A 144,179-nucleotide genomic window follows, 5' to 3' on the forward strand; every position below is an offset into this window, starting at 1 on the left:
TCTAGATCCCCCCTCTGTTCTTTGCAGTCCGGGTTGGGAATTCCTCCCTGGTACCGCTCCTCCCGGATGACTCTCCAGTGGCGGTATGAACAATAGCCAGTTCGGGATTGATATGGGCTCTACCGCCATGAAATGAAAAAAAGCAGGTAAGTCCACTGGCTTGCGAAGTGTAAATGAACTCTGCGCTTTCCTGAAAATAACATAGAGGGGATAACCCATCAATCTGTGACTCCCTGCCTGCGGGCAGTGTCCAAGATTGGACGCAACAATGCTCGTCTATAGAGTGTGGCTCTGGAGAGGTCCGGCAGGATCTTCACTGATGCTCCGTCAATTTCCACTGCTCCTACTTCCCAGGCTCTTCAGATGATGATGTCCTTCTGGGTGTAGTGGTGCACTCGGCATACCACATCCCGCAGACGATTAGGATCGCTCCGCCGAGGGCCTGGAGCTCAATGTATCCGGTATAATTCTATGTCAGCTGGAATTACGTTATTAGTCAGTCTCCGAAAGATCGTTACCGCTATGTCTGCCAGATCCTCGGTTCCCGTGGCCTCTGGCAAACCTCAGATTCACAGGTTATTGCATCGGCTTCTATCTTCCATTCACTCCATATGGAGCTGAAGTGTCACTGCTGCCTGCGTGTGTGTATCTTGAAGTGATTCTAGCGTAGTGATTCGTTGTTGCAAGACATCCACAGTGTTTTCTCCTGTAGTCAGCCGAGACGTCAGAGTTTGAACATCCCGCCGTACTTCCAGGAAATCCTTGCGGTGCTGCTCCTCTAGGCGACCAATGAGAGCATCTATGTCAGCCTTCGTCAGCAATGCTCGAAGGTCTGCATCCATACATAGGGTAAGTGGTTGTGAGGTGTGTCCAGGGCCCAAACGGGGGACTATCAAGGATTCCGTATGTAAGTCAGGTTTATTTGAGACAGTTAGGGAGGTCGATGGTGTTCCTACGCCTAAGGAGTCTTGCATCAAGCCGCGTGGGTCCGCCATATTAGAGGCAGGGGAAGTCACCTGGGATCCCGTCAGGTAACTATCTATTTTCCCACTGCTTTTTGTGGTTTTCGCTTTCTGGCTGCCTCCCCTTACTGTCTTCCCTCTGGCAGAGGGCATGCCGCGGAATTATAGTGTGATAAGCCGGGGCAGTCGAGCGAGGACTGGGTGCTCAAACCATACACCTCTTCATTCAGCCATGTCTAGGCCATGCCCCCGTTATCTATTTTTTTGAGGCGATTCCATTTGCATAGTTTCATACAAGCTCCCTTAGGGGAGATCCTGGCATAATGGGACAAATACCCAGGGTCTCTGGACAATCGGATTCGGCTGAGTCAGGAAATCAGAGTTTTCAATAGTCTGGTGGCTTCGCTCTCCGGTTCTTCGGTGGGGTAAATCCTTTCTCCCCTTGTACTGAACAGGGTGACCACCAATGCCAGTCTGTCTGGGTGGGGAGAGGTCCTAGGATTGAGCGCTGCTCGGGGTTGTTGGATGTTGTTGAAATCCGGACTACCGAGTAATATCTTGGAACTTCATGCGAACAAACTAGTTCTGGATCATGGAAGGATCGACTTCAGGGGCTTCTGGTACGGTTCCAGTCGGACTAGGCAACAGCGGTGGCTTATGTCCTTCGCCAGGGAGGGCCAAGATAGGCTGTTGGTGGCGTGGCTGTTGCCAGTATACTCCGGTGGGCAGAGCGTCTCGTTCTGGCCCTTTCTGGCATACGCTTTTCAGGAGTAGAATACTGTAAAACGGATACCTCAAATGATTAGTGTTGGACCACTGGGCTGTAATTCATCGTATTTGTCTCCGCTGGGGCACGCCTGTGGTAGATCTGTTTTGCATCCTGGCTCAACAGGTCGGTACCAAGGTTTCTGGCAAGGTCACAGGAGGTTCTGGTGGCTCTTGTGACCCACGTTTGCTAAATGCCTTTCCTTCTCTCCAGCCTTTGCTGTGTCTTTTTGGCAGGATCACGGCTGCGGTGATTCCAGTCATTCTATTGGATCCGGTTGGGTCCCGGTGGTCTGGTGTCCAGGTGTCAGCCTGGGTGATCTTCTTCAGCGTCTCCTGGTCTCGCACTTCCTGGTGCGTACCTTTTATTCCAGGGGTTAGGCATCTGTTTCCTCCAGTGTGGTTCTTCTACCGCTGTGGGATCTGAACTTGGTAATTTTGGTTCTCCAGAAGCCTCTCTATCTCTCTTTCAAGATATTCGGGAGATTCCAATACTTACTCTGGCTCGGAAGGTGGTCTCTTGGTGGCTATCAAAAAGGGGGGTGTTATCTTGTCGTTCACCTTACCCAAGTTAAGGTGGTGCTTCGCTCTTTTTTACAGGGTTCCGTCCTTGGATTTCCATTTGAATATAGGACATTGTGTTGCTTTTCTTGTGTCCCTTGTCAGCACTTTCCAAGGAATTTGCCTTATCTGCCCTGAAGGGGTATTGGCGGACAGGCCATTAAAGGGGCATTCTGTTTTTTTCTGCGACCCTTCTCTGGATGGAGGGCTATTCGGTCAAGGATTGGGTGCCTCCTTTCCTGTTACGGCGCTTTCTTCTCGGGCGCTTAGTGCTTCTTGGGCCTTCGGTCATGCGTCCGTTGTGCAGGTTTGCAAGGTGACCACTGGTCGTCAGTGTACATGTTCACAAGTCTACAAAGCGAACGGGTTGGCATCTGTGGAGGCCACTTTTGGCCGCAAGTTTTTTTGCAGGCCGCTGGTTAGACGGTCTATTCCCTCTTGAAGGGGTATCGTTCAGGTTAGGTTCCAGCGTGTCCTGGGTGAAGTTTCTGTTACCTGGTTGGCTCTTGTATTAGCCTTGGGATTTTTCGTTCTCCCACCCCTTATGTTGGCACTGCTTTGGGATGTCCCTATCGTTATGAAGGCTGTGTCTGTCAATGAACGAATGAGAAAATAGGATTTTTTACTTACCGTAAAATCCATTTCTCTGAGTTTATTGACAGACACAGCACCCATCCCTCTATGGAGTTCTTTTGATACTTCTGTTACTGCTTGCTACTAAACTGAATACCTAGAGTAGGGAGGGGGTTATATACTGACGAGGGGTGGCCCAAGGGCGAAGCCAGGTGCTCGTTTGCTATTTTTTATTCTGCCTAGTCCTACTCCTAATAGAGGCGATATAACCCTATCGTTATGAAGGCTGTGTCTGTCAATGAACTCAGAGAAATGGATTTTACGGTAAGTAAAAAATCCTATTATTTCTATTACAAGGGATGTTTACATTCTTCGTAATAGGAACAAAAGTGATTAAAAAAAATGGGACAGTGAAAAAAAAAAAAAAAATATTTTTTTTAACCACTTCAGCCCCAGACCATTATGCTGCCTAAGGACCAGAGGACTTTTTCCAATTTGGCACTGCGTCGCTTTAACTGCTAATTGCGCGGTCATGCAATGCTGTACCCAAACGAAATTTGCGTCCTTTTCTTCCCACAAATGTATGCTGATCACTGAAAGCTAATATCTGTAAGCTGCTGTTGCTGCTGCTGCTGTCCTCCTATGGTATTGTCCCTGTGAGGGAACCGCTGATTTTGACCTGACTGATTTACTCAGGGGTCCATCTATTGAGGTGAGCAGCTGGTGTCACCGAAGGTGGAGGTCCATGTGTGTCACTACAATCACCTTACGTTTTTCCTGTGTCACCTGAGTCACTGGCGGAATCACTGGAATATTGCCTGCAATTTGTTTATTTTGGACTTTAGTTTTATATATTATATATTTTTTATTTTATGCGCTGTACTGCTTTTTCTATATGCTTCCCACAAATAGAGCTTTCTTTTGATGGTATTTGATCACCTCTGCCATTTTTATTTTTTGCAATATAAACGGAAAAAGACCGAAAATTTTGAAAAAAAAAGATATTTTCTACTGTTTGTTATGAAAAAAATCCAATAAACTCAATTTTAGTCATACATTTAGGCCAAAATGTATTCGGCCACATGTCTTTGGTAAAAAAAAAAAGTCAATAAGCGTATATGTATTGGTTTGCGCAAAAGTTATAGCGTCTACAAACTAGGGTACATTTTCTGGAATTTACACAGCTTTTAGTTTGACTGCCTATGTCATTTCTTGAGGTGCTAAAATGGCAGGGCAGTACAACCCCCCCCCCAAATGACCCCATTTTGGAAAGTAGACACCCCAAGGAAATTGCTGAGAGGCATGTTGAACCCATTGAATATTTATTTTTTGTCCCAAGTGATTGAATAATGACAAAAAAAAAAAAATATTTACAAAAAATTGTCACTAAATGATATATTGCTCACACAGGCCATGGGCCTATGTGGAATTGCACCCCAAAATACATTCAGCTGCTTCTCCTGAGTACGGGGATACCACATGTGTGGGACTTTTTGGGAGCCTAGCCGCGTACGGGGCCCCGAAAACCAATCACCGCTTTCAGGATTTCTAAGGGCGTAAATTTTTGATTTCACTCCTCACTACCTATCACAGTTTTGAAGGCCATAAAATGCCCAGATGGCACAACCCCCCCCCCCCAAATGACCCCATTTTGGAAAGTAGACACCCCAAGCTATTTGCTGAGAGGTATGTTGAGTCCATGGAATATTTTATATTTTGACACAAGTTGCGGGAAAGTGACAATTTTTTTTTTTTTTTTTTTGCACAAAGTTGTCACTAAATGATATATTGCTCACACAGGCCATGGGCATATGTGGAATTGCACCCCAAAATACATTTAGCTGCTTCTCCTGAGTATGGGGATACCACATGTGTGGGACTTTTTGGGAGCCTGGCCGCGTACGGGGCCCCGAAAACCAATCACCGCCTTCAGGATTTCTAAGGGTGTAAATTTTTGATTTCACTCTTCACTGCCTATCACAGTTTGGGAGGCCATGGAATGCCCAGGTGGCACAAACCCCCCCCAAATGACCCCATTTTGGAAAGTAGACACCCCAAGCTATTTGCTGAGAGGCATGGTGAGTATTTTGCCGCTCTCATTTGTTTTTGAAAATAAAGAAAAACAAGAAAAAACATTTTTTTTTCTTTTTTCAATTTTCAAAACTTTGTGACAAAGTGAGGTCTCCAAAATACTCACTATACCTCTCAGCAAATAGCTTGGGGTGTCTACTTTCCAAAATGGGGTCATTTGGGGGGGGTTTGTGCCACCTGGGCATTCCATGGCCTCCCAAACTGTCATAGGCAGTGAAGAGTGAAATCAAAAATTTACGCCCTTAGAAAGCCTGAAGGCTCTGCTTGGTTTTCGGGGTCCCGTACGCAGCTAGGCTCCCAAAAAGTCTCACACATGTAGTATCCCCGTACTCAGGAGAAGCAACAGAACGTATTTTGGGGTGTAATTTCACATATTCCCATGGCATGTTTGAGCAATATATCATTTAGTGACAACTTTGTGCAAAAAAAAATTTGTCTCTTTCCCGCAACTTGTGTCACAATATAAAATATTCCATGGACTCGACATGACTCTCAGCAAATAGCTTGGGGTGTCTACTTTCCAAAATGGGGTTATTTGGGGGGGGTTTGAACTGTCCTGGCATTTTATGCACAACATTTAGAAGCTTATGTCACACATCACCCACTCTTCTAACCACTTGAAGACAAAGCCCTTTCTGACACTTTTTGTTTACATGAAAAAAGTATTTTTTTTTGCAAGAATATTACTTTGAACCCCCAAGCATTATATATTTTTTAAAGCAAATGCCCTACAGATTAAAATGGTGGGTGTTTTATTTATTTTTTTTCACACAGTATTTGCGCAGCAATTTTTCAAACGCATTTTTTTGGGAAAAAACACTTTTTTAAATTTTAATGCACTAAAACACACTATATTGCCCAAATGTTTGACGAAATAAAAAAGATGATCTTAGGCCGAGTACATGGATACCAAACATGACATGCTTTAAAATTGCGCACAAACGTGCAGTGGCGACAAACTAAATACATATTTAAAAGCCTTTACAGGTTACCACTTTAGATTTACAGAGGAGGTCTACTGCTAAAATTACTGCCCTCAATCTGACGTTCGTGGTGACACCTCACATGCATGGTGCAATTGCGGTTTACATTTGACGCCAGACCGACGCTTGCGTTCGCCTTTGCGCGAGAGCAGGGGGGGACAGGGGTGCTTTTTTTTTTTTTTTTTTCTTTATTATTTTTTTGCTTTTTTATCTTATTTTTAAACTGTTCCTTTCATTTTTTTTTTTAATCATTTTTATTGTTATCTCAGGGAATGTAAATATCCCCTATGATAGCAATAGGTAGTGACAGGTACTCTTTTTTTGAAAAAATTGGGGTCTATTAGACCCTAGATCTCTCCTCTGCCCTCAAAGCATCTGACCACACCAAGATCGGTGTGATAAAATGCTTTCCCAATTTCCCAATGGCGCTGTTTACATCCGGCGAAATCTAAGTCATGAAATGCTCGTAGCTTCCGGTTTCTTAGGCCATAGAGATGTTTGGAGCCACTCTGGTCTCTGATCAGCTTTATGGTCAGCTGGCTGAATCACCGGCTGCATTCTCAGGTTCCCTGTTGAGACAGGAGAGCCAGAGAAAAACACAGAAGACGGTGGGGGGGGGGCATTCCCTCCCACTGCTTGTAAAAGCAGTCTAGAGGCTAATTAGCCGCTAGTATTGCTTTTACATGAAAGCCGACCGCTGGCTGAAAAGAATGATACCAAGATGATACCTAAACCTGCAGGCATCATTCTGGTATAACCACTCAAAGTCGTGAATGGTGTACCTGAAGACAAAAAAATGGTTAACAATAAAACACAGTAAACGGTAAAGTATAAAAAATTGCATACCTGAAAAGCAAGCATGATAAAACATAACAATAAAACATTGCAGAATAGAATACAGTAAAAAAGAGCAGAACAATAGAGAGAGAACAATAAAACGACAACTATTTTTTTTATCTTATATATTTTTTTTTTTTTTACACTTTTTTTTGTAACTAACTTTTATAACTGTAACCGGTTCCAGGTTCGGGTCTCTCAAAATGCGATGGCATCTAGGGAGACCCTGTGAAAGTGTGTCCTAGTCTGTGCAATGCTGTACCCTACGCTAATACTCAACTAGTGAATGGTAGCGTTCAAAACATTCACCAATGCAAAGACCAGGATTGTCAGGACAGGAGGGACAATAATAGCGGGTGTCACACCTATATCCGCGCTTGCTGCAGACACAACATCTTTTTTGGGGGGGTTCGTTGGGTAGGGGTACTCGGGTGGACATAAAGAAAATGCCTCTCATGCAGCCGACTGCATTTGGTTGGGGATGTGAATGGGGGAATTACGGGCGCTGCAGAAGTGGTGGGTTCCCAATTAGGATTGGCGAATGCAGCAGGAAGGGCATTAAGGGCACGACGGGCCTGTTTGTCTTCTTCTTGGTGGCAGCGGGACACTACTTGTGCTTGCCACCTCACCAGCTTGAACTGCACTTATGGGACTCGCCACGTCACCAAGTGTTACTGCAGTGCTGGTTTGACTATGACCGGGGTGTACTAGGCTGCTGGTGCTTGCCAGTTTACCAAAACGCTACCAAAAAAACTGTTAGCGATCGCAGGGATCAGGCCTGACTCTGCGAACGCTGCAGTTATGTGTTTAGTGTTTTGTAAGTGACAGTGATCGATCGATACTGCACTTGGGTGGGCTGGGCTGGGCCGGGCGGAGGGGCAAAACGCAAGTGCTAGCAGGTATCTGGGCTGATCCGGCTAACACTGCGTTTTTGGGAACCCTAAACTGCTGGGGATGCTAGTATAGATCCGATCGGACCAGATATTGATCCGTTCAGATACTATACCACTAAGGGAGGCTGTCGTCAGAGCCCTGAACCCCCCCAACTGGTCCTTTGGGCTAGATATATTGACGACATCCTCCTCCTATGGAGAGGTACTGTAGATTCACTAAACAACTTCATGCTCCATCTTAATGAGAACAACATTGGAATTCATCTATCATATGAAGCCAGTACTTCCTCAATACACTTCTTGGATCTAGAGATTACAGCTGTCGATGGCCACTTAGAAACGAAAACGTTCTTTAAAGTCACCGACCGCAATGGGTACATCCCAACCGACAGCTGTCACCATGCAGCCTGGCTGAAATCAGTCCCCCGTAGTCAGCTAATGAGAATTAGACGCAACTGTTCTCGTCTGACAGACTATTACGTACAGGCTGAGACCATCAAACTTAGATTCCAAGAGAAAGGGTACGATGAAGCACAGATCGAACAGGAAATCCAAAAAGTAGCCCGCATCGATCGACTATCCTTGTTAGATGAGCGCCCCCGAAGACCCCCTGAAAACAAACATAGATGGGCGTTTCTCACCAACTACTCTATCCAACACAAACAAATAAAGGATATTATTACAAGACACTGGAAAATACTAAGAAATGATCGCATACTGGGCCCCTTACTCCCTGAACGCGCAGGAGTTATTTACAAAGGCGCGCCATCAATAGGGGGGCAGATCGCGCCAGGAGTAATAGAACCTCCGAAAGCCCCTTCCTTCTTCCATGACCTAAAAGGCTTCTACCCTTGCCGAAAATGTCCCGTATGCAAACTCAATACTTGTAATTTTGCTATAAGAGTGAACGAACATATCACAGCTATAAAAAAGGGACGCACAAATCATAGTGTACCAAAACACTACCTACATCATCATGATCAAAATCCATCCGGAACAAAGTTTCAAATTATAGACAGATTCACACCACATTGGAGGGGGGAACCAAAGGTGAGAAGTGTCTCTAAACTAGAGACCTTCTGGATACATCTCATTAAATGCTATGTACCCCATGGGCTTAATGTCGATTGGGATATCAATGCTTTCATCAATCAGTCATAAACATTGTTGTGCCCTCCCAATGGTTGTCCTGATAGGAAATAAGTTTTCCCCCTGGGATTTCCATGCCTGTTTTCTGTCTAACCATCTCTTTTATCCCTTTTCCCCCCGCTCTACTTTTGGTGAGCCTTTGGAAGTCTTTCATAGCATTCTCCATTTGAGTGAGTTGGGTGAATGGAATTCCCCTCCCTACTTTCCGAGTACCTTTTGGATTATGTATTCCTTTTGGTGAGTCTTTGGAAGTCTGTCATAGCATTCTCCATTTGAGTGAGTTGGGTGAATGGAATTCCCCTCCCTACTTTCCGAGTACCTTTTGGATTATGTATTCCTTTTGGTGAGTCTTTGGAAGTCTGTCATAGCATTCTCCATTTGAGTGAGTTGGGTGGATGGAATTCCCCTCCCTACTTTCCGAGTACCTTTTGGATTATGTATTCCTTTTGGTGAGCCTTTGGAAGTCTGTCATAGCATTCTCCATTTGAGTGAGTTGGGTGAATGGAATTCCCCTCCCTACTTTCCGAGTACCTTTTGGATTATGTATTCCTTTTGGTGAGCCTTTGGAAGTCTGTCATAGCATTTTCCATTTGAATGAGTTGGGTGAATACAATTCCCCTTCTTCCTCTCTGAGTACTTTTGGATTATCTATTCCTTACGCCTAATTAGTCACTAAGACCTGCCTCTAGACAACTGGATACATTGGTAGGACCTTCTCAGATGTTTTTTATATGTCTCTGTTTCTCACTGTTCTCTCCTTTCGTATTATATTATTATATTATAGCTTTTCCTTTTTTTCATTCAAGTAGGCAGGATGGACCCTGGCTGAGATATAGTCCCTAAAACAAATCTCCCCTGGTCACCTTACTCTGTTTTGATTCTATTTAATAGCTCCTTTTTTTTACTAATATATCTAGCATATTAATGCCTGACTAATAATTTTATATACACCTTTATTCTATCCATATCTAGCATATCAATGCCTGACTAATAATTTTATATACACCTTTATTCTATCCATACAGACAGGCACATTCTGATCTATTTCACATATTCTGAATCCTATAGATATATCATCACTATATGCCGGTCCTAAAATTGTACGGGCTTAGACAGATATATGGTTCCTTTTTTTTTCTTCTTTTTTTCTTTTTTGTGTTATTGTGCTGCATATAGACGTCTGTATGATATATTAAATTCTAGATATATGTTTCTTATGAATTCTTGCCAGATATGACATATATATGCACTTAGGAAGATCCATCTCTAATAAGCATAATAATTGTGAAATGTTTACAATTGGCATAGCATACATCCGGTGATATGACTTCTGGTTATTCGATTGGGTCTATTTCGTCTTAAAAACACTCCCCCTACTTATGACCGTCACTGTGTTTGCGCTTCACACCTCGATCTGACAAGCCTCGGCTTCCTACCATCTATGACATGCAGACCCCGAACGGTCTGACGTAACTCCGCATCGAACGGATCACGTGATCGTGGCGTGGTCAATGTGTCACATGGGCTGACGCTTTATCACGGATTGGAGGATACAAGTGAGGTCTGGCTATGACCACCTAAAAGGGGATACGATTGGCCCCACTAACAACATGTGACCTCTTGGCCATTGTTAGTGCCGCCCAACCCGGAAGTCATGCCCGGTATCGCTGCCAATCGGATTTCTTGCATTGTTCTCTTCAACATATATAAGCGCAGTAGATGGGGGGCAATTCCATACCCCAGCAGAAGTCTTTGAGGGCGAAACGCGTCGGGTTTCTGTGGATTTTACCCTCACCATCACCTACTGCAAAAACCCTATTCCAATAAACGTCGCCACGTTTGAGAAAGATTTACACTATGTGGAAGTTTTTTTCTTGTTTCATCTACAAAAACGGTATTGGCTGCTGAGGAAAAGGTTTCCTTTACTTGGAGATTGTGGCCGACCCCGGCTTCCAGCGGCGCCCTGCCAAGGACACACCATTAGATGACATCTGGGAAAACCTATCGAGCCAGAGACGTGCCTTCCGGTGACATCGGTGAAATCGCACCCAGGAACGACATACGGCTTTACACCCCTACACCGCTTGACGGTACAAAGCTCGTTTGACTCACCGCCAAGGGCCTGTGAGTCCACCTTATCTGGTAAGGGCATTATATATCTGTTCCTTTTGGGCCAAAGTCACCACTCTAAGGGAGGAACCCCACTTCTGAACAGGGATACGTCCAACAGCCCCTGTTGTTCCACAGCTTATTAAACTATGTACACCAAGATTGATATCTAGTAACCCCAGATCTAAGATGGTGGACTTTAAATATGCTTGCATCTTTGTACATATCACCTTGATGGACCTTTGATTATATTTTGGCCCCCCTCTTCTTTGGGAGGCATAGTACTTGACATACATCATTATAGTAGCCTTAATAATATTTTTGCTTCTATTTTTTTTAAGTTTCCTTTTTCTGTTTGATTACAACTTGGAGCTGAATCTTCAAGTATCAATCTGATTGGTTTTCCCTATTTGTCATGATACGGAACACCAACCTCCTAAGTCTCCACTTATTTAGCACATAGATATAGACTTATCATTGCACGATTTACCTTATTAATGTTGGATTCATCCATGGGAAAGTTTGGGTGAGGAAGGTATTATCTCCCTCACTTCAACTCTCTCCCTCTTCCTTCTTCTTCTTTGTACACACTTGAGGATTGTACATCCCTATTTAGTGATAAGGTTAAACACTCTCTTACGAGGTATCACCACTAGCGCCACACTTTATTTTATTTTATATTTTATTTGCACGGGTCAAGTTGTTGTGTTGGCTGCTTTATTTTCTTGAGAGTTGGCGCAAATTTTTTGTATACACTGCACTTGGGTGGGCTGGGCTGGGCTGGGCTGGGCCGGGCGGAGGGGCAAAACGCAGGTGCTAGCAGGTATCTGGGCTGATCCCACTAACACTGCGTTTTTGGGAACCCTAAACTGCTGGGGACGCTAGTATAGATCTGATCGGATCAGATATTGATCAGATACTATACCACTAAGGGAGGTGTACGGTGCGTGCGTGGGTGTTAGCGGTACTGGCGCTAACCTGACGCTGCCTGGGGCTGGTGCTTGCCAGTTCACCAAAATGCTACCAAAAAAACTGTTAGCGATCGCAGGGATCAGGCCTGACTCTGCGAACGCTGCAGTTATGCGTTTAGTGTTTTGTAAGTGACAGTGATCGATCAATACTGCACTTGGGTGGGCTGGGCTGGGCGGAGGGGCAAAACGCAGGTGCTAGCAGGTATCTGGGCTGATCCCGCTAACACTGCGTTTTTGGGAACCCTAAACTGCTGGGGACGCTAGTATAGATCTGATTGGATCAGATATTGATCCGTTCAGATACTATACCACTAAAGGAGGCGTATGCTGTGTGCGTGGGTGTTAGCGGTACTGGCGCTAATCTGACGCTGCCTGGGGCGACGCATATCACCGCCGGGCGATCAGGGGGCTAAACCTTTATTCGGTAATAAATGGCGGGTGCCCTGACACTATAAAAAATAAACGAACTAACCAGCGTCACCCATAACGGTTATACGGTGATCAGTGGTGAAAGGGTTAACTAGGGGGCAATCAGGGGGTTAAAACATTTATTAGGTAATATATGGGGGTCCCTGTCGCTATAAAACGCTGACGGCGAACCTAAACATTTACGTCCCTAACTAGCGTCACCAGTGACACTATGACAGCGATCAGAAAAATGATCGCTTAGTGACACTGGCGACGGGGTGATCAAGGGGTTAAAACTTTATTAGGGGGGGTTAGGGGGTACCCTAGACCTAAAGGGGGCTAACCCTAACTGACCTAACACAGTAACTGTCACAAACTGACACCAAGCAGTAATCAAAAAAAAAAAAACTGCTTGGTGTCAGTGTGACGGGGGGGGGGGGGGGGGGGGAGGGGTGATCAGAGGGGGATCGGAGGGTAAAGGGGGGTGTAATGTGTGCCTGGCATGTTCTACTGTGTGTGTGTGTTTGGTGCACTGACAGTGAAGTCTTCTCTCCTCTGCGCCGGAACGGAAACTGCCGAAATAGTGCGATTTCAAAGCCGCATTTAATGTGAACAAGGGTTAAACCAGTAAACTGAAAAAAAATTAAAGTGTCCCCTGTGGAGATTTTTAAGTATTGTAGTGTCACCATTCCACAAGCATGCGCAATTTTAAAGAATGCCATGTTGGGTATGTATTTACTCAGCGTAACATCTTTCACATTATACAAAAAAAATTTGGGGTAACTATTTTTATTTTTTTTATTCTATTAAAGTATATTTTTTCCCCCAAAAAATGCGTTTGAAAGACTGCTGTGCAAATAGTGTTACCTAAAATATTGCAACGATCGCCATTTTATTCTCTAGGGTCTCTGCTAAAAATGTTTGAGGGTTCTAAGTAATTTTCTTGCAAAAAATACTGATTTTAACTTGTAAACAAAGTTCCAGAAAAGGCCTGGTCAGATGTTTGTAGTCATTTTAAAAGCATTGCAATATTGAAAGTGTAAGGCTTAATGTACACGGGACGTTTTACAACCTCTCCTGAACGATTTAACTTGACAGATAGTAACCGATGACATTTAGCCGCGTTTGCAATTAGAGGCGTTTTTTTTTCAAATAGTCAAAAATTAAAAATGCTTGTAAACTAAACGTGGCGAAACGCTAGTTACCGCATTTACAAGCTGTTACAGGTGTCTGGCGTTTCAAATGCCTCTGAACATTTGTCCTGAATGCTTTTTTTTGTTTTTTTGCTTTTCAAAAAATGCTTCTAAACTCAACTGCCTGAAAACTACTGTAAACGACCCTGTGTACATGTACTGATAAGATATCATAGAGGAGAGTTCAGAGGCAGCTGAAAAAAATGCCCAACTGCTCCTAAACGTCCGTTTACCAGCAGCAGTGTACATGAGGCCTAAGTTCTGCCCTCATTTACAGACAGAAGTTTATCCCGTTGATGTAAAAGTGACCAAATGATAAAATGTATCTCTTCTCCATCTCAGCGCTGAGGAATGTTAATAAACTGGCTTTTTTTTTTTTTTTGACAGCTCTGAGCAGAGAACTGCTCTGCACTGTTTACATAGAATCCTGGAAATGCTAGATTAAGATCGTAAGGGGGTTGAATCAAGATTGTGATTATTTTAATGATTAATTGTGCAGCTCTACTCCACAGGGAGCTTTTTTTTGGTTATACTTCCTATGGATCACAGGAGTGCAGTTCTTTCTGCACTCCTGTGACCAGTTTTCAGCCGACAGCGGGCTGATGTCACTTAGTCAGTCCAGCCTCTGGAGAGATCCCAGCGAGCCACTGAGTGACTGAGCCACTTGTTTTTGCCCCTCCACAGCCCAGCGCTTCAGTGAAGACTGAGCAATCGGCGGTCTTTGATCGCTCAGTTCGGTCTTAGAAGCAGCAGGGGACAGATGCAGCATTGGACCGATGCTGTTGTCCACCTAGGTGAGTGTAAATTTGTTTTTTTAACCACTTGCTGACCTCACTATAGTCAAATGACTGCTACAGTGTGGTCACCCAGTTCTGGGAGGGGGTCTGTTGACGTCCTCCCAGAACTATGTGCCCACTGCAGCTTGCATTTGACGCGCTCTGTGATCACTGTGTCCTTCTGATCACAGATTGGGTTAAAGAGCCCATCACAGCTGATCATGATGTAAACACACTTGCCGGTTATTGGTAATCCTTTTCTCACGCTCACATCATGAGGAGAGGGAAGAGCCGGGAACCGGCAAGTGTGAAAGGTGACATCTACACTGATCGTCAGTGCCGCCCCAACAGTGCCCATCAGTGCAAATAAGTGAAGGAGGTAAATTACCTGTTTGCAAAACTTTATAACAAACTACTCAAGTTTTGGACTATTTTTTGTTTGTTTAGCAAAAGATAAAAAAACCCCAGTGGTGATTTAATACCACCAAATGAAAGCTCTATTTGTGTGAAAAAAATGTAATATGAGTATAGTGTAGCATGACCGCACAATTGTCATTCATAGTGGGACAGCACAGAAAGCTGGAAATTGGCCTGGGCAGGAAGGAAGTGAAAGTGCCCAGTAGGCAAGTGGTTATTGTGACACTGGCAAAATGAAGAAAAAAAATAAAAATTAAATGGTTTAAAAGATAAAAGGCAGGAAAGTGAGAAAGGGATGGAGGAGTTTTTGGAGCTGAATAGGGTAAACTAGGGTTAAGCAAACCTAAACTTTTTTTTTTTATCTGTCAGTTTTGTCTTAACTGACACCATATGCACAATAAGGCTTATTTATCCCTTTGATCTGCAGATAAATGAAGTTGCGTAAATGCAAAATTAACCATTTTTTTTCTTTCTGTTCTGAACAGAGTCATAGGCACTGTGTTGAAAGGTGTATTTTTTTTTTTTTTTTACAGCAGCAACCTCCTAAAGTTGCTTTATTTATACAGCAATTCCTGCCTCCCTTGACAGCCAGGAGGTGGAGCAGAAGGGCTCCATGTCCTTTCAACTTCTATGAAACTTTTCAGAACTTGGTTTGGAAAATACTGTACATTTGCAAAACAATGGAATAAAGGAATATTCCTGAACTTTGTTTTATCTCATGCTTACTGTGACATACTGTGACATTGTGTGAAAACGTGCACTTGCATTCATTGAATGAGTTTACTAAAAATGTAAATATTGCAAAATATACAGTCTCATGCTACATAACTAAGCTCCATTTCATGCTGAATAAACTAAATTATTAATATATCCTAAATAGAAAATGATAGATAGATTTTTACTCCAAAAGCAATTAAAATAAATTGAATTAAAAAAAAAATGTTTTTTAAATCAATTTATTTATTTATTTTTTAATCCACCCTGTCGTGAAGTCTCTATGGCATAACAGATATACAATTGTGTTTTTGAGGATCCCCATTTCAAAAATTTTTGGAAGATTAATATCATGCTAAAGTTCATTTTCAAATTACATTTGGCAGTGATGTTTGTCAAAACTGGCAGATTTTGTATTTGCATTTTGGGGGAACCCTGAAAATTGAATATTCTGTGTGTTGTATAGCTGAATTTTTAAATTTCTTTTGAAATAACTTTCAGTTTTTTTTTTCACCTCCCCTTCCTTTTTTTTTTTGTTGAGAATGTTAGTTCCTTGGCTGTGATGCTGATGCTTTGCTGCCTCCAGAGACTGGTCTAGAATAATATAGAGGTAAGGAATTCTGGCACCCCCCCCCCCCCCCCCACTCTGCTAGATGTTGTCCATTTGCGGTGTTCTGTGCATGGGAAAACTACAAGGTCAGATTGTTTTTTTATATCCTTGTCTTTTGTCCTCGAGTATCTACAAATCCTCGATATACACTGTGTGTGTGTGTGAGAATATATATATATATATATATATATATATATATATATATATATATATATATATATATATATTTTTTTTTTTTTTTTTTACAGAGAGCTATAGTTACAAAACATGTTTTTTTTCTTTTCCTACACACAGGGTGTTACACAGATTGACAATGATCTGAAATCACAGGCTTCTGCTTATAACAATCTGAAAGGCAATCTCCAAAATCTGGAACCAAAAAACGCGTAAGACTGCAAGCACAGCATGTAAAGCACTGTATGAATTGCCAGCGCTATATTACTATATACCTCTAGTAAATCATGCCTTATGATAAACCTTGCAAAAGACAAATTCCTAGCTTTTAGCATTGTAGAAAATCACAGAATCAGAGATGCCCCTGTCCCCCAGAGCCTGGGCTTCAACAGTCGTGCCAGTAAAGAAGCAAGATGGCAAATTAGTTTTTAGGACAGAAGAGGTTGATAATCCAGCAGAACACACGGAGCATCTGCCAGAATTCTTACATGGGTCAGTCTGGCGCAATGGGGATCACCGGAATACCCTCCGTCTTAATCCTGCCACGCACACAAGGAAGACGTTTCAGGGGAGGAAAGACAGGTTGGGGAGTACTGGTCCCATGGAGCCACAAGAGCATTAAATGCTTGCCATAGAGGATCTCTGTACCTGGAGACAAACCTGTACAGTTTGTTGTGGAATCTGGAGGTTAGGAGAATCACATCTGGCTTCCCCCAACTACGACAGATCCTTAAAACACCTCCAGGAGTAGGGACCATTTTCTCAAGTCCAGGCACTGCCAGCTGAGATAACCTACCTGCCAATTTTCCAGTCTACGTCTGAAATGTACACAGTAGACAAGGCTGGAACATGAAGTTCTCCACAGGATAGAATCGGATCTATTTTTGCAAATGGTAAGACTTTCTGGTTTCTCCCTGAAGACTGAACTACGCCAGCAGTTGTCCAGACTGAATCCAGATCAGATAACCCTCTGGTAGAAAGGTCTAACGCTGCAGAGAAACCTAAATTGCAAAGTTCCAGGATGTTGATCAGGAGATGCGACTCTTCCAATAATCAAGTCCTCTGCACTCACATAGGACCTGTCAAACATGGTTTGAAAAAGTAAACCGCAGCCAGAATCGGGTGAAGGGGAACATTCACCAAAAGACCAAAGCTAATATAGGAAGCCGCAAAATGGGCAAATCCACAGTGAGAATGGACCACTTTTGCAAAATAATCCCCACCAAATGGATGCGATGGATATGGCCTCTGCAATCAAAGTAAGCAAATAACTGGGTGATTTGGGTAAAAGTCTTAGGCCCCTTTCACATTTGTGCGACTTCAAAGTCGCGTGATTTTGTGGGCACGATTTTACCGAGAATTTGCGCGATTTTGCCGCAATTTGGGATCAGTACTACTTTGGCATTAACAAATGAAAACATACATGGTGTGAGGCTTGTGCTTGCAGCTTGTGCTTACAAAGTCATACTGAAATCATGTCTATATTATTCAGGTACGATTTGCATGCTACTTGAGGGTTTAACATTGAGGTCTATGGAGTACAACTCGCATGGAAGTTGGACCAAAGTAGTGCAGGGACTACTTTGAAGTCGACATGACTTAAAGTCGTGCCAATATGAATGGTAGTCATTGAAAATCATGGAGAACGACTTGTCATACAATTTTGCAGTCCAAAATCGTGGGACAAGTCGTATAAGTGTGAAAGGGGACTTAGGCTGCTTTCATATTGAGGCGCTTTGCAGGCACTAAAGTGCTAAAAATAGCGCCTGCAAAGCGCCCTGAAAGAGCCACTAAATTCACTCCAATGTGAAAGCCCCGAGGGCTTTCACACAGAGCTTTGCGCTTGCAGGACGGTCAAAAAAGTCCTGCAAGCCGCATCTTTGCAGCGCTATAGGAGCGGTGTATTTACCGCTCCTAAAGCGCCCCTTCCCATTGAAAACAATGGGGCAGTGCTGCAAACCTGCCGGCAAAGCGGCGCTTTGCGGGCGGTCTTAAAGGGGTTGTAAAGGTAAAAATTTTTTCACCTTAATGCATTAAGGTGAAAAAACTTCCGACAATACCGCCGCCCCCAGCCCCCCGTTTTACTTACCTGAGCCTTCGAAAGTCCAGCACTCGCTCCCGACATCCTCTTCGTTGATCAGCCTGACCGTTGATTGGCTAGAGTGGATGGATTGAAAGCAGCGCAGCCATTGGCTCGCGCTGCTGTCAATCACATCCAATGACGCGGCGCGCCGGGGTCGAGTGATACAGTGAGTGGCTATGGCCGCCGGCTGTATCACGGCAGCGCGCCCACAAGAACTCACCACCATGCGAGCTCCCTCGCATGGTGGTGATTAGTTCTTGTGGGGAGGAGCTGAAACAGCCGCCAAGGGACCCCAGAAGACCAGGTTCGGGGCCACTCTGTGCAAAACGAGCTGCACAGTGGAGGTAAGTATAACTTTTTTTTTTTTTTTAAATAACAAAGATATTTACCTTTAGTGTCCCTTTAACCCCTTTTCGGCTTCTAGCGGGGATTAAAACCGCCCCGCTAGCGGCCGAATAGTGCTGCTAAAATGACAGTAAAGCGGCGCTAAATATAGTGCCGCTTTACCGCCAACCCGCCTCAGTGTGAAAGTAGCCTTAAGCCTGGTACACACTACTAGTTTTTATTTATTTATTTTTTTTAAACAAAAGAAAATAAAACGGACACAGCTTAGGTCAGAGTCGCTGTACTAACAATATGATGTTAGTACAGCAATCTCCCCTTCTGTGCTATTGTGTTCTTACAGGGGGACGGCCTCCTGCCAAAACACACCAGTCAGCGCTCTTAGCCATTGGCTGAAAGCGCTGTACAGGAGCTGGTCATCAGACCTTTTTCGATCACCGACTGTGAAAAATGTTGCATTTCATTTGGAAATCAAAGATCCCAGAGTCTGGAGGAAAAGTGGAGAGGCAAAGAATCCAAGCTGCATTAGGGCCAATGTGAAGTTTCTACAGTCCGTGATGATTTGGGGAGCCATGTCATCTGCTGGTGTTGGTCCACTGTGTTTTATCAAGTCCATAGTCAGCGCTTTAAGTCAGCTGGTTTAATGATCATGGTATTACTGTGCTTGATTGGTCAGCAAACTTGCCTAACCTAAACTCCATAGAGAATCTGTGGGGTATTGTCAAGAAGAAGATGAGAGACACCGGACCCAACAATGCAGACGAGCTGAAGGCCTCTTTTAAAGCAACATGGGCTTCCATAACACCTCAGCAGTGCTACAGGCTGATCGCTTCCATGCCACACTGTATTGATGCAGTAATTCTTGCAAAAAGAGCCCCGACCAAGTATTGAGCCCATACTATACTGTACATGGACATACTTTTCAGTGAGCCAAAATTTTTGTATTAAAAATCCTTTTTTTTTTTATTGGTTTATGTAATATTCTAGTTTTCGGAGATACTGAATTTTGGGTTTTCACTAGCTGTAAGCCATAATCATAACAAAATTTAAAGAAAGAAATGCTTGAAATACATCACTCTGTGTGTAACACATCTATATAAAATATGAGTTTCACTTTTTATATAGAATTACTAAAATAAATTAACTTTTTGATATTCTAATTTTATGAGATGCACCTGTATATCATGACACTGTATTTTGTCTTTTGTCTGTCTTTTTTTTAATCCTCCGAGTAACTTATTCCTTCAGCTTTGTTGTGTGGTCACATGATCTCTTCTTGTTCTTTGGCATCTGCAGGGTAGATCTTTGGGAGGAGCTTCTATTACTCTGCTGATGTATGCTCTCTACAGTGTGTGTCTGGCCAGCCCTGATTGGTGCTGTGCCTGTCACATGACAAACTGTTTTGGAAGAAATTAAAATACAATATCAAATATCTGTTTTACAGCTCCCCATAAATCTTTATCAAACATTAAAGGAATATTTTTTGTGCATTAATAAGTCAGCGATGACTCACACTAGCTTTCATTTTATTCGGACGGCATCTGCATTCTTAGTGAATGCAATAAATTATACTATAACCCGCCCCCATAATGCTTAGCAATAGGAGGATATGGAGGAGGAGGGAGTGAGGGGAGTGTCACTTACCACTGTGTATACACCCAACATGTATGACTCTATACTCCTGTGGGCTGCACAGATAGGAAAAAGGAGGAATGAACAGCTTAAAAAGGAACTGAAATATGAGCATGCTCAGTAGAGGACAGCAGATGGTCTCCACAATCTCTGCCTGCAGCAGTGTTATACAGAAGATGGGAGGGACAGCTGAAGACAGGATCAACCAGGTATATTTCACTCTACACAAAATGAATGCTTTTTGAGTATGAACACTCTGTTATATAGCATGTAATGAGAGTTTCTCATAGTCTGGGTTTAATGACACTTTAAGCTTTAAACACAGGGATAGGAATCTTTATTTTAGCCATGTGTCTGTAAATTTCAAATCTCATTGGACTCACAGAGAGGAACGGTTTCTTTTTTTTAATAAAACAATATCCAAGTATGTTAGTTTTGTGATTTGAGCCTGATGTGTATTCACCATTTCATCTGGAGTTTCATCGAAAATGCCCAAAATGTTCAATGAAACAATAAAACCCAAGCCTTGTTTTTACAGGTTTGTTTATTATTCCTGTTTGTGATGACAGTGCTCTAGAGATCTTTAACAAATATACAGAAAGCACATACATTAAATATTACATACACTTTACATCACGACTCCACATTTAAACACCATGATATGAACTAAATGCAGTGAATGGAATGGTATAAACAATTACACCAAAGTCCCTTGTAAACAGGATCTACGTACGAGCAGTGAGAGGGATGAAGGCTGACCACCATACGAATGAGGAATGATATTTTATAGAACCCTTTTGTGTCTTGTGGCATCTCAGCAACTTCAGGTTTAAATAAATCTCTTTATAAATAGACTCTTATTTGCTCAGTGGACATTTAAATATCTCATTGATTAAAAGCAACAATATCTACCGAACATTTGATTTTAAAAAGAAAAAAAGGGGTCAGGTTGACTAAGGGAGAGAGGAGGGGGTCACCTTGGTTAGAGACATGAGAATAGGGTTGCCACCTCATCCTTTTAAAACCGAGCACATATTAATTACACAGGTTCTGTGGCTGATTAAGGTGGTAATTAAACTCACTTGGTGCCTTATCTGCATTTAATTAGCCTCAGAACCTGTGTAATTCACATGTGTTCGGGTTTAAAGGGATGAGGTGGCAACTCTACATGAGAAGCAAGCACAGGGTTAAGGAGGAAGTGTATCACTGTACTTCAAACTCATTTCTGCTCCAATAACACAATCACACAGTTTGTTCTACTTAAATTCCAGCAAATTGCAGTCAATCTTGTAGTAGACATAGGGGTAGTATTCTTGCTGGCTCAGGTTTAATCCAGGGATGTCCATGGGAGCCTAGAAAGGGAGAAGACCTGTTATTAGAATCGGCTAAAGCAAACTGGCAGATGACGCTGGCCATCAATCAACCTGAAAAAAAAGAGTGTAGGCTGAAACTGGAAGCAATGGGTTTCACAGGAGACAGTGCTGAAAAGGAGGCATGTATAGCAGAGAAAATGGATTTCAGCTTTAAAGCGGGGTTCCACTCAAATTTTTAACTTAATCTTACCCCCTTCAATTAATTGCATAGATGTTCAAATGCCGCACGAAAAAATTTTTTATCGCTGTAATTACCTTTATATTGTACTTTATTGTGGCACTTCCTGTCTCTCCTCCCATGGGAGTAGACGTGTTTATTGCCTTTCCCCGGCGCCGCACTGTCTCCTGGGAGCTTAGTGTCAGGCTTCCCAAGATTCAGTGCGGAAACAATGATCATGCGCGTGAACAAGCTGTGAATGAACAGCATTCACCGCATCCAGGAAATCAATGCTTGTGGGCTTCACATGCCCACAAGCAAGATGGAAACAGCCAGCATCACATTTTTTAAGTTATTCAGTACGAAAACAGACAGAGGCAGAAATATTACACCCAAACTGAGTATTATTTTGGGATTAGCAAAGTGTCTCAATGACCTAAAAAAAAAAAAAGATTGGTCGCCGGACTCCCACTTTAGGATTGCTTTAATTTCATTTCATTTAATTTACAATTGCTTTTACCTAAAATTTTATAGCTCCATTATTGGATAACTGATTCAGTATTGCGTTGCCTGCCTGCAATGATGGGGCTCCCTATTATTGGATAGAAATGATGTTGAAACTGCTACATTTTCTAACTACCATTGTTCTCCACTGTAAATTATCACCGTACAATGGTTACAGTCATCACTCACTAGTGGTTGTTTTAGAAGGCTTTAAGCAAGGGAATCTACGTAATTCACCAACATTAGTTGAGATTTCAAATCTTTAATATGAAATGTCATTTATATAGCTGGTTACACATTGAGCTCCAAAAACAAAATTTTGCACAATCAGGAAATTCTCAACAGAGCTGAAAAAAAATACTATTCGCTATCTGCATTTCTGTGAAAAAAAAAAAAAAAAAAAAAAAAAAAAAAAAAAGGAAAAACAATAAGGGGCAGTATTTGGCAAAAGAACAGGTCCAGGATAGTTAAATAGAGGTCCTGTAACCCTCAGGAATTAACGACTGCCAAAAACATGCAGTGCATGTGTGGCAGCAAAAGGGTGGGCTTTAATGCCCACACATGCATCGCTAGACGGCCATTGTGTTTACGTACTGAGGTCATGCTCATTCCACACTCTTAGCACAAAGACTAAGCTGTCACAGGGAGCTCTTGATCAGGGTTACAGATCAGTAGCAAATTGGACCGGCTTATGATCATGTGACCACTGTGACAGTGGTCACATGGTCATCAATTTTTCCCAACCCCGTGAGTTCCAAACTATTTTAAGGGATGCCGGGTGGGTAGGAAGCGGTTAAAAACCACCTTGGTTTCACCTTTCCCTAGTGCATTTTTCAAAAATGGTAACTTTGCTGATTGATCACTCTCAATCGCTCATTCCTACCAGTAACCCAGAGATCCTGTATGTGACATTCAGAATGGCAGTTGGGAAAGCCCCAAGTAGCAAATAATGGTTTTACTCACGTCAATGATGGATGCCGCACTGCTGTCCAGGTGCTTGTACAAGTCATACAAGACTTCCCTCAGTTTCTTCATAGTCTTCTTATTGGGCTGGAGGAGCATGGCTTGGAAGTTTACAGGTAATCCATATCTAGAAGCAGAGGAATCGTTATGTTCCAGGGCTTACAGCTGTTCACATCAACATAAACCATGTTATACCCAAAATATGGGTGTGACATTTAATATGGTATAAAAGGTGGAGGTGTCTTTAGAACAACCTTTTATCTTAGTAGGAATGCTGCTTCCTGCAGTGTCTGTTTTGGTATCATGCTCCACCCACCTGCTGGGGTCAGCTGTCATTTAAGGCTATAGGGAATTAAACAAGAGAAATGGTAATTCTGTGACAGGGAGGGTACAACATATTCTGGCTAGGCAGGGATTAAATCAAAAGCCTTCCAGCATTTACTCGTCTGAAAATATACATTTTTATGAACCAACACTCTATGAAAGTCGGTGAATGATTGCCCAGAAGTCATTTGGCTCCACTTATGAATCTCCAACTTAAAGTGTTACTAAACCCACATCAGTAAAATCAGTCTGAATAGGCAGTAAAGCATGCTCGTTTTACTCACTGTGGAATCTAAGGGGTTAATCCTCTGCATTGTGTAAAAAGGTTGTTTGACCCGCCTTTTTTGATCCTCCCCTTCTTCCACTGTCCCCTAACCATCTCCTGATAAGACAGAGCCTTTGGAGTCACTCTGCACAAGCTCAGTTTGGTGTGTATTGGTAGAGAGTTTTTTTTTTTTCTTGGGAGGGTGCATGTGATCGGCACAGGGCCAATCATCACTGTCCAAACAGAGGGTCAGGGGTCATGCAGCCTCATAAAATAGTCAGAGTAGAATGAAAGCTCCTCCTACAAGTTTTAACCAGACACTGATAGAAGTCATAAGACTGCTACATACTGTCGATGTCGAGAAAAGGTATTTAGCAGTTTATATTTACTAAAATAATTGCATTTCCATGTTCTGTGAAAGATCAGATATAGTGAATGCAGGTTCTGGGTTTAGTAACTCTTTAAAGAAAGCTTTCTGCACTGAGAAAACCTTACCCACTACAGCAGCAAGAAATACCAGTGATATGGTCTTATTACCTTAACACAGACTCCACAAAGACCCGGAGAGCCTTCACATGAATCCATGCAATGAAAGCTTCACTAAAATTCACTTTGAGCCATCGTACCAGAGGACCCTGGGGAAAAAAAAAACAGATAAAAAGGTAATTTATACGCACAGTGACTATAGTTGGCGTTAAAGCGCGAGAACTGGGGCAACAGAAAACAGCAATATGAAAACACACAGAGGGGTTTATTTACTAAAACTGGAGAGTGCAAAATATGGTGCAGCCCTGAATAGAAACCAATCAGCTTCTAGGTTTTTATTTTTGTCAAAGAACTGAACAAGCTGAAGTTAGAAGCTGATTGGCCATCAAGCACAGCTGCACCAGATTTTGCACTCTTAAGTTTTATGAGATCAACCCCAGTGGGTGTTATTATAGTTCTAATGTAGGACACGCCACTACCAACCCGAAAAATTATCAAATTTTCTTTACCTTTTACTAGGGCCGAGACAACTAATTAATTAATCGACAACTAATCAATTATGAAAATAGTTGTCAACTGCCCAGGACTACATGTCCCTCATGGGACATGTAGTCCTGGGCAGGATGTGAGTGGTTCTAAAGGCAGAAGTTTTTTTTTTTTAACCTTGCTATAGGGGCACTCTATATACTATACTTTGCAGCTTGCTATTGGGGCACTCTGAAGGCAGGAGGAGCCAAAAGCGTCGGTGGGGGGACCCCAGAATAGGAGAATCAGGGCTGCTCTGTGCAAACCATTACACAGAGCAGGTACGTATAACATGTTTGTTGTTTTTAAAAAAAATCACTTTAAAAACTGTGCAGGGAAGATCAGCATCTGAACCCAGAGAAGGTGGGAGCTTATAGACTATAGGTAATATAAGGCATTACAATTACATTTAAAGTAAACTTTTACCATTATTGTGCCTTAAATTTAACAAAGCATGCTGCTACTAAACGTCCTAGGCCTGGTTCACACCTATGCGTTAGTTGGTGCTTTTTGCAGAAACGCACTACAGCTTTTTTCAGCTGCTGTGTATTTGGAAAGGGTCAAGGACTTTTTTCATCGCAAAATGGTGCTTTTCTGGCTCAATAGACTTCAATGGAGAAGCTGCAGAAAAGCAAGTAGTGCGTTTTTGCAGCTATTTGTGTTATTTAATCTGACCAACAACATATTGGCCAAAAAAAGCATAAAAAATGCATCCGATTAATCGATTAATTTTAACCATATTTGGCCAACAAATCGATTACGGAAATAATCGTTTGTTGCAGTCCTACCTTTTACAAATGACCTCTGCAGATTTAGTGAAAAAAAATAAAAATAATCAGTACTTCCTAGAAGTGTCACAACCTTACTCTTCCCTACGTGGTTGTGTGATAAGGATTCAAAGAATTAGAATAAGGCTTAAAACAAGGTGCACCAGCAAAGAAGGACCCTAACTAAGCGAAAGAAAAAAAAGAACAAAAAGAAATGAAAAAATTACTCCTCTCATCTTAATTAGTAGCACTTATCTCACTATTTGTTTTGTTAAAGATCATATATATATATATATATATATATATATATATATATATAAAATAATAAAATATAATATATATGTATATGATCATCTATATATCTCTATCAAGGCCCTTCAATTTAGGCAAGGCCATCCACGAATCTAAGAGGTAGCTTAGCTCTCTGACGTTTTCATTCTTGTAGCTACTCGGGGGGGGGGGGGCTTCTGTCCAGAAGCGATGAGAGGTGAGGGAGAGGCCGTCCATTCGTGGCCGCCCACTCGCGATCGCTCCCAGCCAATGAGATTCTTCCTCTGCTGCTGTATAGTAAACAGCAGCAGAGGAAATGATGTCATCTCTCCTCGGATCGGTATTTTCAGTTCCAGCGCCGAGGAGAGAAGACATCTGGGTGAGTTGCACAACACAACACACACAGTAGAACACCCCAGGCATACTGTACACCCCACATAATCCCCTGATCACCCCCCAATCACCCCCCCCCCCCCCCCCCCCGTCACACTGACACCAAGCAGTTTTTTTTTTTTTTTCTGATTACTGCACTGGTGTCATTTGTGACAGTTAGTGTGGTAGGGCAGTTAATATTAGCCCTCTTTAGGTCTAGGATACCCCCCTAACCCCCCCTAATAAAGTTTTAACCCCATGATCACCCCCCGTCGCCAGTGTCACTAAGTGATCGTTTTTCTGATCGCTGTATCAGTGTCACTGGTGACGCTAGTTAGGGAGGTAAATAAATAGGTTCACCGTCAGCGTTTTATAGCATCAGGGACCCCCATATACTACCTAATAAAGGTGACGCTAGTTAGGGAGGTAAATAAATAGGTTCGCCGTCAGCGTTTTATAGCATCAGGGACCCCCATATACTACCTAATAAAGGTTTTAACCCCTTGATTGCCCCCTAGCTAACCCTTTCACCAGTGATCACCGTATAACTGTTACGGGAGACGCTGGTTAGTTTGTTTATTTTTTATAGTGTCAGGGCACCCACCATTTATTGCCGAATAAAGGTTTAGCTCCCTGATCGCCCGACGGTGATACAAGTTAGGTTTTAGGGTCAGATAGGGTCTGCGTCGCCCCAGGCAGCGTCAGGTTAGCGCCAGTACCGCTAACACCCACCTCTCAGTGATATAGTATCTAAACGGATCAATATCTGATCAGATCTATACTAGCGTCCCCAGCAGTTTAGGGTTCCCAAAAACGCAGTGTTAGCGGGATCAGCCCAGATACCTGCTAGCACCTGCGTTTTGCCCCTCCGCCCAGCCCAGCCCAGCCCACCCAAGTGCAGTATCGATCGATCACTGTCACTTACAAAACACTAAACGCATAACTGCAGCGTTCGCAGAGTCAGGCCTGATCCCTGCGATCGCCAACAGTTTTTTTGGTAGCGTTTTGGTGAACTGGCAAGCACTAGCCCCAAGCAGTGTCAGGTTAGCGCCAGTACCGCTAACACCCACGCACCGTACACCTCCCTTAGTGGTATAGTATCTGAACGGATCAATATCTGATCCAATCAGATCTATACTAGCGTCCCCAGCAGTTTAGGGTTCTCAAAAACGCAGTGTTAGCGGGATCAGCCCAGATACCTGCTAGCACCTGCGTTTTGCCCCTCCGCCCGGCCCAGCCCACCCAAATGCAGTATCGATCAATCACTGTAACTTACAAAACACTAAACGCATAACTGCAGCGTTCGCAGAGTCAGGCCTGATCCCTGTGATCGCTAACAGTTTTTTTGGTAGCGTTTTGGTGAACTGCCAAGCACCAGCGGCCTAGTACACCCCAGTGTTAGCGGGATCAGCCCAGATACCTGCTAGCACCTGCGTTTTGCCCCTCCGCCCGGCCCAGCCCACCGATCGATCACTGTCACTTACAAAACACTAAACGCATAACTGCAGCGTTCGCAGAGTCAGACCTGATCCCTGCGATCGCTAACAGATTTTTGGTAGCGTTTTGGTGAACTGGCAAGCACCAGCGGCCTAGTACACCTCAGTCATAGTCAAACCAGCACTGCAGTAACACTTGGTGACGTGGTGAGTCCCATAAGTGCAGTTCAAGCTGGTGAGGTGGCAAGCACAAGTAGTGTCCCGCTGCCACCAAGAAGAAGACAAACACAGGCCCGTCGTGCCCATAATGCCCTTCCTGCTGCATTTGCCAATTCTAATAATTGAGAACAAACCACTTCTGCAGCACCCGTACTTCCCCCATTCACATCCCCAACCAAATGCAGTCGGCTGCATGAGAGGCATTTTCTTTATGTTCTCCCGAGTACCCCTACCCAACGAACCCCCCAAAAAAGATGTCGTGTCTGCAGCAAGCGCGGATATAGGCGTGACACCCGCTATTATTGTCCCTCCTGTCCTGACAATCCTGGTCTTTGCATTGGTGAATGTTTTGAACGCTACCATTCACTAGTTGAGTATTAGCGTAGGGTACAGCATTGCACAGACTAGGCACACTTTCACAGGGTCTCCCAAGATGCCATCGCATTTTGAGAGACCCGAACCTGGAACCGGTTACAGTTATAAAAGTTACAGTTACAAAAAAATTGTAAAAAAAAAAAAAAAACACAAAAAAATATATAAGATAAAAAAAAAAATAGTTGTCGTTTTATTGTTCTCTCTCTATTCTCTCTCTATTGTTCTGCTCTTTTTTACTGTATTCTATTCTGCAATGTTTTATTGTTATTATGTTTTATCATGTTTGCTTTTCAGGTATGCAATTTTTTATACTTTACTGTTTAACCGGTTCCCGACCGGCTCCTGTACTTTTAAGTCGGCAGAATGGCACGGCTGTGCAAAATAACGTACCCGTACGCGCCTGCCGCGATCTCCGTGAGTCGGGTCGCGGGTCCCGCATACTCGATCGCCGCGGGCATACCCGCGATCGCCTTACGGAGATGACGAACGGGGAGATGCCATTGTAAACAGCATCTCCCCGTTCTGCCTAGTGACAAGTGTCACTCGATCTCTGCTCCCTGTCATCGGAGCAGAGATCAGTGACGTCGCACACCAGCCCGTCCCCCTGACAGTTTGAAAACACTCCCCTAGGACACACTTAACCCCTCCCCACCCCCTAGTGGTTAACCCCTTCACTGCCAGTGTCATTTATACAGGAATCAATGCATTTTTAAAGCACTGATTGCTGTATAAATGACAATGGTCCCAAAAATGTGTAAAAAATGTCCGACATGTCCGCCATAACATCGCAGTCACAATAAAAATTACTGATCGCCGCCATTACTAGTAAAAAAAAAAATTATTAATAAAAATGCCATAAAACTATCCCCTATTTTGTAAATGCTATAACTTTTGCGCAAACAAATTAATAAACGCTTATTGCGATTTTTTTTTACCAAAAATATGTAGAAGAATATGTATCGGCCTAAACTGAGGAAAAAAATTTTTTTATATATTTTTTGGGGATAATTATTATAGCAAAAAGTAAAAAAATAATGCGTTTTTTTCAAAATTGTCGCTCTTATTTTGTTTATGGCGCAAAAAATAAAAATCGCAGAGATGATCAAATACCACCAAAAGAAAGCTCTATTTGTGGGAAAAAAAGGACTTCAATTTTGTTTCGAAGCCACGTCGCACAACCACGCAATTGTCAATTAAAGCGACGCAGTGCCGAATCGCAAAAAACGTTCTGGTCAGGAAGGGGGTAAATCCTTCCGGGGCTGAAGTGGTTACTGTGTTTTATTGTTAACCATTTTTTTGTCTTCAGGTACACCATTCACGACCTGCCTGCAGGTTTAGGTATCATCTTGGTATCATTCTTTTCAGCCAGCGGTCGGCTTTCATGTAAAAGCAATCCTAGCAGATAATTAGCCTCTAGACTGCTTTTACAAGCAGTGGGAGGGAATGCCCCCCCCCCCACCGTCTTCCATGTTTTTCTCTGGCTCTTCTGTCTCAACAGGGAACCTGAGAATGCAGCTGGTGATTCAGCCAGCTGACCATAGAGCTGATCAGAGACCAGAGTGGCTCCAAACATCTCTATGGCCTAAGAAACCGGAAGCTACGAGCATTTCATGACTTAGATTTCGCCGGATGTAAACAGCGCCATTGGGAAAACATTTTATCACACCGACCCCAATTTTTTCAAAAAAGAGTACCTGTCACTACCTATTGCTATCATAGGGGATATTTACATTCCCTGAGATAACAATAAAAATGATTAAAAAAAATAAAAAGTGAAAGGAACAGTTTAAAAATAAGATAAAAATGCAAAAAAAAAAAAGAAAACAGCAATTGCACCATGCATGTGAGGTATCACCACGAAGGTCAGATCAAGGGCAGTAATTTTAGCAGTAAATCTCCTCTGTAAATCTAAAGTGGTAACCTGTAAAGGCTTTTAAAAATGTATTTAGTTTGTCGTCACTGCACGTTTGTGCGCAATTTAAAAGCATGTCATGTTTGGTATCCATGTACTCGACCTAAGATCATCTTTTTTATTCCATCAAACATTTGGGCAATATAGTGTGTTTTAGTGTATTAAAATTTAAAAATGTGTTTTTTCCCAAAAAAATGCGTTTAAAAAAATCGCTGCGCAAATACTGTGTGAAAAAAAAAAATGAAACACCCACCATTTTAATCTGTAGGGCATTTGCTTTAAAAAAATATATAATGTTTGGGGGTTCAAAGTAATTTTCTTGCAAAAAAAAAAAAATTGGCTGAGAGGTATAGTGAGTATTTTGCAGACCTCACTTTTTGTCACAAAGTTTGAAAATTGAAAAAACATTTTTTTTCTTGTCTTTCTTCATTTTCAAAAACAAATGAGAGCTGCAAAATACTCACCATGCCTCTCAGCAAATAGCTTGGGGTGTCTACTTTCCAAAATGGGGTCATTTGGGGGGGGGTGGGGGGGGGGGGTGGGGGGAGTTGTGCCACCTGGGCATTCCATGGCCTCCAAAACTGTGATAGGCAGTGAAGAGTGAAATCAAAAATTTACAGGCGGTGCTTGGTTTTCAGGGCCCCGTACGCGGCTAGGCTCCCAAAAAGTCCCACACATGTGGTATCCCCGTACTCAGGAGAAGCAGCAGAATGTATTTTGGGGTGTAATTCCACATATGCCCATGGCCTGTGTGAGCAATATATCATTTAGTGACAACTTTTTGTAATTTTTTTTTTGTTGTCATTATTCAATCACTTGGGACGAAAAAATAAATATTCAATGGGCTCAACATGCCTCTTAGCAATTTCCTTGGGGTGTCTACTTTCCAAAATGGGGTCATTTGGGGGGGGTTTGTACTGCTCTGCCATTTTAGCACCTCAAGAAATGACATAGGCAGTCATAAACTAAAAGCTGTGTAAATTCCAGAAATGTACCCTAGTTTGTAGACGCTATAACTTTTGCGCAAACCAATAAATATACGCTTATTGACATTTTTTTTTACCAAAGACATGTGGCCGTATACATTTTGGCCTAAATGTATGACTAAAATTGAGTTTATTGGATTTTTTTTATAACAAAAAGTAGAAAATATCATTTTTTTCAAAATTTTCGGTCTTTTTCCGTTTATAGTGCAAAAAATAAAAACCGCAGAGGTGATCAAATACCATCAAAAGAAAGCTCTATTTGTGGGAAAAAAGGACGCAAATTTCATTTGGGTACAGCATTGCATGACCGCGCAATTAGCAGTTAAAGCGACGCAGTTTCAAATTGTAAAAAGTGCTCTGGTCAGGAAGGGGGGAATCCTTCCGGGGCTGAAGTGGTTAAAAACGCCCCTCAAACGCCTATGTACAAGATTCAATAGACAGCACATTGTGCTGTTCACATTACAAAAACAAGGCGTTAGCATCGCTTCGCTTCAAAATTGAAGCTTCATGTCGAGTCAGGAGAGGTTGAAGCTTTTCAACGCCTCCGCAAACATTTGGCAGGCATTTTCGCCACGGTTGTGGAGTGTTAAAATCTGTCACTTTCCATTGTGGAGCAGTTTTAACGCTCATCAAAAGTTACGAAACCATGCATAGGTCGTTTAGGGAACGTTTTAACGCTTGTAAAATGCCCCATTCTAAAGCTCATTGATGCCTGTCTGACGCCCATAATAACGCTTTACAAACGCTATAGGAGCGTTTGTTGAGCGTCAGTAATTTAGCAAGTGTGAACAAGCCCTTAATAAATCTCCATATTTAAGTCTGTTTTATGACAGCATTGCATATTAGTAAATTATTATAAGGTTGTGATTATAGTTGTATAACCTTGTCTTTGTTGACTCACTTACCTTCAATTTGCTTAAAGTGGAGTTTCACCCACTTTTACAACTCTTCAGCATCCCTCACTAAACTGTACACTGCAAACAAATTGGATATATATATTTTTTTTTTTACTCAGCACCTACTGTATATCTGCTGTATTCATTTTTCACTTCCTCCTCCCTGGCCGCGGCCCATCGCATCATTTTCTGTTTGCAATGCCTTCTGGGAAGGGGCAGCAACTTCCTTTGAAACTGCCGTTGCTATGGAAACCTGACCTGAAACCTATTACACTGCTTGTGCTGCACTGAGCATGTGCGAGATCTGCAAGGATGAGATCCAGGAAGAAATACAGTCTGGCTTCAGATGCCCACACTTAAGATGGCCACGGCCTGCTGTAAGTTTATAAAATAAACTACTGCTATAAACTAACAAAACAGACCTTAGTTTACAGACTAATTTTACTAGAATACATTAAGCTTGTGTATTATAGAGGTATTTTTATTTAAAAAGTATAATTTTGGCCGGAACACCACTTTAAGGTCATTTTAAACTGGCGTGGTTTATTTGTGTGGTTTTATTTTTCTCAAAATTTACATGGAGACCAAGCTGTATAGCAACTGCGACAGTTGGGACAACTTATACTTACAACAGTCAGGTGTGTTGCTTTAGTGTGCTGGGATGCCAACAAACTAACGCATGTATGGTACTATAACGCACGTTATTGAAATACAAAAAAAATAAAAATTGTTTGCCTCTTGCTAAAAATAGAACGAAAGTCTGCAATACTGACCTCTGCTTCAATGGTAAGATGCCTGCGAGGTCCCTTGACAGCATCTTTCTCCCTGGCTTCTTCTGGGTGTCTTTGACTGTATTGATTGGCCAAGAAGGGATGACATCACTCCCATGCATTTGCAGGAGTTCAGTAATTCAGACACACAGGCACTGTGTTGACATGTGCAGCTCAGTATACAGGGTTTGAAAATTAAATTTAATTCCTGGAATGCCAACGGCGTGGCCCTATGGTGGTGAGTCACACAGCCATTCGCACTCAAGCGTGTTCTGATATGTTCTAACTTGCAGTCGCCTGGATCGAAGGCCAGTTGACTCGGACTTTATGGAATAGTAGAGAAAATAACACGTGTGTGCATTGGGCTGTAAGCAATAAATGAATGACAGGAATCTGAAGCAGCGGATTAATATCAAATTTTGTGTGAAAATTGGCGCGTGAGAGAGTGAAACTTTAGCTCTTTTACAACAGGCATACGGTGAATATTCCATGAAGAAATCAGGTGTTTTTGAATGGCATAGGCAGTTACTGGGCCAATTCTGGCTTTCCTCTCCTACATGTAGAAAATCATATTTTTTTTGCTAGAAAATTACTCAGAACCCTCAAACATTATATATATATATATATATATATATATATATATATATATATATATATATATATATATATATATATATATTTAGCAGAGGCCCTAGGGAATGAAATGGTGGTGTTTGCTTTTTTTTTATGTCACACAGTATTTGCGCAACAATTTTTCAAACGCAATTTTTTTGGAAAAAAACAAAAAAATACTTTCCTGAAATAAAAAAAAAAAAAAAAAAGGAAAGTTAGCCCAATCTTTTTTTCTATAATGTGATAGGTATTTATTTACTTGCCGTAACATGGTACTTAAAAATCTCCATATACTCTACGCTTTAATTTTTTTTTTACAGGTTACCAGTTTAGAGTTACAGAGGTCTTGTGCTAGAATTATTACTCTCATTCTAAGTTCACAGTAATACCTCACGTGTGGTTTGAACATCGTTTACATATGCATTCGCTTCTGCGTGCGAGCACAAGGACGGGGGCGCTTTAATTTTTTATTTATTTTATTTTATTTTTACACTTTCCCTTTACATTTTTTTTGTAAACATCCCTTATAATAGAAATCGGGCATGACAGGTCCCCTTGATGGAGAGATGTGGGGTCTACAAGTCCCCACATTTCTCTAGGCTGGTAAGACTGAGATAAAAAAAAAAAAAAAAATGATCTCAGGCTTTTCAGCTGAACACACTGCAGTGTTTACAACTGCTCGGGCCAGATGTGATATCATAACGTTGCGCCTGGCCTCCAAGAGTCAGAGATGACAGGGGACTATCTGGTCCTTGGTCAGTTCTATGGTAAACTTCTGCCGCTGTAAAAACAATCTAGCCGCTGAGCTGCGGCTATGATTGTTTTTACTATGCAGGGAATCGCCGGCAAACAAAAAATATATCTGAATGATGTCTGTAGCTGCACCTAACATTCACATAGCTCCCCTGAAAGCTCATGACGTCATATGACGTTCAGCATTATGGAAGTGGTTAAGGAAGGGCTGGAAGATGTCCACCATAACACAAAAAGTGGGCAGCCAAAAATGCAAAGGAGAGATGCAAATATGGACAGAGTGCAAGCCTTCGTACATTCAGATCGAAGATTGATTGTGTGAACGATGGCAGAAGAATTGAACAGGGATAAAGTGCAGCAGATTCTAACGGAGGATTTGGGAATAAAAAAGATTTCCGCAAAGATGGTGCCTGAAATCTGAACAGATGATCAGAAATAATGCGGTCTTCAAATTTCCTCCAATCTTTTGAAGAATGCAGAGGTATTTGATAGGGTTATTACCTGTGGTGAAAGATGGTGTTTCCAGTATGATGCGGAAACAAAATACCAGAGCATGCAGTGGAAAACTAAGAATTCACCTTGCCTGATCAAAGTACGCATGTCTAGGTCAAAGTGCAGAACCATACTGGTGTGTTTTTTTAAAAAAACAAAACAAAGGGGATAGATGACTACGAATTCATAGATCATGGTACAACTGTCAACTAACATTGTTACTCATAAATTCTGAAAAGGTTATAGGAATCTGTTCGGAGGAAAAGAACAAAAATCTGGCCTTGAAAGTGGATTCTCTACCATGAAAATCCTCCTGCACATGATGCGTTAAGTGTTTGCGAGTTCCTGGCCTAGAAATCCACTCCAAAACGTGAGCAAATATCTTATCTCTCTGACCTAGCACCCTGCAACTTTTGACTGTTTCCAAAATTTAAAAAAATGCCTTAAAAAGACACAGATTTGAGGACATTATTGACATCCAGTGTGCCGCAGCAAAGATACTACACAGTGTTCCGAAAAACGAATTCCAGGAAGGTTTCTGGCAGTAGCACAGTCATCTAGAAAAGCATGTTGTTTCACAAGGGGGGCTACATTGAAGGAGACAACAGCCACTAGTGTGTAGGTAAGCAAACGGTTTTTTTTGTTTGTTTTTTTTTACAGTCCGTTTCAGGAGTTAAAATTGTGACACCCCATACATTTTACAGGAGCAGAAAGGTAGTTTTAGTTTATTGAAAAAGAGATCTTGCATGTCTCTTCTGCAACAAAGAACCTGCTTGCTCACATTTTTTTGTGTGTTTTTTTTAGACTTTAGTTCTGCTTTACATTCAATTTCAAGAGCACAAGAGCGCAATTATAAGATCCTCGACAGGCGGTATCGCTGTTCAACCAACGTACATAAAATAGACCCATCCATTCCAAATACCTGCTGGAGATGTTTTAAGGTCCCAGGCACCATGACTCACATTTGGAGCACCTGCCCGCTTATAACTCCTTTCTGGGACAAAATACTTCACTTCTACTATGATTTCGTAGAGGACAAAATTGTTAATTCTCCTCTCATTACTGTGCTTTCGATGATGCCTGGATCCTATAAACAAAATTTAAAAAAAGTCTTCTCCACGTACAGTTAATGCCAGGGAATGGCGAAAACCACTACCTCCGTCCTTTGTTTTTTTTAATCAACAAAATAGATTTTTATTGAATAGAACACAAGGCATTACATGGCGCAGTTGCATGGCATACAATCCATGAAAGACAGGGGTTTCAATCCTCATAGCATTACATGAATGATAGTAACTGAATAGCCAACTCATCTAGCAAGTGACTGAGAAGCATTGCATAACACCCTGAGTTCCAAGCTCTCTTGCAAAGGAAAGTGCAAACAATCAAACAGAACAAGCAGAAAAGAAGAAAAATAAAATAGAAAAGGTCAGTCCAACTGGTAGTATACAGTCATTACATTGTGTTATAAAGAAAAGGCAAATCACTTCTGACAGGTCACCCGTAGTCTCATATGGTCAAATGAAGTCAGTGCAGGAAACCACCTAACCTGTACCTGTAACCTGTTTAGAGCCATCTGCGGGGGTGCCACCTCTGGGGAGTTCAGCCAACTCTGCCAGATGCTTATACATTATTTAGGCAATTTCCTATGATGGTAGGTGTTTTTTTCTCGGATGAGGATGGTATTACCCATTTGGATCCACTGCGTTTCCTTCGGGGCCTGTACCGAAAGCCAAAGTTGGGCAATCAGCTTCCTAGTACAACAGCCTCGTGAGGGCGATGTACACCACAGGGGGGTACAGTTCCTCATCGAGACTCCCCAACAGACATGTCAACGGGTCCACCGCTAGCTGAAATTGGTATACATTGTTAATTTTGGTGACAATTCTGTACCAATATCGCACCAACTTGGGGCATCTCCAGAGCATATGGAGGTCACCCGGATGAGCCTGACATTTGACATATAGACACCACTCCAAGAATCTGATCCCACTGTTCACCTTCAATGGTGCCAACATCTCGCTCCTACCCCTCCCTGCAGGGTAAAAGGTCAGGGGCTTGTACATGTGATAGTAGATGGGTATAAATTCTAGAGATAATACCTTTTTTCTCAGGGTCGCGGAGTCCTCTAGCTTCAAGTTAGATTGTCTACACTGGCAGCGCATGGCATGCTGTAGCTGTATATATTGGTAATGATGACCTTTCAGCCCTGGGAATTCCCGCAGAAGTTGAAGATCCAGTTTTAGGACAGAGTCATTTAGCACTTGATTGAGGAATCTAATCCCCGCCCTTTCCCAGATTGGATGTTTAGCAACCTTAGCTAAATCTGCGTAAAAGCGGTTCTGCCAAATGGGCGTTTGATGGAAAAACCCAGTCAGTCCCAGTGTATTCTTGACTCCTTTCCAGATTTTCATTAGCAGCTGAACTGTGGGACAATTAAACGGAACCCTAGGGAGGCCCATTTCCGTATGGGATAGAGCAGCGTAGCCTGTTTCAGGGCCAAGGAGTAGATCCCTAGAAGAGTCTGTAACCGTCACAAGATCCCTGTAATTGGGCTGCAAAAATAGGATTTTTTTTTTATAACAGCTGACCTGTAAAATCCTTTTTTTGGAGTACATCATAGGACACAGAGCCTCAAGTAATTACTTTTTGGGTTATAGCCTACCTTTAGGTGTTGACATTGGCAATCAATAATGGAAGTGGAGTACCTTAGTTTTTGTAGCCAAGCAATATAAGCAATATAGTTATACGCCATAAGACAGAAGGGAGGGACCTATGTGTCCTATGATGTACTCCAAGAAAAGGATTTTAAAAGTAAGCTGTTATAAAAAATCCTATTTTCTTTATCGTACATCATAGGACGCAGTCTCAAGTAATTACTTATTGGGACATCCCAAAGCAATGCCACTTTAGGGGAGGGAGACACAGCCCATAGGGCACCCGCAGACCCGAGGATTTATACTGCTGCCTGCAGCATACAGTGCCCAAAGGCAACATCCTCATTCTTTCTTACATTCACTTGATAAAAATTTGTGAATGTATGGACCGAAGACCAAGTTGCGACCTTGCAGATCTGAGTAAAGGAGGACTGGTCACGCACTGCCCAAGAAACACTAACCGCTTTGGTAGAGTGCGCCTTAACTTGAATAGGGGAATCTTACCCCTTAAATCATAAGTTTAAATTACAACTTGCCAAATCTACTTAGCAACAGTGTATTTTGACACCGCCTGTCCTTTCTTAGGACCCTCTGGCAGAATAAATAAGACATCAGTCTTACGAATCCGAGCAGTCTTCTTTAAATAGATTTTCACTGTTCTTACTACATCAAGACAATGTAGTGACTTATCTTCCCTGAAACATGGTCTTGGGAAAAAATGATGGCAGGACAATGTCTTCATTCAGATGAAGGTCTGAAATTACTTTTGGCAAAAAGCCTGGACGAGGGCGTAACACCACTCTGTCCTCGTAAATATTGAAATATGGCTCTTTACAAGAAAGAGCTGCCAAACCTGATAACCTCCTAGCTGAGGATATAACAATAAAAATATCAGATTCCTAGTCAGGAGGACCAGCGGAATATGCTGTAATGGTTCAAATGTCTGTTTTGTAACACTGACAAACTAAATTCAAGTCCTAAGGGCTTTAAGAGTGATTAAACTGGCCGATTAATCCGCATCACTCCCTGCAAGAAAAAAACCCGGACTAGAGTATACGTAGCAAGCGGTCTTTGATATAAAACCAATAAGGCTAAGACCTGGCCCTTAATAATACTTAAGGCCAACTTCATCCCTACGTCCAATAGTAGAAATGCAAGAACTCTGCCTATAATATATCTCCGAGGGTGCCAACTCTTGGATTTAGCCCAGGAAACATAAGCTTTTCAAACTCTATATAGTTCTGGAAGCTGGCTTCCTTGCGCTGAATAAAGTCGAGATAACTGATGTGGAAAATCCATGTTTCTTCAGAATGTGGGTTTCAATAGCCAAGCTGTTAAATTTAGCGCTCGTAAAGTAGGATGGAATATCGTCCCCGCAAGAGCAGGTCTGGCCCTTGTAACCCCTCCTGGGAGAGGCCAAGGACCCTCCACTGCCATCTTTACGATTCCTGCATACCATGACCTTCTGGGCCCTGCTGGTGCTTCCAGAATTACCGGCTTTCTTTCCAGTTTGAACCTGCAAGGAAGTCGAGGTAGCCAATGAATCGAGGGAATGCATAGATCAGTGAAAACTGATCCCACAGGGTTACCGGCGCAAATGTTTTGTATGCCAGTGGATCCCTTGTCCTGGACACGAAGTTGTTTAACTTCATGTTGAATCTGGAGGCTAGAAGATCTATGTCCGGAGTCCCCCATCCTTGGCAAACAGCCCGAAACACTTCGGGTGAAGAAACCATTCCTCTGGGAATAACTGCTGACGACTTAGATAGACCGCCAGCCAATTTTCTACTCCCGGAATGAAAACTGCCCATAGGGATGGGACATTCCTTACTCCCCAAGTTAGGATATGGTTCACCTCTCTCTGACCTGAGAGACTCTAGGTGCCCCCTTGGTGATTTATATAGGCCACAGTCGTGACCTTGGATTGAATCCGGACAGAACAATTCTCTAACCTGGAGGTCCAGGTTTTCAGAGCCAGCTACACTGCCCGAATCTCTAGGGTATTGATGACAGGGCTCTTTGAGTTTTGATCACTTTCTGGACAGTTGTCTTTCTATTATCGCTCCCCAGTCCGAGAGGCTGGCATCTGTCGTTACTACTATCCAGATTATTGGTCCGAAGGATTTCCCTTTCAGTAAATTCTCGCTTCGTAACCACCAACTGAGGCTTTGAGACCTTCTTGGGGTCAGCCTTTATAGATAAGCCCAAAGCTTGGATCGTCTTGTTCCAAGCCGAGAGGATTCTGTTTTGCAACAGTCTTGAACGTAACTGGGCATAAAGGACTGCTTTGCCACTCGTTTTCCCATTAGGGGGAAAGAAACCCCCCTCCAGTTGCTGAGACACGTGCTGTTTTAAGCTGATTTAAACAGGGCATTTACACTTTTTTAACTCCCTCTAGAGGAGTACATAAGGTAATACAATATATTTTAAAGAAAAGTCATAGGTAGACTTTGCAGTTCCTATGCTTTTCTCTTACCTTTTCCTTGCTGCAGGATACTGCTGTAAACAGACAGATCCAAACTTCACCCATCACGGCGGGCAGCGTGGTTAAACCTTCAAAGACTGGGGCCCATTTTATAGGGGTTCCACTCCTTTGGGCCATGTATAGCTCCCCTCAGGACAACTTTAGGTAATGTAGCAAGATCAAAAAAGAGTCCTGGTTCCTAGGGTCCAGCCCTCAAAGAGGAGCATTACAGGCAAAACCTCGTTCTTCTATGCGAGGCTGGGTACCATCTCGGAGCCGCAGTGGCGGGATGGATCCGTTTGTGGAGGTTCTTTAAATCTAGCATGGATCCCTCTTGGAGCTCCACAGAGCACATCTTCACTCGTGACAACACCTTTAGACACTGGCAAAAAAACTAAGGTACTCCTGGAAGGAGGCGGGGTTATATAGGGGAGTCAACTTCCTTTATTGATTGCCAGTGTCCACACCTGAAGGTAGGCTATAACCCAATAAGTAATTACTTGAGGCCCTGTGTTCTATGATGTACGATAAAGAAATAGTACATTTGTGGGTGCGGAACAGCCATTCCACCCTGATCTTTGGGAAGTTCCAGAGTGGCAAGCTTAATGCGCGTCACTCCACCTCTCCAGATAAGAGCCCTGAACTGCGAGTCTATACGCCGGAACCAATACTGTGGTATCCAGATCGGGGCATTGTGCAAAATGTACAGTAGTTGCGGGGCCCAAATCATCTTTATGAGATTTACACGTCCAGTTACTGACAGCGGTAACCTACACCAACTGACATGTTTGTGTCGGAACTTTTGAAGTATTGGTTTCAGATTCAAAGTTATATATTCCCGCGAGTCTCCAGTTACCAGTATACCCAAATTTCTGAATGAAGTGACTACCTGTATGTGAGATACATCTTCCGTCAGAGGTGCTGGAAGAGGGTCCAATGGGAGAAGAGCCGACTTGTACCAGTTTATCGAAAAGCCCGACAGCTGCCCAAACTGATCGATTAGGTGCATCACTGCCCTCAAGGAGTCCCCAGTATCTCTCCCAGGTACAGCAGGGTGTCGTCTGCGTACAGGGAGATTTTGTCCTCTTTCTGTCCCCTACGGAAACCCTCGATGTTGGGGGAGGCCCGCACCATAGCTGCCAGGGGTTCCAATGCAAGGGCAAAACAGCAGGGGTGACAATGGACACTCCTGCCTTGTCCCACAAAACAGAAGAAAAGGCTCCGACACGGTATCGTTAATCCTGATCCTCGCCGTTGGGGCAGCATATAGAAGTTGCACCCAAGATATTTGACGTCCGCGTTCAGTAGTGAGATAGGCCTATAAGAGTCTGGCTGTCCTTGCCAGTCTTTTGGATAACTACTATGATAGCCTCATTCATAGAGACGGGTAAGCCACCATCCTGAAAGGCATCATTTAGGGTTTTCAGCAGGGGGCGGGCAGAAGAGTATCCCCAAATTTCCCTATGTATCCGTGGGCAGGCCGTCAGCTCCCGGTGATTTATTATTGGCCATCTGTGCCACTGCTAAAGAAAGTCCCTCAAGTGTTAATGGGTCATTAAGTGCAGCAAGGCCCTGCCTCGATATACATGGCAGGGAGCACTGGTCTAAAAAAATGACCCAGCTCCTCCTGTCTGGGATGCACTTTAGATGTGTACAAATCCCAGAAGAAATGTGAAAATACTTCAGGAATTCGGGTCTGGTCAACAACCGTTTTCCCATCTACATTTTGGATGGCCTCCATATGGGTCATTCCCTGCTGGGCTTTAGCTATCATTGCTAGCAGGTGACCTGTGTTTTCCCCCTTGTTAAAGTATTTTTGCTGCAGGAAGAAGAATCTCCTGTTCTCCGCTGCAGTAGTGGAGATCTGTTGATACAGGGCCTGCGCTTCCTGCCATCTACGCTCAGACACTGAGGTGGGGGCAGCAACATATGACTCTTCTGCCTTGGTGGCCTCACTCATTAACAGGTTCTCCCACTCTTTGGTTTTAGTTTTAATAGCAGCAATCTGCGTGATAATTAAGCCCCTCAGATGAGCCTTGAGGGCATCCCAAACCACCAAAGATTTAGTTGTGCCCTGATTAAAGTGCAGGAATTCTGTGAGAGCTTTGGGAATGGGATCAGATTCTGGAAAAATTGTAAACCAGAAGGAGTTGACCTTCCACATTCTGTGCTGATGGCTAGGAGAAACAGCTACGCGAGCACATAGGAGAGAGTGGTCCGAGATGTTGCGTGGAGCATACATCACGGAGTCAGTCAGCTGATGTGCCAAATTGTTACCCAGAATAGGTCTATGTGAAAGAGCCATTTGTAGGACGCAGAGTAGCAAGAAAAGCAGTGCATATTAGGATTCTGGTCCCTCCACACATCTCGCAGGCCTATTTTTGCAAGGAATTGAGCAAAGGGGGTGGGGCCCCCCGGTCGGGGATTGCCACTAGCTCTGGGTAAAAATGTATCTATCTGCTTATCCATAACCTTGTTAAAATCACCCAACACCCAAATCGGGATATTGGAGTTAGAGGCTATAAATTGTGCTAGACATTTCAGGCTGTCAAAGGAGAAGGGTGGAGGGACGTAGATATTTGCAACAATACATTGCAACCCTGCTAGTTTAAATAGTAAAAAAATGTGCCATCCCCGATCATCAATCAGGGAGTGCAGTAACTGAAAGGAGACAGCATGCAAAATGGGTAGAGTTGGATAGCTGCGGCTTTTAAGTATGGATATAGAATTAGCTTGTAAGTGTGTTTCCTGTAAGCACACCACAGTAGGTTTGTGGGCCTTCACCGTAGAGAAAAATGCCACATGTTTCACTCCATTACCCGGCCCTGTCATATTCCACGAAATCAAAGTACACACATTAGACATATAACAAACTGGTGCGCAACTTGTAGGGACATTTTCAGATGCAGGAAGTCGGAGGACTCCCCACTTCTCCACTTAGTAACTGCAAGCAAAAGGGTTCCCCAGACTAAGTCCAGGTGAATGGGTGGCAGTGTCTGCCACAAAAAAGTATTCCCAGTTGGACAAACACAAAAAAAGAAAGAGGAGAACAAAACGTTCACCCTACAACCAGCAGATGTCAGTGATGGTAAAAAAAAAAAAAGAAAAACATTAGGTAACCAAAACGGGAAAAGAAAAAGGAAAAAAGTTCTTTGCGTCCTTTAAGCAATTAAGGAGCCTGGTAACATATAGCATGTCCACACAGGGCGATATTAGGGGGGCCCCAATGTCTCAGTTCAACTCTGGTTCAAAGGGACTTGCGAATCCAAGTTATTGCTGAAATGTAGTACAAATGACTTATGTCTTCCTCTCTGCCTGAAAGGAAGGATTGAGAAAAGAAAAAAGAAAAAAAAAAAAAGGGCAATGTGCTCAAATCTACTCCTAAGGTATCCGCATTCAGCAGTAGCAGGTAGTAAAAAGGTAAAACACAATTAAGCCTAGGGTGCTGGTGCTTTTTTAAAGGTGTGCTCCATACCATACAGCCAGTTGGACGCATTAGCAGGGGTATCAAAAAATTGCATCTCGCCATTTGCTGCGATTCTAAGCTTGGCAGGATACAACATAGCATAAGCGACATCATATTTGCGGAGACGCTTCTTAACTTCAGTAAACTTGTCCCTGCGGCACTGTAATTCAGCAGAGAAATCAGGGTAGAATGATATGCAAACGTTATCTATCTTCATAAGGGTTCCTCTGGTTTTGCCCTGATACAATATGGCATCCCGGTCGTCCTTGAAATTAAGCAAATTTAAATAGGAACGGTCTAGGAGGCTCTCCAGGTTTAGGCGGCCTGGGTGGGACTCTGTGAGCCCTTTCCACAGCAAACATGGGGGAGGAGGAGTCTTAGCCAAATGTGTTAAGGAACCAGTTTTCTATAAATGCAACAGGGTTTTCCCACTCTGCGTTCTGCGGTATGCCCACCGCACGGACATTATTGCGTCTCTGCCTGTTATCAATGTGTTCTAAGCGGGCTGAGTGGCCTGTAATAATCGATTGCATATGGTGGACTTCTTTCTGCAATGGCACATCATCCTCCACATTGCTCACCCTGTCCTCCAGGGCTGCGGTGTGGTCACACAGTTTCTGCATATCCTGCCTAACTAGATTTAGCTCTAGTTTCACCCCTTTAATCTCAGTTGTCAGGGTAGTGATAGACATGTTACAGGAGGTGACTGCTGCAAAAATGTCTCTAAGGGTCGGTTCAGGGGCATGCAGCTCCTGGTCTGCCAGAGCCCTGGCAGTGTTATCTGGGGCTGGTGTACTCGCTGCGTCATATGATGAGGCAGGCTCAGTCCTCTGGCCATGCAGGCTTCGTATCTTATGGAAGGGGTTCCTGGTCAGCGAGTTCCAGGAGAAGGGAAAACGTTTTGGGCAGGTTACCCTCTCCTAGAGAGCCGCCGAACATCCTCATGCCCGCCTCCTTAGCTGAGCGCTGGGAAAGGGCACCATTTAGCCCACCATGCTCTGCTGCAAACAGAGTCCTTGCTTCATTTGCAGGACATGTCCACCGCTGGATTGTAGATAATACAGCACCGCTGGATCGGGGGTGATGAAAGGATCCCTCCAGAGCAGGGTAGGAGTAAAATCGGGTGTATCAGGATAGCTGTATCAGGAGAAAAGCTCGGATTCTCAGCAGAACTAACTCACCACGCTGCCTAACTCCATCAGCCGCAAGCCATGCCCCTCACCTCCGTCCTTTGTGGACCATGTAGAAAGGATGATCTCTTGAGAGACGAATAAAACTTTTGAGTAGGAAATTACCGCCCAATATCATTAATCAATAACAATATTAAGATTTTGACCAAGATTCTGGCAAATAGGGTGGCAAGCTTTATCCCCTCATATATCCATAGAGATCAGGTGGGTTTTATCCCCGAACGGCAAGGTCCAGACCAGATTAGACGGACCATAGATATCATTTCCCTTCTACAATCCCGATGGGATGGAAGCCCCCCTCAAAAGGGCTTTCTTTTATCGACTGACCTACACAAGGCTTTCGATTCCATAGATTGGGCATACCTGTCTGACATCCTGCGAAGATGGGGATTTGGCCCGTTCTTCCTAAACCTAATTCACTCATTGTACTCTAACCCGTCAGTCCAAGCTGCTCAAACGGCAAAAAATTCAAAGATCTTCTCCAAGGGTCCAAAGCCTGACTGGCTATCCATAGAAAGGAGGGCAACCCCCCTCAACACCATTGATTTCCTCCTGTGGTGTGATCCAAAGATTAGGCTAGCCATAATGGCTCCCACCCTGTCACACTCCATCTCATTAAGCACCAAACTATTTAGACAAACTGCCCTGACCTCCCCTCTAAAACCTCTATCGCACATTTTCCATGATGCCAATTTCCCCCAGGGAGTAAACATACAGGGATTTAGATGGTGGACAGACAAAGGTCTCTACCGGATAGGTCACTTCCTTACACCAGCGGGCCCTCTTACCCTATCCTACTGTAAACGTAAACTGGACACGCCTGACTCGGAAAGGTTCAGATTCACTCAAATCTCACATTTCCTACACTCTATTTGGACTAACAAACCGGAACCTCCGTCAATAACCCCTTATGAACATTGGTGCTCCAATGCCCCAGATCAGAAAGGAGGCATATCCTTGATATATGTTGTGCTCCTGACAAAACCAGACAAACCAATATACGCTAGGACCTGGGAGAAGGACACTGGCAGAACATGGACACCAACGGAATGGTCCCGATCCTGGACCCGCTCCTACAAAGGTATTTGCAACATCTCTCTTATAGAAGCTAGTCTAAAGGTTATGTCAAGGTGTTATTATGTGCCCTCCAGATTGGCATTGATTTTCCCTGGGACATCTCCTCTATGCTTTAGAGGCTGTTTGCTTGAGGGCACAATGATTCACATCTGGTAGACCTGCCCCCGTATTAGAGCATTTTGGCAGAAAATCTTCTGAATTAACAGCACTGTAACTAAAGTATCAGTAGCCCCCAACCCCCACATAGCTCTTCTTAATCACAATATCTCTAATTTACCTAAACACTCACAAGCTCTATCCTTCTTCATTTTGTTAGGAGCTAAGATTACCATAGCTAAATGTTGGAAGAGGCCCACTGTGTCCTTCCAGAGTTGTATAAGGAAAATTTAGTAGATTATGTCTCAGGAGCAAATAGTAGCGAAACTCAATGATAAAGTGGGGAGGTTCAAGACCACCTGGGAACCGTGGGCAACATTCTGTAACATAACACTCCTTCCAGGAATGGCATCAGGAACTTTTGCCCCCACCTCTCCTTGACCCAACTCGGTCCTTCTCTTCTTTCCCCCTCTTCATTTTCCACGTTTTCTCTCTCTCTCTTCTGGGACTACCTAGTTCCTTCCATCCATGCAGTACGTAATGACCTGTAGTTTCCCCCGCTGGGAAAGCTTTGGAGTTTGATTTCAGGACTGTCGGAGGGACCTTGCTCCTCTTAACCTCAAGTAATTCCCTGCCTTCTTGGATGTAATCTAAAATGGAGGGCTCCACTTTTATAGCATTCCATTTCATCCACGGCGACCTCTCCTAAGGGAGTGGAGACGGATTCTGGGGGGACACTGTACACACCTACAGGAAGATCCCAATGGGGAGGTGTGTATGGGACCTCCCGGTCCATCTGGAGCCCCTATCCCGGAGATAAAGTTATATGTTTCCCCCTTTTTTTTTTTTGTTATTTCCTGACTGTTGGTCCCCCTGGCAGTCCTGTCTAGGAAACAAGATTACACTGCAAACGGTTCATCTTCACTCCTATAGAGTGTACCCTTAGCATGTTTTTTGCCTAACTACTCATATTCCTGTACACATAATGATATTGTTTTGGTATATGTACGTTCAATTTTCTTGTATAATTTCTTATACATGGTTTCTCATATAAAACCAATAAAAACATTTTAAAGTAAAAAAAAAACAAAAAAAAAAAAACTTTTGAGTACACCTTGACCTGGTCGGTCTGGAATCATTTTTGACATTCCTCTTAATTTGCCTCCTATCTGTGATCTCCCTGGCACAATATTTGTTATCCTTCTTAGATGCCTGGTTGTTTCCCTTCATAGTGCTTGGGTTCCTTCCCTTTCTTCCTCCCTTTTTTTTCCCTTCCCCTTCTCTTTTTGCCCTCTTTTGTGCTTGTCTACCCACGGTTATTGTGTTTTTATCATGTTACCTGGTCTTCTATACGCTTGTCTAGTTATAACCAAATAGTTATTGTGTAAATACCCTTGTGAAGGATTCACTGTTGTCCTTGACGCTGATAACCCTCACCCGCTGAATATCCTCCAAGGTCTTCTATGTTGCCGATATAAGCATTCTGCTAAAACTTCACTCCATACAATTGTTGGATGATCACTTATGTCCCCCTTATTAGGGTGGATATGCTCCCTAGTTTTCTACCTATCAGGAAATCACCAAATTGTACTCTTATTTGCCTTATGTACTAGTATACATAACTTACTGTTATATATACTGTACTGAATAGTGAATACGGATCCTATCTTGAACCTCTTGACCCTTCTGTTTTTTCATATGTATTTGTGCGCAAACAAAAATCAATAAACAAAGATTAAACATAAATTCAATTTCAACAACATGCCCATCAGGTGGTATTCCCATACAGTTACCAGAATACAGTATTTTTGACTATACTGGACCCTTTACATGTTTTGCGCCCAATATAACCCCTCATCCCTAAAATACAGAACATAATATTCTTACAAACTGCTTCTTCTTATCAGTGGATAGTCTATTCATTTCCTCCTTATCAGCCTTCATCTCCTCTTCATTGTACTGGAAATCACGGACAACAAACCTGAGACAAAAAGAAATGTTAGATTCTAGCCATTTAAAACTGGACTCCCTTGGCTATAATCACTCCGAAGGATCTTACTTATTCTCCCTGGCTTTGTGTCGAAAGTCGTCTACTGCTTTCCTGAACAGAGTGACATTACACAGGTAGCTGTCCTGGTCTTCTGATAACACGCTGTGACAATAAAGGTACAGGTACTGAGAACAAGGTTTACAGAGGAGAATTACTTACAGATCAGAGATATGGTAACAAATAAACTGGTAATACTTATCCAGAAAACGTTGTAACTGCGCTAAAATCAGAAACTTCTATTTGCCATAAAGCTGAACTCCAAGCAGATATAAAGGGCACAAATGATTGCAGCTCAGTAATAATACATCATTAAACATATATTTGTTAAATGCAAGCAGTACAAGTACCTACAGTCAAGCATGGTGGTGGGAGTGTCATGATCTGGGGCTGCATGAGTGCTGCCGGCACTGGGGAGCTACAGTTCATTGAGGAAACCATGAATGCCAACATGTACTGTGACATATTGAAGCAGAGCATGATCCCCTCCCTTTCATAGACTGGGCCGCAGGGCAGTATTCCAACATAATGACCCCAAACATGCCTCCAAGACGACCACTGCCTTGCTAAAGAAGCTGAGGGTAAAGGTGATGGACTGGCCAAGCATGTCTCCAGACCTAAACCCTAGTGGAAGAGGACTCCAGCGGCAACCTGTGAATCTCTGGTGAACTCCATGCCCAAGAGGGTTGAGGCAGTGCTGGAAAATAATGGTGGCCAAACAAGATATTGACACTTTGGGCCCAATTTGGACATTTTCACTTAGGGGTGTACTCACTTTTATTGCCAGCGGGTTAGACATTAATGGCTGTGTGTTGAGTTATTTTGAGGGGACAGCAAATTTACACTGTTATACAAGATATACACTCACTACTTTACATTGTAGCAAAGTGTCATTTCTTCAGTGCTATCAGATGAAAAGATATAATAAAATATTTACAAAAAATGTGAGGGGTGTACTCACTTTTATATATATATTATAATTAAAGGTGCAGCGTGCAAAACTGAAAGGCTCAGACTACCATCTCTCTCTTTACCAGTGTAGGTGGTGTTGTGCAAAGGATTACATGAGGCCAATATAATGAAAGATTCAGTTACACTTCTAAATGTTTAAAAAAAATAATGTATATTTTAAAGAATATGAGCATTAATGTTTTCTGTATCTGCCTGAAGTTGCGCTTTAAGCTCCATGCATACTAGCGTTTTTTTTTTTTTTTTTTAAAGCTCCTAGAAGCTATTAGCATCTTATTCTTCTCCCAGAAGCTATGTGTCCATGTACACTACTTTAGGCCATTAAGAGTTTTTTGAGCTTCAGCGTCTAGGAGCAGCAAAAAAATAGTTTTTGCAGAGTTTTTTGGAGAGTTTTTCTGAGAGTTTTTTTTAGCCGAAAAAAAAAAAACGCTGACTGCATGACTGCTCCTAAATGCTAAGCTTTTTTTTTTTTTTTTAATGTACTGTAAAAATGCTAATAAAATGCTAATGCCCCTTAAAAGCTACTACAAGTCTGCACAAAAAAGGTATTATGAGCATTTTTCATCCAGTGTTTTTTTTGCCAGCATTTCTTTGCGCTTATAAAAACAGTAGTGTGCAGTAGTGTGCATGGAGCCTTAACCAGTTGCGGACCGTCCACTGTACATTTACTGCTGGGAGTGGTCAGAATAACAGTGGGTATGACCACCTGTGCTCCAGTTCTGAGGCGCCTCCCCTGCTTCCAGGGAGAATGTTCTGGAAGAGGAGGCTGGGCCTAGAGCTGGAGTGGCAGGCAGCACATGTGGGAACCCTGACCAATCCCTAACTGGCGTTGGCGGGGGGCGGGCCTCCTATATAGGCTGAGGTCACATGCTGCTGAGGAGGAGTAGTCGATTGGGTGACTTGAGGAATGGAGTGCTAGACAGCCCCAGGAGTACACCCCCATCTGGGGGGGGGGGTTCAGCAATTGCAGGAGTAGGCCTGGGGAGAACTGTGAGGGAACATTGCCTCTACACGGTGATTGGCAATGTCTCTGTCACCAGACAGTTAGTGGCAGGGAACTCCTGGAGCAGAGGGGCAGGAGAATCTGTCGGAACGCATGGTCCGGACAAGTTCCTCATCAAGGACCAAGGGCTGGAAGGTCGGTGAGTGTTACCACAGTGGATGGCTGGAGGTGCCAGGGATTCTGGAAGGGAACTCTGCTTCTACACGGTCACTAGCAGAGTCTTTATAATACACACGGTGGATGGTGAAGAGTCCTGGATCAGAGAAGAGACTGTGGGGAGTTGTGTAAAATCAGTGTGGCCGGCTGACACATGGTTTGCAAGTTGGACTGGCTGGGAGCAGTAGTCCATTTCCTAGAACATAGACTTTAACCTACTAGGCCTCCGGGGAGAGGTTCTGCAGGCCTCAGGCCTAGTAGCAGCGAGTCACCAGAGCCAGTAGAGGGGCTTATTCAGAGTGAGTTCTTCAAACCCATTAGAGGAGGATGTGTAATACCTTAAATGTAATTACAAGTTGTGCAGGAGGAAACAAATTTTGGGCAGGAGGTGAAGAGATCTAAGACCATTACTTTTACACGGTCAAAAGTGATGTTTCTATCCCTCACATGGTGTCGGATGGGGAATTCTTAGAGACAGTAGTCTGCATGGAGATGCAGAGGGAGCAACAGTCTGCAGGGAGCTGCAGGAGAAGATTTCTACTTAGTCAAATATGCACATTCAATCTTCAGGCTCTAACTTTGTGCAAAGTGTACTGAAACATGTAAATATGATGGCAATGATTAATTATATGGGAATCCCATATCCCTATCCAAGTTGTACCCCCCAATAAAACAACAAAAATAAAGCTTGCAAAAGACTGTTCATTGTCTCTAGCAAAAGATGCATGAAGTCTGGCAGTGGGGTGATTTGGTGGATTGTTTGTCAGTAGTGCTAACACCATGGCTACATAAACAAGGCAGATTGTCGTTCTGTCAAAAGGGAAGGCACTGATGGTGTTTATGCCAAGCAGTAACACAGATCTTTGCCTTCCCCTAGTCAAAGCACCTACCCCACAGTGAGTAAGCACAACCTAGGCACACATTTAACCCTTTGATCGGCCCTGTTAATCCCTTCCCTGCCAGTGTCATTAGTACAGCGATAGTGCATATTTTTTAGCACTGATCAGTGTATTAAGGTCACTGGTCCCCAAAAAGTGTCAGTTAGGTGTCCCGCCGCCATTACTATTAAAAAAAAAAAAAATAAAAAAATAATTATATTATATTATTATATATATATCCCATAGTTTGTAGACGCTATAACTTTTGCGCAAACCAATCAATATACACTTATTGGGATTTTTTTTTTTAAAACAAAACATGTAACAGAATACAAATTGGCCTAAAGTTAAGAAGAAATTTGATTTCCATTTTTTTTATGTACCTGCGGGTCTGGTGTGGGTTAGCTGCGCATTCCTGAATTAAGGACTTTTGGTGCACATTCAGCGGGACATAATAGAACTCAATGGGAAAGAGAAGCTAACCCGCATTAAGCCAAACCAAACTACAGTGGGGAAAATTATTTGATCCCCTGCAGATTCTGTAAATTTGCTCACTTACAAAGAAATTAAGGGTCTATAATTTTTATCATAGGTGTATTTTAAATGAGACAGACAGAATATCACCCAAAAATAACACATGATACAAATGTTAAGAATTGAGTTGAAGTTCAGTGAGTAAAATAAGTATTTGATCTCCAAGCAAAACATGACTTAGTACTTGGTGGAGAAACCTTTGTTGGCAAGCACAGAGGAAAGATGTTTCTTGTAGTTAGTGATCAGGTTTGCACACTACTCAGGAGGGATTTTGGTCCACTCTTTTTTACAGATCTTCTCTAAATCCTTAAAGTTTCTTGGCTGTCGCTTGGCAACTCGAAGTTTCAGCTCCGTCCATAAATTTTCTATAGGATTACGGTCTGCAGACTGGCTAGGCCACTCCATGACCTTATTGTGCTTTTTCTTGAGCCACTCCTTTGTTGCCTTGGCGGTATGTTTTGGGTCATTGTCATGCTGAAAGACCCATCTTCAGTGTTCTGGCTGAAAGAAGAAGGTTCTCCCAGATTTTACAATACATAGCCCCATTCATTGGCCCCTCAATGCGGCAAAGTCAGTCTGTACCTTTAGCAGAGAAACAGCCCCAAAGCATAAGGTTTCCACTTCCGTGCTTTACTGTAGGGATGATGTTGTTAGGGTCAGTGAGAATTTTTCTTCCTCCAAACACAGCAAGTTCCCCTCCTCAAGAAGGCACATGTACAATCATGCCAATGAACATCTAAATGATTCAGAGAAGGTATTCGAGAAAGTGCTGTGATCAGATGAGACCAAAAAATGGAGCTCTTTGGCATTAACTCGACTCGCCGTGTTTGGAGGAAGTAAAATGCTGACTTTGACCCTAAGAACACCATCCCTACAGTCAAGCACAGAGGTGGAAACATGATGCTTTTGGGGCTGTTTCTCTGCTAAAAGGTACAGGCCGATTTTGCCGCATTGAGGGTCCAATGGACGGGCCATGAATTGTAAAATCTTGAGAACCTTCTTCCCTCAGCCAGAACACTGAAGATGGGTCATGGATGGGTCTTTCAGCATGACAATGATCCAAAAGCATACCACCAAGGTAACAAAGGAGTGGCTCAAAAAGAAGCACATTAAGGTCATGAAGTGGCCTAGTCCGTCTCTAGACCTGGTAGGTAGCTGAAACTTCAAGTTGCCAAGTGACAGCCAAGAAACATTAAGGAATTAGAGAAGATCTGTAAAGAAGAGTGGACCAAAATCCTTCCTGAGATGTGTGAAAACCTGGTAACCAACTACAAGAAATGTCTTACCTGTGCTTGCCAACACGGGCTTCTCCACCAAGTACTAAGTCATGTTTTTCTTGGGGATCAAATGCTTATTTTTGTCACTGAACTGCAACTCAATTTTTAACATTTGTATTGTGTATTTTTTCTGGATTTTTGGTTGATATTCTGTCTCTATCATTTAAAATACACCTATGATAAAAATTCTAGACCCTTGATTTATTTGCAAGCGGGCAAACTTACAAAATCTGCAGGGGATCAAATAATTATTTTCCCCACTGTACATTAGAGTAAAGGGGCTTTATTAATGAATATATATTTCACTCACCTGCTGGAACGAGGGACGACCATCTCAGCTAAAGTTTCATACTGCTTAACCCAGTCAGTGTAACTAAGTCTGGAAAACATAATTCATACACATTACAGGGCCATCACACAACACATCTTCGGCCTGTATAGGGGTAGTGATGTGAGCCAGGTTCTGATCAATTTACAGCTGCCCTTTGATCATGATAATCAGTTAAGCTCTGGCACCTGTATACCCCTAATGAACCACAATGGAGCAATGTTTACCTTTTTGCTATGAGCCTATTGATTCAGTGAAAGCTGATATTACCTGACATAAGAGCAAAGTGATAAATATATTAGTGTGTACATTAATCCCTCCCTGGCATCCCTTTATCATGGTTGGTACACACGGGGAGCAGGAAGGATCAGGAAGCCTGGCCACATGACCGCTGTGATTGGCTGTTGCCATAGTCAAATTATAGGGAGCCTGTCTGGCCAGCTCCTGATCATTAATCCAGGCCAAGAGCTATCTTTGACAGGTCAGTCACTTTGCTGGGAGCGCACTCTCAGCACATGGACATATGTGCGGCATGTGAGCATTAAAGCTCATCATCTTTTTTCCGCCACACATATGCGTTGTGAGTGGAGAGTGGGTGGCAAGAGATTAAGAGAAAACTAGCCAAGGAGAGAAGAGTGGGAGTTAAAAGCTAGGTTAAAAGCTAGGTTCACCCGTTGAAAAAAAAAATCATCATTGTGCAACCTAAGGATACAAAACACGGTTTAGCTTCTAAAATTGTAGCTTTGTTTTAATGCCATCCCACAATCTGTCTAAAAAACGCCTATTGCCAGTGATCCTGTGCACTGCCTAATATTGGGTATGCTGCTGCAGTGAGAGCACACACTGTGCATGCACTTATTTCCAATAAGGATGAACACTCGTTCCCAGGTGTGCTGGCCCAGTGTATGATATGGAGCCAAGGATTGGCTTAAAGTGATTGTAAAGTGATATATATTTCTTTTTAAATAACAAACATGTTATACTTACCTGCTCTGTGTAATGGTTTTGCACAGAGCAGCCCAGATCTTCCTCTTCTCGGGTCCCTCACCAGAGGCCCTGTCCCCTCCCTCCTGTCAAGTGCCCCCACAGCAAGCAGTTTGCTATGGGGGCACCCAAGCAGGCTCGCTCCTGAGCCACTGCTGTGTGTCCATTCACACACCTGCAGCTCGGCCCCGTCTCTCTCCTCACTGGCTGTGATTGACAGTAGCGGGAGCCGATGGCGCCCACTGCTGTTTCAGCAAATGAGGAGGGAGATAACTGGGATAGCTGGGCTCTCTTATACATCGCTGATTCGAGATGGAGCTCAGGTAGGTATTGGGGGGCTGCTGCTGCACACAGAAGGTTTTTTACCTTCATGCATAGAATGCATGAAGGTAAAAAGCCTTGAGCCTTTACAACCACTAGAATGTATTATACCCTTGCTGGCAAGACACAGAATCGCAGGAAATGGGAATTTTTCTGATATGCTGTGAAATGCTGCAAAAGACCTACAAGTAGGGTTGCACCAATATATCGGCCTCTGAAAATTATCGGGCAAAATTAGGGTCACCGGTGGCAAAAAGGTGCTGATAATGGCATGCTGCGTCCTGTTGACCTCAATGCAAATATGTCCCCTACTGACCTCAAAGCAAAAACAAATCCTTAGTGACCTTAAAGCAAAAACGCCCCCTACTAACCTCAATGCAAAAATACCCCCCCCACTGACGTCAATGCAAAATCGCAATCCATTGATTTCAATGCAAACTCACATCCATTGACTTCAAAGCAAAATTGCGTCCCATTGACTGCAATGCAAAAAATGCCAGCCACATTAAAAAACATTAAAAATAAAACAAAACTCCATGTTGGTTTCTGTTTTTGGCTAAGTGCATCTTGAATTTTCGATTTCGGTCCAGAATTTTCATTTCAGTGCACCACTACCTACATTCAAAACAAAGCTACAGTTTTAGAAGGTGAACAGTATTTTGTGATGTACTGGGTACTCTGGACTGCATAGTGATTTGTTTTCAAAGGGGGAACTTGGAGCCAAACAGTGGAGTATGCAGCCCACAGTTAAAGCAAACCTTTCCTTTATCAGTGTTGACAGAGGCTGCTAAATATAAACTATTCAGCTAATAAACCAATTGGTGCAAAAACAGTGAGCATAAACCCTGTCACCAAGACTCAGTAATTCTGCATTAGGCACGGCCATCCTGCCTCTTGTACAGAGTATAGAAGGTGAAGTCAGGCTGTCAATCGTTACCCACATACCAGACATCTCAGCACTATGTGCCACTGCTGTCGGCATACATCAGTGCCTGGGGAAGTGTTTAGAAATGGAGATAAGGGCACAGTAGTTGACTCTTGCATATTAATGTTCAGTGTGCTTAGGCTGAACCTTTTGAGAAAAGGAGGTGTACTTTAAAAAAAAAAAAAAAAAAAAAGCTGACAGAAAGGAATAAGAGAATACCACTATGGTTTTTATACTCAGGGGATTGAAAGGTTCACGTTAAAGAAGCAGAGAAATCTGCCTCAGAGGAACTCACTGAACTATGACAGTCCAGCAGTGCGGTCCCTCTGCCGGATAGTAACATTAGTATTTCTTTTGTTAGACTGGTGGACTTTATTTAAAAAGTATTATGTAATTATATAACCAGACATGTTATGGTGAGGTGGGCTAAAAAGACCCAAAACGCTGTTTACTAAATGATACCAGGTCCTCTTCAAAGTGCTCAACTTCTGATGCTGCATGGGTTACCTGCCTCGGGTCTAATTCTGAAAGAGTCCCAACAGCTCTTCCTGTTCTCTCTTCTATTCGCAACACTCTTGACCGGTTTCCAAATAAAGAAAATTATTCTCTGATTGGAGGAGAGGCAGATGAATGACAGGATCCTCTCCCCCATTCAAAGATGGAATTGGATTCTGTGAAAACACCACAAGGAATGTTGTGAATGAAGGAGAGGACAGCTGTTGGGACTCCTTCAATGTTGGACCCGAGGCAGTTAACCCATCAGCACTAGAAGTTCAGCGCTGTGAAGAGGACCGGGAGGGAACATTTCTGTAGCAAGGAGCAGTTTGCAGGACACACTTCATTACAGGTAAGTTATGTGGCTAAAGCTGTTCGCAAAAGAAAAAGAAAAAAAATTTGAACATTGAAGTTTTATAAAGGACAGAGGGTTGAGATACGCAAATCATTCTTTTGTGCCCACTGTACATTTAGAACTGCTGGTGTGTGGTACAGATACTGCCTAGAAATACAGTTGTGCTCATAAGTTTACATACCCTGGCAGAAGTTATGATTTCTTGGCCATTTTTCAGAGAATATGAATGGTAACACAAAAACATTTCATTCACTCATGGTTAGTGTTTGGCTGAAGCCATTTATTATCAATCAACTGTGTTTACTCTTTTTAGATCATAATAACAGAAACTACCGAAATTACCCTGATTGAAAGTTTACATACCCCAGTTCTTAATACCGTGTATTGCCACCTTTAATATCATTGACAGCTTGAAGTCTTTAGTGGTATTTGTGGATGAGGCTCTTTATCTTCTCAGATGGTAAAGCTGCCCATTCCTCTTGACAAAAAGCCTCCAGTACCTGCAAATTCTTGGGCTGTCTTGCATGACCTGCACGTTTGAGATCTCCCCAGAGTGACGCAATGATATTGAGGTCGATAGACTGAAATGGCCACTCCAGAACCTTCACTTTATTCTGCTGTAGCCAATGACAGGTTGTCTTGGCCTTTTGTTTTGGATCATTGTCATGTTGGAATGTTCAAGTACATCCCATGTGCAGCTTCCTGGCTGATGAATGCAAATGTTCCTCCAGTATTTTTTGATAACATACTTCATTCATCTTGCCATCAATTTTGACCAAATTTCATGTGCCTTTGTAGCCCACACATCCCCAAAACATCAGCGATCCACCTCTGTGTTTCACAGTAGGAATGGTGTACCTGTCATCATAGGCCTTGCTGACTCCTCTCCAAATGTAGTGTTTATGGTTGTGGCCAAAAAGCTCAATTTTGGTCTCAGCACTCCAAATGACTGGGCCAGAAGGTTTGAGGCTTGTCTCTGTGCTGTTTGGCGTATTGTAAGCGGGATACTTTGTGGCATTTGCGTAGTAATGGCTTTTTTCTGGCGACTCGACCATGCAGCCCATCTTTCTTCAAGTGCCTCCTTATTGTGCATCTTGAAACAGCCACACCACATGTTTTCAAAGTCTTGTATTTCACCTGAAGTTATTTGTGGGTTTTTCTTTGCATCCCGAACAATTTTCCTGGCAGTTGTGATTAAAATAGTAGTTGGTCTACCTGACAGTGGTTTGGTTTCAACAGAACCCCTCATTTTCCACTTCTTGATTAGAGTTTGAACACTGCTGATTGGCATTCTCAATTCCTTGGATATCTTTTTATACCCCTTTCCTGTTTTATACAATTCAACTACCTTTTCCCGCAGATCCTTTGACAATTCTTTTGCTTTCCCCATGACTCAGAATCCAGAAACGTAAGTGCAGCACTGGATGAAAGATGGAAGGGTCTGTCAGGAGTCCAGAAACTCATTGACCTTTTATACACACACACTAATTACAAGCAAACAGATCACAGGTGAGGGTGGTTACCTTTAATAGCCATTCAAACCCCTTTGTGTCAACTTGTGTGCATGTTATCAGGCCAAAATCACCAGGGTATGTAAACTTTTGATCAGGGTCATTTGGGTAGCTTCTGTTGTCCTTGTGCTTTTAAAAAAAGTAAACACAGTTGATTGATAATAAATGGCTTCAGCCAAACACTAACCAGAAGTGAAATAAATGTTTTTGTGTTATCATTCATATTCTCTGAAAAATGGTCAAGAAATCATAAATTCTGCCAGGGTATGTAAACTTATTAGCACAACTGTATATACAGGTGCATCTCAAACAATTAAAATATCAAAAAATATATTTCAGTAATTCAATTCAAAAAGTTAAACTCATTTTATATAGATGCATTACACACAGAGATATATTTCAAGCATTTATTTTAGTTTTAATAAAAAAAAAAAAAAGAAAAGGATTTTTAATACAGAAAAGTTGGCTTACTGAAAAGTATGTCCATGTACAGTATAATATGCACTCCATACTTGGTCGGGGCTCCTTTTGCATGAATTAATGCATCAATGCGGCGTGGTATGGAGGCGATCAGCCTGTGGCACTGCTGAGGTGTTATGGAAGCCCAGGATGCTTTGATAGCGGCCTTCAGCTCATCTGCATTGTTGGGTCTGGTGTCTCTCACCTTCCTTTTGACAATACCCCAGAGATTCTCTGTGTGGTTTAGTTCAGGTGAGTTTGCTGGCCAATCAAGCACAGTGATACCATGATCATTAAACCAGGTATTGGTACTTTTAGGCAGTGTGGGCAGGTGCCAAGTGCTGCTGGAAAATGAAATCAGCATCTCCATAAAGCTGGTCAGCAGAAGGAAGCATGAAGTGCTCTAGAATTTAGAATTTCCTGCTAGAGGGCTGCGCTGACTTTTGACTTGATAAAACACAGTAGACCAACACCAGCAGATGACATGGCTCCCCAAATCATCATGGACTATATATAATATACGAGTTTACTTTTTTTTAATTGAATTACAGAAATAAATTTATTTATTTATTATTTTTTTTTTGAGATGTACACATACATACATACACACACAGTATATATATATATATATATAATCAGCAAGTTAATGATCCAAAAAATCCTCCACGTATAAAGGGTTTTCTCCTCGTTTTGGGATGGTGTGAAAGGCATGCAAATCATTCCCTTATGTATAAAAAGATACCAATATTGCCAAACTAGGTCCTCTGATCTTCTCCATCCAGACTCTGGTGTGTCAACATACGAGCAACCTAAGGATAATTTCTTCCCTTTCAGCCCTTCTACCTCCCTATGGAAATAAATGTGCCCACCCTGGCCCTCCACCTACATGTCAGCTAGAAAATCTCTTGCACTCACTTTGGGACGACCACCAGAAGTGTGATCAGGTATTCGGAATCCAGCACAAAGTCATCTTTCTTCACAATCTCTGCCAGGCTTCTGGTGATTAAACTTCCACTAAATGAGGAAAAATTAAGTACAGAAAATATTTTATTGGGACTGTAATCGCCAATATGACCTTTTCATAGATGTACCAATTTTGGCTCAGGCACATGTGCATGTGCATAAATATAAGGACAACACCAGAATGCTTCAGACCATTTGTCGGATATAAAAAAATTTGGGTAAAATGCATTCTGCCTGAGAAAGAAACCAAGATAGTTTCATTGCAAAGGTCAACTTTACACAAAACTAATGCTTTGGTTTTGTGTGGACACCAGTTTGGATATTCAGTTATGAGGATTAGCATATTTTGAGACTTGCAGTCTGTAGATTGCGGCTCAGTCCTTTCCCAAAATGTCACAATTAAGGTGGCAGCTAGATATATATATTTTTTTGGGTTGACTTACGCTTAATATCTGCCAAGTTTACTAATAAAATGGAATCACAAACTTCCTTTTATAAATAAAATAAAGAATCTTTTTTGGCGTCTTTTTAGTTATAAATCATTGCCCGAAATACTGTATGTAAAGGTTTCAGGCTGCCATCAGACTTTAGAAAGTGGTTGGGGAAGGAATCAGGATGTGACTGATTAAGTCTTTTGAACACTGCCAAGCATTTCCTAAATCTGAACCTTGAATTTCAGATACTACCAGTGCTACTTATGTCAGGGAAAAACAATGGAGGTCACAAAAGGTTTTCTAAGCTGAGGGACCAATGTTCCACATAGGAGCTGCTGGCTTTCCACCTAGTCCTGCAGAAAATAAACCATAATCTAATATCAATGGGCTACTATTAAAAAAAAAATTACTCTTTTCCATTACCCAGTTGGCGAGCTAAGCCCCCCCAAGCTGCAGACTGTTCTTCCCCATGGAGACCCTATTTCCCTTTACACCTCCACCCCCCAAATTTTCCCCAGATCTCTTTTTTCCTGTTTCCAGATTGAAAAAAAAAAAAATAATATTATTAATAATAATAATAATAATAATAATAATAATAATAATAATAATAATAATAATATATATATATATCTATAGATCTATAGATCTATAGATATATATATATATATATCTTTATCTATAGATATATATATATATATCTATATCTATATCTATATAGATATATATATATATATATATATATATATATATATATATCTATCTTACCTATAGGTAGTGTAGATATTTACTGTACATGCAGCCAGTGACACCACTGGCTCATGCACTCTGAAGGAACGCCCACCCGGGCTGTTCCTTAAGAGCCCTGTGCCTTAAACGGTGGCTCCCATAGGGGCATGCACAGGAGTGACGTCATCGCGGCTCCGGCCAGTCACAGAGCCGGAGTTCACGAACAAGGAAGCAAGACTAGTGAATATGTGAACCCCTGCAGCTCTGACATTTTGGCGCTGGAAGGGCTTCGTTTTAAGGTAAGTTTAAAGTAATGTGCTGGTATGCGATGCATTCCAGCACATCAGGACATTACCTTGGGTAAAAAAAAACAAAAAAAACGGCCAGCGGTTTACAATCGCTTTAATACATAGGATGCATTAAGATAAAAAACCTTCTGCCTTTACAACCATTTTAATGAAATATTTTTCTATTGATTTTTGTGATGCAACCCTTTCCTAAATAAAGAATAAGAAAAAAAAAAATGTCTCATAGGTTCTCCTTTGTAGGGGTGTGCTGCCTCCAGCAGGTTCAAGTTAGTTAAATCATATATGTGCCTACTACTAGTGATAAGTTCAGACGTGTTCGGATACTAGCACAAAACCCTGAGGGTGCCCCACCTGGAAGCTGTCATCTGTACTGGGCCAATCAACTGTGGCCAGGGCATTCCCCACCCCACCCAGCAGCCGCATGTGTGCACTTATGGGGGTGTATACATGCAGCTCCTGGGCGGGGAATGCCTCAATCACTTATGATTGGCCCAGCTTTATGTGCACTTTCATTACATTTATGTAGTGCTGCCACCCTGTGGGCACTTCAATAACCTGAAATCATTTTTTGTGTATCGTGCCTTTAATATGATGCAATTTCCACCTTCCTCATAGTAAGTTCCTCCTTCTTGCAACAGACACATTGAAGTGAGGAAGGAAATATTCCTTTTGTCCTTCAAATACTAACATCTACCACATCATACTGTATGCCTCAATCTTTTGCATACAATAAATATTCGTGGATGCCAAACGTTTAAAGTGACTGTCACTGCTCCACACAGGCAAGGAAAAGGGGGTCTGAAGAAATAACTCACTAATAAAACAACTGGAGTTAAAATACAGGGTGATGAAGGAGGAAGGGAAGCCGTGCTTAGACTGCCCCAGCACCAGGAACAACAGTAGTGATCAGGCAAAGTTTTGTAATCTACCCAACTGTTCCATTCTCCAAAAATTTGGGCTGTCACACACTACTAGTGAGATAACTACTTGTCTCCTGGCCTAGCCAAAATGGTTAGATTGTCTTCTAATGTGTTTTCATCAATTTTGGAGGGACGTTCAATTCTTGGTAATGTCACTGTTGTGCCATATTTTCTCCACTTGACGATGACTGTCTTCACTGTTTTCCATGGTATATCTAATGCCTTGGAAAAATGTTTTGTAGCCTTCTCCTGACTGATATCTTAAGAATGAAACCCATCTGATGTTTTTGAAGCTCTCTGCGGACCATGGCTTTTGCTGTAGGATGCGACTAAGAAAAAAAGTCAGGAAAGACCTACTAGAACAGCTGAACTTTATTTGGGGTTAATCTGAGGCACTTTAAATGATGGCAGGTGTGTACTGACTCCTATTTAACATGAGTTTGAATGTGATTGCTTAACCACTTGCCGACCAGCCGCCGTCATTATACTGCGGCAGATCGGTATGATCCCGCTAACAGTCGCAGCTATACATCGGTCCCTTTAAGCGGGATAGCAGGCGCGTACGCGCATCCGCTGCACAGCGGGGGGGTGCTGATGCTCGTGACCGGCGGTTGCTATGACCGCCGGCCACGAGCGATCGCAGGCACGAGAGGCAGAACAGGGACATGTGTGTAAACACACACACATCCCAGTTCTGTGAGGAGAGGAGAGAGAGATTGTGAGTTACTACGAGCTGGGAACCACGATCTGTCATCTTCTATAGTCAGTTCCATCCCCCACAGTTAGAACACACACATAGGGAAACACAGTTAACCCCTTGATCGCCCCCTAGTGTTAACCCCTTCCCTGCCAGTGAAGTTTATATAGTAATCAGTGCATTTTTATAGAACTGATCGCTGTATAATTGTCAATTGACCCAAAAATGTGTCAAAAGTGTCTGATGTGCCCGCCATAATGTCACAGTCTCGATAAAAATCGCAGATAGCCACCATTGCTAGTAAAGAAAAAAAAAAAATGCCATAAATCTATCACCTATTTTGTAGACGCTATAACTTTTGTGTAAACCAAGCAATATATGTTTTTTGCAATTTTTATTACCAAAAATATGTAGAAGAATACATATTGGCCTAAATTGAGGAAAAAAATAGCTTTTTTAAAAAATAAATTGGGGCTATTTATTACAGCAAAAAGTGCAAAATAGTGTTTTTTTTCAAAATTGGTGCTTTTTTTTGTTTATAGCGCAAAAAATAAAAACCGCAGAGATGATCAAATACCACCAAAAGAAAGCTCTATTTGTAGGGAAAAAAGGACATCAATTTTGTTTGGGTACAGCATCGCACGACTGCGCAATTGTCAGTTAAAGCAACGCAGTGCGGAATCGCAAAAAATGGCCTGTTCATTGAGCAGCCAATTCTTCTGGGGCTGAAGTGATTCATTCTGAACACAGCTACATCCCCAGTTATAAGAGGGTGTGTATACTTATGCAACCACATTATTTTAATTTTTTTTTAATTTTACCACCCCTCCCCTACAAAGGTTTCAGTTTGTTTTTTAACCGCGTTGTACAGTTTACAGGTCACATTAAAAGGTTGAAAAAGTTCTGAAATGATTTAACTTGGTCTCATTTTTTTACATCACAGAAACCTGACATTTTTAACAGGGGTGTGTAGACTTTTTATATCCACTGTATATCAAGCCTGGACAAATCCCAGTAAGTAGAAATGTGCATGAAATTGGTGCAGAACTGATATTTGTATTGGTTGGATACTGGCGGTACCAATAACCTGCCAGCTTCTTAGATCTCTGAGACACTTCAAGGATGTGACTTTGATAATGTAGTCTGAGTCTCTGCCCATTCTACAGATCTTTAGGTGTAACTCTGACACAGCTGAACCCCCAAGTTTATTCTTCAGTAGAGAATCCATCATGGAAGAATGAGACCCCAACAGTTGGCTCTATAATGGCTGCAACAGCTGGATAATAATGGGGTGGGATATCTTACAGCTGGCCTACCCAAAACACATAGCAAGACTGCATACAAGTCAGCTTGCCAGCATGCACACAATACTGAAATATCATTTTCAGTTGAAGGTGACCTTTAAAAAAAACATTTACCTTCAACTGCATAGGACATTGTCCACCACTGGAATAAATGCAGTCCTTACACATCCTGAAAACCATCAATATAAATAGAATAGAGGAAGTCAGGATGTCACATCAGAAAAGATCTTTGGGTCTTGGTGATTCACCTGATCCGATGTGCTAGTTTCTGGAAAATTACATGTCATGATGGATGGTCTCATTGTACAGAACACACATATCGCTTTGTTTAAACCCGATATCTACTTGGGGTTGTCCATTGCATTTTACAAGGGCAGATGTACAGTACAGGGACAATCTCAAGACACACCCGATGAATACGGTGAATAAGTGAATGCAACACTCCACATGCAACAGTCACAAAGTTGGAGTAAAACTGCACTTTTCTGTACAGTCAGGGAACATTCCTTTGGACTGAACACTGCACTCACAAAATTGCTCCACGCACATTCACCAAGTCATCTGTAGGCATTTCCTAGGACTGTCCTGTTCCAGAGCTAGCTGTTGGTCAGACACATTCCTTGTCTGCGAATTATAAGCAGCTACTTCAAAAGTACTGATATCCATTCATTTGCAGATGAACAGTAACCCACAGCAACCACCCAAAAGCAGATGGTAAAAGAAAGGAGAGGTCTTACGCGTTTTTTCGTTCCAGATTTTGGAGATTGCCTTTCAGATTGTTATAAGCAGAAGCCCGTGATTTCAGATCATTGTCAATCTGTGTAACACCCTGTGTGTAAGAAAAGAAAAAAACATTATGTTTTGTAACTATAGCTCTCTGTAAAAAAATAAAATTATATTATAATATATATATATATATATATATATATATATATATATATATATATATATCCTGTTTCCCCGAAAATAAGACCTAGCGTGATTGTCGGTGATGGCTGCAATATAAGCCCTACCCCCCAAATAAGCCCTAATTAAAGCCCTTCGGATATATATATCTATATAGATATATATATATATCTATCTATATCTATATATATCTAACTATATCTATATATATCTATCTATATCTCTATATATATATATATATATATATATATATAGATAGATATATATATCTATATATATCTATATCTATATATATATATATATATATATATATATATATATGTAATTTTATTTTTTCACAGAGAGCATCAGTGTATATCGAGGATTCGTAGATACTCGAGGACAAAAGACAAGGATATAAAAGAATAAGGCATCAAGAAAGGGGATTGCGATGTTTAAGGTTCAATGCAACAGAAGCACATACTGGAACAAAATTCTCCATCTAAACTCCCCTTACCCTTTCCCAATGGCACCATTCCACATTTGTATGTTTGATAACAGAGAAGGAAGGGTAAAACTGGAGCACTAAGACCCCTTTCACACCGAGGGCGTTTTGCAGGCGCTATAGCGTTAAAAATAGCGCCTGCAATCCGCCCTCAAACAACTGCAGCATTGCCTCCAGTGTGAAAGCCTGAGGGCTTTCACACCGGAGTGCTGCGCTGGCAGGACGTCAGGAAAAGTCCTGTCAGCAGCTTCTTTGGAGCGGTGAAGGAGCGGTGTGTTTACTGCTCCTCCACCGCTGCTCCCCATTGAAATCAATGGGGCAGCGCTGGGATACCGCCGGCAAAACGGCGGCGCACTGCGGGCGGTTTTAACCCTTTCTCGGGCGCTAGCGGGGGGTAAAAGCGGCCTGCTAGCGGCCGAAATGCGCCGTTTTACCGCCGATGCTATGGGCGGCTCGGTGTGAAAGGGCTCTAAGAATTTGCTAGCATCCACTGTACACTTTGACACAATTGACTAAACCCTGAAAAACCCCAACACCGTGGCCGATTCTAGCATATGTTGCTATTTGTAGCCCTCACAGTTGAATTGTTAGATAAGCTGCTGAACAATCAGATTGCTCATAAGACTAGATGGGGACGAGGGGTGTGGATAAACCTGCAGCAGATTGAACTGTCCAAAGTGGGGCCTAAATGAGGTCAGGGAGGCAGCTTTAGGCAAACTATAAATAATTTGTTTTTCTTTCCATCGATCGATTCCCCCCCATTAACACACATTGATGTGGGAATCCCTCCCACAGCGCTATTGTGCTCTGCCAGCAGGGGGGAGCAGGGGTGAACCTTCCCGGCTGGCAGAACACAATTACTGTTAGCAGCTATAGCCACCGGACATAGTTGTATGTAATATAATCTGACAGGCTGGTTGTACCCAGGTCGATCAATGGATCGACTTGCGTACAACCTGCCTGCCCATAGATGGTTCCTTCTTTACCAGCCCAGATTTGATCCATCTATGGCTGGCTTAAATCTTGGTCAACAGCTGAACAGTTAAAGAGGTCACTGATATAGTAAATTCTCTGCACAGATATAACCAGAGACCAGCACATTTATTCTGTAAAGAAGAGTATAGTTTATTTTTTCAGGCAGTGCAGTTACTGCAGTGTTTATCTACTTACCCTAACCACTTGCCTACTGGACACTTAAATCCCCTTCCTACCCAGACCAATTTTCAGCTTTCAGAGCTGTCGCGCTTTGAATGACAATCACGCGGTCATACAACATTGTACCCTAATGAAATCTTTATCTTTTTTTCACACAAATAAAGCTTTCTTTTGGTGGTATTTAATCATTGATGGGTTTTTTTTATTTTTTGCTAAAAAAAACAACAAAAAAAGACCAAAAATTTTGAAAAAAAAAAAAAACTTTTTCATAGTTTGTTATAAAATTTTGAAAATAGGTAATTGTTCTCTGATAGGTGGCACTGATAAGGCAGCACTAATGGGCACTGATAAGCCCTGATGAGGCGACACTGATAGACAGCACTGAACAGTGGCACTGATGGGCATTGATTGGCAGCACTGGTGGGAAAAGGTAGGTGGCACTGTGGGTACTGGTAGGTGGCACTGGTGGGCACTGATGAGGCTGCCACGGCTCTGTGAGGGACCAATGTCCGCCCCTCTGACAGAAGCCAGTGATCAGCTTTTTTTTCCCCTCAAATTACAGATTACCGATCTTCTGTATACATCACTTGGTCAGCTGTCATAGGCTGACAGCTGATCATGTAGTAAGGAGCTGGGATCGGCCCCTTACTCCAATCTGTGATCAGCCGAGTCTCAGACTCGGTTACCACAGAGCGCGCTGTGCGTGACTTACAGGGACGCTCAGGCAGCTAATGCACGGGAGGACGTGCATGGACGCCCTCCCGGCAATTAAGGCCCGCACTGTAGCCGTCTTTCTTTTAGCTCTTCAAACATACTCCAAAAATGCTGAATGCAGGTTTTTTTCACCGCACTGCCAGCGCACTACCCAACTGTAAAAGCATTTATTGATTTTAAAGGGAATACATTTTTCTTGAACATTTCATGCGCTTTTTTTTTTTAACGCAAAGCGCTTGAAAAACTTCTCAGTGTGAACAGGCTCTTAGAAGGAACTCTGCAAAGGATAAATGCACTGTCAAATAAAAAAATGTTGCAAAAAGCAAAAATGTGCAATTATTATTATTTTTTGTTTTGAAGCTTGCAAAGCACTACAACCATGATCAGTCAATCGTGGGGGCAATGCTCTGAATCCTGCAGACTCTTCCGCTCAGCTCAGTCCATATGACCGTATGAGGCTGGAAGAAGTATCAATGGACTACAAGTGTGGCGACGTCAACACACTTGTGCTCCATTGAGAACTAAGTTTCTGTGCCGCAGTGGTCAATGTTCACAGGGCATAGTGAATATGTGTCACAGAATTTAAGGAAGTGTGAGATTCTTCACAAAATGAGTTTACAAACCTCAAGATCATTAAGATTAAATTAGAGAAGCTAGAAATGATTGACACACAATGTGGAAATTAATGAATCATTTAAAATTTTGACCTTAGATAAATTCCTCCCCACCCTTGAAAAATTTGCACTGCGAGAAAGCAGTAAGAAAAGAAGCAAAGCATAAGAGAATGTGTAATGAGAAAATATGTCTGTATGTGTATAAAAATATATTTACACATATACACACACACACAGTTGTGCTCATAGGTTTACATACCCTGGCAGAATTTATGATTTCTTGGCCATTTTTCAGAGAGTATGAATGATAACACAAAAACTTTTTTCACTCATGGTAAGTGTTTGGCTAAAGCCATTATCAATCAACTGTGTTTACTCTTTTTAAATCATAATGGCAAATCATAATACCACTTTAACATCAACAGCTTTGAAGTGTTTTGTGGTATTTGTGGATGAGGCTCTTTATCTTCTCAGATGGTAAAGCTGCCCATTCCTCTTGGCAAAAAGTCTTCAGTTCCTGTAAATTCTTGGACTGTCCTGCATGAACTGCACGTTTGAGATCTCCCCAGAGCAGCTCAATGATATTGCGGTCAGGAGACTGAAATGGCCACTCCAGAACCTTCACTTTATTCTGCTGTAGCCAATGACAGGTCGACTTGGCCTTCGTTTTGGCTCATTGTCGTTTTGGAATGTCCAAGTACGTCCCATGCGCAGCTTCCTGGCTGATGAATGCAAATGTTCCTCCAGTATTTTTTTGATAACTTACTACATTCATCTTGCCATCAGTTTTGACCAAATTTCCTGTGCCTCTGTAGCTCACATATCCCCAAAACATCAGCTATTTCACAGTAGGAATGGTGTACCTTTCATCATAGGCCTTGTAGACTCCTCTCCAAATGTAGCATTTATGGTTGTAGCCAAAAAACTCAATTTTGGTCTCATCACTCCAAATGACTTTGTGCCAGAAGGTTTGAGGCTTGTCTTGGTGTTGTTTGGCATATTGTAAACGGGATACTTTGTAGCATTTGCATAGTAATGGCTTTCTTCTGGCGACTCGATCATGCAGCCCATCTTTCTTCAAGTGCCTCCTTATTGTGCATCTTGAAAGAGCCACACCACATGTTTTCAGAGAGTCCTTTATTTCACCTGAAGTTATTTGTGGGTTTTTCTTTGCATCCCGAACAATTTTCCTGCCAGTTGTGGTTGAAAGTTTAGTTGGTCTACCTGACTGTGGTTTGGTTTCAACAGAACCCATCATTTTCCACCTCTTGATTAGAGTTTGAACACTGCTGATTGGCATTCTCAATTCCTTGGATAACTTTTTATATCCCTTTCCTGTTTTATACAGATCAACTACCTTTTCAAGCAGATCCTTTGACAATTCTTTTGCTTACCCATGACTCAGAATCCAGAAACATCAGTGCAGCACTGGATGAAAGATGTAAAGGTCTGTCAGGAGTCCAGAAACTCATTGACCTTTTATACACACACACTAATTATAAGCAAACAGATCACAGGTGAGGATGGTTACCTTTAATAGCCATTCAAACCCCTTTGTGTCAACTTGTGTGCATGTTATCAGGCCAAAGTCACCAGGGTATGAAAACTTTTGATCAGGGTGATTTGGGTAGTTTCTGTTGCCATTATGATTTAAAAAGAGTAAACACAGTTGATAATAAATGGCTTCAGCCAAACACTAACCATAAGTAACAAATATTTTTGTGTTACATTTCATATTCTCTATATATATGTATGTGTGTATATATATATATATATATATATATATATATATATATATCTTTTTGAAACATTAACTCACCATATTGATTACATTGTTTACATCAAATTGATCCTTTCTATATATTGTGAGGCTCCGCCTGGAACGATAGTGGTCAATTTGTTTAGGTCACCTAGGTTTCTCCCCTGCACATTGTGAGTGTGCCCCATGGTTTATATTACTCGGTCCAGGATTGGTGCCCAGAAGGGCTTTAGGTTTATGTGTATTGAGTGCTTTTGTGATGACCTTTGGCACCCCCTACTTCCTTTGAGGGGTGGGCTTGAAGGCTTATTGCGTTTAGTGCACCACTACATATACAGTGGGGACGGAAAGTATTCAGACCTCCTTAAATTTTTCACTCTCTGTTATATTGCAGCCGTTTGCTGAAATCATTTAAGTTCATTTTTTTCCTCATTAATGTACACACAGCACCCCATATTGACAGAAAAACACAGAATTGTTGACATTTTTGCAGATTTATTAAAAAAGAAAAAAAATGAAATAATCACATGGTCTTAAGTATTCAGACCCTTTGCTCAGTATTTACTAGAAGCACCATTTTGATCTAATACAGCCATGAGTCTTTTTGGGAAAGAAGCAACAAGTTTTTTACACCTGGATTTGGGGATCCTCTGCCATTCCTCCTTGCAGATCCCCTCCAGTTCTGTCAGGTTGGATGGTAAACCTTGGTGGACAGCCATTTTTTGGTCTCTCCAGAGATGCTCAATTGGGTTTAAGTCAGGGCTCTGTCTGGGCCATTCAAGAACAGTCACCGAGTTGTTGTGAAGCCACTCCTTCGTTAATTTAGCTGTGTGCTTAGGGTCATTGTCTTGTTGGAAGGTAAACCTTCGGCCCAGTCTGAGGTCCTGAGCACTCTGGAGAAGGTTTACGTCCAGGATATCCCTGTACTTGGCTGCATTCAGCTTTCCCTCGATTGCAAGCAGTCGTCCTGTCCCTGCAGCTGAAAAACACCCCCACAGCATGATGCTGCCACGACCATGCTTCACTGTTGGGACTGTATTGGACAGGTGATGAGCAGTGCCTGGTTTTCTCCACACATACCGCTTAGAATTAAGGCCAAAAAGTTCTATCTTGGTCTCATCAGACCAGAGAATCTTATTTCTCACCTTCTTGGAGTCCTTCGGGTGGTTTTTTTTAGCAAACTCCATGCGGGCTTTCATGTGTCTTGCACTGAGGAGAGGCTACCGTCGGGCCACTCTGCCATAAAGCCCCAACTGGTGGAGATCTGTCCCAGATCTTTGAATATTTTTGCACGGATCCCCTGTGAGTGTAGATCAGTTTCTTAAATGGCAGGGTGTCATTAACTGCTATTTTTCACAACTGTAGTGTGGGGGGCATATTCTGCATCCATCTCTGCGCTATTACTTTGTGTGCTAAGAATAATGTTTCAAAAATGAAAATTATGTGGTATTTGTCCACCTCCACATCTGGCAATAGCCCCAAAATGCATAACTTAGGGTCCAGCACCACAGGGGATCCCATATTATCATGGAGGAAACGGACAACCTGCATCCAGTAAGTCTAAATGTGTGTGCAGCTCCATATGTGATGGTAAAACGTGCCTGGGTCAGCTCTGCACAGGCGACACGTTGGGTCCGGCGAGTGCTGGAACTTTGCCAATCTCACCAGTGACAGATAGGCTATGTGTACTATATATATAGTTGTGTCAGTCTATCAGACAGCTTGAGGGACATCGTCTTGGTTCCCTCTAAAATCTCAGTCCAGTCAGTGTCATCTATAAGTCCTATGTCCTGTACCCATATTGTTTTGGCCTTGTGTGAAATAGCCGCTGCACCTCGTTGTCTTATTGTATAATATAGGTGTGATATAAGTTTGGAGGGGTCATCTCCCATAACTATACTCAGCACGGGGGGGGGGCTCCATCTCTACATCCAAGTCGGGCAACTGGGCTCTAAGTGCGTGGCGGAGCTGCAGGTATTTAAACGCTAATTGGTGTGGAAGGGAGAACTCCTCCTTGAGGGTCTGAAACTGCTTGAGCCCGGAGGTGGACAAGACCTGATGGAGATACAATATTCCATGTCTAGCCCAAACTATTGAATTTGGGACTGCCTCCAGTTCCGGCATATGACTATTGAGCCACAGTGGGGTGTGGGAGTGAAATTTCCCCGCATTCTGCTTCTTTAGAGATATTTCCCATACCCTTTGATGATGTAGCAACATGCCCACGTTGTACCGCATAGGGGGACCTTGTAGTTTTTTCCCCCCTGAATGGGTGTATACGCCGGGTGTCCCGGTTGGTCACAAACCAGAGGTCTATAGCGATGGTTGACTTTCTACAACTTTCTCCCATCTCCCGACTCTCTGGAGCTCAGCCACAGTGATCTTCGGGTTCTTCTTTACCTCTCTCACCAAGGCTCTTCTCCCCCGATAACTCAGTTTGGCCGGGCGGCCAGCTCTAGGAAGGGTTCTGGTCGTCCCAAATGTCTTCCATTTAAGGATTATGGAGGCCACTGTGCTCTTAGGAACCTTAAGTGCAGCAGAAATTTTTTTGTAACCTTGGCAAGATCTGTGCCTTGCCACAATTCTGTCTCTGAGCTCTTCAGGCAGTTCCTTTGACCTCATGATTCTCATTTGCTCTGACATGCACTGTGAGCTGTAAGGTCTTATATATACACAGGTGTGTGGCTTTCCTAATCAAGTCCAATCAGTATAATCAAACACAGCTGGACTCAAATAGAGGTGTAGAACCATCTCAAGGATGATCAGCAGAAATGGACAGCATCTGAGTTAAATATATGAGTGTCACAGCAAATGGTCAGAATACTTAGGACCATGTGATATTACAGTTTTTCTTTTTTAATAAATCTGCAAAAATGTCAACAATTCTGTGTTTTTCTGTCAATATGGGGTGCTGTGTGTACATTAAAGAGGAAAAAAAATGAACTTAAATGATTCTAGCAAATGGCTGCAATATAACAAAGAGTGAAAAATTTAAGGGGGTCTGAATACTTTCCGTCCCCACTGTAGATTGTGAATAAGGGGTACTGATCAGCACTGAGGAAGAGGGTGCCGCCCTTGAAACGTCTTAGCTGTGCCCCTGTGGATGGACATGTTTCCTGTGCTGCGACTGAATCATGCACTGTGTTCTGTAACTTTGTAAGTTCATTGGTATTTGATTTTATTTATTAAAGAGTTTTTATGGTATTGCAAAAGGGCTGTGAGCATTCTTCCTTTGCTTTTATTTCAGTATTGGTTTCCCCGAACTAAGGTGGGCAGCAAGGCTGATTTAATGTGCAGTGTGGATGATTCCAGCGGTGTTAAGAGGCGCTTATTTGAGCCTGCCTATAGATTTGCTCTCCTGGAGGGCCTTTCCATCTGTAGCGCTGACAAAACAGTGTGTGATCAGCCCAATGGTTTATGTCTTATAAAGAGAAAACAAACTTTTTTAGTTTTCTCTGAAATTGTCATATGTTCTGTACTGGGTCCTGGAGATTTTGAAGAGATTTGAAACCTCCAATCCTAAAATCTTTTACCCGGTAGCCAAACCTCAATTAGTCTCAGATGTCCACAGGCCTTTATACAGCTGAAGGCCAAAAGTTTGGAGAATGACATAAATATTAATTTGAACAAAGTCTGCTGCTTCAGTGGTTTTAGATCTTTTTGTCAGATGTTACTATAGTATACTGAAGTATAATTACAAGCATTTTATCAATGTCAAAGGCTTTTATTGACAATTACATTAAGTTTATGCAAAGACCCAATATTTGCAGTGTTGAGTCTTCTTTGTCAAGGTCATTGCAATTCGCCCTGGCATGCTGTCAATCAACTTCTGGGCCACATCCTGACTAATGGCAGGTCATTCTTGCATAATCAATGGTTGGCGTTTGTCAGAATTTGTCAGCGGAATCAACTGAGGAGATGGTCCTGGCACTTGCTGGACTTTACTGGGCACCCTGAAGCCTTCTTCACAAATGCAGTGGAAATGTTTTTTATGAGATTAAATTTATTTTCATGGCAAAGAGGGACTTTGCAATTAATTGCAATTCATCTGATAACTCTTCATAACATTCTGAAGTATATGCAACTTGCCATAACTGAGGCGGCAGACTGAAAATGAAGTGTTGTTCTCAAAACTTTTGGCCACAGTTGTATATGAAGAAAAGTGATGCTCATAGTTCTGTTTCTCTCACTCTCTGCTGAGAGCCTAGTGATGGGTGAAAAGGCTGACTGCTGACAGAACACCTAAACGTTACAAGGGTTGGATAGTTGTTTGTTTTGTGGAACCCATAAGGGGCATCCTTTTAGTCAGGAACTGACATAGGTTTGGTTAGTTGCTTAGATGAGCGGATGTTCTGAATGTTTTATGCTATGAACTTGCTGTACAAAACCATCCTGCATCGAGACTGTCTGCTTGCTTTGTTAAGAACAAACCTGCCTGGACTGTTCCTGGGTGTCCCTGTCTTGTGCATAGTTTACTGCTGCCACTACCAGTTGAGCCTTCCCTACAAATAAATACATTTTTACTACATATTTATATTTTTTAACTATACAGTAAAACCTTGGTTTGCGAGCATAATTCGTTCCAGAAACATGCTTGTAATCCAAAGCACTTGTATATCAACGCATTTTTTTTACAGGGTATAAAAGAGAAGAGAGGCACCTCTAAGTGTAGCAATAAGTTGCTAAATGTTGTACCTTCATTAAATGTAACCATATTGCTACACTTAGAGGCTCCTCTCTTCTTTTTTATACTCAGTTGTGACATGACGCTACTCTTATATCAAGACATTGCTTGTATATCAAGGCAAAATTTATTAAAACATTTTGCTTGTCTTGCAAAACGCTCTAAAACCAAGTTACTCTCAAACCAAGGTTTTACTGTACATTCCTTTTTAGATATAAGCCTTTCTATATAAACATTTTAAACACACAGCTTATACAGTATCTCACGAAAGTGAGTACACCCCTCACATTTGTGTAAATATTTTAGTATATCTTTTCATGTGACAACACTGAAGAAATTACACTTTGCTATGTAAAGTGAGTGTACAGCTTGTATAACAGTGTAAATTTGCTATCCCCTCAAAATAACTCAACACACAACCATTAATGTCTTAACCACTGGCAACAAAAATGAGTACACCCCTAAGTGCAAAAAGTCTAAATTTGGCCCAATTAGTCATTTTCCCTCCCCGGTGTCATGTGACTCGTTAGTGTTATAAGGTCTCAGGTGTGAATGGAGAGCAGGTGTGTTAAATTTGATGTTATCGCTCTCACTCTCTCATACTGGTCACTGGAAGTTTAACATGCCACCTCATGGCAAAGAACTCTCTGAGGATCTGAAAAAAAGAATTGTTGCTCTACATAAAGATGGCCTAGGCTATAAGAAGATTGCCAAGACCCTGAAACTGAGCTGCAGCAGGGTGGCCAAGACCATACAGCAGTTTAACAGGACAGGTTCCACTCAAAACAGGCCTCGCCGTGGTCGACCAAAGAAGTTGAGTGCATGTGCTCAGCATCATATCCAGAGGTTGTGGGGGTGGGGGGATAGCCCGTCAGCGCTCAGACCATACGCCGCACACTGCATCAAATTGGTCTGCATGGCTGTCATCCCAGAAGGAAGCCTCTTCTAAAGATGATGCACAAGAAAGCACGTAAACAGTTTGCTGAAGACAAGCAGACTAAGGACATGGATTACTGGAACCATGTCCTGTGGTCTGATGAGACCAAGATAAACTTATTTGGTTCAGATAGTGTCAAGCGTGTGTGGTGGCAACCAGCTGAGGAGTACAAAAAAGACAAGTGTCTTGCCTACAGTCAAGCATGGTGGTGGGAGTGTCATGGTCTGGGGCTGCACGAGTGCTGCCGGCACTGGGGAGCTACAGTTCATTGAGGGAACCATGAATGCCAACATGTACTGTGGCATACTGAAGCAGAGCATGATCCCCTCACTTCGGAGACTGGGCCCCAGGGCAGTAGTCCAACATGATAACGACCCCAAACACACCTCCAAGATGACCATTGTCTTGCTAAAGAAGCCGAGGGTAAAGGTGATGGACTGGCCAAGCATGTCTCCAGACCTAAACCCTATAAAGCATCTGTGAGGCATCCTCAAACGGAAGGTGGAGGAGCGCAAGGTCTCTAACATGCACCAGCTCCGTGATATCATCATGGAGGAGTGGAAGAGGACTCCAGTGGCAACCTGTGAAGCTCTGGTGAACTCCATGCCCAAGAGGGTTAAGGGAGTGCTGGAAAATAATGGTGGCCACACAAAATATTGACACTTTGGGCCCAATTTGGACATTTTCACTTAGGGGTGTACTCACTTTTGTTGCCAGTGGTTTAGACATTAATGGCTGTGTGTGGCGTTATTTTGAGGGGACAGCACATTTACACTGTTAAACAAGCTGTACACTCACTACTTTACATTGTAGCAAAGTGTCATTTCTTCAGTGTTGTCACATGAAAAAGATATAATAAAATATTTACAAAAATGTGAGGGGTGTAACTTACTTTTGTGAGATACTGTATATAAAAAGTCCCCACACCCATCATGTGCTGATCCATACAATAGGCTTAATCATGTAACTGAAAAGAGCAGCATTTAACCAGTCACCCTATGTGACCCTCATAGGACTGAAATACACACAGCTCCCCAACAAGCTCCTTTTCTATAATAGCATGTTTTCTCATCCTGGGCTACAGAAAATTATATTTAAGTCATTGAATCTTACTTTAGCGATTATTTCCGAAATGTTCTTCAGCGACTGCTTAATTGGGTACTTTGCCATGTCCCACTGGAACCTTGTGACGTATGTGACTAGGTCCACTGAAAGACAGAGAGGAGACAGCAGTGAGGGATAGTGTGGCATAGACATGTGCTGCTGAATCACATACAAATGGGTCACAAGGGTTACATTTCTTCCTAGTTTACACTCTTCGAAGGCAGCGATCAAAGAACATCTGATAAATTCTGTTCCCTCTACAAGTAGAGCTCCTATGCAGAGCGAGGTCTTTACTGTATAAATCACAGTTATTTGACTGCTCCTTCCAGAACTAGGTAGCATAACCTATCATTTCAGACATTTCTTTGGGTCCATTGTAATCAACCATTGTACCGTGCATGCATATTACCCATTCTTTTTTTAACTTCTGAGGGATCATGAAACACAAGCTGGCTTCAAATAATAAATATACATTAAAACCTTTCAGAAATTAATAAAGCAGAGGTTTTGAGGGAAGGTAATGACTGAAGGATTGGTTGGCCTGGTATGACTTTTTGCTGAAAACACAGAGGTGTTGAAGGTGTATAAAACATGGATTCTTGAAGGTGTATAAAACATGGAACATGATCTGGCATTGCTGGAAGATTGATCAAATCAGTGGAGGCTGCACTTCCAATAATGTATTTAGGGCAAAAGAATACTCTAATAGAGTACAATATTGGGGGCACAGTGTTGGCCAGAACTAAAGTAAAAATTATTGGGAGGTGCTTATTTTAGATGAAGCAAAATGAGAAAGCAGTGTGGAAAACAAAATTCTGGGGTGTATCACTGGAGATATCATCAGCAGGAGGGAAAAGGGTTCTGGTTCCCCTATAAAGAGCTTTAGTTATCACTAGAGATATCACCAGCAGGAGGAAGGGGGTTCTGGTTTCCCCTTACAGGAAGGGAAAAATGTATTTGATCCCCTGCTGATTTGGTACATTTGCCCACTGACAAAAAAAAATGATCAGTCTATAATTTTATTGGTAGGTTTATTTTAACAGTGAGAGAAAGAATAAAAACAAAAATTTCCAGAAAAACGCATTTCAAAAAAGTTATAAATGGATTTGCATTTTAATGAGTGAATAAAGTATTTGACCCCTTCGCAAAACATGACTTAGTACTTTGTGGCAAAACCCTTGTTGACAATTACAGAGGTCAGACATTTCTTGTAGTTGGCCACCAGGTTTGCACACATCTCAGGAGGGATTTTGTCTCACTCGTCTTTGCAGATCCTTTCTAAGTCATTAAGGTTATGGTTGTATCTCTTGACCTTCCCTCTTAGATTGTAAGCTCTAAGGAGCAGGGCCCTCTGATTCCTACTGTATTAAAGTGTATTGTATTTGTACTGTCTACCCTCAAGTTGTAAAGCGCTACGTAAACTGTTGGCGCTATATAAATCCTCAATAATAATAATAATAATAATAATAAGGTTTTGAGGCGGACGTATGGTAACTCGAACCTTCGGCTCCCTCCACACATTTGCTATGAGATTAAGGTCTGGAGACTGGCTAGGCCACTGCAGGACCTTAATGTGCTTCTTCTTGAGCCACTCCTTTGTTGCCTTGGCCGTGTGTTTTGGGTCATTGTCATGCTGGAATACCCATCCACAACCCATTTTCAATGCCCTGGCTGAGGGAAGGAGATTCTCACCCTTTGACGGTAAATGGCCACATCCATCGTCCCTCCGATGCTGTGAAGGTGTCCTGTCCCCTTAGCAAATAAAACACCCCCAAAACATAACGTTTGCACCTCCATGTTGGACGGTGCGGATGGTGTTCTTGGGGTCATAGGCAGCATTCCTTCTCCTCCAAACACGGCGAGTTGAGTTGATGCCAAAGAGCTTGATTTTGGTCTCCTCTGACGACAATACTTTCACCCAGTTCACCTCTGAACCATTCAGATGTTCATTAGCAGACTTCAGACAGGCCTATATATGTGTGCTTTCTTGAGCAGGGGGACCTTGCGGGCACTGCAGGATTTCAGTCCTTCACGGCGTAGTGTTGTTACCAATTGTCTTCTTGGTGACTATGGTCCCAGCTGCCTTGAGATCATTGACAAGATTCTCTCGTGTAGTTCTGGGCTGATTTCTCACTGTTCTCGTGATCATTAAAACTCCACGAGGTGAGATCTTGCATGGAGCTCCAGACTGAGGAAGATTGACAGTTATTTTGTGTTTCTTCCATTTGAGAATAATTGCGCCCACTGTTGTCACCCTCTCACCAAGTTGCTTGGCAATGGTCTTGTAGCCCATTCTAGCCTTGTTTAGGTCTACAATCTTGTCCCTGACATCCTTGGACAGCTCTTTGGTCTTGGCCATTTTTTTGTCAGTGGGAAAATGTATAAAATCAGCAGGGGATCAAATACTTTTTTCCCCCACTGTACAGATCTTTAGTTATCACTAGCGATATCACCAGCAGGAGGAAGGGGGTTCTGGTTCCCCCGTATAGATCTTGAGTTATCACTAGAGGGGTCCCCAGCAGGAGGTTCTCATTGCCTTATTTATAGTAGATCTGGAGTTATCACTAGAAGAATCATTAGCAGAGGGAAGGAATTCCTGATTCCCCTATATAAATATTTAGTTATCACTAGAGGGATCACCAGTGGGAGGAAGGAGTCCTGATTCTTCTATATAGATCTTTAGTGGTCACTAGAAGGGTCACCAGCAGGAGGAAGAAGATCCCGATTCCCCTATATAGATCTTTAGTTGGCACTAGAGTGGTCACCAGCAGGATGTCCACATTCCCCTATATAACTTAGATCTTGAGTTATCAATAGAGGAATTATTAGCAGGAGGAGAGAAGTCCTGATTCCTCTATATAGATTTTTAGACCTCATTTTGAATACAGTGTCCAGTTCTGGAGACCTCGCTTACTATAGAATATTGATAAGATAAGAGTCCAGATATGGGCGACAAAAATGGTTAAAAGGTCTGCGGGAAAAAAAATATCAAGAGAGACTAAAAGGAACTTATTATGTACTTATTATGTACAGTTTGGAAGAAAGAAGGGAAGGGGAGGGAGAGGAAAAGAAGGATGGTGGAAACGTTAATATATTAAGGGTGTTATATATTAAGGGTGTGTGGATGTGAAGGGAAGATCAAAAAGACAAGGACATGACCTTAAACAAGCAGGAGAAAAATTCAAAAGCAACTAAAAATTATACATTGCGGTATGGATGGAAAATCCAATTGCGTTAAAGTATATGGATAAAATAATAATTTTAACCTTCCAATCATATTTTTCACCTGGACAGTAAATCGACTGACAATACAATTTTATATAAAAATCGTATGGCCATCATTAGAACTGCTTTCTTTTGAAGTTGCTGGCTGGATGAATCTGGCCGCCATAGACTTGTGGATTTGCCAGACTGAGCATTAGTCACCTCTCGCAACCAGAGAATTAGTCATTATTATTCTCTGGACACGCTCATGTAACCAAGTTCCTATCCATGCTTATGAAGTACAGTATCAAATAATTTAGCAAAATAGGGATAAACTACATCCGCCTACCATCCAATTTCTAACTCCCTCATATAACAATGAATAAGGCCGATGTCAGTAGAGCAATGTAAAATTTAACTGCTCAAGTCACAACTGGCCTTTTCTAATGTGTAAACATGATATTTTGTAAGGAAGAGTAAGATTAGAACGATACAATACCTCCACTGGCCAGCAGGTTTTCTTGCACCTTGTCTCTGCTGTCCTCTAACACATCAGCCATGTACTGTGCCACCTTCTTCACCGTTCTAAGTGACAAAAACATAGGATGTGATTGGTTAGAGCACCTGGAGCTGGATGTGAAACTGCATTTCCCAACAAGGATCCTGTGTTCAGTGCCACTGATCGCCTTCTGAAAATGCTAGCTGTCTAGCTATCAGGACTTTCTGAGCCCCTAACTTATAACAAGTATTTTCATTTCAGGAGTTAAGGATTATAAATTCACTGGCTGCCTAGGTATTCCAGATCTGTGACTCAAATTATGCAAGTAAGACAGTATGGCAGAAAAAATACAAAATTTGAAGCGCTCCAAAAGTAAATTATTTTGACTTTTAAAATTGACTTTTGGAGCGCTGCAAATTTTGTATTTTTATTTTTTGGGAGGGTTGTAAATTTCCTATTTTTTTTTTTTTTTGCTAGCAGCTTTATATGTATGTTTGGTATCTTGATTTGAAAGTAGCGCTGATGTTTCTATTTTTATACAAGACGGCAAGGCAATTGCTGTCTCCATATTTCTCTTAGTACAGATTTCCTTTGAAAGGTTTCTCTGCAGGTGATCTACATCAAGAGAATGGGGTGTTGCTCCCTATAACTAATAGGATGGAAGGTGACTGGTAGTCAAGTTTATTTACAGGGAGCAATGAACATTGGCCATTCCATGACTCTTGGGAGCCTGGCAAACAGTCCCTAGCTAAGGGCTAAGCTGGTTCGGTGGGTTATAACAAAATCATGCATGTAACAGTGGGTTGGCTCTAAATTAGTAGGTTGAAGTGGTTGATAAGAAACTCCTGTTCCAGTACTCATTTGCAGCACAGCCATACAGAACTTTGATTCCAAGGGTAACAGCAGAACCTAACAGAAGGGCACTTCAAAATGAACCTGTCCATTGCCTAGGCAGGGCAAATTACCAGGTTTGGTTTAAGGCTGAGCCCAACCTCCTCTACATACAGGTGAATCTCAAAAAATGTGAATAACATCAAAAAGTTAATTTTAGTAATTCAATTTAAAACATGAATCTCATATTATATAGAATCATTACACACAGAGTAATATATTTCAAGCATTTCTTTCTTTTAATTTTGATGATTATGACCCAAGATTCAGCATCTCAGAAAATTAAAATATTGTGAATAAAGTTGAGTATTGAAGACTCATGGGGGGTTATTTACTAAAGGAAAATCCACTTTGCACTGAAAGTGCACTTTGAAGTAAAGTCGCTGTAGATGATGCACATGATTGGAAGATAAAATCAGCAGAGCTTCCCCTCATTTCAGATCTACCCCTTAGATTTGGAGCGACTGCACTTCCAAGTGCACTTTCAGTGCAAAGTGGATTCGCCTTTCGTAAATAACCCCCATGGTGTCACGCTCTAATCAGCTAATTTACAGGTTTTTGGAGCTAATTAGCCAATTAGAGTGCGACACCGTGAGTTTTCAATATTCAACTGTTTCACAATATTAAAATTTTCGGAGATACTGAATTTTGGGTTTTCGCTAGCTGTAAGTCATAATCATCAAAATTAAAAGAAAGAAATGCTTGAAATATATAACTCTGTGTGTAATATACAGGTTTCACTTTTTAAATTGAATTACTAAAATAAATTAACTTTGATGATATTCAAATTTTCTGACATGTACTGTATATATCTACCTACCTTTCATTCTCCCTCTCCACCATTCACAAGGATAAGTCGTCACGTATAAATCCCAAGCTGATCTTAAGGCCTTTTCACATGGGCTTGTCCGTGTACGAACTCCGCTTTGCTCAGCAGGGATTGATCCGCTGATCCCCGCTGAGGAGGCGGATGACAGATCTGTCTCCACTCACTGTGCGGAGATGGACCTGTCCTCTATGGAGATCAGATGAAAACAGACCGCTTGTCCGATTCTCCAGACGGATGGAAAATAGGGTTTCCATCCATCTGGATTTCACGGACAGGATCAGATCGGATATCGGCAGATGTCAGTGGACAAGTCACCGCTGACATCCGCCGATCCATAGGGCTGAATGGAGCGTCCGATCAGGTCCGCCTGAAAAAACTGACAGGCGGACCTGATCGGAAAGTCCATGTGGTAGGGCCCTTAGGATTAGAGCTTATATAATGTGACAGTGTTGGTGCCTCAACGGTTAAGATGTACTTCTGGGGGTGTGCCCAAATCATTTTTTTTTTTTAAATACAGGTACTTATATAGCTCCATCAATTTACACAGTGCTTTACATATACTGTAAATTGTACATTTATATCAGTCTCTGCCCTCAAGGAGCTTACAATCTAATCTAACTCATTCATACATACACATATATACTAGGGCCAATTTAAACAGGAACCAATTAACCTACCAGCATGTCTTTGGTGTGTAGGAGGAAACCAGAGTACCCGAAGCGAAGGAAACCCAAGCAGGCACAGAAAGAACATGCAAACTCCATACACGTAGTGCCAAGTTTGGGATTCGAACCGACGACACTGGTGCTGCTAGGTGAAAGTGCTAATATTTGGAACTGCTAACCTCCCAGCCTCTTCTCCTGCAAAAATTTTGTAAGCCCGGTGATGATGTGACAGAGAGTAATAAAAGCTTTTGCTCACTAAAGGAACCGGGTAAAGGGTAACAATTAATGCTTATAAATGCAGTAGATGGGAAGAGGAAAGTTTGGGGATACATTTGGGTCACGCCTTTACAAATCCTATCACAAAATGACTGAAAACCCCACAGTGAATATAGCACCCACTTGTAATAGCGGAGGTAGCTGGACCCAAGGAGTGACACACTACTCGAGTCAAAAAAAGGCCGACAGGGATTCCTTTTGCTTCATCTATCACAATAATCAATTTTCAGCATCTTGTGCTCTCCATATCCCATCTGTGCCCCAGTTATTCTTCCCTCTATTCTCACACAAACAGCACATTCCCATCTTGTATGTTGAATAATCTTCAGCAAAGGCATGTCAGTATAATGACAAACTGCCAGGACACTCAGGCTAACTGTAGGCACTCTGACAACTCTGACAGAATCAGCCAAAAATTGTGGCTTTGCTGTGATGCGCCACCCTAATCATTGGGATCATATCAAACCACATGTCAACATTCGTTGTAACGTGACATTATTGGGCTCATTGATAGGCAAATGCAAAGTGCATCGTGACGCATTTTTCGCTTCCATTAATTTTAAATGGGAGAAAGTAAGCAGAAAAGGACGAGAGTGGTTCTGGCCTAAGACTGCCAAAGAGACGACTTCTGGTTAACATTAGTGTGCCTTCTGATGAGACTTGAGTTGCACAGAACCGCATGTTCACATTTTTCTGTCTATTCTATGCACTCCATCATGGCCCATACGATAAGCTCTCGCCCCCGACTCAAATTCTGCTCATACAACGTAAATGGTCTCAATATTGCCTCCAAACGGGGACAAATCCTCTATCAGATGCATAAACATCAGGTTAATGTGCTTCTATTGCAAGAGATGCACTTTCAATCTGATTCCACCCCTTCCTGCTCCAACAGATACTTTAACAGGTGGATTCAAAGTACGCATCCCTCACAGAAGGCCACAGGGGTCTCTATCGCCTTCCACAAAACATTCCCTATAGAAATACTAGATCATATGTCCGATCAACAGGGAAGGTATATTTATGTGAAATGCTGATTGTGGGGGACTAAATTTATGGTAGCTAACAATTACCTACCGAACGTTAACCAAATCCTGTCAGCTCGGCTAGGACAGTGATCCCCCGACACTGGAAATCGATGGACATGCCCTCCCTTGGGGATTGGGCTATTAAAGTAGATCGCATTAGAGACCTGGAACGTCTGTTGGCCCAAGAAGATGGTAAAGAGGAACAGTTTTCCCTTCACATGGACGTCTTCTGAGTTTGTGCCATGGGCTGAGGGAGAAGCAGGTACCTCTACCTCCTAGCCTAGATGGAGTGTCTTCCTTCTTTTCTCTCCCACTTTGATGCTATCTCCCTGCCTTTCTACGTTTTTATCATTCTTATGTTTTACACCAATATTACAACTGTTTTTTGAGTATAACCACGCAACGCTTCCCATTCCTATGGAATGATTTGTGATCCTTATGGCAATTACTTTCTACAAGAGTTCTTTCATGCCTCATATGTTGTTTTACCGTTTAACAATACATCCTGCTACATCTCAGGATCATGTTACCAATTTGTGTTAGTTGTATATCAGTTTACGCTCCCCCTGTTACACTATGCAACCTGTTGTAGCACAAAAATGAGACCAATTTGACCCTTTGGAATTGTCATGTACCTCGTGTAACTGCTATTATTGCTTCATTATGTTAATTCTCATGTATGTTAAATCTGGTCTTTAAAAAAAATAAGACTAAACTAAAATGTTTTAGCTTGAGCTAGGCTTTAAAGGATAACTAAAGGTAAATATATATTTTTTAGTTTTTGATAGAGGGGAGAGGGATTAGGACCGTCAGTTCTTTTACTGTCTGTGCTACCATTAAGGAGATTCACCCTCTCTATTAGCCCTGTTAAACATCATTGAAAGTGAAAGTAAAAGAAAATCCCAAATTTTGAGTTGTCCCCAGAAAAGTAATAGAGAGGAAATCTTCCAATGGGGACACAAGTTCTGGTGATGACCTGGGGGGGAGGTGGGCAAGAGATTGCCTTAATTTGCAGGCATTTCATCTCACTTCCTATGTTGGCTATGGGACAGGAAGTGAGGGTAAATCTCCCCAATGGGACACAGATGGCAAAAATAAAAAAGGCGTTATACTCCCTTACTTTATCCAAAAAGAAAACAAAAAGTTTTGCCTATAGATCTACTTTAAGCTTGCGGGGATGTGTGTGCAGGTGTATGTGTATATATACTGTATGTATAAAAGTAAGAGAAGAGGTGAAGTACATCCTGGCAAGAGATTGCCTGGGTTAATTAAATGTGACACCTTAATGAAGATTACCGCTGACTTTGGGTGCAGGATCTGCCTAGCACAGTTTCCAGACACCATACACCCCAACAACCTCCACCCTATTTGGTGTTAGTAAAAAAAAAAAAAAAAAACACTGCCTCTGGTCTTCTTCTAAAAGACTTACAGAGTACACATAGCTACTTTGAGTAGTACAGAGAGATATATGTAGGCCAACATTGCTGCTTGCTCCTGAAAATGCCCTTTACATGGTAGTATCTGCCTTTAATTTTTCCAAGTCTCTGAGCTGGAAAAACTGTGCCTCGGGTAAGGTCAGAGTAAGGCCAGAATTTCCAAACTGCATACTTGTGCTGGGTGAGTAAATTAAGTCATCGGATCAACATGACAGCCAGGAAACTAGCATTTTCTGAAAGTGTAATGGCTTCCTTTCCATGTGTAAACTACCAATCTGTGTGTAGGAGTCTTGTCATTCCAGCTGAAGAAAAATAATACCAACACTTACCCTTCTACAAATGTGTCAAGCTTAGCGAGTTCATCGGATAATCCTACTAGAACATCAAGGGTGCCAACCTGGAGTTCAAAGAAAGTAAACATTCATGTCAGGATGTAACCTGTCACTAAAAAGAAACTCCAAACATCCAAGCCCACACCAGAACATATACAGTGCCTTGAAAACGTTTTTATACCCCTTGAAATTTTCCACATTTTGTCATGTTACAACCAAAAACATAAATGTATTTTATTTCGATTTTATGTGATAGACCAACACAAAGTGGCACATAATTATGAAGTGGAAGGAAAATGATAAATGGTTTTCAAAATGTTTTACAAATAAATATGTGAAAAGTGTGGCGTGCATTTGTATTCAGCCCCGCTGAGTCAATACTTTGTAGAACCACCTTTCACTGCAATTACAGCTGCAAGTCTTTTTGGGGATGTCTCTACCAGCTTTGCACATATAGAGAGTGATATTTTTTCCCATTCTTCGTAAAATAGCTCAAGCTCTGTCAGATTGGATGGCGAGCATCTGTGAACAGCAATTTTCAAATATTGCCAGAGATTCTCAATTGGATTTAGGTCTGGACTTTGACTGGGCCATTCTAACACATGAATATGCTTTTATCTGAACCATTCCATTGTAGCTCTGGCTGTATGTTTAGGGTCGTTGTCCTGCTGGAAGGTGAACCTCCGCCCCAGTCTCAAGTCTTTTGCAGACTCTAACAGGTTTTCTTCTAAGATTGCCCTGTATTTGGCTCCATCCATCTTCCCATCAGCTCTGACCAGCTTCCCTGTTCCTGCTGAAGAAAAAACATCCCCACAACATGCTGCCACCACCATGTTTCACGGTGGGGATGGTGTGTTCAGGGTGATGTGCAGTGTTCGTTTTCCGCCACACATAGCATTTTGCTTTTCAATTTTGGTCTCATCTGACCAGAGCACCTCCTTTCACATGTTTGCTGTCTCCCCACATGGTTTCTCGCAAACTGCAAACAGGAATTCTTATGGCTTTCTTTGTGCCACTCTTCTATAAAGGTCAGATTTGTGAAGAGCACGACTAATAGTTGTCCTGTGGACAGATTCTCCCACCTGAGCTGTGGACCTCTGCAGCTCCTCCAGAGTTACCATGGGCCTCTTGGCTGCTTCTCTGATTAATGATCTCCTTGCCCGGCCTATCAGTTTAGGTGGACGGCCATGACTTGGTAGGTTTGCAATTGTACCATACTCTTTCCATTTTTGGATGATGGATTGAACAGTGATCCGTGAGATGTTCTAAAGCTTTTTTTTTCTAACCCAACTCTGCTTTAAACATCTCCACAACTTTATCCCTGACCTGTGTGGTGTGTTCCTTGGCCTTCCTGATGCTGTTTATTCTCTAAGGTTCTTTAGCAAACTACTGAGGGCTTCACAGAACAGCTGTATTTATAATGAGATTAAATTACACACAGATGGACTCTATTTACTTATTAGGTGACTTCTAAAGGCAATTGATTCCACTGGGTTTTAGTTAGGTGTATCAGAGTAAAGGGGGCTGAATACAAATGCACGCCACACTTTTCAGATATCTGTACAAAAAAAATTGAAAACCATGTTATTTTCCTTCCACTTGACAATTATGTGCCACTTTGTGTTGGTCTATCACATAAAATCCCAATAAAATACATTTACGTTTTGGTTGCAACATGACAAAATGTGGAAAATGTCATGGTGTATGAATACTTTTTCAAATCTGTACAGCCACACATGTAATTCATTGACCACTGCTATATGATACATCTAGAGTGCCATCAACACTATTCAGTACTGCAGCTTCTTGGACCATAAAAAGAGAATTACACTGCTGAAGTCTTCTCCAAGTTTTGCTCCTGTCCATTCTCTCCAGCTCACAGAGCCTGAAAACATGGCAGCACTGTGTAATGCAATGGGCCATAACTGGCTCATAGCATGCAATCTTCTACTATCAGTCTGATGGTGCAACAATCTGTAGCGGATAGTGGAAAGATAACTGGCCTAATGGATACCATTTTATATTTGCCTAGAAATAAAGGATTTTGTGTTCGGTTGTAACACTTGTTTTGAGTAGGAGACACTCTGGAAAATAAGTGCAAGCTTTTCTGACTTCTGCTCAAAGACAAGAACCTGACACATACCCCCCAGGTCAGTATGTAACATTTTGGTGCCGATGAGCAGAGGAAAAAAAATAAATTAATCTTACTGTAAGCATCCACTGTCCAACACTTAACACAATCACTCATCCTAACCTTAAAGTGTTACTAAACCCTGGATCCTGCATTCTCCCACAGTACACAGAACATGGGAATGCAATTATTTTAGTAAATATAAACTAAATACCTTTTCTCAATCGCACCCAGAAAATTGTGCCCGACAACGATTGGGATGTCAGTGCGACAGAGGCACTGCGTTTGTGGCTTTAATAGTAAAAATGGTGTAAAAAAGGTGTTCTCCCAAATCTATGGAAAGTGTAGGACCCACTAATTATGGGGTACTTTGTCGCAGTAAGTGGGCTTAGCACCATATAGCAATATGGTGTGACCAAATCCCCATATTTTTTATGTCTTTTTGAAAATATTTAGGCGTTTTTAAACTAGCCTTGCTGGAGGTAAATGTTTGTGTGCGCTGTAAAATTTTCTTCTACTGTATGGTCTTATGGCTGCACCACCTTTAATGAGAGGGTGTGCCCCCCAAATATCTTGTTTGTTAATAGTAAAAATGACACTCCAAACTTTCCCCTTTCCCTGTACGTCCAGCTCCCATCAGACGCACAACCAAGCGTGCGTCCCTGCTCAGCTGTGCCGCTTGTCAAGTAGAAATGAATAGGCTTTTGGACTGTCAGACAATTACTTACCTTGAGGTCGGGTATGTTAAATTTGGAGTTGGTCGACAAGTTATTGTTCTTGGTTGTAGCTGCCATCAGTTTCTCCCAGGTCTGCTGGCAGGTTTTTTCCCCCGGGGCGGAGATCAACCAGAACTCGGTCATGATTGCTGGTTAAATACTGATCTCACTCAGAGCTTCACTGTAAAAAAATATTAATAATCTTAGCAATTTGATTTAACATTTTAAAGGAGATGTAAGGTGGTTTTGTATATATTTACTTTGTATAGATGATACTAACAATTCTATTCCTTAATATAAATAAAATATATTAAGGTAAATATGAAATATTATAGATTCTAATTTTTAACCAGCCGATAAAGATTTGAGCTCCTTTTCATCTGTTCTCCAGGTTGTCCTTAACTGCTCTGCTGAAAAAGCCTGTGTACAGAGCTCAGTGGCTCAAGCTGAATATACACAAACATGAGAATCAGTCTAAGCAAGGACTTTACCTGTTCACATGGCTCTAAAAGAGATTCATTCAATTGGCTACCTAAAGCACAACCACAGACTTAAAACTTCACCATTTGATTTTTGTTTTTCCATAGCAGAGGCTGTCCGTTTTCATCTGATCTGATAGACAAATGGAAAACCACCATCCATCTGGATTTTGCTGACAGGATCAGATGGCGGCGGGTGTCAGCGGACATGTCACGCCTGACATCCACCGCTCCATAGGGGAGACTGAAGGGTCCGATTAGGTCTGCCTGAAAAACCGACAAGTAGACCTGATTGGAAAGCCCGTGTGAAAAGGACCCTTAGAGAGAATCTAAAAAGAAATGGGTCATGTTGTAGTTTCTCTTTAAAAACAATAGCCTCATTCTGTGTGATATCGAAGTCACCTAGGTACCCAGTATTACGTGTTTATTACCAAAACATCAGTTTAATCCAATAGCCTTAAAATTGTAGCACACAAGCTGGATGCTGCCCCTTGTTTGTCTTTACCCAACCCCTTGGGCACTATTTCTCCCACTGACACCAAAGATGGGGGCACTATTCCTCCCACTGAAATAAATGATGGAACACTATTCCTTCCACTGACACCAATGATGGGGCTCTATTCCTTCCACTGACACCAACAATGAGGCTCTATTCCTTCCACTGACACCAATGATGGGGCTCTATTCTTTCCACTGACACCAACCATGGGGCTCTATTTCTTCCAATGACACCAAAGATGGGGGCACTATTCCTCCCACTGATATAAATGATGGAACACTATTCCTTCCAATGACACCAAAAATGGGGCACCATTCCACCCACCAGTACCAATGATGGGGCACAGTTCCCACTCCTACTGACCATAGACCATTTTTTTTTTTTTCCCACTGACCACCAAGCCTGAGGCATTGTTACTCCCAATGACACTTTCTACTCTCACTAGTCACAATCTGCCCCCCCCCCCCCCCCCGAAGTACAGTAAACTTGCCCTTTGTTTAGAAAGTTTGGAGACCCTTGGTTTAATCTGAAGAGGACCTGGGATAGTCATAGATAGACAGGCATCTTACCAAGAATTGTCATCTGTAACTCTGAAACAACTCACCTAATGGACTGAAATGGAGAAAAGGGACGAATTAGTGGGGTCACAGAATTTTAAACAAGTTGCAAAATCTTCTTGAGCAATAGGGTGCTTCCAACGCCAGAAATATGTTGTGCCGCCTACTAGGAGTGCCACTAAATGGCCCAATCTTTGTCTAGAATCATATCAGGTTGTTTATAAAAACTAAAAGCGCCTGTGCTTTCTCCTGTTAGCCCCAACTTCACTGTGTTCCACCGATAGCGTGTCGGATGTGAAAACTCTTCATGTGGCTTTGATTGGTGACAGAGTGATGTTTATACAAGTGGCCATTGGGATAGGTAAAGCCGGGTATACACAGAGTTTTTTTCCGCAAAAAAAAATGGCAGCGCCAGTCGGTGCCGCTGTACTAACAATCCAACGTTAGTACAGCAATCTCCCTCCGCTGAGCTGTTATGCTCTGACAGGGGGACGGATCCCCACCAGAACTCTCCAGTTAGCGCGCTCAGTCATTGGCTGAGAGCGCTGATTGGGAGACGGTCAGCTGCTGGTTGACCAGCATGCTCGTCTGACAGATGGCCAAACGGCCAGCTTCAGTTAGAATAGCTGTCCTACACACAGGCCGAACGTCGGGCAGCTTTTTTTTTGAGTCGCCCAGTGTCAACCGGCATGCGGCCCATGTGTACGGGCTTAAGTGTAAAAGGGGGTAATTCAATAAAGCATTTCCAACACTTTTCTGGTGTTTTAGCCATATTATATAATACTGCACCAAATTCATAAAAGCCATGTTTTTGTGCTATCTCCAATGCGGGTGACAAATTCAGGTAAGTTCTTATGTGCAACACTTTTACATTCTGCTATTGGCTTTGTGTACACTGGATTGTTACCCCTGCCTATATTTTATTACATGGACTTTTATGCTGTGAAGATACCAAGTTGCCAATTACGTTTTCTTACATTGTGGTGCTATGGTGCAACAAATTCCCATATTGGTGATTTAAAAAAAAAATCACCAATATAGGTGATCAAATCTGTCACAAGTTGTGCCATTTGTCACACAGACAGGTTTAGAACGAGTGTCTACGTCACTCTATAAATTCAAGGGAAAGGGTCTTCTTCACAGGTACAATTTATTTCACAAACAGAGCTGCATTAGGACAGAGCTCCTCCTGCAATTGATTTAATCTCAGCAGCCATTTGGCTACAACACGGACACACAGAAACCACTACAAGGGGATACTTACCCACCTATACAGGCAATAACACCTTGGCAGAGCAATGTTGCATCAGAAATTACTTTCAGACCCACGTAAAAACTCAAACACTGTAAGCAATGGACTAACACTATAGAGTTTCCATTTGAGCTCCACTCATCTACAATAACACTCCCTGTAAAGTCAGCACATACTGTATGGTTTACAATATGGCCCTCCTCCCACTAATGTGCCCTGCTATCAACATGCCGAAACTTCTCAGCTTCACAATAAAGCCAGCCATACATGGAATGAAATTTAGCTGGTTCAGCAGGGACTGGCCGAGATTCAATCCATCTATGGGCAGGCTGATTGTACTCAAAGTTGATCCATCAATTGACTTGGGTACAACCCAGCCTGTCACATTGTTTCCATGAGAATACTGCTGGTGGCTAAAGCTTCTAGCAGTAATCATAGAATTCTGCCAGCCAATTAGGCTCCCTGCGTCCCCCTCCCCCGCAGAACGCAAAAGCGTCCCCCATCGACTGAGCTAGCCAATTGAGCGGTTTTCTTTTCTTCCTTCCATGGTGGGCTGCTTAACTGACAGAATAGTCCAGGTGTCTCCAAACGTTCTAAACTTCAGTCTTTAGGTGGGGCAGACTGTGGTCAGTGGGCAAACAATGCCTTAGGCTCGGTTCACATAGGGGCGACTTGTCAGGCGACCTAGTCGCCTGACAAGTCGCCTCCCGTTCTGTGCTACGGAACCGTTCTAATAGGAGCGACGCAAGTCGCTCCGACTTAGAAAAAGGTTCCTGTACTACTTTGGGGGCGACTTGCATAGACTTCTATACAGAAGTCGTTTTGCAAGTCGCCTCAGAAGTCGTTTGCAGGTCGCCTCGCTGAGGCGACCTGCAAGTCGTGCCGCCCCTGTGTGAACCGGCACGTAGGCTTGGTGGTCAGTAGGAGTAAAAAGATTACATAGTACATGTGGTCAGTAGGGAGAATAATAGAGCCCCATCGTTGGTATTAAAGGGAGAAATAAGGTCACATTGTTGTGACCAGTCATTTATAAATCGGTGAGAGAAATTATACCCCATCATTGATGTCAATGGAAGGAATGCTGCCCCACTGTTGGTGTCAGTGGGGGGAACAGTGGCCCAAGGGCCAGAAAAAAGGCAAGCTGTTTAAAACCTCCTCACTCTAATAGAAAGAAATATAGCTTGGGGACAGTCTAAAGATCAGCTGACCAGGGCACATGGAGCACCATATATCTACACCAAAAATAAACAAGCAATAGTCCAATCGCACTTGTTTCTGCATTGGGCTATGAGTTAGATCAGCCCTTCTAAACCTTCTCGACACAAAGGAACCCTTGAAATAACTCTCTGGTCTCAGGGAACACCTGTTAACAATTTTTATTTTTTTAAATTTTTTTTGTTGAAAGGGTACCCCTGCTAATAATTACTACAGTATATCTGCAACTCATGACACATTAGTGTGATGGTCAGTGGGAAGAATGCTCCTTACACTTGTGGTCATTGGAAACAGTTACCCCCTAACAGATAACTAAAAAGATCAATGATGTAAATGGAAACTTGTCTGAGAAGCAGAGATTGCTCAAGGAACCCCTAGCAACCTCTGGAGGGACCCCAAGGTTTCACGGAACCCTGCTTGAGAAACCCTGAGTTAGATGGTTGCTGAAGCAACTGCCAACTGGAAACTGGTGACATCGCAGAGGAATGTAGACATTGCCAGCACACCAAGGATCTTCAAGTAACATCCAAATCATTGTATTCAAGATGATCGCATCACAGCAAAATAGTGCAATGTTTCAGGGACACGCGGGACCCCTTTGACACGTGACCGATCAAGCGTCCTGTGTGGGCCCAAAACGTTGCACTCTTCTGCTCCTGATTACTTTGAATAAAATCGTATGGACTTTTCACTATTTGAAGATCCTTGCAGTGCTGAAAATATATATGTTAACCCCCAAAAAATAAAAAACCCTTGTTCACACTAATGAGTGTGTCACACATCTGAATGCACAACACGTTTTTATGCATAACATACATAACTATTATGCAACAGCCAAATACCATGCATTTTTAGCTTTAAAACCTTTTACCAAGTAAAAAAATTAAGAAACAAAATATATTATATGCTTTAAAGAGAGAAACAACCTGGTTTTATATAAAATGTGAAAAATCCACAAAGCGTTTGTGGAACTAGAGAATCTAATACCAGAGATTAGGAAGCAGTTGTTATCTGTTTGGTATTTACTAAAAAGGAACTATGGTATGTTATACCAATAAAAGCATAAAAAACCTGTATGTTTAGAAACGTTAAAAAAAAAAAGTGTTTACTAAGAGCACTATCGGCTTTGTATACGGCTATTTCACTTCTTCCCTACTCTGACAATTTAAAAAAAAAAAAAAAAAAAAAAAAAAACACAATATTTTGTACTTTTTGCTATAATAAATATCCCCATTTTCTTTAAAAAAAAAGCGAATTTTTTTCTCAGCTTAGGCCGATATGTATTCTACATATTTTTGGAAAAAAATAAATAAAATCCCAATAAGCGTATATTGATTGGTTTGTGCAAAAGTTTTAGCGTCTACAAAATAGGGGATGAATTTATAGCATTTTTATTATTTTTTTTTTTACTAGTAATGGCGGCGATCTGCGATTTTTATCGGGACTGCGACATTATGGCGGACACATCGGACACTTTTGACACATTTTTGGGACCATTGGCATTTATACAGCGATCAGTGCTAAAAAAAATGCACTGATTACTGTAAAAATGTCACTGGCGGGGAAGGGGTTAACACTAGGGGGCGGTCAAGGGGTTAACTGTGTTCCCTGTGTGTGTTTCTAACTGTAGGGGGAGGGGAATGACCTAGAGGAAATGGCAGATCGTGGTTCCTAGCTATTAGGAACTCACGATCTGTCATTCCTCAAAGAACAGAACAGGGATTTGTGTGTTTACACACACACACACACACACACACACACACACACACACACACACACACACACACACGTCCTTGTTCTGCCTCCCGTGCCCACGATTGCTCGTGGCCGTCGGTCATCATGACCATCGGCCACGAGCATCGGCACCCCCGCAGTGCAGCGGGCGTGTGCGCGTGCCTGCTATCCCGAGCCGACGTATAGCTACAATGGCTCGCAAGATCGTGCTGACCTGCCACAGTAAAATGATGTCGGCTGGTCGACAAGCGGTTAATAATTTAAAAAAATATTTCCAACACATAGCATGTACATAGCAAAAATGACACCCCAAAATATATTCTGCTACTTCTCCTGAGTATGGCGATACCACACGTGGGAGACTTTTCCACAGCCTGGCCACATACAGAGGCCCAACATGCAGGGACATACATTTCAAATCTAATTTGACTACCTATTACACTTTTGTGAGACACTGATGGGCACTGTAGTGGCAAGGATGTGGCATGGATGGGGCGCGGATGAGCCAGGGATGGATGGGGCGCGGATGAGCCAGGGATGGATGGGGCGCGGATGAGCCAGGGATGGATGGGGCGCGGATGAGCCAGGGATGGGTGGATTAGAGATGGGCACATATGAGGCATGAATGAGCAGTGCTGCACCCGGCTCCCTCCTCTCCTCGCACACTGTACCAATCGGTGCAAGGAGAGGGGAGGGGCTGCACCGGACAAGCTCTGCTTTGTTGACAAGTGATTGCTCTGTCATTGGACGGAGCGATCACATGGTAAAGGGCCGCTGTCATTTGCCCTTTACCCTGTTCTGTGACGCGCCGGGCCCGGAGGACCTGACGGTCACAGACATTCCCGGGTGCGTGCCCCAGGGGGCGCGATTCATGGACGCCCTCCCAGAATAATCCAGTGTTCTGACGAGAAAGGTCCCCCGTCGGATAATGCCCGCCCTCCACTGCGCAGGCGCAGCGCTTGCGCAGTACGGAGGACAAAGGAGCCGCCAAAAGTCTCCGAACATGAACAGCTGTTGATCAACTGTACACGGCGCCTGCGCAATTAAGACTACATTGTGCCACACGTTCCCGATGCTCGTACAACTCTGCAAGGGGCGGGTGTATTATTCATTGAACTCTGCAAGGGGTGGGTGTATTATTCATTGAACTCTGCAAGGGGCGGGTGTATTATTCATTGAACTCTGCAAGGGGTGGGTGTATTATTCATTGAACTCTGCAAGGGGCGGGTGTATTATTCATTGAACTCTGCAAGGGGCGGGTGTATTATTCATTGAACTCTGCAAGGGGTGGATGCATACAGAAGAGGCTGCACGATGGGCAGAGCTCATACGATGGGGGTGGATTTCTCAATGGGGCGGATGTATTATTGAGAAGCGTGTAAGGGGCGGATGCCTACAGAAGAGGCCATAATTTACAATGATGGGCAGAGCTGATAAGTTGCGGATGTTTTTTTCAATAAACTACACGCCCCTTGCAGAGTTGCACGAGCATCGGGAACGTGCAGCAGCGTGTGGCACGATGTCGTCTTGATTGCACAGGCGCCGTGTACAGCTGATCAACAGCTGTTCATGTTCGGAGATTTTCGGCGGTTCCGTTGAGCTCCGTACTCTGCAAGCGCTGCGCCTGCGCAGTACAGGGCAGGCATTATCCGACGGGGGCACAACACCGGCCGCACTGTAGCCATCTTTCGGCTATGGCCCGGTCGGCATGTGGTTAAATCTAAAATGAAATACTGCAAAAAAAAAAATTTTTAAAAAATGTAAAGTGCCCCTGCAAGTTTCTTCCATATTGTGCTAGTATGCACCGCATAATAAAAGATGGGACATGGGGATATAGGATATGTAGTCCTTAGAAATTGAAAGTAAACAGCAGAGGAGAAACTGCAAAGCATGCAGGGAATCCAGGAAGTTGACAAATTCCTGGATTCCCTGCATGCTCTGCAGTTTCTCCTCTGCTGTTTAGTTGTGGAAAGTGACGGACAGCAGACAGGCAGCACTCACAGCATAAAAGGACATTTTTCAAGTAACTTTACATTGAATTGTCAATAATAACTACTGTTTGTATTGTTATTACAATGCTGGTGTTATAAAATGAATGTGTATGCTGTGACCACAGGACTCCATAAAATGTCATTCCTGCCTTGAGTTTAGGTATGCCATGGTAAAACATAAAAAAATACAATTAAATCCATTACAATTCAAGAATGTAAACAGATAATACTTTAGGGTTTAAACCACTGTAAGATGGGAACGATCGGAGCATTGCGCAAAGGAGAAAGAACAAGAGCAGATGAAGGAAGCTAAATGAAACATTTACTTGCAAAGTAATGCTTTCATTAATGGTAAATGTATTCCAATAGACAGGGACTTTTTAAAGGAAGGGTTTAATACTACTTTAATGAATGATCTTTTCCATTTGGAATCTTTAGTAGGACTACACCATATATAACCACTTCCGTCTGATTAGCTATGTCTACGGTTTTCCTATATGTTAAGCAAGCCAGAAGTGGCTGCAAAATCTCTTCATAAAAGGCTTTATTATGAGCCTCGTAATTGCTTAATGCTGTCCCTTGAAGAAGGAGCATCACTAAAATGAAGAAAGCCTTTGCTGATCGATTGTTTTCATCTATAGTTGAGTCAATTCCCAAATGTCAATTTACCAATTAATTTAAAATCATAGCTGGAATTCAAGAGATAATTGATTATATATTGCCAGAAAAAACATGGAGACAGATGATTCCGGATGACATTACAGAATGAACTTGCTTCTGTAAAACAACCATTTTAATAGGCAAGTCCAGGGTCATGGCCTGTACACACGATCCAAAAATTGGACAAAAATAACCCTTTCAAAGTGATCGTACAATAATCGGATCGTTAGTACAGAGCTTTCAAGAGCCGATCATGGCAGTTCATCCGATAATATCCAATCAGACAAACACAAAAAATGTTCTCATATGATACCAGATTGTATGATTTTCATTTAATCAGTGCAGTTGTCGTCTGAAGATACAATAGAATTACACAACACATGACATCACTTCCAATTATTTATTCTGTTGTAGGAGAATTTTCGTAACTTTAGTAACCTCTCCATTTTTGATATGCGACTAGCATGCAAAAAAAAAAAAAAGTTGATCTGTCCGATTTTCGGATCATGTGTACGGGCCATTAGGCTGGCTGTAGACTGCTCAATACAAGCACACAATATCCCGATATTGATCGATTGAGATTATTAGGCCATATTCCAAGTGCTAGAGCTCTTACATAGTAAGACGCGCTAATTTTCACACAAGGAGATATTCCAACTAATGTAGATGAGCAAATAATGGAAGTACTGCGTGCGTGCCATTGTTTGTATCTCACTGAGCCGGTTGTACAAGAATAAGCAGGTAAGTCGTCACTTAGGAGGAGATTTATTATCCACTTCTGCCCCGGAAAGGTTTCACCCCTTTCCTGCCCAGAGCATTTTTTGCGATACGGCACTGCGTTGCTCTAACTGACAATGGCGCTGTCATGCAACATTGTACCCAAATAAAATTAATGTCCTTTTTTTCCCACAAATAGAACTTTCTTTTGGTGGTATTTGATCACCTGCGGTTTTTATTTTTTGTGCTATAGACAAAAAAAGACTGACAATTTTGAAAAAAACAAAACAAAAAAACAATATTTTTTACTTTCTGCCATAAAACATATCCAATAAAAAAAATGTAAAAAAAAAAAAAAAAAAGTGTATAATGATTGGTTTGTGCAAAAGTTATAGCGTCTACAAACTATGAGAGAGATTTATGTACTTTTTTTTAACTAGTAATGCAATCAGCGATTTTTAGCGGGACATTGCAACGGACAAATCTGACACTAAGTGACACTTTTTGGGGACAAGCGATACCAATCAGTGCTAAAAAAAAAATGCACTGTCACTGTATAAATGACACTGGCAAGAAAGGGGTTAACATCAGGGGCCATCAAAGGGTTAAATGTGTGCCTAGGGGGTGCTTGCTAACTGTGTGGGGGATGGTTTGACTGGAGGAAGAGAGATATGGGTTCACGCTTAGCAGGAACACAACATCTCATTCTTCCTCACTGACAGAACGGCGATCTGCCTTGTTTACATAGGCAGACCGCCGTTCTCCCTCTTTGCGAACGATCGCCGATTGGCTCCTGCAGTGTCCAATCACCACCCTGTGCCCCAGACCCGGGAGAAGCAAACAATGTACAGGTACGTTGTTTCACGCAGCCAGGCCGCCCTGCCAGAGTATATGCGCAGTGGGCGGTCCGGAAGTAGTTAAAGTGTTACTAAAGTCAGATTTATTTATTTTTTAAATAAAAATAACAAACCTGTAGTACTTACCTGCTCTGTGCCTCTTGCTAAGGGGAGAAGCGTAATCTGCGCACTCTTGACCTGTGTGTCTATGAAGACCGCACTACATAGGACTTACTCAGCAGGGCTTAGGCCGCCCCCCACTTCCTCTTCACTGCATTTGATTGACAGCAGCAAGAGCCAATGGCTCGGGCAAGATCACAACAATGGAGTCAGGATCCGCCCCCATGCCTGGACCGGCACCCGGCTCAGCGAGCCACTGAGAGCCTGAGCCCGCTGCTCCTGCCCCCTCCACATTCCAGCTCTCCAGCGAGTGCAGGTGGGGGGGGGGCAGAGCAGAGAGCTGCTGACAGGGCCATGTACTGTCAAATCTTGGGTGAGAACCTCCTTCCCTCAGCCAGGGCATTGAAATCGGGTCGTGGATGGGTATTCCAGCATGACAATGACCCAAAACACACATCCAAGGCAACAAAGGAGTGGCTCAAGAAGAAGCATATTAAAGGTCCTGGAGCGGCCTACCCAGTCTCCAGACCTTAATCCTATAGAAAATATGAGGAGGGAGCTGAAGGTTCAACTTACCAAACGTCAGTCTCCAACCCTTAAAAGCGGAGTTCCACACAAAAATGGAACTTCCGCTTTTCGGAACCCTCCCCCCCTCCAGTGTCACATTTGGCACCTTTCAGGGGGGAGGGGGGTGCAGATACCTGTCTAAGACAGGTATTTGCACCCACTTCCGGCATAGACTCCCATGGGAGTCTACGCCTCTTCCCGTCCCCACCGCGCTGTCTCCTGGGAACACACAGCTCCCAGGAGAGAGCGGGGACCAGTTACGATGCGCAGCGCGACTCGCGCATGCGCAGTAGGGAACCGGGAAGTGAAGCCGCAACGCTTCACTTCCTGATTCCCTCACCAAGGATGGCGGCGGCAGCTGCCGAGAACAGAGCGGGTGCTCGGCGTCGCCTGCCGACATTGCTGGAACCTGGGACAGGTAAGTGGCCATTTATTAAAAGTCAGCAGCTGCAGTATTTGTAGCTGCTGGCTTTTAATATTTTTTTTTTTTTGGCGGTTTAGGTGGACCCCCGCTTTAATGACTTGGAGAGGATCTGCAAAGAGAAGTGGGAAAAAATCCCTCCTGAGATGTTTGCAAACCTGGTGGCCAACTACAAGAATCGTCTGACCTCAGTGATTGCCAACAAGGGTTTTACCACCAAGTCATGTTTTGCGAAGGGGTCAAATATTTATTTCACTCATTAAAATGCAAATCAGTTTATAACTTTTTTGAAATGTGTTTTTCTGGATATTTTTGTTATTCTGTCTCTCACTGGTAAAATAAACCTACCATTAAAATTATAGACTGATCATTTCTTTGTCAGTGGGCAAACGTACAAAATCAGCAGAGGATCAAATACTTTTCTCCCCTCACTGTACGGCACGAAGAATTAAAGTAGTACAGCCAAAGCTCGTTTGGCTGTACTTCTACTATGGTTCACAGGACTGCAGTTTCTTCTGCACTTCTGCAACCTGTTTTCAGCTGAGAGCAAGCTGAAGTCCGCTGACATCACAGAGCCGGTCCAGGCTCAGGCAAAATCACGACAATAGAGTCGGGATCCATCCACATGCCTGGACTGGCACATGGCTCAGCCTCTCAGCGAGCGGCCAAGAGCCTGAGCTGGCCGTTCCCATCCCCTCTGCAGCTCAGCACTCCAGTAAGTGCGCGCGGGTGGGAGCAGAGAGCTGCTGACAGTAGCTCTGAGAACTGAGTGATCAGCAGTGTTATATCGCTCAGTTCTCAGTGTTAGGGGCGAGGGGTGACAGATTCAACATCGGACTGATGCTGCATCCACCCAGGTAAGATTATTAAGTAAAAAGAAAACCTATACTTCTCTTTTAAGGCAGTTCTGAAGGCAAAAGGGGGTCCAACCGGTACTAGCAAGGTGTACCCAATAAAGTGGCCGGTGAGTGTATATATGAAATGTTAATTCCTCTAAACTTCATAATGTCCCTCTGAGATACAGTTCTCTGCAAACCCTAATGCCGCATACACACGATTGGAAATTCGACCAGCAAAAGACTGATAAGAGATTTTGGTCAGAAAATGCGACCGTGTGTATGCTCCATCGGACTTTTGCTGGCCGAATTCCAGCCAGCAAAAGATTGAGAGCATGTTCTCAATTTTTCAGTGGGAAAAAGTTCCGATCGGAAATTTCGATGGTCTGTAGAAATTCCGCCGCGCAAAATTCCGACGCATGCTTGGAAACAATTCGACGCATGCTCAGAAGCATTGAACTTCATTTTCTTGGCTTGTCGTACTGTTGTACGTCACAGCGTTCTTGACGGTCGAAAGTTCAGCGAACTTTTGTGTGACCGTGTGTAAACAAGCCAAGCTTGAGCGGAATTCCATCAGAAAAATCTTGGATGGTTTTTCTGATCCGCTCGTGTGTACGCGGCATAAGGCTCCTCCACACGGGGCAGATCCGTTTAGCGGAGCCAGATAGCTCAACAGGAGATCGCTCCATTGATCTCCGATGAGCCGGCGGATGACAGGTCTGTCTCTGCTCACTGAGTGGGGAGGAAACTCTCACAGCCCCACTGATTTCTATGGGGAGATCGGACGAAAACAGACAGCATGTCCGTTTTCATCAGATCTCATCTGATCCGCCAGACGGATGGCTGAACGTATTGCCTTACATCTAATTTTAGCGGATCGGATGGCAGAAGGATGTCAGTGGACACATCTCCGCTGACATCCGCCTGCCCATGGAAGTCAATAGATGGCCTGCTCGGATCCACCTGAAAAATGGACAGGCGGATCCGAGCGGGCTTGTCGTGCGAAAGGGGCCTAAAGCAAAAGAATTAATCACTACAAAAGAAATCCATGGGGCCGACTAATTCCAATAAATATTGCACAGGGACCTAGTGCAGTCCAATAATGGACAGACTTTAAAATAGGTATGAATACAAAGGTCACATGCTTGTCCATCGTGGACCATGAACAGTCCTAACTTGGTTCTCTGCTGGTACATTTCATTCAGTGCAAGCTTAACTACAGAGTCTCTATGAGTAAGCTCACACCGAGTGAAATGCGTCAGTGGGGACCCCCCCAGGTGGACTGTCCATGTATTAGGAATTTGTTTTATATATTACATTCACTTACATCTGTTTAATGAACACGTAAGTAGAACACATTACACATACCTCCCAAGGTCCTTTCCAATGATACACTAAGATGTTCTTTAACTTGCAACTTTGTCATCTATAGCAGGGGTCGTCAACCCCCGGGCTGTAGCGTCTTTGCAGCCGGGCCACGGCAGGCGGCATAACATTTTGAGTCACCGGTGGATTAGTGAGGGAAGCGGGCTGGGGAACAGAGATGACATCTCTCTCTGCCCACCTAGCATCACCGCTCTTCTGCCCTCACAGCGTGAGGAATGTCGGCGGTGCGGCGGGGAGCAGAGAGATGATATCATCTCTACCTGCCCGCCTAGCATTACCGCTCTTCTGCCCTCACAGCGTGAGGAATGTCGGAGGTGCGGCGGGGAGCAGAGAGATGACATCATCTCTCACCACCCGCCCCGCATCTCTGCTCTCCTGTCCTCACTCAAGAATGATCATTGAACCAGTGTCACCAATGCAGTGAAAATCCTCATCTGGTGGCACTGGCAGGTGATGTGGCAAGTGGCATTCCTCATCTGTTGGCACTGGCAGGTGATGTGGCAAGTGCCATTCCTCATCTGGTGGCACAGGCAGGTGACATGGCAAGTGGCATTCCTCATTTGGTGGCAGGCAGCATGGCAAGTGGCATTCCTCATCTGGTGACACAGGCAGGTGACGTGGTAAGTGGCATTCCTCAACTGGTGGCAGGCAAGCGTGGCAAGTGGCATTCCTCATTTGGTGGCAGGCAGCGTGGCAAGTGGCATTCCTCATCTGGTGGCACCGGCAGGTGACGTGGCAAGTGGCATTCCTCAACTGGTGGCACAGGCAGGTGACGTGGCAAGTGGCATTCCTCAACCGGTGGCAGGCAAGCATGGCAAGTGGCATTCCTCAACTGGTGGCACAAGCAGGTGACATGGCAAGTGGCATTCCTCAACTGGTGGCAGGCAAGCATGGCAAGTGGCATTCCTCATCTGGTGGCAGGCAGCGCGGCAAGTGGCATTCCTCATCTGGTGGCAGGCGACGTGGAAAGTGACACAATCAGGGCTCCAACTGATTATGCATTATGGTGAGTTGAACTATTTCATTTATATTACAATGTAATATAAAAAATAATGCGCTTCATTCATTCTGACACCATACCAACCATGGTGCCGTGACTAGGGTTGTCCCGATACCGATACTAGTATCGGTATCGGCACCGATACCGAGCATTTGCTCGGGCAAATGCTCCCGATGCTTCCCCCGATACCTGGAAGACAGCTGTGATCGGCGCGTGGGGGAGTTACAAGATTCTCCCCCCGCGGCTTTCAGCTGCTTTAGTGACATACAGCGGTGATCGCTCACTGCTGACTGTCACTGCATCCTCCTCCATGCCCCCTCCTTTCCTCTGTCCCCCTCCACTGTCCCCCTCCGTTCCTCTCTCCTTCCCTGTGTCTCTCCGCTGTCCCCCTCCGTTCCTCTGTCCCCCTCCGCTGTCCCCCTCTGTTCCTCTCTCCTTCCCTGTGTCTCTCCGCTGCCCCCTCCGTTCCTCTGTCCCCCTCCGCTGTCCCCCTCTGTTCCTCTCTCCTTCCCTGTGTCTCTCCGCTGCCCCCTCCGTTCCTCTGTCCCCCTCCGTTCCTCTCTCCTTCCCTGTGTCTCTCCGCTGTCCCCCTCCGTTCCCCTCTCCTTCTCGGTCCCCCTCCGCTGTCCCCTCCGTTCTGCTGTGTCTCTCCGCTGTCCCCTCCGTTCCTCTTTCCTTCCCTGTGTCTCTCCGCTGTCCCCTCCGTTCCTCTTACCTTCCCTGTGTCTCTCCGCTGTCCCCTCCGTTCCTCTTTCCTTCCCTGTGTCTCTCCGCTGTCCCCTCCGTTCCTCTTTCCTTCCCTGTGTCTCTCCGCTGTCCCCTCCGTTCCTCTTTGCTTCCCTGTGTCTTTCCGCTGTCCCCTCCGTTCCCCTCTCCTTCTCTGTCCCCTCCGTTCTGCTGTCTCTCTCTGCTGTGTGAATGGACAGAGTCAGCTGACTCTGTCCATTCACATAACTGAAACATTGTAATCTCCTGTGAGAGAAAGGGACTGGGGAATCTCTATCCTCGGTCTCTTTCTCTTTCTCAAGGGGGAGATATCAGAGGTCTGTTAAGACCCCTGATATCTCACCAAAGCCCCCCAACAGGGCTGATTTAAAAAAAAAAAAAAAAAAAAAAACCCATATAAAGAATAAAAAAAATATTATTGTAAAAAAAAAAAAACACACACACACACATACACCGTTCACCCCCTCCCTCCCCCCCCCCCCAAAAAAAAAGAAAACACTGTTAAAAAAAAAACAAAAAAAAACAAAACTGTCACGTGACATTAAAAAAAAAGTATCGGTAATCGGTATCGGCGAGTACTTGAAAAAAAGTATCGGTACTTGTACTCGGTCCTAAAAAAGTGGTATCGGGACAACCCTAGCCGTGCCGAGTGAAGTACCAACAGCAGAACACCAGCTATTGTCCCGATAAATTGCCAGCGAAATTTGCTAACCCAACCCCCCCCCCCCCGCCGGGCCTTGGCATAATTTTCTTCCACGCAGCCGGTCCCCGGTGCCAAAAAGGTTGGGGACCACTGATCTATAGGACTCTGCAGGACACGCCTGGAGATAAAGAGGGGATCTAAACCCTGAGACCACGGTGGATATTTTAGCAAAAATCTCAGATCTACTAATCAGTCTCTTGTTTATAATGTCTGGTTGGCCCTGAGTATTTGGCTCTCTTGGGACATGCCATGCAACCATTTACCTTCCCTTTACCGCCTATACAGTTCAAGAATGTGGCTCCTTACAGGACCGATCACCAAGGACTACTATGGGTGAAAATACTTTACAAATGACAAAAGAACAATTGCACTGGAAAGGCATTTGATTCTGTAATCCACATACTAGCCACGGCTCAATCTGTCTGTGCTTCTTTATTTCTGACACCGTAGCCTCTAGTCATATCATTTTTGCATGTGCACTCAATCATTAAATATGTAGCAAATGCAAAACAAACACAAAACAGCTTGTGAGAATGTAATTGCTGCTTAGGCTACCTCTATGTGTACAGCAATAACACTGAGCGGTCAAATCGAACAGCCGACACTAAAGTCTATATGTGCAATTACTGTTTATACTGCAAACACACCAAGTGGCTAAAGTAGCCTGGGGCACATCGTTCACAATAAAAGAAAGTAACAAATAAATAGTGATGTGCTGACATAATACTGCTGGTCATATGCCAAACTGTCCCTAATTGACCAGTTTGTGACCGCAATACACCTTTATGAATCATGGCGCACAGTGCCCTGTGTAGAGAGAACGCCAACATAGCAGCAGGGAAGGAGGGGGGGTTCCTAGATGTCAGAACTTGCCATCAAGCTGACAAATTAGTTATGGAGTTATAGCCAAGTTAACTGACGCATGCTGATCATCGATGCTAAACTTGGTCTGGGCATCGAAGCTTCAATGACCTCTGGGCACAAAAGAGACAAAGTGATTCCATTCTATAGGTTTTAATTTTTTTTTTTTTTTAGCAGGTTATATTTTCCTGTTCTGTACAATGGTTTTGCATAGAGCAGCCCTGATCCTCTTCTTTTTTGGTCCCCCATCGTTGCTCCTGGCTCCTCCCCCCAGCTGGATGCCATCAATAGCAAGCTTCTTGCTATGGGGCACTCAAGCAGGCTTACTCCCGAGCACGCGCCTGTGAATGAACATTGTTCGCCCCCACTCTCTCCTAATTGGCTGACTGCAATTGACAGAAGCAGGACCCAATGGCTCCCGGTGCTGTGTGAGCCAATAAGAAACTCTTAGGCCTAAAAGCGTATTTTGAATGATGTTACTGCTTTGATGCTATAATACAGTTTTCTATGAAGAAGCTGTTGAGTTGCCAGCTTATGCTTGTTATGGATCCAATGAGGAGAGAGACCCAGGAGAGCCACTGCTCATCGCTGGATCGAGATGGGGCTCAGGTGAGTATAAGGTGGGGCTGGGGGGAGCGCAGAAAGTTATCTTTTTCCATAAAGCGAAGTTTAACCCAATTTTTTACGCCCCCCCTGCATTGATGATCACATTGCCATTATGGGTTTTTTTTTTTTTCAAAGCTTATTACCTTTTTTGGTCATTAGACAGTTGCACTTCCGCTGTAGGTCACATCCGGCCGCCCATTGGCTTATGGGACAGAAGTGTCATCAATCCCAGGAGTCAATGGGCAGCCTTCACAATATGAGTGCGCCGCGCTTTGTACGCAATGAGCATGTGTGAGATTGGGAGGTGCATGCTGGGTATAGCCAGCAGCACCGTATCTTGTAAGGAGCTACAAATGAGCTTCAGATGCCCACACTGAGGATTGGAGCGTGCTTGACACGTAGGCGACTAGAGTGACTTGCAGAACTAACAAAAAAAAAAGTTAATTTACAACATAATTGGAATGTATTATATAAGATGCGAACATTGTGGGTTTTTGTTTTTTTTTTAAGGCTGGAACTCTGCTTTAATTCATAGAATGCTTTAAGATAAAAAAAAAACTGCTTTTATAACCACTTTAACCCCTGTTCTACCCAAGACCCATATTATACTCTTTCACTGTCCTTTAAATTCATGCATTTCATGTTCCACTCCAGGAACAGAATCCCACTAAAGCTGTTATCTTATTGCTAACTAAGCAGACTAAGGACATTAGCAATGTGGTCCATGGTTATCTGAGGGTCCATAATTACTTGGTGCCTTTGTTCATCTATTATGGCTTTCATTCTTGCAAGTAGAGTGCAGTTGAGATGCGAGGAGGTGGGCTCTGTTGGGTCACAGAATAATAATAGGACCCTTGTGCCCCCCTTTGGAGACCTGTCCTTTCACTTCCCATCCCAGTAACTATAAACATAGTGAGGGGACATCTCACCAGCAGTGACAGGGTGGAAACAGAAGGGAGCAGAAATCTCTTCAAAAGCCACACATGCTGAAAGAAAACCAGCTTTTTGATAGAACTTTCTGTGCCAACACCAGTCACCTGAAGAGGAAGTGAGAGGAAATCTCTCCAATGGAGTGCAATAAAAACACGATAGAGTTTCTAACCCTTCACAGTCTATCCAAAATAAAAGAAAGGTTTTACCTATTGTTAAACCTAAAGCCGAACTTCAGTTAAAAACAAAATGATTAAAAAAAAAAAAAAAAAAAAAAAAAAGCATAATTCGCTGCAATACTCATGTCCCCTCTGGGGTTGTCCACCACAGACTTTTGGCTCCACACTCTTTTTGTGGCTATGCTTTTCAATTAGAATGATGTCTAGCATCACAAACCTATTTCCTGTGAGCCCAGACTGTCATAGGGCAGTCCCCAGGGTGTCAACAAGCATAAGAAGAAGGCACACCAGCCTAGTCCATTACTGTGAGACCTTTATTGAATAAAATTTTGAATGAATGTATTCCCTTTATAAATGGAGTTGGGATTAAGTGCATATAACAATTAACATCATACCACCAGACGTATGTCCAACAGCTTAAGCGCAGTTTACGCGTTTCAAGGGTGATGCCCTCTTCCTCAGAGCTAGCCAGAGCCCCAACACTGCAACCAATAAATAGGGTGTAACCATGCCCAAATTACTAAGTCCCACCCCTAAATTAGGGGGAGGAGTCAACAGTAGGGGTGCAACGGATCAAAAAAACTCACGGATCGGATCGTTCCTCGCATCAGAGTCACGGATCGGATCATTTTTCGGATCAGCAAAAAAAAAAAAAAAAAAAAATAGACAAGACAAATCTTGTTACGCCCACTGGAGTTTTAGATTTCACAGTTATTTTCAACACAAAACGGAGCTTATATGCTTAAATACAGTATTTGTAAATCCGACGGACTGTTTAGATGTTAAATTTTAAAAGCAGCAGCAAGCCTGCTGACCTTACATGGTTGCTAATGTGACAGAACACATTTAGTTAAATGTGAAAATCAGAGGTGTTCTGTCACATTAGCAACCATGTAAGGTCAGCAGGTTTGATGCTGCTTTTAAAATTTAACATCTAAACAGTCCGTCGGATTTACAAATACTGTATTTAAGCATATAAGCTCCGTTTTGTGTTGAAAATAACTGTGAAATCTAAAACTCCGGTGGGTTTAACAAGATGTCCGCTTGCCCCCTTCTCACTCCATCATTACTGTGCAGGAGTGTGGGGTTTAGCAAGATGACGGCGATGAAACGGCACTTCCCGACGAGACAGCGGCCCCACCGGGTGTACCAAGATGGCCGCCGCTCCGGAGCTAGGCCGAAGCCGCGGCCTTTCCTATGGCCGAGGCAGCGGAGCACTCCGCGGATCACGTGGTGTGCCGATCCGAACAGGTTGATCCGTTTGGATCACATATCGGTGACGATCCATTGCACCACTAGTCAACAGCTCCTGCATGGGAACCATCCTGGACATCACTAGCATAACTCCAAGAATAATAATACAGATGGAATCCAAAATGTATATAATCATAGGCCATCTATTACTAGGCAGCAAGGGCCTTTATACTTATAGCGAGGACTATTGTTCTGTTTCTTTGTTAGTCCCCGGGAAGTGGTTCAGCCTAAGCTCACAGGAGAATGCTGCAGATAAAAGCACTGATGCCCCTACATATGTGCCATTCCCTGAATCAATCAGAACCTCCCATCGCCAATATATAATCAGAAGATCTTCAGGACATCATATCAATGGCCAAAAGACTACTGGATCGAAGGTATGTAGTGAAGGGAAAAATAAGACTGGTTCATGATCAAAGGAACATATCCTAACCACATCTGATTTGGCCCTGTGTACAACTCATAAGAGAAAGACAACAGATATGCCGAGAACACAAAGTGCAATCCTGCAGGATGTAAGAAATGTGACCAGTTATGCTGCTAGAGTTGAGAGCCTTGGTTTACTTCTCTTTTCTTTTTGATCGGTTTTACTTCCTGTAGGACTATTCCTTCAACAGCTTATCTATGTTGGCCTGTTGCAACATTGATACAATGGATATGGCTCTACAACTACAAGTAATGTTTTTGGCTACTGTCTACTAAATTCTTGTGAAATCCTATGTAACTTGTATAGCCACGAGGGATGAGCCCGATGTTCGCCGAACATTATGCGGTGTTCACAGCAAATTCAAAAGCCGCTGAACACTGTTAGTCTATGGAACACGAACATGAAATAACAAAAGTTCTAATTGCAAGTTATTGCTATTAAAAGGGTTTGGGGACCCGGGTCCTACCCCAGGGGACATGTATCAATGCAAAAAAAAAGTTTTAAAAATAGCCATTTTTTCGGGAGCAGTGATTTTAATAATACTTAAAGTGAAACAATAAAAATGAAATATTCCTTTAAATATCGTGCCTGGAGGGTGTCTATAGTATGCCTGTAAAGCGGCACAGTTTTCCCGTGTTTAGAAGAGTACCACAGCAAAATGACATTTCAAAGGAAAAAAAGTCATTTAAAACTGATCGCGGCTGTAATGAATTGTTGGGTCTCGGCAATATAGATAAAACTCATTGAAAAAAAACGGCATGGGTCCCCCAGGACCCTGCATTCACTATACTGTATCTGGTCTCCAATAGTACACAGAACATGGGAATGCAATTATTTTAGTAAATATAAACTGCTAAATACCTTTTCCCATCAGCACCATATAACAATCGTGTGACCTCTAACAGTGTCTGGTTAAAGCTTGTAGGAGAAGTTTTCATTCTAGAGCTCTCTAGAGCACATCAAACTGAGCATGTGCAGAGTGCCCCCAAGGCTCTGTACTATCAGGAGATGGATTGGGAACTGTGAATGAAGAGGAGGATCAGAGAAGACAGGATCAAATAGTCTTTTTACATAATGTTCAGGATTAACCCCTTAAGTTCCACAGTGAGTATAACAAGCACAGCAATGTACTCATGTAGTAGATGTATCCCCACATCTGTGTTCTCTGCCCCTGCCATTTTCTCAAAAGGCAACATTAATGTATGAAGATATTGTTTAACAGCCAAGTAGTGAAATATGAAAGCAAGCCTTCAGAGACCCCTTCTTCCAGCAAAGGTTTTGGCTAAACTAAAGCCTGCCATAGACAGTTTGAATCTTGGCCAGTTCAGCAAGAATTAGCTGAGATTTGAACCCTTTATGGGCAGGCTGAATGTACCCAAGTTGATTGATCATCTTGGATGCAACCAGCCTGACAGATTTTACATGCAATTATTGCTAGCGGGCCGTTAGCAATAATCACTGTGTTCTCCCAGGGGAAGAACTCCATATGTGAGTATATTGGAAAAACACAATGCTTCCACAGGAGGGATTCCCCCATAAACACTGTGTTGATGGGTAAATCAAGTGATTTTCTCGACTAAAGCCCATGGTTGCAGGAAAGAAAATTGCACCGTCTATGGCCGGCTTAAGGGTATAAGCAGCCTTTTATCCCCGATCTGTCAGCTCAATGCAATGGACTGGCCATTTAGCAGTAACCTAGATGGTGTCAAAGCATTCACAAATTGTTGGAAAATCTCAGCACAATGAGGAATAATCCTTCCTTCTTCTCAATGAAAAGAGAAAATGAAGTGATAGGGCAGAATGTACACAGCATCCTCCTGCCTGAGATGCACAGTATACAACAGGACAAAGTGTTCATGGATGGGGAGACATCGGCCAGATTTTGGACACCATTAGCCTTGAAAGCATAACTGTACTTTTAGCAGAGGTATCCTTGAACTGTTACTAAAGTTTTTTTGTTTTTTTTTTAATAATAAACATGTTATACTCACCTGCTCTGTGTAATGATATTGCACAGAACAGCCCCGATCATCCTCTTCCCGGGTCCCCCGCCGATGATCTTGGCTCCTCCTCTTAGCTGTTTGCTATGAAGGCATACAGTGTCTTCTCACTTCTCAGCTGTGTCCCGAAACACACACAGTGGGACTTAGCCCGGCCCCCCACTTCCTACTTACCACATCTGATTGAAAGCAGGAGGAGCAAGTGGCTCCTGCTGCTGTTCGAGTTCCTGTGTGCAGAGGAAGAGAGGGGAGAGAAGATGCAGCCGTGTGCATCGCTGGATCTCTTTCTTTCCCTTCACATAGGGAAAGGGTAGGATAGAGCAAAAAAATATGTTTTTTTACCTTAATGCAAGGAATGCATTACAGACAGACATTACAGTTACAATACAATTCAATTCAATACAGAAGAAATCAGAGGGCCCTGCTCATCAGAGCTTACAATCTAGGAGGGAGGGTCAAGTGATACAAAAGGTAATAACTGTGGGGGATGATCTGATGGAGAAAGTAAAAGTACAGTTGTTAGATGGGGGCCGGATAGGCTCCTCTGAGGAGGAGGGTTTTCAGGGATTGTCTAAAAGCAAGCAGAGTAGGAGAGAGTCCGACAGATAGGAGTAGGGAGTTCCAGAGGATGGGAGAGGCTTGGGAAAAGTCACGGAGGAGAGCATGGGAGGAGGTGACGAGGGAGCTAGAGAGCAGGAGGTTTTGCGGCGTCATTGGTTAAGAAGGGGTGTATTTTGGAGATGTTGCGGAAGTTGAGACAGCAAGATTTGGAAAGTGTTTGGATGTGGGGCCGAAAGGATAGTTCAGAGTCCAGGGTTATACCTAGAACCTTGGCATGCGGGGACGGGCCGATAGTAGTGCTATTGATTTTGACAGAGAGATCAGGGGCAGAGGCATGTGGGGGAGGAAAAATCATGAGTTCAGTTTTGAATAGATTTAGTTTGAGGAAGTGGTACAAAAATGTACAAAAGTACATTTATCATTTAAGATTCATCTATATGCAAATACTGTATCTTGCTACATACATAGCAGGTAACAAAAAAGCTAAAATAATTACCCTTCTTGGAAAATGCTGTTTCAAGTCCCTTCCAGTGGTGGTCACATGACCAAATCCCTGAGTTAAATCCCCAGGTATTTAACCACATGCTCTCTATTGCAGATAAGTATAGACTGGCATGCCCTTCTTCTCAGCAGAGACCAAATGGCCAAACGCATAGGCTTCCCTTGACTGGTGCTTAAGAGAGCTTAGAGGAGCATTCCCCAGGAAAGTTTTTTCAGGCCATCTATTACACCTCATGTACCCATAGCAGCAAGTCTGATACACATAGCTTCTAGTTAACATTGAAGCATGTCCTTTCCTAAAAATCACTGGACTACTTCCCTACTTTAGGTTTAGCAATCGCGAAACACAGAACTGAAGTGAGTAGTCAGGCCATTTCCTGTCACGAGTTAAGACATTTCTTCCACAATGTCAGAATGAATGGGGTGGGGGAGATGGGGCATTCTTATTTTACCAGTACAATGATCCTACTGGGATAAATAACACATTGCTATCCATACGAATCAGTATGTACAAACTACAAGACTGACCATCTTTTAGCCCAGCTTTAGCCATCAAAATGATCCCTCAGATCTTACAAGGATAATAGGGATGAGTGGACTTCTAATTTGATTAATTTTTTGATCATTGAGCTGCTTAGATGAAAAATTATTTTAAAAAAAATGGAAATCCAGTTTTTTTTTAGGGTGTTTTTTTTGTGAAAAAACAAAACGTTAAACAACGAGCAGTTTTTTTTTTGGCACAAGAATAGATTAAATTGAGTTTGTGTCTTCTTATGAAGCCAAATGAGATTTTGTGTATCATAAAAAAATTGGTTCAATAAAGCTTGGAGACAAAAAAAAAAAAAAAAAGGAAGGACTGTTCAACAGAGATTTTGTAACCCTAAGGAGCAATTTAAAATCGATTGTCTGCCCCCACCCACAAAAGAAAAAAAACAAAAAAAAAAAACAACCCAAAATCATATTAATTTTGCCCTCAACATTACCATTATGGCAAAATACAACACAGTCAAATTTCTACAAAAAACCTACCCTTTCAGGTTAAAGGAGAAGTCCAGCCTGAGCTGGTTTGTCTGGGCTTCTCCTTTGGGTCACAGGAGTGCAATACGTTTTGCACTCCTGTGACCCGTTTTCAGCAGAGATCGGTCTGAAGTCCACTCTCTGCTGACGTCACCAATATCAGTCCAGTCACCGCGACAATAAAGTTTGGGTCCGCCAGGTGCCTGGACTGATACCCGTCTCAGTGAGCCACTGAGACCGCCGCTCCCCGCCCCTCCACAGCTCAGGTATCCCCTGAACTCATCTCTAACCCAAAATTCCACTTTTCCTGTACTCCAGTGAGCTCCGTAGTGGCAGGGAATGCCTGGGCCACAAATGATTGGCCCACTACAAATGACAGGTTCCTGACGAGCTCCGCCATGTGGGTCTTGAAGTGCATCTGAATACGCCCCAAGCTGATCTCTAATTGGCCGCATTCAAACCTGAACTTTTTGTAGCTCAAAGCTGCTGAACAATCAAAATTCCATTCATTTCATCATCTGAGTGTGAACAGGGGCCATTGAAATAAATGGGATTCTGCTTGTAGAGCAGCTTCCAGCTACAAGATGTTCAGGTGTGAATGAAGCCTTAAAGAGTGTAAGCTCTTGGGGGGGGGGGCGATAAGACCCCTTTCACACGGGCGCCTCCGTTTTGCGGAATCCATTTGCTCAGTGGGAAGGGGTGGGGGGAGGGGATCTCTCCGATGAGCAGGGGGATCACAGGTCCGTCTCCGCTCACTCAGCAGGGTGGACATGGGCACAGTCCCGCTCTCCTTTATGAGGAAATCTGGTGGAAATGGACCACCAGTCCATTTTCATCCGATCCGCTAGACCCATCTGGATTTTGCGGACAGGATCGGACAGCAGCGGATGTCAGCAGACATGTCACTGCGGACGTCCGCCGCTCCATATAGGAGAGACTGCAAGGTCCGATCAGGTCCGCCTGAAAAACTAATGGAGAGACCTGATCGGAAAGGCCGTGTGAAAGGGCCCTAAGTGACAGTCTATGTCGGCGCTATACAAAAATGGCAGCCCCCCCCAACTGGTGGGAAAATCTAGCAATGTCACTGCAAAAAACTGGAGACATCTAGAATTTTTAGGCCAGCTGCAGGTCAAAATAAATGCACTGTGCATGCTGGGAGTTGTAGTCCCCCCAGCAGATGGGAGGTGTAGTGTCACCTCTGTCAATGGTGTCAGATGGGTGAAGCAGTCATATGATCTCCCCACCCACTGATGACACCAGCAGATTCCCCCCCTCCATGTATGAGCTGATTGCTGGCTGCCCTGTGTACATGGTACTGTCAGATCCATACCTGGGTGGACGAGGAACGAAGACTGGGATCGCTACACACAGGCGACAGCTCTGCTCAGCACCTCTCCGCCATCCTCTCACTCACAAGCCACCGCACAGCTCTCATTACAAGGAAGAAGGACGAAATACGAACACATAGATTCCAATGTGTCCGCGGTACACGGCTTGGGACAGCCATTTTGTAGAAGCCAAGGCCATCGATAAAGTAAAGAATGGACTATAACAAGATGGCCGCATAGTGTGGAGACACATATTATAAAGTAGATGGCGCTCTGCTGTTCGTTGCGCCGGTCACACATCGTATCACATGATTGTGTCAGCTGACACCCATACCAGGGGATGAGCGCAGCCAGCTGTTCTGCCTCTAGGGGCAACATCAGTGCAGCCGTGCGCCGCAGCGCCACACAGCGGTAAACAGCGGAACACACACAATAAACTCAATTTATAACACTGAACGGTTACAAGCATGAGAGCAGGAGTTGCTGACCAGGCCTTTTCTGGCACTATTTGTTTACAAGTTTAAAGCTGGCCACACACCTATAGATTATCTGCAGATTTTCTATGGTTAGATGGAAAAAGTGGGAGATTCCTCCATCCACACAGTTTAGCGAACATGGAGAAATCTGTTGCACTTTTTCCAACTAACCATAGAAAATCTGCAGATAATCTATAGGTGTATGGCCAGCTTAAATCATTATTTTTTGCTAGAAAATTAAGAAGTCCAAAACATATTTTTTTTTTCTTTTGAGGAGACACTAGAGAATAAATTGGCGATTGTTGCTATTTTTTATGTCACAGTGCATTTGCACAGTGGTTTTTCAAACGTAATTTAAAAAAAAAAATACATTTTAATGAATTTTAATGCAAAAAAACACAATATATAACCCAATTTTTTGGCAACATACAAAAGATGCTGTTACACCAAGTAAATAGATACCTAAAATCTCACGCTTTTAAATTGCGCATGCTCATCGAATGGCAACAAACTACAATACTTAAAAATCTCCATTGGCAACACTTAAATTTTTTTTACAAGTTACCTGTTTAGAGTTACAGAGGAGGTCTTGCGCTAGAATTATTGCTATCGCTCTAACGATCACGGCGATACTACACATGTGTGGTGCAAACACTGTTTACATATGCGTGCACGATTTAGGTATGTGTTCACTTCCATATGTGAGGACGGGGGGACGGGGATGCTTTATTTTTTTTTCCCTCTTTATTTATTTATTTTTACACTGTCCCGCTAATTTTTTTTAACCATTTCCTTACCGGACTATAGTCATATGACGCCTGCAGGAACATCTCCTCCCTCCAGGTGGACATCATATGACATCCTCCGGCTCTTGCCGCTCCTGCGGGCCCCGGGGGGCCCTCGGCAATCAGGAATGGGGCGTGTCCCTTGGGACTCAGCCCATCCCAGATCAGTGTAAAGATCCAATAAAAATGGCTCTTTACCATGTGACCAGCTGTGTCCAATCACAGCCGGTCACATGCACTGTTCTCGTGCACGTCCTTCTAAGGGCGCGCAGAGCGCCGATCGGAGACGAGGCACCCTGTCACCCTTGTCACCCTGACACAGCCCATCCCTGATCAGGGTAAACAGCCAATGAGTACCATCAGAGTACCAGAGTACCTGTCTCCAGCCATTCAGAGTACCCAAGTACCTGTCCCCAGCCCATCAGAGTACCTGAGTACCTGTCTCCAGCCCAGAGTACCCAAGTACCTATCCATACCTCCCAACTGTCCCTGATTTGGAACAAAGTCCCTCTGTCCATCTTTCCTCCTCATTTGTCCCTCATTTTGGTCTGGTCTATATAGTTGTATAAAATGCACTTTTTATCTTTCAAAAAGTGTTTCCCAGTGCTAAACCTTTCATCCAATTTCTAAATTGCTGCATTTGTAAATTTCAAAAGCCAATATAAAGGAATAGTAGTGGTAAAAAAAAATGCACTTGTGGGTTTAACTAATCTTTTTTTTTTTTCTTGTAAAATTCTCCTTTAAGGGGGCATGACAGGGGGTGTGTCCTATGCCTACATACTTTTGCTAATAGGTGTCCCTCGTTCCCATCTCAGAAAGTTGGGAGGTATGCCTATCTGCGGACCACCAGAGTACCCTGGTACCTGTCTCCAGCCCAGATTACCCGAGTACCTATCTCCAGCCCATCAGAGTACCTGAGTACCTATCTGCAGCCCATCAGAGTACCCAAGTACCTGTCTCCAGCTCATCAGATTACCCGAGTACCTGTCTCCAGCCCAGAGTACCCGAGTACCTATCTGCAGACCATCAGAGTATCCAAGTACCTGTCTCCAGCCCAGAGTACCCAAGTGTATAAAAAGGGAAAAAGTTGCGCTACTATATAAAGTTAGAACCTAAAAAACCTTAAGTGAATAATAATAATATTCATAGACACAAATTGAAAAATCTGAAAAGAAATTGAATAAATAACAGTATAGATACGTGCATAAAGAGTCCACGTGAAATAATCTGAAGTGAATAAAAATCGCATAATAAATGCGAAAATATATGTGTGCCAAGTCCACATGGGGTAATCTGTAAATCCAATCCGAAGATGAAAAGGGATTAGAAAAAAAGATGGGAAAATGTTCAAGATGATCCACCACCACTGAAGGGAACTTGAGATAGCCCTTTCCTTATGATACACACTGGAAGATTTAAAAACTCTTACCAGATAGACAGGACCTCCTATTAGAAGCGAGGTCAGCAGCGCCTGCAGATATAGCCCTCTGTGGGGTCTAGGATAAGCCCGGAATGCCAATCCCACCAAGATCCGGGCATCCTCCTCACTCCAGAAAGGGGCCTTCCGTCCACTGTGTTTGGAGACACACGATATGATGCATTTTATCCTCCAGTTTGACCTCCTCCAGAAATGAAACATCTGTGTTCCCCGTCATCACTCTGTCACCACCAATGTCATCTTCTCATGGTCTTCTTATTGGCACCACAGGGCAGCCACGAATGATGCAACTCATGTCCCTACAAGCTCAGTTAGCACTCTTTCTTCCACAGCTTTACTGCTGTTTCAGCCCACAGGCTTGGGCTCTCCGTCTGCTCTATCTATTTACAGAGTACCCAAGTACCTATCTCCAGCCCAGAGTACCCAAGTACTTATCTGCAGACCATCAGAGTACCCGAGTACTAGTCTCCAGCCCAGAGTATCCGAGTACCTATCTGCAGCACATCAGAGTACCCAAGTGCCTGTCTCCAGCCCATTAGAGTAGCTGAGTATCTATCTGCAGCCCATTAGAGTACCCGAGTACCTATCTGCAGCCCATCAGATTACCCGAGTACCTGTCTCCAGCCCATCAGAGTACCCGAGTACCTGTCTCCAGCCCAGAGTACCCGAGTACCTATCTGCAGACCATCAGATTATCCAAGTACCTATCTCCAGCCCAGAGTACCCAAGTACCTATCTGCAGACCATCAGAGTACCCGAGTACCGGTCTCCAGCCCAGAGTATCCGAGTACCTATCTGCAGACCATCAGAGTACCCGAGTGCCTGTCTCCAGCCCATTAGAGTAACCAAGTACCTATCTGCAGCCCATCAGATTACCTGAGTACCTGTCTCCAGCCCATCAGAGTACCAGAGTACCCATGTGCAGCCCATCAGATTACCCTAGTACCTGTCTCCAGCCCATCAAAATACCCGAGTACCTATCTGCAGCCCATGCCTCCTAGAATATACCTTGGGGTGTTTGCTTTCCAAAATGGGGTACCTGATAGGCCCTGGATAAGTGTAATAGGTAGGAATGAAATTAGATGTGTTTTTTATGCTCCTAGAACGCCTGATGGTGCTCCCTGCATGTTGGGTCTTTCTATGTGGCCAGGCTGTGTACAAGTCTCCCACATGTGCTATCACTGAGTATATATTCTGCTACTCAGGAGGAGTAGCAGAATATATTTTCGGGTGTAATTTTTTCTATGTACATGCTATGTGTTAGAAGAGTCTTATAAATTGACAACTTTGTGTACAAAAAAAAATATATGTTTTTATTTTCTTTCCACATTTTTCATGGATAAAAATTACATGTTCAAAAGATTCATATTGCCTCATAGAATATATGTTGGGGTGTTTGCTTTCCAAAATTGGTTCATTTTGTGGGTATTTTCATTGTCCTGGTGCTCCAGGGCCTTCAAAAGTGTAATAGATCGTTAGGAAATGTTATGTGTAATTTATGCTCCTGACGGTGCTCCCTGAATGTTGGACCTCTCTATGTTGCTAGGCTGTGTCTCACACATGGGGTATCGCCATACTTGGGACTAGTAGCAGAATGTATTTTGGGGTGTACTTGGAAGTATACATATGCTGTGTGTGAGAAATAACTTGTTAAATCCCTGCCCATTGGCTGAGACACCTCATTCATTCCTAATCTGTCCTTGCAATGCCCTTTTCTTATCTAATGTCACCAGATACCCGGCCACCTAGCGACAGAAGAGAGAGGTGCAGCAATTCCAGGGTGAAATCAATTGACCTCCTAGCAATTGGCCAAGGCAACTATTACTTGGCAGATACATTTAGGAGCAATCCTGCCTAAACATCAGGGTGCTACATTACCATAACTTTGCAGACTCTATAACTTTCACACAGACTAAATAATATCCACTAATTTGGGTTATTTTTTACTAAAGATATGTAGCAGTATAAATTTTGGCCCACATTTATGAACAAAAATTACTTATTTGCAAAATTTTATCATAGAAACTACAAAAAAGGGTTTTTTTTTCAAAATGTTTGCTCTTTTTTCACTTATCTCACAAAAAAGAATAAACCCAATGGTGACTAACTACTTCCGCCCCGAAAGATTTGGCTGCTCAATGACCTAAACAAAATGTACCTAAACAAAATTTGCGCCCTTTTTTCCCACAAATAGAGCTTTCTTTTGATGGTATTTGATTGCCTCTGCGATTTTTATTTTTTGCGATATAAACAGAAAAAGACCACACATTTTTAAATAAAAACTATATTTTCTACTTTTAGTTATAAAAAAAAATCCAATAAACTCAATTTTAGTCATACATTTAGGCCAAAATGTATTCAGCCACATGTCTTTGGTAAAAAAAAATGTCAATAAGCGTATATTTATTGGTTTGCGCAAAAGTTATAACATCTTCCAACTAGGGCACATTTTCTGGAATTTACGCAGCTTTTAGTTTGACTGTCCCTCTCATTTCTTGAGGTGGTAAAATGGCAGGGCAGTACAAACACCCCCCCCCCCCTTAAATGACTCCATTTTGGAAAGTAGACACCCCAAGGAAATTGCTGAGAGGCATGTTGAGCCCATAAAATATTTTATTTTTTTGTCACAAGTGATTGAAAAATGACAAAAAATAAATACATATTACACAAAGTTGTCACTAAATGATATATTGCTTACAAATGCCATGGGCATATGTGGAATTACACCACAAAATGCATTCTGCTGCTTCTCCTGAGTACAGGGACACCACATGTGTGAGACTTTTTGGGAGCCTAGCCATGTACAGGACCCCAAAACCCAATCACCGCCTTCAGGATTTCTAACGGCATACATTTTTGATTTCACTCCTCACTACCTATCACAGTTTCGAAGGCCATAAAATGCCAAGATAGCACAAACACCCCCCCCCAAATGACCCCATTTTGGAAAGTAGACACCCCAAGCTATTTGCTGAGAGGCATGTTGAGTCCATGGAATATTTTACATTTTGCCACAAGTTGCGGGAAAATGACAAACTTTTTCTTTTTCTTTTTGCACAAAGTCGTCACTAAATGATATATTGCTCAAAAATGCCATGGGCATATGTGGAATTACACCCCATAATACATTCTGCTGCTTCTCCTGAGTACAGGCATACCACATGTGTGAGACTTTTTCGGAGCCTAGCCGTGTACAGGACCCCGAAAACCAATCACCGCCTTCAGGCTTTCTAAGGGCGTAAAATGGTGATTTCACTTTCTCACTACCTATCACAGTTTTGAAGGCCATGAAATGTCCAGATAGCACAACCCCCCCCCCCCCAAATTACCCCATTTTGGAAAGAAGACACTTCAAGCTGTTTGCCGAGAGGCACGTTGAGTCAATGGAATATTTTATATTTTGCCACAAGTTTAGGGAAGATTATTTTTTTTTTTTTTACACAAAGTTGTCACTAATTGATATATTGCTCAAACATGCCATGGTTATATGTGGAATTAAACCCCAAAATACATTCTGCTGCTTCTCCTGAGTATGGGGATACTACACGTGTGAGACTTTTTTGGCAGTCTAACCGCGTACAGGACCCCGAAAACCAAGCACCGCCATCAGACTTTCTAAGAGCGTAAATTTTTGATTTCACTCCTCACTGCCTATCACAGTTTCGGAGGCCATGAAATGCCCAGATAGCACACACCCCCCCCCCAAATTACCCCATTTTGTAAAGTAGACACCCCAAGCTATTTGCTGAGAGGCATGTTGAGTATTTTGCAGATCTCACTTTTTGTCACAAAGTTTTGAAAATTGAAAAAAGAAAAAAAAAAATTTTTCTTTTTTTTCTTCATTTTCAAAAACAAATGAGAGCTGCAAAATACTCACCATGCCTCTTAGCAAATACCTTGGGGTGTCTACTTTCCAAAATGGGGTAATTTGTGGGGATTTTGTACTATCTTTACATTTCAGGGCCTCCGTAACTGTGATAGGTAGTGAGGAAGTGAAATCACCATTTTACACCCTTAGAAAGCCTGAAGGAGGTGATTGATTTTCGGGGTCCTGTACACGGCTAGGTTCCCAAAAAGTCCCACACATGTGGTATCCCAGTACTCAGGAGAAGCAGTAGAATGTATTTTTGGGTGCAATTCCACATATTCCCATGGCATGTTTGAGCAATATATCATTTAGTGATAACTTTGTGCAAAAAAAAAAGTTTGTAATTTTCCCAAAACTTGTGGCAAAAAATAAAATATTCCATGGACTTAACATGCCTATCAGCAAATAGCTTGGGGTGTCTACTTTCCAAAAAGGGGTCTTTTGGGGGGGGGGGGTATTTGAACTGTCCGGGCATTTTATGCACAACAGTAGAAGCTTATGTCACACATCAGGGACCAGTCAGGGACCAGCACTGCTGGAGATGAGGGACTCTCCTAGCTGCCAGGGGAAGAACTCCTCCAGTGAGAGTGGGGGGGCAGCAAAGGGAAAGGAAAGACAGATTCTGGTGGTAGGGGACTCAATTCTTAGAAGGACAGAGAGGGCAATCTGTAACCAAGACCTGAAGCGCCGAACAGTATGTTGTCTAAAGGGCGCTCGGGTTTGGCACATCACGGATCTTGTGGACAGATTACTGGGAGGGGCTGGGGAAGACCCGGCTGTCATGGTGCACGTTGGCACCAATGACAAAGTCAGAGGCAGATGGAGTGTCCTAAAGAACGATTTTAGGGACTTAGGAGCTAAATTGAGGAAAAGGACCTCCAAGGTAGTGTTCTCAGGAATACTACCGGTACATCGAGCCACACCAGAGAGGCAGAGGGAGATTAGGGAAGTAAACAAGTGGCTGAAGAGCTGGTGTAGTAAGGAGGGGTTTGGGTTCCTGGAGGACTGGGCCAACTTCTCAGTCGGTAACCGGTACTATAGAAGGGACGGACTGCACCTAAATGAGGAGGGTGCAGATCTGCTGGGAATGAAGATGGCCAAAAAGTTAGAGGGGTTTTTAAACTAGGCGATGGGGGGGAGGGTCCAGAGACAGTGATAGCCAGCGCGGAAGATATTCCAGAGGGTAGTATTGGGGGCATTAGTGGTAGGTTAACCAAAGCACAAAAACACAAGGTGAGTATAGTAGCAAGTCCAAGTTGCAATCTTGAAACACCCAATACGAGGACAATATGCGACCGGTCTAAACTATGTGGCATGTTCACCAATGCCAGGAGCCTGGCGGACAAGATGGGTGAACTAGAGATACTGTTGTACAAGGAGGATTTGGATTTTGTGGGAATTTCAGAGACCTGGTTCAACAGCTCTCATGATTGGCTGGCAAACATTCAAGGGTATACCCTATACCGCAAGGATAGAGAGGGTAAAAAAGGGGGAGGGGTATGCCTATATATCAAGAATAATGTACAAGTGAATGTGAGAGATGACATCACTGAGGGGGCTAGGGAGGAGGTGGAATCTTTATGGGTAGAGCTCCAAGGGATGAAGCTAAGGGGAAAATAATACTGGGAGTATGCTATAGGCCCCCTAACCTGAGGGAGGAAGTGGAGACGGATCTCCTATCACAAATTGGATTAGCAGCAAGGATGGGAAGTGTTATCATAATGGGGGATTTTAATTATCCAGACATAGACTGGGCGGAGGGAACTGCGCATTCATTTAAGGCTCGCCAGTTCCTTAGTGTCTTGCAGGACAATTTTATGGGTCAGATGGTAGACGCACCAACTAGAAATAAAACATTACTAGATCTACTGATTACCAACAATACAGACCTGATAACAGATGTGGAAATACGGGGCAATTTAGGTAACAGCGATCACAGGTCAATTAGTTTCAGTATAAATCACACAAATAGGAGACATGAAGGGAACACAAAGACACTGAATTTCAAAAGAGCCAACTTCCCTAAACTACAAACCTTGCTAAAAGGCATAAATTGGGATAAAATATTAGGAACAAAGAATACGGAGGAGAGATGGGTTTGCTTTAAGAGCATATTAAATAAGGGCATTAGCCAATGTATCCCATTGGGTAATAAATTTAAAAGAGCGAACAAACATCCTGGATGGCTTAACTCCAATGTAAAAATGCATATAAAAGCAAAGGAGAAGGCCTTCAAAAAATACAAGGTTGAGGGATCATCCACAGCATTCAGAATTTATAAAGAATGCAATAAGAAATGTAAGGGTGCAATTAGGATGGCTAAGATAGAACATGAAAGACACATAGCGGAGGAGAGCAAAAAAAAATCCCAAGAAATTCTTTAAGTATGTAAACAGTAAAAAAGGGAGGACAGACCATATTGGCCCCATAAAGAATGAGGAAGGACATCTGGTTACAAAGGATGGGGAGATGGCAAAGGTATTGAATTTATTCTTCTCCTCAGTCTTCACGAGTGAATCGGGGGGCTTCAGTAACCAAAACTGCAGTGTTTATCCTCATGACAAAACACAGGAAGCACCTACATGGTTAACAGAGGACGGAATTAAAATTAGACTTGAGAAACTTAACATTAATAAATCACCGGGACCAGATGGCTTGCATCCGAGGGTACTTAGGGAACTCAGTCAGGTGATTGCCAGACCGTTGTTCCTAATTTTTACAGACAGTCTATTGACTGGAATGGTACCAGCTGATTGGAGAAAAGCCAATGTAGCACCAATATTTAAAAAGGGCCCAAAAAACATCCCTGGGAATTACAGACCAGTTAGCCTAACATCAATAGTATGTAAACTCTTGGAGGGGATGATAAGGGACTATATACAAGATTTTAGTAATAAGAATGATATCATTAGCAGTAATCAGCACGGATTCATGAAGAATCGTTCTTGCCAAACCAATCTATTAACCTTCTATGAGGAGGTGAGTTGCCATCTAGATAAAGGAAGGACCGTAGACGTGGTGTATCTGGATTTTGCAAAAGCATTTGACACAGTTCCCCATAAACGTTTACTGTACAAAATAAGGTGTGTTGGCATGGACCATAGGGTGAGTACATGGATTGAAAACTGGCTACAAGGGCGTGTTCAGAGGGTGGTGATAAATGGGGAGTACTCAGAATGGTCAGGGGTGGGTAGTGGGGTTCCCCAGGGTTCTGTGCTGGGACCAATCCTATTTAATTTGTTCATAAACGACCTGGAGGATGGGATAAACAGTTCAATCTCTGTATTTGCAGACGATACTAAGCTAAGCAGGGCAATAACTTCTCCGCAGGATGTGGAAATCTTGCAAAAAGACCTGAACAAATTAATGGGGTGGGCGACTACATGGCAAATGAGGTTCAATGTAGAAAAATGTAAAATAATGCATTTGGGTGGCAAAAATATGAATGCAATCTATACACTGGGGGGAGAACCTCTGGGGGAATCTAGGATGGAAAAGGACTTGGGGGTCCTAGTGGATGATAGGCAATGCCAAGCTGCTGCTAATAAAGCAAACAGAATATTGGCATGCATTAAAAGGGGGATCAACTGCAGAGATAAAACGATAATTCTCCCGCTCTACAAGACTCTGGTCCACCCGCACCTGGAGTATGCTGTCCAGTTCTGGGCACCAGTCCTCAGGAGGGACGTACTGGAAATGGAGCGAGTACAAAGAAGGGCAACAAAGCTAATAAAGGGTCTGGAGGATCTTAGTTATGAGGAAAGGTTGCGAGCACTGAACTTATTCTCTCTGGAGAAGAGACGCTTGAGAGGGGATATGATTTCAATTTACAAATACTGTACTGGTGACCCCACAATAGGGATAAAACTTTTTCGCAGAAGAGAGTTTAATAAGACTCGTGGCCACTCATTACAATTAGAAGAAAAGAGGTTTAACCTTAAACTACGTAGAGGGTTCTTTACTGTAAGAGCGGCAAGGATGTGGAATTTCCTTCCACAGGCGGTGGTCTCAGCGGGGAGCATTGATAGCTTCAAGAAACTATTAGATAATCACCTGAATGACCGCAATATACAGGGATATGTAATGTAATACTGACACATAATCACACACATAGGTTGGACTTGATGGACTTGTGTCTTTTTTCAACCTCACCTACTATGTAACTATGTAACATCACCCACTCTTCTAACCACTGGAAGACAAAGTCCTTTCTGACACTTTTTGTTTACATGAAAAACGTTTTTTTTTTTGCTAGAAAATTACCTTGAACCCCCAAACATTATATATATTTTTAAAGCAAAAGCCCTACAGATTAAAATGGTGGGTGTTGCAATTTATTTTGTCACACAGTATTTGCACAGCAAAATTTTACTGCACTAAAACACACTATATTGCCCAAATGCTTTATGAATTAAAAAAAGATGATCTTATGCCGAGTACATGGATACTAAACACGACATGCTTTAAAATTGCGCATAAACGTGCAGCGGCGACAAAATACATACATCTTTAAAAGCCTTTAAAAACCTTTACAGGTTACCACTTTAGATTTACAGAGGAGGTCTACTGCTAAAATTACTGCCCTCGATCTGACCTTCACTGTGATACCTCACATGCATGGTGCAATTGGTGTTTACATATAACACCAGACCAACGCTTGCGTTCGCCTTTGCGCTTGAGCACGGGGGGGGGGGCAGGGGTGCTTTTTTTTTTATTATCTAATTTTGCTTTTTTATTTTATTTTTAAACTGTTCCATTTATTTATTTAATTATTTTTAACATTTTTATTGTTATCTCAGGGAATGTAAATATCTCCTATGATAGCAATAGGCAGTGACAGGTACCCTAGATCTCTCCTCTGCCCTCAAAGCCCTCAAAGCCTCTGACCACACCAAGATCTGTGTGATAAAATGCTTTCCCAATTTCCCAATGGCACTGTTTATATCCGCCGAAACCTAAGTCATGAAATGCTCATAGCTTCCGGTTTCTTAGGCCATAGAGATGATTGGAGCCATTATGGTCTTCAATCAGCTCTATGGTCAGCTGACGGAACACCGGCTGCATTCTCGGGTTCCCTGTTGGGACAGGAGAGCTCAAGAAAACCATGGAAGACGGTGGGAGTGGGGGCGTTCCCTCCCACTGCTTGTAAAAGCAGTGTAGAGGCTAATTAGCCACTAGGATTGCTTTTATATGAAAGCCGACGCTGGCTGAAAAGAATGATACTAAGTTGATACCTAAACCTGCAGGCATCATTCTGGTATAACCACTCAAAGACCAGCAGTAGACATACAGTACATTGCTGGTCCTTGTTGGGCATATATTGTAATGTTCTTTTTTTCATGCAGCCTGTGGCCTGAACGAAAAAAAGAGATAGATCGGTGGGTATGCCCACCATTAGAATACCGCCCTTCATCCACCAACTTCTAATGATGGGCATACATGCAACATTTTTTTTTTAACTGTGGTGTTGAAATCACCTCCTACAGTGCTGGAGTCGCTGATTTACGTATCGTGAGAGCAAACGCTGTAGCTGTCAAGATGAATAAATCAGTGCTGCAGCTGAATGGCATACCTGCTAACAAAATGGGGGTTAACAATAAAACAAAGTAACATTACAGTAAAACAGTAAGACATACCATACCTGCAAAGCAAATACAATAAAACGTAGCAAAAATAAAAGATTTTTTAACGAAATGTGTGCCTAAAAAATATATATAAGCATGGGGGCAATCAGCCCCTAATGTTAGGAGCAAATTGCTCCTTCACCCCTGCCCCCATGCTTCAGCATATATGCTCTTTTTTTTAACTGTGGTGGTGAAATCACCTCCTACATCGCTGGAGTCACGGCTTTACGTATCGTGGGAGCAAATGCTGTTGCTGTCAAAATAAATAAACCCATGCTGCAGCTGAATGGCGTACCTGCTAACAAAATGGGGGTTAACAATAAAACAAAGTAACATTACAGTATAACAGTAAGACATACCATACCTGCAAAGAAAATTGAATAAAACATAGTAAAAATAAAACATTACAGTTCTAAAATCAAGGAACAATAGAAAGAGAACAATAGATATAGAACAATAGAGATTGAACAATGGAGCGAACATAAGAGAAAGAACAATAGAGAGAGAAAAAAAATAAAACCACAACTATTTTGGGCTTTTTTAGTTTTTGTGTTTTTTTTTGTACTTTTATATAAACTGTAAACGTTCCAGATTAGGGTCTCTCAAAATGTGATGGCCATCTCATCTTTTGAGACCCTGTGTAAATGTGCCTTAGGACTGTGTAGTGCTGTACCCTACGCTAATACTCCACTAGTGTGTGGTAGCGTTTGAAACAGTCACCGATGCAGAGACCAGGTTGGTCAGGACAGGAGGGTAAAAGTGGGTGTCACATCTAAATCCGTGTTTTCTGCAGACACGACATCTTCTTTGGGGTGTTCTGTGGGCAGGGGTACCAGGGAGGACATACGGAAAATGCCTCTCATGCAGCCGGCTCACTGCATTTGCATTGGGAAGGTGGGCCATAGCACCGTCTGGAAACAGAAGGGCTGTGACGATCTCTTCCTGGAATTTTAGGAAGGATCCAGTTCATCCTGAAGCTTTGTATAGCACAAAAGCATTCAGCAGAGCCAATTGGAATAAATATACAGACACTTTTTTTTTTTACTTTTTATAACAGCGTCTGGCCTTATGGGCAATTAGGTACGGCGCCAACAACTGGTCATTGAGGTCCACCCCTCCCATGTTAAGGTTGTATTCGTGGACACAGAGGGGTTTCTCCACAACACCAGTCGCTGTAGGAATTTGGACTGTTGGACTGTCGTATCTGCATGAAGGGAGGACAGAACGAAAACATTCTTTGAATCCCTCCACTTCACTGCTAACAAATTATTACATTTCAAGCAGGCTCTCTCCCCCCATCTAAGTCGGGACTCTACAAGCCGTTGGGGTAAGCCCCCGGCGATTAGATCGCACGGTGCCACATGCGCCAATTCCACAATCAAAAAGGTGACTAAAAAGTGGCTTGTGTAATAATTGTCCACATACAAGTGGTACCCCTTTCCCATACTTGCCAACTATCCCGAATTTCCCGGGACATTCTCAGGATTTAGACCCTTTTCCCGATTCTATCGTTTCCCGGGAAATGTCCTGGGAAATTTGGTTTTTCCAGATTTTTCGCCACGATTTCCGCCCTGCCATCCACTAGAGGTTTGCGACCGGCGGAGACAATGTCTCTGCTGACCGCCATTTTCAAGAAGACCAGAAAAAGTAGGCTGGCTGGGTGGAGACACCGCTGCTCTGGGATACCTGATAGATGTAAGGAGGGGCCCCGCTGGGGACACTGGATGTAAGGAGGGCTCAGCTGGGGACACCTGATGTAAGGAGGGGCTCCTCTGGGGACACCTGATGTAAGGAGTGGGCTCCACTGGGGACACTGGACATAAGGAGGGGCTCCACTGGGGACACTGGATGTAAGGAGGGCTCCGCTGGCGACACCTGATGTAAGGAGGGGCTCCTCTGGGGACACCTGATGTAAGGAGGAGCTCCTCTGGGGACATCTGATGTAAGGAGGGGCTCCGCTGGGGACACTGGATGTTAGGAGGGGCTCCACTGGGGACACTGGATGTAAGGAGGGGCTCCACTGGGGACACCTGATGTAAGGAGGGGCTTTGCTGGGGACACTGGATGTAAGGAGGGCTCCGCTGGGGACACTGGATGTAAGGAGGGGCTCCGCTGGGGACACTGGATGTAAGGAGGGGCTCCACTGGGGACACCTGATGTAAGGAGGGGCTCCACTGGGGACACCTGATGTAAGGAGGGGCTCCGCTGGGGACACCTGATGTAAGGAGGGGCTCCGCTGGGGACACTGGATGTAAGGAGGGGCTCTGCTGGGGATGCCTGATGTATGGAGGGGCTCCGCTGGGGACACTGGATGTAAGGAGGGGCTCCGCTGGGGACACTAGATGTAAGGAGGGGCTCTGCTGGGGACACCTGATGTAAGGAGGGGCTCTGCTGTGGACATTAGCTTGTAAGGAGGGGCTCTGCTGGGGGCACCTGATGCAAGGATGGACTCTGCTGGGGGTACCTGATGGCATCTGGTGGCAGGCGACGTGGCAGGTGACACGCTCAGGGGTCCCACTGATTCTGGATTATGGTGAGTTGAATGATTTCATTCTATATTACAATGTAATAATAGTAATAATGCTCTTCAGTCATCCTGACACCACAACAACCATGGTGCTGGGATGATTGAAGCGCTAACACCAGGTGTTTGGAGTATCTTTATCTGCTGATTTGTTAAACTCTGGAATACACATTTCTATTGTGGTGTAGGATCTGGGCCTGCTGTCCCTCCATGCCTTTTTCCTTCCTTCTATCTCCTTCCCTCCTTCCCTCCTTCTTTCCTTCTTTCTCTCTCCCTCCCTCTTTTCCCCTTTCTTTCTCCATCTCTCATTCATCTCAGCACCTCTAACCACACCCCCATTTGAATCACGCCCATTTAAGCCACGCCCAATATTTCACGTAAACCGCACCACATTTTTCTTTTTTTGCTATGTCACGCTTACAAACTCATGCACCGCACCCTAATTATAATAAGACTCTGCCTACAGCCAAAAAAGTGTCCTTACAAATTTTTTTACCATGTTGGCAACTATGCTTTCCGAATAAGGGTGACACCATGTCCCATACAATCTTACCAGTGCCTGCTTACCAGCGCTCCCTATGTAGTCTGGGCAGTTCTCTGGCTCCACGTGACTATCTCTTCCCTCCTAAACCATAAAACTATATTTATAGCCTGTGGCCCTGTCACAGAGCTTATACATCTTGACCCCATATCTGGCACGCTTGCTGGGAAGATACTGTTTGAGGCTGTGTGCAGGAGATCAGCTCCATATCACAGCCTGAGCACTTTTTGTTTACATTTGCTGAGGTAGCAGTTCTCCTACACACAGCCTCGACTTTCAATTATATGTGAGATAATAAATGTTTCAAGGAAGCAGAGGGCTAAAAGAAAGGAATCGACACACCTGGAAGTGTCAGATTTTTCTAATTTTCCCCCTGCCTCTAACTGCTCAATAGGCTAATAAAATAAAAATGAGTACCTATAGGGGGCAATGATACAAGGTACACATAAAGCAATTTTCAAAGCACTATTTTTATAAAAAAATACACTGTTGTTCTGGTGACAGGGTCTCTTTAACATCCACATTCTTATTATGACCAGTTCTTATTTATTAGGGGCAGTTCAAGCTTTTTTCTTATTTGCTAACAACTTTTATGCCAAGTTCATTACTACACTCACCAATGTCTATTATTTTTGTTTGGCCACCGCCGTTACCCCATCCCAAAAATATAGATTGTTGTAATAATTGGCTAAGCACTTTACCTACCAGATTTTTTACCAAATACAAAACTGGGGCTGATCATAAGATTTTAGAAGGACAATCCTCCCACATAGCAATCAAGAAGCAGGAAGTGATTGGAATGGCCGGAGTCAGTATAGACAAAAAAAGAACAATTGGTCAAGACTATTGCCCCTTACACACGGTCGGATTTTCCGACGGAAAATGTGTGATAGGACCTTGTTGTCGGAAATTTCGACCATGTGTAGGCTCCATCACACATTTTCCATCGGATTTTCCGACACACAAAGTTTGAGAGCAGGCTATAAAATTTTCCGACAACAAAATCCGTTGTCGGAATTTCTGATCGTGTGTACACAAATCCGACGCACAAAGTGCCACGCATGCTCAGAATAAATAAAGAGATGAAAGCTATTGGCTACTGCCCTGTTTATAGTCCCGATGTACGTGTTTTACGTCACCGCGTTCAGAATGATCAGATTTTCCGACAACTTTGTGTGACGGTGTGTATGCAAGACAAGTTTGAGCCAACATCCGTCGGAAAAAATCCTAGGATTTTGTTGTCGGAATGTCCGATCAATGTCCGACCGTGTGTATGGGGCATTAGTAGTAAATCAATTTATAACTTTGAACAAAGGGCCTTTCAGTAACTTTACAAATCATGTAATATCATTCCGGACATTCCACAATATATGGCATTTTTTTAAAAAGCTCTACCTTTTATCATTATACAGCAGTCCTTGTTCTTCAGTCAAGTGACTTTGCCTAGGCTGGAATAATGGCATCAGTCTGCTGCAGGTAGGAGGAAGGATTTCCATAGTCTCCCCCTCAGTGATGAGACTGCATCATTGTGATTAGGGTTGGGTGAGCGGATCGGACCAAGCATAAGTTCGTGAAGTGCTCGGTAATGTCACAAGGGGCGGTGCCACCAGGTGACGTCACCAGGTGGCCCGCCCCTTACCTATTTAAGAACTGTCAAACGGAGAAGCAGGCATTTGGCAGTTAATCTTCATCACGGGCACAGGTGCGGCGGGCGTCGTGATTGACGTTGGATCTACATCAGTGGACAATGTTTTTTTTTTGTTTTTAATAAAGGAATTGTCAAAACTGCCTCCTGTCTTTAATAATTTTTGACACTTTTTTGGTGAATGAGTAGGGGTACAATGTAACCCTATTATTTCACATAGGGAGGGGGCCGGGATCTGGGAGGGCCCATTGTTAAAGGGGGCTTCCAGATTCCGATAAGCCCCCTGTCCACAGACCCCCACAACCACTGCCCAGGGTTGTCAGGAAGAGGCCCTTTTTCCCATCAACATAGGGCAAGGTACTTTGGGGTGGGGGGGGGCATGTGGCCTGGTATGGTTCGGGGGGGCGCTCACTCATTCCCCCCCCTTTCCTGGCCTGCTGAGCTGCATGCTCGGATAAGGGTCTGGTATAGAATTTGGGGGGACCCCACGCCATTTAAAAAAAAATTGTTGTGGTGTTCCCCTTAAAATCTGTAGCAGACCCAAAGGGCCTGTTTTTTTTTTTTTAACATTGTTGTATTGCTGGCAATGGTATTGTATTTCCGGAAATTTGAATGTCCTTTTTTTCTTTATAAATGTCAGTTTTGCTGCAGCATGTTCTATGCATACTACAGATGCGCCACTTTACAGGCAGACAAAGGGGACCCCCCAGGCACCATATTTAAAGTACTCTTTCATTTTTATTTTTTTACTTGAAAAATCATTAAAATCACTTCCCCTGTAAAAACTTTTAATTTTTTTTTTTTACATTGATACATGTCCCTGAGGGCAGTACCCAGGCCCCCAAACCCTTTATGGGGGGCATATAAGCCTTCAAAATGGGGACTTTTAATTTTTCAAGTTCAGGTCCCATAGATTTCAATGGGGTTCGTCGTTCGGGTCCGAACTTTTGCAATTTTCAAGAGTTCTGGTGTTAGCCAAACAGGCCCAACTCTAATTGTGATTTTTCTTTTAGCAATTCACAAAGTTGGAGGCTGAAGCAGGGGCTGATCTCTGTCAGACATTTATGACCACTATCAAGAACTGCACAGATGCCAGAATCAACATGCTTGTGTCATTACCGATCCAGAATCTCAGTCCAGAGAGTAGATAGTGACCCTGGATAATGCTATAACAGAGATAGTGCTGTCTTTTTAGACAGAAGAAGATGCTGGGAATTGATATCAGTAAGTGTTACACTCAGGGGGTTTTTTCTCGAACAATAGGTGCTGGAACTCAACCACGACCCCCCAAAAATCCCTCCACCCACACACACCTTCCAAATCACATCAAATAGTGGGTGTGGCCAGTTTCAGTTTCACGAACAGTAGGAGGGTCTTAAAGGGGCATTAAATACCAGGATTGCATTACATAAATAGTGCAGAGTTCAAGGGGGTTACACACAGAGTGCAGAGCTGTCACTTGTAAACACAGAAACCGGACTTCTGGGTTTACAAGTGAGTGTGGTGAGCAGCCCCCCCCCCCCCCCCAAGGGTCTGAGCCAAAGGTGTTGGAACTGAGTTCCACCAAGTTCCCCCTGAAAAAAAGCCCTGGTTACACTTATACAACATTTAGCATGCATGCAAAAATATATCTAGGCCGGGTCCACCTTAAATCTCTTGATGCAGTTCTTAATAAACACAGCATTTTTTGAAAGTGGTCAAATATTAATATATAACATTTTGTGGGAAGTTTTGTTTCAGGATACAAAGTTCTTCTCAAGGACATTCATACTCCAACAAGTCACTGCTTCCCCACCTAGTCTACCATTTCCTTATCAGATTAAAAATCTGTTTGCTAGTGACATTTGACATTCCTTTGTATTTGTGATGGATTTCTGTCCATCCTGAGACTTATTTCATCCCCTGTGTGTATTAAGGTGACTTCCTTTGTTGAAGCCCACAACCTATTTTATGTATAGCTCCTTATCCTATTAAACCAAAGCATTTTAATTATTAGATGACCTTGAGTCGCAGATCATGTTATCATGATGTGGGATCGTTTCCCTTCCTGCTGTTTCTCATGGGCCTTAGGAAGAATCATTTTTAGAAATATTATTATTGGGCGGATGCATGAGAAATAGATATATCTTAAACAGAAATTAAAGTGGAACTACACTGCATCTGAGCACCACAAACCAAAAACACAAGTTAATTCCTTTTAATATTCAAAGCAAACTCTCCCATCCATCCATGTCTCCATGCTTTATTTGGAAATCATTTTGAAAAACACCCCTCTAGCATTTCTAGCCATGGCCATCTTGAGTAAGGTGACTCATTTAGCATTTGCTTCCTGGAGTCCATTTGCCCTTAGCTCAGGCATGTAGACAGGAGGGTATGCTTAACCTCTCCTCCACTCCTTAAGATTCCTGGGATGTATGACATCATTTGCCTAAGCCTGGAAACCAGGAAGTAACTGAAAAAAGTTAAAATAAAAGTTTAAAACAAGTAAATATGATATACTTTCCTATTTACTAATGCCAGCAGCAGTGGCATCGGGAGGGGGGCTAAGGGGGACTGGAGCCCCGAATGGGCCCTCAAAAAGCCCCCGGTCTCTGGCATTCACAAATCTATTATTAGAACCGAGCCCGAGCGGAGATAGATCTGACTCGAAGCTTGGCCGAGTGACATAGCATGTCCCGCCTTCTGGAGAAAAGTTTAACCTGGATAGGGTTAAGCCTGATGATAGCATGAAGGAGGATGAGGAAAAATGACGATACAGGTTAATCCCGCGCACGTTATCTAACTGGCTGCAGGCGTTCGCCATTATGCCAAGCGTCATAGGGGAAAAGAACCCCGAACACTGTTTGGCGCTTTTCTGCTACATGGACGCCGTAGGTGAGGCCTACAGAGTCTACGAAGGATCGGCGTGGCTGAGGTATGATGAGCAGTTCAGGCAGCGCAGGGCCGTCTGTCCGTCACAAGGACATTAGCCTCTGGATGAAACTTATGTTGTCGGCGAGGGCCCCGAACCAGTTTTTTCCAGGGGGGCGGTGGTTCAATGTCCCCCGGACAGCCGGTCGCCAGAAAATGGGGTGTCTGCTGGCAATACAATGAGGGAATCTGCAAATTCGGGGGATCATGCCGCTTTAACTATGAGTGCTCCAGTTGCAGTAAGGGATGTGCCGGGGAGTTTGGTAACAAAAGGGACGACCCCAGTGAGGGTGGAAAGGATGCAACCTTTTCTAAATAGGTATCTGGATCGGGCAGTCGCACGGCTGTTGAGGCAGGGATTCTCGGAGGGCTTTTGGATCCCTTGCTCCTTGTCTACCGTCCCACCGGCAGCTAAGAATTTGCGTTCTGCCTTGCTTCACCCAGGGGTAGTTGGGGAAAAACTGGGTAAGGAAGTGGAGCTGGGGGTCCACTGGAGGTCGCATGGCCGGGCCTTTTTCAGGAGCGGCCTATTAAGGAGTTGGTGATTTCCCCTCTGGGAGTGGTGCCCAAAAAAGAGCCGAATAAGTTTCGGCTTATACACCATTTGTCATTTCCAAAGGGTGGCTCAGTCGATGCGATCGATCCTGACGCGTGCACAGTGTCGTACACATCCTTCGATGCAGCAGTGGGTTGGGTTCGCCGCTGTGTGAAAGAGTGCCGATGGCAAAAGCTGACATCCAATCGGCGTTCTGCTTGCTCCCGGTTCATCCGGACAGTTTTTGGCTGTTAGGGTGCTGCTAGCAAGGGGAATTTTACGTTGATCATTGCTTGCCTATGGGCTGCTCCACTTTGTGTGCGTTGTTCGAAGCACACAAAGCGTTGTTGTGGAATGGGTGGTTAAGGACGTTTCAGGGCTGAATTCCATAATTCATTACCTGGATGACTTCCTCTGCGTGGGTTCTCAGTCGTCTAATGTGTGTGCGGTGCGGTTATCCACATTGCAGCACATGGCAGGTGGATTCGGTATTCTGCTGGTGGAAGATGGAAGACGGAGGGCCCGACCACCGCTCTCAGCTTCTTGGGCATAGTCATTGACTCAGAAGCCATGGAGTGTCACTTACCGGAGGGGAAGCTGGGAGCGCTTAAGATGGAGATTTAAGGAATATTAGGGCTACGGAAGATTCAGCTACGGAAGCTGCAGTCTTTACTGGGTAAGTTGAACTTTGCATGCCACATTATTCCCATGGGCAGGGTGTTCTGCCGACAGCTGTTGGCAGCCACCGCTGGGGTCCGGTCCCCCACTCATTTCATTCGCATCACAAGGGAACATCGGGAGGACTTGAGGGTGTGGGATACATTGTTGACCGGCTACAATGGCAGATCGGTGTGGATGTCTGGCCGGGTGAGTAACTTTGATTTGGATCTGTTTACGGATGCAGCGAGGTACGGTGCGTTCTATTAGGGTCACTGGAGCGCTGGGCCTTGGCCGCATTCTTGGTTGGAGGCAGGGTTACAAAATAATCTGGTGTTACTGGAGCTGTTTCCCGTGGTGCTGGCTATGCAGATATGGGGTGAGTTGTTCAGGGACTTGAAGGTGAGATTAAATTGTGACAATCTGGGAGTGGTTCAAGTCATCAACCACATTTCAGCATCATCACAGCATGTCTTAAGGCTGCTACGCCATCTAGTGCTGCATTGCCTACAGTTGAATATTTTTCTGTATGCGGTACACAACACTTTGGCTGACGCATTGTCTCGCTTTCAGTGGGACAACTTTCGAGAGCTGGCTCCGGCGGCGGACTGACAAGGGATTCCGTGTTCTCAATGGCTATGGGCGATCGCCTTGGAGTCCTCGCCGGATGGATAAGGAGGTCGGTGAGTGTGGCCATATGGGAGGCTTACGTGAAGGTATGGCACGAATGGTGGGCGTTGGTTAGGCAGGCTGGTGGATCCAGAGGGTGTGGAGGTAAGGTTGCTAGTCATTTATTTTGTTTCCAGAAATTTGGATCGGGGGTGTCGGTGTCGGCCATGGACCGAAAACTCACGGGTCTGGCGTTCTTGTTCAAATTACAGGGCGGAGTGGATTTTACAGAGATTTCTGGGTCCAACAGGCTATGAAGGGTTATCGTCGGACACAAAAACACAGGGATGGCAGGAGGCCGGTGTCCTTTGACAACCTGCAGTCACTTTTTGTTCAGTTGGGATTTGTATGCACATCAGCGTACGAGGTGTCCTTGTTTAGCGCGGCTTTTTCACTGGCTGTTTTTGGAGCCTTCCGAATTAGTGAGCTGGTCAGCCCATCCAAGAGGGTTCCGGGGGGGTTGCGTGCTCAGGATGTGGTCTGCATAGGGTTTAGCATTGAGGTATTGCTACGCCGGTCCAAGACAGACCAGGGTGGCAAAGGGGTTAAAGTACGGCTGTTTTCTTTACTGGGCTCTCCTGTGTGCCCGGTGGGGGCGGTAAGGGCTTTCCTGGGAGTTCGCCCGGTTTCGGATGGGGTATTGCTAGTGCACAAAGACGGGTCCCCGTTGTCTAAGTTCCAGTTCGTGTTCGTTTTTTAAAAATGCTTAAAAGCAGCAGCTTTGGATTGCACACAGTATGCTTCGCACTCCTTCCACATTGGGGTGGCAACAGAGGCCGTGCAATGTGGGTTGGACGAGGTGGCTGTTAAACGGATCGGTCAATGGGACTCAGGGAGATTCCGGAGCTACATCTGACCGCATTTGGTGGTTGAGTAGGGCTAGGATCAGAATGTGAAGGAAACGGTGGGTTTTACTTCCTATGTCTGAGGACTGCTTTCCCTGATATGTTGGTCGTTTGGTCCGACATTGTGGCCAGGACGACCTGGCGGTTGGCAAGGTTGGTAGATAAATAAATAAAAAAATGAATAAAGCCAGTATTAAAGTTAATAAAATGGTGGGCCCTTTAGTGATTCGTAACGGGGTTTGGTGATCCGCCATAGGGAATTGGAGAGGGGTGTCGGGCTTTATCTCCGAAGGGATGGGGTTCACCTGTCTGCAGTGGGTATTGTTCTCTGAACCCTGGGCCTGCAGGATGGGATCCAGCGGGCTTTGAGAGTGTGGAGGGGCTCCCAAGGGTAAGGGGTCACCCTTGTTAGCTGTGGCGGTTGTGGTCTTTAATGGTGGCAAGATAACCTACAAGATGGATGTGTAGGGGACTCATCGGTGGTATAGGCTCCCCAGTGTATTCAGTTAACACAGGTTAGCTGGAAGATGGTAATGGTGGCAGTGCAGGTAATGGGTTTGTCTCGGAGCTGGTGTGACGCGGCTGAAGGCCTAGTACGGAAAAAGGCCCGCAGTGTGAAAGTGGAACAGAGTTATGTTGGGAAGTGCCGTCAAAGACTACCGGGGGGAGCAACTGATATTTGGGGGTTTTCGTTATGGTTAAAATGTTATATATATTGAATATTTGAGACTAAAAAGGCTGCTATAGCCAGTTATACTTCAACTCAAGTGTGGTCTTGTTAATCGTAGGTAATGTTAAGTGGGGGTCAGGGTTAGAGTATGATAATGGTGGCAGTCAGAGGAAGGTTGGACATCTTATCTACCCTGGTCAGGAATGATGGTCAGCAGTTAGACTGTCGTGGTCTTTGAAGGAACCCCCTTTCTGGGGGTGGGGGGGGTGAACTCAGGCCTGGAGCTTGGGAGCTGCGAGCGAGCCTCTCTCTACCTGGTCATTGAGGGATCCTGGAATAGGAGCAGGTCGAGGACAGTTGGGAGCACTGCCGGGCAAGTCAATCAGGAAGGATCCATGCCGGGGTCGGTGAGTGAGAAGCACAGTGAGAAGCTCTGAGAGAGACATGCCAGGAATTGGATGTGAAGCCAGAGGGAGAGACTGTGGTGTTCTGGAGTCAAGTCGCTGCAGCCAGGAGGGTTGGCAGGATTTGCACTGGACTTTCTGGGATCAGTAGTCCACCAAGTATCAGTTAGCACAACTATCCTTTTCATCTAAAATGGTTGCTACAACTAAGGGGACTGCAGACCCCTGCCTGCAAATGGCTACTAGGAAAATGTTAGGACTTATTCAGAGTGAGTCCTAGCCATGTGCTAACGGTGACAGGAATCTAGAATTAGACAGTGGAGGAAAGCAAGTGATCTCAATTAGTGTGCTGGAGGAGATGTGAAGTAGGAGAGACTGTCAATTTAGATTCAACTACCTTTATTTCAACTAAGAAAGATTCATCACTTGGGCATCCCATGTCCCTTTTTCCCATCCAAGTTTAATCCCCTAATAAAAACAACAAAAACAAGTAAAAGACCCCCCCCCCCGCTCCCAGGCAGCCCAGCTCCTCGCCAGCCCTCATTATCCACTCGCATTTTCGAGGGCTATGAAATGGATGTCTGGCCAAGCAGGGTGATGTGTGGAGCTGAAATACGCAGCGACCCCACGGAGGCACCGCTACACATACATAAACACAACCTAGGGGTGTAACAACATAGGAGATTGTAGACATATACCCTGAACGCTGAGATTTTCCATTGACCAATTTATTACAGCATCCTGTCACTCGGGCTCCACCGGGTGGCTTCTGTGGCAGCCCAAATCTGGAAAAAATGTGAAGAGTAATCTGACGGGAAGAAACCAGCTGCCTGCCAGCATTTTCTGAAGACCGCAATAAACTGAAACCGTGCCCAAGCAGAACCATCAGCGTGTTTCAAGAAAGGCCCAGGCCTGCCTATCTAATTTTTGACAAAGCAAAAACCACAGCAACCGGGCACTACGAAGAAACCTTGAACCTGTCTGAGCTCCACATGGAACTCACAACCCAGCTGACCAGTTTTAAAGCTGCAAATGAATAAAAACACCCTATTGTCTTAAGCCCTGACAGCGGAAAAAAACAAAACCCCTTCCGTACTTGTCGAAGGACTCACTAAGTCTCTCATCTGCAGTGCCCCAAAAAAAGGTTAGTGCAAAAGCTGTCCAAAATAGCTCCACTTCAAAAGACTTTGTGGCCTCCTTGACACCAGATAGTCTGAACAAAAAAGGGGACCAAGCCGGCCCTCTTGAGGCTCAGCAAAGACCATTCTTGCAGTTCTTCCCAATGAAATACAACCAAATGTGAAGCCGATCCTCATCCACCCACCAAACTTACCAGTGCATGCCAGTCATGCCAGACGCGTTCGCATGCTGTCCAAGTGGAATCCGCCACGACCATCGGTTTAGATAAGCTACGGCAACAAGACAACTTCCTGGGGCACAGACTTCCAGGCTGCTCCGCCTCCAGTGTCAACTCACGGAATCTGCCCCACTGCAAGCGAGAACACACGTCAGCCACATTGTTCTCAACCCAAGGGGATGGACAGCATTCACAAAAACATTCAAGCTTCGACAACTCAATACTAAATGCCTAAGCAAACACACTGCAGGAGTGAAAGAAGCAAAGACTGTGTTAATGGCGTGCACCACACCAAGGATGTCACAGTGAAACCGTACACGTCTATTCTGGAATTCCCACCCTCTTCAGTCTACAGGTCCAGATGGTCCCTGGTCGCCCCAGCCACAAGGACCACCCATTGTAGTTACCGAAAAACAACCCCAGACATGCAAATAGTCCTGATGATTAATGCCCAGTTTCACAAGGTGATGCGGTGCTCTAGCCCCTGCGGTAGCCGCCGCCAACCGCCGGCAGAACACTTGCCCCATAACCTGATGTGGCAAGCAAAGTTCACCGCAAAGAATGCAACTGCAATTTTTGCACAAAGTAAAGTATTGGAGACCGCCCCTCTCAGATCCTCCAGTCGGCAATCAGTATTCCATTCTAAGTATTTCAATGACAATACCCAGAAACTGCAGTTCCGTCGTAGGGCCTCTGTCTTTTCCATGCCCATGGCACCACAAAACCTGAAAAACCTGTTGGAGAGTTGCCAGCAAATCAGGCAAGTTCGGTCACCTGGAGGGCCAATCACCACAAAATTATCCAGGTAATGGATGATTCACAGCAGGTCAGACAAGTCTCGCACAATCCATTCTAGGAAGGAGCAAAGAGTTCAAAAAAGGAACATGGGATGCAACCCCTAGGCAGGCAATCAGAGGTGGCTCTAGGCTTTGTGAGACCTGAGACGAAACTTACACATGAGGCCCCACTCATGCCCATAATGGGAAAAAAAATTCAAGCAATAAAAATGGCTGCAGAAAGATGCAGGGATCTATCAAACAATTCATCAGCACCACTTCCAGGGCACCCTCCTCACCCATCAGACATATGCAGCCAAAAAAAAATCTGGGACCCAGCAAGGTGGCAACCCCTCTAAGAATTTCCCGTGCCTTGGGAGAATGGGGAGGGGGTGTCACTGAGTCATTCCACATCCACAGAGGAAGGAGAGTGGGGGGGGATCCCAGCACAGCGCAGAGAGGAGGGGGAGCGAGGGAGAGAGGGACAGGGTGAGAGAGGAGGGAGAGAGAGGAGGGGGAGGGTGAGCAGGAGGGGAAGGGAGAGATCTGGCGCAGAGCAACCGTCCTGCCACAGTATATCTGTGGTGGGCGGTCGTTAATTGGTTAAAGGATAAATTCACCTTTAGCAACATATTTCACCCATATTTGGGGTGTAACATGTTACTAAAGAGCACCTGCAGCACCCCCAAATCCCCTCTCTGTGACAGCAGGTGGGGGGATCTTCTCAAATTATTGATGTCAGCCAATAATATGGTTGTTTTTACAACTGAAACAAAAGTAAGAAAGATAAGAAAAAGATCAATGAATCTTTTATTCCAAAATGATTTAGGCATTGGAGTCTCCAGCATTAGGATTCATCTACTAAGAAGAGTTTTCAGAACTGGAAAACCTGACAGGAAACCTTTCACATTCTAAAAAAGTGATAAGATATTACGAGGAGCAACCACAGAAAGGGAAGCGAGTCCTCTGCCCCTCACCTTTACTAATAAATCAGTTGAAAGTGGTTCTAAGTACAGAAGGTTTTTTACCTTAATGCATTATCTGCACGAAACAAAAAAAACAATAATCCCACACTGTCCATCAAATGTCCCTTAATCTCTGGGCCCCTGTGCCCTCCTCCGGCTCCCCGGGTCCTCCTCCAGCTCCCGGTGTCCTCCTGCGGCTCCCTGCCTCCTCTTGAGACTCCCAGTGTCCTCCTCGGGCTCCCCTCCTCCTCCTGTGACTCCCGGTGTCCTCCTCCGTCTCATGGTGTCCTCCTCTGACTCCCCGTCTCCTCCTGCGGCTCCCTGGGTCCTCCTCTGGCCCTCCTCTGTGCTCCTCCGGTCCCCCCCTAGTCTTGGATCTGTCAGGATGGAGAGCGGAGGAATATATCATTTACCGGCTCCTTCGTTTTCTGAATGAACAGAGTCAATGATCACTGACTCCCCATTCATAACTGAGCATCGTAAACTGTGTTTACTTTGAGCCTCTGTCTCCTGTCCATTCATCTTCAGTGCAGCTGAGGCTGCTGAGAAAGGGACAGGGGAATCTGTGTCCTCAGTCCGTTCCCTGACACCCCCCCCCCCCAAAAAAAAGAAAGCATTGTAAATATATGTATATATATATATATATATATATATATATATATATATATAAATTGCAAAAAGTAGATTGTAAAAAAGAATAAAATAAAAAACTACTGACACCGTCCACTTCTCTACTGACACTGTCCACTTCTCTACTGACCCCATCCACTGCCCTACTGATACGATCCACTGCCAACCTCCTCCACCCAAAAAAGAATTGTGAAAAAATGTAAAAATAAGAAATTAAATTGTAAAAAAATAAATAAGTACATTTGTAAAAAATGTATAAATAAAAATAAATAAAAAACCACTGCCACTCAAAGACATAGAACAGTCCATATGCTTTGTTTTTTTTTTTTTTGTTTTATTGAGGGGATTGAACTTGGAAGGGTTAAGGGAAATATGGGATGCACAGTATAATTGGTAGCACTTGCTTGGGGCAACTATATACAGTCCAGTATATACAGTACACTCAATTTCTCCTCCTGCACATCACTTCTTCTCTAATCTTCAGGTCTTTCTTCCTCCAGCACATCACTTCCTCTCTAATCTTCAGGCACAGCTAGCACAAAGTGGTTAGGCCTGACACTGGCTCAGCCAGGCCTTTAGCAATTGCCCTTTGCAGGCAGGGACCGCGGGGCCCCTATAGTTTATCAAAATAGAAAGTCTCTTTCCAGCAAACTCTGGAAAGAAGAGGGGAGCTCTCAGTGATGCTGCCTGTGAATCACCAGCTGCTATATTGAGCCACTCCCACCCCAGAATGAAAACAAACAGGCCTGGCAACCAGCCAGGCCTGCTTAAATTTACCTATCCTAACAAAGAAGCCTACCTCTAGCACCTACCTACCTAGAGGGTGCTACATATATACACAGTATCTCACAAACGTGAGTACACCCCTCAAATTTTTGTAAATATTTTATTATATCTTTTCATGTGACAACACTGAAGAAATGACACTTTGCTACAATGTAAAGTAGTGACTGTACAGCTTGTGTAACAGTGTAAATTTGCTGTCCCCTCAAAATAACTCAACACACAGCCATTAATGTCTAAACTGCTGGCAACAAAAGTGAGTACACCCCTAAATGAAAATGTCCAAATTAGGCCCAATTAGCCATTTTCCCTCCCAGTGTCATGTGACTCGTTAGTGTTACAAGGTTTCAGGTGTGAATGGGGAGCAGGTGTGTTAAATTTGGTGTTATCGCTCTCACTCTCTCAAAGTGGTCACTGGAAGTTCAACATGGCACCTCATGGCAAAGAACTCTCTGAGGATCTGAAAAAAACAATTGTTGCTCTACATAAAGATGGCCTAGGCTATAGGAAGATTGCCAAGACCCTGAAACTGAGGTGAAGCACGGTGGCCAAGCCCATACAATGATTTAACAGGACAGGTTCCATCAGAACAGGCCTCACCATGGTCGACCAAAGAAACTGAGTGCACATGCTCAGCGTCATATCCAGAGGTTGTCTTTTGGAAATAGACATATGAGTGCTGCCGGCATTGCTGCAGAGGTTGAAGGGGTGGGGGGTCAGCCTGTCAGTGCTCAGACCACACTGCATCAAATTGGTCTGCAAGGCTGTTGTCCCAGAAGGAAGCCTCTTCTAAAGATGATGCACAAGAAAGCCCGCAAACAGTTTGCTGAAGACAAGCAGACTAAGGACATGGATTACTGGATGAGACCAAGATAAACTTATTTGGTTCAGATGGTGTCAAGCGTGTGCAACCAGGTGAGGAGTACAAAGACAAGTGTGTCTTGCCTACAGTCAAGCATGGTGGTTGGAGTGTCGTAGTCTGGGGCTGCATGAGTGCTGCCAGCACTGGGGAGCTACAGTTCATTTAGGGAACCATGAATGCCAGCATGTACTATGACATACTGAAGCCGAGCATGATCCCCTCCCTTCAGAGACTGAGCTGCAGGGCAGTATTCCAACATGATAAGGCCCCCAAACACACCTCCAAGATGACCACTGCCTTGCTAAGGAAGCTGAGGGTAAAGGTGATGGACTGGCCAAGCATGTCTCCAGACCTAAACCCTATTGAGCATCTGTGGGGCATCCTGAAACGGAAGCTGGAAGAGCACAAGGTCTCTAACATCCACCGGCTCCGTGATGTCGTCATGGAGGAGTGGAAGAGGACTCCAGTGGCAACCTGTGAAGCTCTGGTGAACTCCATGCCCAAGAGGGTTAAGGGAGGGCTGGAAAATAATGGTGGCCACACAAAATATTGACACTTGGGGCCCAATTTGGACATTTTAACTTAGGGGTGTACTCACTTTTGTTGCCAGTGGTTTAGATATTAATGGCTGTGTGTTGAGTTATTTTGAGGGGACAGCAAATTTAAACTGTTATACAAGCTGTACACTCACTACTTTACATTGTAGCAAAGTGTAATTTCTTCAGTGTTGTCACATGAAAAGATATAATGAAATATTTATAAAAATGTGAGGGGTGTACTTACTTTTGTGAGATACCATATATATATATATATATATATATATATATATATATATATATATATTATATACAGTGGGGACGGAAAGTATTCAGACCTCAACCCCTTCCCGCCGAGCGTACGCAGATGTGCGTACTCGGATTTCCAGGGTTATACCGGGATGATGCCCACTGCTGCAGGCATCATCCCGGTACCATTTTGTAGAGCCGGCGATCGGCTATCCATGTATAACAACCAATGCGGCTAAAAGCCGCTCGGCTGTTATACCGGAGGAGCGGGAGGGGACGTCCCCCCCCTCCCGCAGCCTCTGACCGCTCTTACTGGGCCTCCCGATCCACCGGGAGGCCTGATCAATGATCCGTGGGTGGCTTCGTTGTAGCCTTCTAATTGTAAACGCGGAAGCGACGTCATAACGTTACTTCCCGTTTACTCGGCTGCCAATGGCGCCATAAAGAGTACCTGTCACCACCTATTACTGTCACAAGTGATGTTTACATTCCTTGTGACAGCAATAAAAGTGATCAAAATTTTTTTTTTTTTGTAAACACAATTTCTTAATATAAAAATAAATAAAATAAATAAGAAAAAAAAAATTTAAAGCGCCCCCGTCCCCGCGAGCTCGCGCAGCAAAGGAAACGCATACGGAAGTCGCGCCCGCATATGTAAACGGTGTTCAAATCACACATGTGAGGTATTACCGCGATTGCCAGAGTGAGAGCAATAATTCTAGCACTAGACCTCCTCTGTAACTCTAACCTGGTAACCATAAAAAAATTTAAAGCGTCGCCTATGGAGACTTTTAGGTACCGTAGTTTGTCGCCATTCCACGAGTGCGTGCAATTATAAAGCGTGACATGTTTGGTATCTATTTACTCAGTGTAACATCATCTTTCACATTATACAAAAAAATTGGGCTAACTTTACTGTTTGATTTTTTTTAAATTCATGAAAGTGTCCCTTTTCCCAAAAAGTTGCGTTTAAAACACCGCTGCACAAATACCGTGTGATAAAAAATATTGCAACAATCACCATTTTATTCTCTAGATTCTCTGCTAAAAAATATATATAATGTTTGGGGGCTCTAAGTAATTTTCTAGCAAAAAATATGGATTTTAACTTGTAAACACCAAATGTCAAAAATAGGCTTAGTCGTGAAAGGGTTCAATTTTTCACTCTTTGTTATATTGCAGCCATTTGCTAAAATCATTTAAGTTCATTTTTTTTCCTCATTTATGTACACACCCCATATTGACAGAAAAACACACAATTGTTGACATTTTTGCAGATTTATTAAAAAAGAAAAACTGAAATATCACATGGTCCTAAGTATTCAGACCCTTTGCTCAGTATTTAGTAGAAGCACCATTTTGATCTAATACAGCCATGAGTCTTTTTGGGAAAGATAAAACAAGTTTTTCACACCTGGATTTGGGGATCCTCTGCCATTCCTCTTTGCGGATCCTCTCC

General features: G+C 43.3%; 1 protein-coding gene across 1 annotated transcript; it reads right to left on the reverse strand.

Annotated features, from left to right (window-relative positions):
- Positions 1–20,769: 20,769 nt before the first annotated feature.
- Positions 20,770–113,129, reverse strand: ATP6V1C1 (ATPase H+ transporting V1 subunit C1). Its single transcript, XM_073632065.1, has 13 exons — positions 112,974–113,129; positions 87,621–87,789; positions 84,759–84,826; positions 79,305–79,390; positions 75,611–75,705; positions 63,982–64,073; positions 58,808–58,906; positions 52,825–52,893; positions 47,710–47,802; positions 47,538–47,631; positions 24,367–24,464; positions 23,241–23,367; positions 20,770–21,595 (listed from the first exon to the last, which is right to left on the reverse strand). Exons 2-13 carry the CDS (start codon positions 87,750–87,752, stop codon positions 21,500–21,502), a joined length of 1,149 nt encoding a protein of 382 aa, XP_073488166.1. The 5' UTR covers positions 87,753–87,789; positions 112,974–113,129; the 3' UTR covers positions 20,770–21,499.
- Between the last annotated feature and the right edge of the window lie 31,050 nt (positions 113,130–144,179).

Source organism: Aquarana catesbeiana, linkage group LG05, assembly GCF_042186555.1.
Source record: "Aquarana catesbeiana isolate 2022-GZ linkage group LG05, ASM4218655v1, whole genome shotgun sequence".
NCBI lineage: Eukaryota > Metazoa > Chordata > Amphibia > Anura > Ranidae > Aquarana > Aquarana catesbeiana.

Excerpts from the sequence above, each read along its gene's own strand:
- ATP6V1C1 (XM_073632065.1), bottom strand. The coding sequence starts at position 87,752 with ATGACCGAGTTCTGGTTGATCTCCGCCCCGGGGGAAAAAACCTGCCAG. Across the intron at positions 84,827-87,620 it reads TTAACATACCCGACCTCAAG|GTTGGCACCCTTGATGTTCT; the intron begins GTAAGTAATTGT and ends TTTGAACTCCAG. Across the intron at positions 24,465-47,537 it reads CTGATAAGAAGAAGCAGTTT|GGTCCTCTGGTACGATGGCT; the intron begins GTAAGAATATTA and ends TTTTTTCCCCAG.